We start from the raw sequence: 144,179 nt of genomic DNA, 5'->3' as shown, positions 1-144,179 counted from the left end.
GAGGCTTTTTTGTCCCATATAAAGGGTAGAATTAGGCCGTCGATCTTTTTGAAAAATGTATTGGGTAGAAATATTGGAAGGCACTGATAGAGGTATAAGAATTTAGGGAGAGTATTCATTTTAATAGAGTTAATTCTAGCAACTAAGGAGAGGTGTAGCAAAGACCACCGTTCCAAATCGTCCTTAGTACGGGTTAAGAGAGGAGCAAAGTTGGCTTGAAAAAAGGTTTTCAAACTTAATTGTGACATGTACCCCGAGATAAATAAAACTACTGTGAGCTATTTTAAATGGCAAGTTATGTAAAGGGGATTTTTTTGCAGCCATGTTAAGTGGCATCAATTCACTTTTACTGAGATTTAGTTTATACCCTGATAAGTGACCGAAGGATGCGAAAGTGGCAAGGGCAGCAGGGACAGAGACAGAAAGATTGGATGTGTATATTAATAAATCATCTGCATATAAAGACAGTTTGTGTTCGTGCCCGTATCTGACTATGCCTTTGATGAGGGGGTTGGAGCGAAGTGCTATTGCAAGTGGCTCTATGGCGAGGGCAAACAGTAAGGGACTTAAAGGGCAACCCTGACGTGTCGATCTTTGCAAAGGGAAGCGATCTGATTGAGTGTTATTAGTCCTGACAGAGGCTTGGGGGATGAGTACAGAAGTTTTATCCAGGTCATGAATTTGGAGCCAAAGCCAAATTTATTTAGAGTGTAAAAAGGTATTTCCATTCCACCCGATCAAACGCTTTCTCCGCGTCCAGGGATATAATGGCTTCAGAGGTATTGTCGACAGAAGGATTGTATATAATATTAAATAATCTTCGGAGATTGAAGAATGAGTGTCTATTTTTTATAAATCCTGTTTGATCCGGAGAGATAATTGATGGGAGGACTGTTTCTAGCCGCGTTGGCAGAATTTTGGCTAGAATTTTATAGTCCACATTTAGCAGGCTAATTGGACGGTATGATGCACAGTCAAGAGGGTCTTTGTTTTTTTTAAGAATAACACAAATGGTTGCTTGAGTGAGAGTATGTGGGAGAGCACCATTTACAAATGCATCATTGTACATTTCAATTAGAATAGGGGCTATTTTGGTGATAAACTTTATAAAAACTCTGTCGGGTAGCCATCAGGCCCTGGGCTTCTCCCAGATTGAAGGGATTTAACAGCGTTAGACAGTTCTTCAACAGTGATCGGCTGCTCTAATTTTTTTAACCAAATCCCGGCCGACCGAAGGCACAGATAGTGAGTGGAAGAAATTATCCAATTCCAGTGTATCCGCTTTACTTTCAGAGGTATATAGAGACTGGTAAAATCTCTTGAACTCCTCATTGATCCCCCCAGGATCTAATGATATCCCAGATGATGTACGAATTTTTGTAATCTGAGATGATGATGATTGTTGACGTAACTTGTGAGCTAATAATTTACTGGCTTTATCTCCTTGTTCATAGTAAGTGCTCCTAGACTTGACAAGCATTTCAGTAACCTGGTCTGTTAATAGTGTGTCAAATTCTGCTTGCAGAGTTAAACGTTCCTTATAAATATCCGGGGATGGTGAAACGGCATAAATGTCATCTAATTGGGCAATACAGCGTGTTAGCATAGATAACCTATTCCTTTTCAATTTGTTCTCATGTGCGGTGTAGGAGATAATTTCACCTCTGATATAAGCTTTCAAAGTTTCCCAGAGAGTAGACGCAGAGATGTTTGGGGTTCTATTTGTAATCATGAAAAAAGTCGATTTGACTCAAAACAAAATTGACAAAGTGTTCATTGCTGAGCAGTTGAGTTTTTAGTCGCCAAGGCGGTCGCTGATTGTCAACATTTTGAAAAGCTACTTCCATAGTAACAGGGGCGTGGTCAGATACAACAATTGGGTTATATGAACATGAAGTTATGGAGTGGAGGAGCCGGTCATCAACAAGGAAGTAGTCTATGCGCGTAAAAGTGTGGTGAACCGATGAGAAAAAAGAGTATGCTTTCCCAGCTGGATTAACCATTCTCCAAGGATCTGAGACTGCGAATTCAGACATAAAGGTTCGAACAACTCTAGCTGAGGTTGATAAGGTGGTAGGTTTAGTGGAGGATCGATCCAATTGTGGGTCTAACCAACAGTTAAAGTCACCTCCTAAAATCAACATATGGGTGGACATATCTGGGAGTGTAGAGAAAACCGATTTGAAAAAATCACCATTGTCCCAATTAGGAGCATAGATATTAACAAGAAGAACCTTTGTATTGAGCAGCCTACCACTGACAATTATATATCTACCATGGGGATCTGCGATCACCTTAGAACATGTAAAAGGTACCGATCTGTGAAGTAAAATAGCCACCCCTCTCGCCTTACTCTGAAATGAGGAATGGAACACCTGACCCACCCATCTGCACCTAAGACTTGAGTGTTGTGATACCTTCAGATGAGTTTCTTGGAGAAAGATGATGTGAGCTTTCAAATGATGAAGATGGTGTAGCACCTTACTACGTTTAACTGGGTTATTTATGCCCCTGCAGTTCCAAGTAAGAAAATTAAAGCCATTCCCTCCAGCAGTATGGGCTACACTAGGCTGAGTCATATCTTAAGAGAGAGAGAGATGTGTAAAGGACAAGGTACAATGTAAACTGAAGATCTTAGTTGAACCTAAAAGCGCAAATGTAAAAAACAAAGACAAACGAAGAGGCACAAAAACATATACAAACTATATACAAATAGAGAGTGAACAAACCCTTCCCTCACACCCGCCCTTGCCGAAGCATCTCCCCAAATGAGATGCAAGCAAAACCCTAAATACGAAGAAAGTTTAGAGCTAAGCATGATAACTCTTACTCTGTGCTACCTAAGATTAGTGACCATTTAACTAGAGTAAGCCAAACATGGATAGAATGGTCCCCAATAGAGTCTAAGGAAAACTATCCTCGATTAAGAGAGGTTTAACCTCGACGCAGATGGTAAATGATCAAACTGAAACAGCCATGCAGACCCCAGATATTGGCATTAGAGGCGGCAAACCTGGGCTGGAAATAAAGAGATAAAAAGAGAATGACATTCATATGTCGATGAACCCAGCAAAGATGGCTTCGTTAGTCACCCATTCGGCCTGCTAACTAGCCTGCTAGGAAGACCAGCTAGCCAACCATTTGTTACACACCATGTGGTACAACAGCCGCTTTCACGTTCTTGTTGATGAAATCTGCCGCTATAGCCGGGTCCTCGAATCTGTGCATGGAGCCGTCCGGTAAAGTCAGTCTCAAAACCGCAGGGTAGATGAGGCCGAACTTCACGCCCGGGCAGGCGTGTAGTTGGCGTTTCACAGCTCCAAAGCTAGCCCGCCTCTTAGCCACAGCTGTTGTGTAGTCCGCAAATATCGAGACTCTTTTACCCTTATGTAGAAGAGGGGATGCTTCTCCCGATCTTCTCAGTATGTCGTTGCGGACGTGAAAGAAATGCACCCTGATGACAAATGGTCGTGGGGGTTCTCCATCCCTGGGTCGGCTACGCAGAGTGCGGTGAGCCCGGTCTAGCAATGGCTTCTCCTCTAGCCCGAGCAGCTCCTGAAGTAGCTGGGCCATGTACTCCCGTGGGCCTTGGGCCCTCCACTCCCTCCGGTATTCCCAGTAGACGAATGTTGTTCCTCCGCATTCTACTTTCCATATCTTCGCATCTATTATCGAGGAATGCCACCCTAGTTGTCAATGAGCCGACGTTAGCCTCTAGCTCGCTAATGCGAGTGCTGTGGTCTGTAGCACCTCGCTCCAAATCCGATAAAGTCACCCCCATGTGCGTCGAGCTTATTCTGTATACTCTCGATAGATTTTTTAAGCTCGTCTTTGATCGTTGATATCTCTGACCTGAGATTGGTAGAGAGACAGTCAATTTTTCCGAAAATGTCGGCTTTGAGGGTGCCTATCACGGATTGCAGCATCTCCACAGTCAGTGTTTCCGTGGGGCCGGCATTGGCAGCGTTCGGTGGCGGGGGTGAGTCGGGAGAAGTTGCAGGATTGTTGCGGCCTGCTCTTGCAGACTCTGTTTTTGGTCGGGTTGATGTCATTACGAATTTAAATTTATTAAACTTGAACTGAGTTGTTTATGGGTCTCTTCAGACGCCTGGGCAAACAGAAATGTATGCAGTTTTGCAAAGTTAAATATATAAATTTGGTCACTAACCCAGGAGCGATAGGGAGACTCGTGCTACATCCTTGGCTTCCAACAGCGCCCATTTTATTACTAGTTCAACAAAATATATTTCTCTGAGCAATTGTATTAGTATAAAATAATATAATAATAAAAAAAGAATCCATTTAATATAGCTCAGTATGTTTATTATTTATTTTATACAATATTTTTTGCTAATCTTTATCAAGGGATCTAATAATTCCGGACCCCACTGTATATTTGATCCCAGAGGATAGATGTGGTCTTTTGTCTGGAACTCTGGGTGCAGTATGTATCAGAGCTGGGACTTAATCAAGGTGATCGCTGAGAAAAGGGACATCTGGAAGCATTCTGACAGGCAGGCTACCAGTGGGACAGAATGCATGGGGGAGCTGATTACTGAATCACTTCACTCAGGAACTGCATGGGGAGGAAGTTTTCCCAATCCTTTATGCAAGCACCACATGGTTCTGTTCTACACTCTTATAAAAAAGGGTTCCAAAAGGGTTCTTCAGCTGTCCCCATAGGATAACCATTTTTGGTTCAAGGTAGAACCTTTTTTGGTTCCAGGTAGATCCCTCTGTGGAAAGGTTTTTACATTGAACCCAAAAGGGTTCTCCACCTGGAACCAAAAAGGGTTCTTCAATGGGTTATCCTATGGGGACAGCTGAAGAACACTTTTGGAACCCTTTTTTATAGGTTCTAGATAGCAACTTATTAGCTAAGAGTTTATGGCAGAGAGAAGTTTATGATATTAGGAATAATGTATTTATTGTATCTAATGACAGTGGTGATAGTGTGTTAAGATCTACAGTATTTGTGAGAACTTGTGTTTTTATCTTCCTATGTGCACAGGACATTGGCCAGCTCCATCACATGGTGCATACATGGAGTGTTAAGGCACACTGCCACAACATGACAAGGTACAGTAGAAAGAGCAGAAATATATTCAGCAGACGATTTAACCATTTGTTTGTTCCATGTCCCCCCCACCCCCTCTCAAATAAAGTAAATCAAATCAATCAAACCAGAGACCTCCATGGACCATCCTACAGGGAGTTGACTGAGGGCAGATGAGATAAGCTCTCCTCAACCTACCCACCCACCCAGCCAGACACGCTCCAGCAGCCCTGCTCTTGTCTGTTGTTTTGACAGGAGAGACAGGGCTGCTATGACTCATTGTTGTCTGTTCAGGGTGACTACCCTGCAGTTTTTAAGTGCTCGCTTGGCTGGTTGATGGGTGGTTCAGCCCCTCTCTCTCCCTCTGTGCTTGGCCTAGCTGTTGTTCTGCCTACTACGTGCTTTTAGGAGATGTAAAATGGGTTACAAGCATTACTCACCCCCTCCATGGCCTCCTGCTGCCTGTCCTGCTCCACTACATGTCAGAGCTGGACCTGTGTAACAACATCAAACCATTACACCTTTCAAACCAATACGTTTTTCCGCCAATTTTAGCATCCTACCAACCTTTTGCTGACTTTTCTTTATATATGAAAGGTATTGCCGGCGACAAAGCCTCTACTTTTATTTCCACCAAACGACCTAGTCATGATTGCGCTAAAGTTCTGCCTACGGCTTAGTATGAAATGTAGCCGTAATGCTGATGTGGCATTGGCACACACTACACTCTTACACTGTTGATGGTTGCTAGGCAGCGTCCGTTACTATTATCCACCTGGCAGTTGTACATTTCTAAAGTCTATATGTAATTATAAAGCAGTAAATGACTGTTAATGCAAAGCTTTTAGGGTAATTACAATGCAATTACACAGGTATAACAGCATTTCTTTCAAAGAGTTGTGCCAATAAGTACACTCATGTGCTTTACATTGACATATTTACACAAGGAGGTTAGACTTCCCTTTTCAAGGAGTTATATAACAAAGTCCATTCTAGGTATTGTAACTTTGTATAATGAATCAAACGTCTACAAGCACTCATTCCCAATGGGAACTGCTAATGACACAGGGCCCCTCATTCCTCGTATGCACATTGCTGCTCTCTCTGGCTTCTCACATATTCAACACATCTGGAGAGCAGAGCGTTGCCAAGGCCAAACGGAATGAACAACAATTAGTCTGCTACGCATTGATGTCATTGTTTGAAGCCAGAGACAAAAAACAAAACCCCCTCAACCAAAAAAGTTAATAAATGACAAAAGAGAAAATAAAGCAGATTTAGGTCCATTTGCTATATTGATACAATAATTTATCACGTAGATAGGTGCTCAGGAATGTTTCCTTTTTTCAAGCAATTGTGTCGTGTCCAATGTTCTTACCCTCATTCTCTCGATAGCAAAGGGTTGACATTAATGATTCTGCAAATGTGCACTGTAGCCTCGTCCACAGACTGACAGGTCTGCACGGCAAAACATTCCCCCTTTGTACTGCCGCCCGCATGCAAGTATTCCCAGAGTGTCCCAAGGACTAAACCTGTGGCTATAAATGAGATTCCCAACAAATGCTTTACGATGTGTGATGCTTAGCGTTGGAGGACACTATTAATGGTCTAGCCCTCTTTTGCATCAGTAAACTGATTTAAGCCATAGCAGGTGCCCCAGAGCACAGAGAGCATAGCAGAGTCACTGCGCAAAGAGCGCTGCTGTCTCTGTCTGGGCTTTGTAGACAGGATATCCACAGATGTGGAGCCAGACCAGATGGCATGTACATCTGAGACAGAGCAGGCCGCGGAGACACTGGAGACAGAGGGATAAAGAGACACAGAGATGGACGAGGGGACAAGGAGACAGAGAGAGTAGTGGGGGAAAGAGAGGGCCAGAGCTCAGGCCCAGACACAGGCCCACATTAAAATATGTGAGCGGAGTGCGCCGAGTCGGCGGCCATGTGAGGGTGACATTTAACCAGCCCCCGACTCTCTCTCTCCCCATTGACTCACTCTGCATAGCCTACAACATGCCTGCAGGCTATTGGGGACAATGGCTTCCTTCTCCTTTAGCCGGCATCAAAAGAACAGATGAAAACAGCCACACGATCGAGGGGCCCTCAGAAGTATAAAACAAAAATGTAATATCTGAATGGTGTCCCTGTGGTGTGCTCCAGTCCTGGACCCTATTCTCTAGTCTATACAGTACAAGCTGGCCTTGTCTTACCCCGCCAAACAGGCCCCTAATCATTTCAGTGGCATAATTTGTCTACAGAGAAGGAAAGATATGAGAAAAATAACAAATTAATCAAATCAAAAATGCTTTTTTTCTTTGTACTGCGAGTGATGTCTTTTAGATCTGAACCAAGAACCCCTTGCAGTTGCACAACAATAGCACAAAGGGAATATCAGATGAAAGCATTAGCGATGTAAATAACTATTCTGCTGGTGAGAGAGAGAGAGAGAGAGAGAGAGAGAGAGAGAGAGAGAGAGAGAGAGAGAGAGAGAGAGAGAGAGAGAGAGAGAGAGAGAGAGAGAGAGAGAGAGAGAGAGAGAGAGAGAGAGAGAGAGAGAGAGAGAGAGAGAGAGAGAGAGAGAAGAGTGTCGCCCAATTAAAGGTCCAACGCAGCCTGTGAGAGACAGCCAGACAGAGCCCATTGCCAAAATATAATCATCAGGTGAGGGACAGACAGACAGCTCTAATTTGTCTGTAAGTAAATGGATATACTTGGCAGGACGGGATGGCAGGACAGGCACACACACGCACACAGACGTACGGACAGACAGACAGGCAGGCCAGGCCAGGCCAGGCAGGCAGACGGACAGTACATCCCAAATAAAACTGTATGACTCAGAGAGGAGAGGTGTACACAGCTGGCATTGGCAGATCTGAAGATGGTGATGACAAGGCCGACAGACACAGAGACAGAGAGCCCTGGGCTGGTCCGTGACTCTATGTGATGGGTAGGACGACTTGTGTCCCCTCTTATACTGTATTTACCTAAGCTCTGTAAGTCATTCTGGGTGACAGTGTAGGGCTAAATAAATATATAATATAAAGATGATACCATGAAGACATGAGACAGAGGGGCAGACAGCCAGGATGAGATAAAGATCTGGAGCTGAGAGGAAAGACGCCAGTGCTCTACATTCTGTTTGGGGTTTGGGGCACTCTTAATGTGACTTCCTATCTCGGTCTCCGCTTTAAACAGAGTTCTGTTAAACGGAAGATCCATTAAACATGGACTTTCAGTCCAATTTGTCTTCAAACGGGGGTAAAGGAGCTCATTATGTGGGCTCTGCTCTTCCTCGACTATTAGATTTGCTAAGAAAGAGAAGTTAGTAATGCCTGCTTATCTCACAACCTTATGAGCACAGGATTAAAAGATCAAAGACCGGACTTGGTTGAATTTTATAGAAAATGTAAGCCCTTTATAGACGCTCTTTAGACCAATGCCTTTTATCTACTTTCAATACTTGGATCAAAATAACCAAAAATTCATTTTAATTTCAATCGAATGTCCAATGTGAAATTTACGTCCACACCTCTCTCATATATCCAGAGCGAGGAGCGAGGCAAGGCAGCAAGTGGCTACTGATGTATTTCAAAGAAGGAACCTTAAAGACCTTCAAGTCAGTTCACTGTTGATTTCACACACTTCAAGACAATTTTGAGTAAACATAGAACATAGAAACATGAGTTTAAAAGGAAACTGGGTTGAAAGTGAAACCGAACCATGCTATGCCATGGTTGGACTAGTCACTTGCAGTAGGCTACCCAAATTGTGAGTTAATGAAAAGATCCAGTAAGCACCAATTACACACTTGAAGGGGGATTGATACAAACACAATGACTTTCAAAGTGCTGGGAGATGGGAACTTTTTGTTCTCAGGGGCTGCGGGCCACTCTAACGAAGATGGATGTGTGTTTCTGGCACTCACTTCACAGAGCAAATCCAGCTTTGCAGTCTGTCTGACGGCCTCATGCTCATTATTCCACCAGGGGAATATGCTCCAGCTCCACAACAACAAAAAGGGGACACTGACTTCTGTGGCAGACAGTGTGTCTCTGTCTCTCGCTGAGGCCAACTAGGGTTGACTACAGAGAGTTTTCAAACCAACTGCACTACAGTGTAGTCTGCCCCTCAGCCTCAAACTTAATTTACAGGAAGAAGACTGAGCTGGAACCGACGGCAAACAGCATTGCCATCTAAACAATGTGCTGCTACATCTTTGATGTGCTCATCTTTTAATCTGTTCCATCGGCCGCTTGCCAAGGCTTGAACATGCTCTGAAAATGGCCTGTTTGATGACTTCTGTAGAGCCTCGCTGGTGACATCAACAACCCCTCGTCCTTCAAAAGCCAGCAGCACATACACTGTAAGACACAGGGCCCAGTGAAATAAATAAGGCAACCCTGGGAGGTTGTTGGACCCTGGTCAATCCTAGGTTTATGTAACTAACTTTGAAAGTTAAAAGGATATCCTGCTTGTTAACACAACAGGCACTTCCTGCCATACTCGCAATAGCAGGCTTGAAAAGCTCCCTGAAGATGGCCAGTATTCGAGTAGGCAGGCTATTGAAATCAATGCCCAGAGGAGCTGTTCAGGGGGGTACAGGGGGCAGGAGAAGGAGATAAAACACAAAATAATGGGATGGGGTGAGGGCAGAGAGAGAGAGGGAGAGAAGCACGGCAGCAGTACACCTTGATCATATCAAAGCAGACATTATCCAATGTTATTCCAGATGCAGTAAAAAAAGATAAATCAATACCCAATTTATAGTAGCTCCTTTTCCATTAATCCTTTTCTCCTTCATGTGTGAGATAAGACTCATGTTTAGATCTGGCAGTGATCCTTAGACCAAAAAACCTTGTGAGATCGACAGATCTACTGATACAAGCTATGAATTCTGTGGGCTCCTGTTTTTTGGTGTTGAGGCCTGCTCTGTTTGTCTTGGTGTAAGTACTGAGTAGGTCTTGGTGTAAGTGAGTATTGGTGTGAGTGAGTTGGAGGAGCACAGAACAGAAGATAGTCAGGGCTGTGGATCATTACAGCTCGTTAGTGTCCCTGCTGCCTGACCAGAGGCCTGGCGTGGGGCCTCTGTTCTGCTCAGAGAACCTCTGCTGAGATGGAGGGAGTGCGGAGAGGAAGGATGAGGGGAGGGATGGGAGGATGACGGGGGAAGGGAAGGGTTCCACGCCACTTACAGCAGCAGCCCCAGAGACATATCCAACAGATCTGCAGCTCAGCTCTCATTTCATATGTGTCATCCCCACAGCCACTAGGCAGTTTAGCAGGGAAATGGCTGATCAAATATACATCTGTCTTCATGTCAGCACATACCAAGCTCTCCTCAAATCCAATGTGTGCATACGCCCGGAGGTTTTGAATGATCAATTCAATATTTTAAACGTCAGTTGGTGGTGATGGGCCGTTTGATGTGAGCTCTATAACGAGCTCTGTAGTTCACGCTGCCTGGTGGAGAGGGATTGTTTACTCTCAGAGAATGAAAACAGATTAAACTCGTCTGATGAGACGATTATGTTTGAAAAACTACCACAAAAGGACTTCAACTAAATGTGCCGTTCAGCAACTTCAGCGCACTACTTCAGCATTCCTACAGTACTTTTTTCCTCATACTATAAAGAATTTCCACTGGAATCAGAGAAAAAATATAACATGTCACATGCATGCACAGTTCATGCCTATCTACTGTTTGCATGGTCGTGTTCAAGAGATATGTTTGCCATCAGTTCAGAACCTTGCATGAGTTAACAACTTGCAAAACCTCCACAGGTAACTGCAGGTATTGTTAAACAGAGCAGATTATCTATAAATGCACATAGTTTATATCCTTTTGAACCATGTTCTTTCCTTCAATCTTAAACAATGTGCACTCTTCTGCCTCATGTTTTGGAGTCCTAAACCCTCATTGTTTAGGAGGGGGCAACATGGGGCAGAGTGACTCTAGCTAGCAGTGTCGTTTGCATGGTAGCGTGTGCACAGTGGGGCCAACTGATGGGATTAGCATGTGAGAGCCCCGTTCCCCCAAATGCACACATTCAACATGCAGCCCCCTGCCGCTATGCTGTCTTACACAGCATGACCCCTGACCTCTTGCAATTCAGCCCCTAAAACTGCCATTTTACACAGAGAGACGGTCGGTAGGGTGCACATCTATACCCCCCGTGCACCAGTGGAGGACCATCCTCCTCAGTGAATTTCATAAAAATGTAAATAGTGAAATAGTAAAAAAGTTATCATTTTTAGATAAAACTATACTAAATATATTCACGTCACCAAATAATTGATTAAAACACACTGTTTTGCAATGAAGGTCTACAGTAGCCTCAGCAGCACTCTGTAGGTTAGCACCATGGTGTAGCCGGAGGACAGCTAGCATCTGTCCTCCTCTGTGTACATTGACTTCAATACAAAACCTAGGAGGCTCTTGGTTCTCACCCCCTTCCAGAGACACACAGTAATTATGACAACTTCCGGAGGACGTCCTCCAACCTATCAGAGCTCTTGCAGCATGAACTGACATGTTGTCCACCCAATCAAAGGATCAGAGAAATAATCTAGTACTGAAAGGATAAGCTACAGCTAGCTAGCACTGCAGTGCATAAAATGTTGTGAGTAGTTGACTCAAAGAGAAAGACAACAGTTTAACAGTTTTGAACAAATTCATTTCTTCTAAAATTAAGGAGAAGCGAGAGTGAGAGAGAGAGAGAGAGAGAGAGAGAGAGAGAGAGAGACAGAGAGAGAGAGAGAGATATTTGGTTGTATTTGGATGTGTTGTGCACTGAAGTCCACAAGTGAAGGGAAAAGGTGAGAGGAGGAGAGCGCGTAGATACAGTAGTTGCGAGAAGGAATTATATATACAAGGTGCAAAGTGATCATGCTGTTTTTATATGGCTGCTATGAAAAGGAACTGTTCGTGTGTGATCAGGGGCATATTCATTCCGCCGATTCTGTTGAAAAACGTTTGTTAAACGGAAGCAAACAGAACGAAACGGGGAGAAACATACCTGAATTTGTCCAATAGAAGCTCTCATTTGTAACTGTTGGACTAATGATTACACCCTAGATGCAGGCAAGAGTGTGCAAGGCAGTATTGAATGTGTCAGTGTCTGTCACCTTGATTACTCAAAATTCTCTCGACCTATGCACCTACGTTGTAAACCTTAATTCATAGGCTAGGTCATCCAATATGCTTTAATAGAAATAAGGCCATGCTCATAAAATAAAAAAAACACAAACGGCAGCGACCGCCACTGCCGTGCACAGTTAGCTACCATGTGGGTGGCTGCAAAATGGAGGATGGGAGTAGAAAAAGAGAGGGCGATCAAAACAGAGTGCTGTATAAAATAAATGTGTATTTGTCACATATACAGTTTGCAGCAGTGAAATTCTTGTGTGCTAGCTCCCTCAACATTGCAGTACAATAATCAATATCGGTGGTGGCCCGCCCATTAGGGCATTAGGGGCGGCGCCCCACTTAGGGGCGGCGCCCCATTTACAAATAAAATATATAATATAATTAATGGATTATGTTTTAAATGCTCATAAAGGTGTGTTAAATGTCTACATTTTCCTGTTTCAAAAATATACTGTTCAAAACAAGCTGTTCAGTTATTTACTACTCTGCCCCTCAGTGACTGCCAGCAGCAGAAGCTCCACCTCCACGGGTGCATAGGCGTGCGAACATTGCTTGGATTGTTTTGCCAGCTATTTGTTTATCAGGTTCTACTGTCGCTAGATGACAGGGCGACATGTTGTGTGGACTAAAACAGCATAAAACCGGGTGTATCACAGAGCATGATCAAATGAATTAGCCAGTGTAGTGTATTAAAATTATGTCTTTGTTAAATGTTTTTCATGAAGAAATGGAAGGTTGATTGTTGCTATCAAGAGGGAAGGTTTTAGCGTGACGTCACATATGACAGACAGGAAGTGGGTTGTAAGATACGGGGATTGAACAGTAGAGGGAGCCATTCAACTCTTGGAAGGCTATATAAAGGGGGGAGCAACGACGGAGAGTTAGAATACAGCAAGATTTATTTGGGTCTGGTTCTCCGGACATTGTGTCTGTACTTACGCTGGAACCTCGTGGTTTGAATAAAGGCCTTTGAACACGAGACAGCCTAAGCAGACTCCTTGATTGACGGTAACACCTACGAATAACCTACACTACACCAGCTACAGTAAATTTGAGAAAGAGTGAGAAATTGTTTGGTCGATATTTTGTTAAAGTTATCTACCTTTGATAAGCAGCTAGCTACTCTAGCTATAGCTAGCTGGTAGCTTGCTAGATATTTATCTCCCATGCCAATTTCAAGTCTTTCAAGAATAATATCTGACTGACTCAGATATATAAAGTTATTTCAAAATGAAATGTTAACTGGCTAGCGCATCATGCTTTTTGACATTATGTTAGATACAGTTGAAGTCAGAAGTTTACATACACTTAGATTGGAGTCATTAAAACTCGTTTTTCAACCACTCCACAAATTTCTTGTTAACAAACTATAGTTTTGGCTATAGTCAAATAACAAACTATAGTCGGTTAGGATATCTACTTTGTGCATGACACAAGTAATTTTTCCAACAATTGTTTACAGACAGATTATTTCACTTATAATTCACTGTATCACAATTCCAGTGGGTCAGAAGTTTACACACACTAAATTGACTGTGCCTTTAAACAGCTTGGAAAATTCCAGAAAATGATGTCATGGCTTTAGAAGCTTCTGATATGCTAACTGACATCATTTGAGTCAATTGGAGGTGTACCTGTGGATGTATTTCAAGGCCTACCTTCAAACTCAGTGCCTCTTTGCTTGACATCATGGGAAAATCAAAAGAAATCAGCCAAGACCTCAGAAGAAAAATTGTAGACCTCCACAAGTCTGGTTCATCCTTGGGAGCAATTTCCAAACACCTGAAGGTACCACGTTCATCTGTACAAACAACAGTACGCAAGTATAAACACCATGGGACCACGCAGCCGTCATACCGCTCAGGAAGGAGATGTGTTCTGTCTCCTACAGATGAACGTACTTTGGTGCGAAAAGTGCAAATCAATCCCAGAACAACAGCAAAGGACCTTGTGAAGATGCTGGAGGAAACGGGTACAAAAGTATCTATATCCACAGTAAAACGAAGACCGTACTTTTTGGAGAAATGTCCTCTGGTCTGATTAAACAAATGTAGAACTGTTTGGCCATAATGACCATTGTTATGTTTGGAGGAAAAAGGGGGTTGCTTGCAAGCCAAAGAACACCATCCCAACCGTGAAGCACGGGGGTGGCAGCATCATGCTGTGGGGGTGCTTTGCTGCAGGAGGGACTGGTGCACTTCACAAAATAGATGGCATCATGAGGAAGGAAAATTATGTGGATATATTGAAGCAACATCTCAAGACATCAGTCAGGAAGTTAAAGCTTGGTCGCAAATGGGTCTTCCAAATGGACAATGACCCCAAGCATACTTCCAAAGTTGTGGCAAAATGGCTTAAGGGCAACAAAGTCAAGGTATTGGAGTGGCCATCACAAAGCCCTGACCTCAATCCCATAGAAAATTTGTGGGCAGAACTGAAAAAGTGTGTGCGAGCAAGGAGGCCTACAAACCTGACTCAGTTACACCAGCTCTGTCAGGAGGAATGTGCCAAAATTCACCCAACTTATTGTGGGAAGCTTGTGGAAGGCTACCCAAAACATTTGACCCAATTTAAACAATTTAAAGGCAATGCTACCAAATACTAATTAAGTGTATGTAAACTTCTGACCCACTGGGAATGTGATGAAATAAATAAAAGCTGAAATAAATCATTCTCTCTACTATTATTCTGACATTTCACATTCTTAAAATCAAGTGGTGATCCTAACTGACCTAAAACAGGGAATTTTTACTAGGATTAAATGTCAGGAATTGAGTTTAAATGTATTTGGCTAAGGTGTATGTAAACGTCCGACTTCAACTGTAGTTAGATCATGTGTTTTCACTTATTGCATCTGCATGCTTGTTGCGTTCTCCCTGGTACACTCATTCGTTCTTGATCTGTTCTGCTCATTCTAAATAGTATAATCTAATCTGTTCAAAATAGTGGCAGCATGTGCAGCAGTGGTCATTAGGTTTTTTACATGCAAAAGTGAAATAGGTGTATTTATGCTTTTGTTCAAATGCAGAGATCGTATAAATATATTCTCAAAGAAACATCCGGTAGTTCGAAAACTTGGCATTATATTTCATTAACTCCAACCACCTCGCGCCCTGGGTATTCAGCCAATCAGCGGCCGCCCCTGATCAATATCAATAATAAGGCAAAGCAAATAAAGTAAAAATAACACTAAAATAAACAAGACTGCAAAGTTGGCTCAAAACTAGCAACAGGGCGACCGTGTCTGTCAGTGCCATCTTGTCATCAATGTTTAGCAAAACGCTTTTAGGCCTACTGCACAATGCTATTTGGAGACTTCAAGGCCTAGGCCATTTTTAAAGAGGAATGTACCTTGCTGTGCATATAGAATTGGGGAAACAAAGACATAGTGTAAAAACATGATAGACCAGAGGCCTGGAGAACATCAGTCTATAGACAACCAGACAGATGTTTGTGCAACATTATAGACCCACAATCTGACAATCAAGCAATTAAATGACAGTTGAAAACAAGCTCATAAGCTTTCACTGTTGCAATCTCTCTCTAACCCCAAACCCACTCAACCCCCCTATTGTGAACCCCCTACTCCCCGTCATCCACCAACCCCCTTTTCCCTCTTTACACTGTGATGCAGCACACGTTGCCTAGCTCTCTCCCTCTTTCAGGAGGCTGGTGGAGAGGGCGTGGACCTCCGGAGCCCAGCATAGCGCTGCATCTCCCCCCGGCAGGCTCTCTGCCTCTCTGTGGGCCTCCCTGGGGCAGAGGGAAGATTAAAACAAACAGGAGTTTAATCAGTAGGGCCCCCGCTCTCTCCTCCACTCAGCCGCCAACAGAAGGAACCCCACTCCAGGAAGGCTGCCTCAAATCAAAGCTTCCTGCTCACCACTCGCTGCTTCGCCCGATCCATATCACAACAACAAAACCAGCAGAAACAATTATTTATTCCTTTTGATGTGGGTTTTTGAAGTTACCCCACCTCCCCTCTTCCCTACCCAGCCTGCTCCCCTCCTCCCTCTCTTTCCCCTCCTTCTCTCTGCTCTCTCTCTCTCCCATTTTTTAACTCCAAGGAAACAAGGTCACACAGAAAGCTTCTCAAGAGAAAGGAGGAGGCTTCTGCTTCTTTTTAAAGAGGAAGAAACTCAGGAATTATCATCCCCCCTCACATCTCTTCGTGGAAAGAGCAGCTTTCTTGTTCGCTCCAGTTCAATTAGAGGAAACATCTTTCTGTGCAATGCTCTTCCTTGTAATGGGGTATGAAGCAGGCTGATGGACTGCTTTATTCAGGCTGTCGTCTACACACATCCTGCAGAGAAAGAATAGAGACAGTCAGACAGATGCTGCTGGCGTGTGTGTGTTTTTGGGGAGAGGCTATGGGGGGTTGATATGCTTCAATGGGGGTGTAATTGTGTAAAAGTGTGCAGGAAAAGAGGGACCCAGTTATGGCTCAAAGCTTCAACCAAACCAAAAGTAGTGCCACCTGATAGTGATGACATTAATAAACAAATGAAAAGGAATTGCAAACAATTGACATAGTTGTTACATAGTATGACAAATAGTGATGGGGGAAAATGTGTATACAGTTACATATCGCAATATTATTTTTGGACGATATTGATATTTGACTCCAAGTAGATATACACTGAGTGTACAAAACATTAAGAACACCTTCCTAATATTGAGTTGCACCCGGGGCATGGACTCCACAAGGTGTCGAAAGCGTTCCACAGGGATCCTGGCCCATGTTGACTCCAGTTGTGTCAAGTTGGCTGGATGTCCTTTGGGTGGTGGACCATTCTTGATACACACGTGAAACTGTTGAGTGTGAAAAACCCAGCAGTGTTGCCGTTCTTGACACACCAGTGTGCCTGGCCTGGCACCTACTACCATACTCTGTTCAAAGGCACTTCAATATTTTGTCTTGCCCATTCACCCTCTGAATGGCACACATACACAATCCATGTCTCAATTATCTCAAGGCTTAAAAATTATTTTTTTACCTGTCTCCTCCCTTCATCTACTCTGAATGAAGTGGATTTAACAAGTGACATCAATAAGGGATCATAGCTTTCAACTGGATTCACCTGGTGAGTCTATGTCATAATGTTTTGTACAATCAGTGTATATGTTGTATGTATATATATATATACAGTACTAGTCAAAAGTTTGTACACACCTACTCATTCAAGGGTTTTTCTTTATTTTTATTATTTTCTACATTGTAGAATAATAGTGAAGACATCCAAACTATGAAATAACACATATAGAATCATGTAGTAACCAAAAAAGTGTTAAAAAATATGTTAGATTCTTCAAAGTAGCCACCCTTTGCCTTGATGACAGCTTTGCACACTCTTGGAATTCTCTTAACCAGCTTCACCTGGAATGCAGTCTTGAAGGAGTTTTCCAACAGTCTTGAAGGAGTTCCCACATATGCTGAGCACTTGTTGGCTGCTTTTCCTTCACTCTACGGTCCATCTCATCCCAAACCATCTCAGTTGGGTTGAGGTCGGGTGATTATGGAGGCCAGGTCATCTGATGCAGCACTCTATCACTCTCCTTCTTGGTCAAATAGCCCTTACACAGCCTGGAGGTGTGTTGGGTCATTGTCCTGTTGAAAAACAAATGATAGTCCCACTAAGCGCAAACCAGATGGGATGGCATATCGCTGCAGAATGCTGTGGTAGCCATGCTGGTTAAGTGTGCCTTGAATTCTAAATAAATCACAGACAGTGTCACCAGCAAAGCACTCCCACACCATCACACCTCCTCCTCCATGCTTCACGGTGGGAACCACACAGCGGTTGGAACCAAAAACCTCAAATTTGGACTCATCAGACCAAAGGACAGATTTCTAATGTCCATTGCTCGTGTTTCTTGGCCCAAGCAAGTCTTTTCTTCTTATTGGTGTCCTTTAGTAGTGGTTTCTTTGTAGAAATTCGACCATGAAGGCCTGATTCACGCAGTCTCTTCTGAACAGTTGATGTTGAGATGTGTCTGTTATTGAACTCTGTGAAGCATTTATTTGGGCTGCAATTTCTGAGGCTGGTAACTCTAATGACCTTATCCTCTGCAGCAGAGGTAACTATAGGTCTTCCATTCCTGTGGCTGTCACGCTCTGGCTCCGGGACTTTGTATGTTGAGCCAGGGTGTGTTCGTTTTGTTGTGTTTTGGTGTGTTGTCTTGGTTGTTCGTGTGACTCCCAATCAGTGGTAACGAGTGTCAGCTGTCGGCTCGTTATCTCTGATTGGGAGCCATATTTAAACTGTGTGTTTTCACCTTGGGGTTGTGGGTTTTTGTTCCGTGTTCAGTCTTTGTTACTGTGGACTTCACGAGTCGTCTTTTGTTTTGTATTTTGTGCTTTATCAATTAAAGTCATGTTCATTTCACACGCTGCGCCTTGGTCTACTCCTTCTCGTCAAGACGATCGTGACAGAAAAACCCACCAAAAAAGGACCAAGCAGCGTGTCCAGGAGCAAGGAGACTGGACATGGGAGGAAGCGCCGGGTAAGGAGATCGAGAGGCTGGCGATGGCCCAGGTGGGCAAATCGTGGTCCTGGGAGGACATGCTCGGGGGCAAGGGACCTTGGGGGAGGATCAAGGCCCTGGCGAGAGAGGAGCAACGGCGTCAGCAGGGCCATCGTCGGAGGGACGAGAGGCAACCCCAAAACGTTTTTTGGGGGGGGCACATGGCTTGGGCGGCTGGGCAGCAGGAGGCTGCCACAGGGAGACGTGGAGAGAAGGCTACCGGATTACGGGAGCCATTGGCGAGTAGAGGGAGGGAAGCAGTTGAGGCACGGCGTGAGAGACTGAGGTGTGTTACCAGTCCGGTCCGGCCCGTTCCTGATCCCCGGTTAAGGCCAGTGGTGTGTGTTCCCAGTACGGACCGGCCTGTTCCTACTCCACGCACCAAGCCCACGGTGTGCGTCGCCAGTCCAGCCCGGCCGGTTCCTGCTCCACGTACTAAGCCTACGGTGTACGTCGCCAGCCCAGCCCGGCCTGTTCCTGCTTCTCGCATCAAGCCTACGGTGTGCGTCGCCAGCCCAGCCCGGCCTGTTCCTGCTCCACGTACTAAGCCTACGGTGTACGTCGCCAGCCCAGCCCGGCCTGTTCCTGCTCTACGCATCAAGTCTACGGTGTGCGTCGACAGCCCTGCCCGGCCTGTTCCTGCTCTACGCACCAAGTCTACGGTGTGCGTCGACAGCCCTGCCCGGCCTGTTCCTGCTCTACGCATCAAGTCTACGGTGTGCGTCGACAGCCCTGCCCGGCCTGTTCCTGCTCTACGCACCAAGTCTACGGTGTGCGTCGACAGCCCTGCCCGGCCTGTTCCTGCTCTACGCATCAAGTCTACGGTGTGCGTCGACAGCCCTGCCCGGCCTGTTCCTGCTCTACGCACCAAGTCTACGGTGTGCGTCGACAGCCCTGCCCGGCCTGTTCCTGCTCTACGCATCAAGTCTACGGTGTGCGTCGACAGCCCTGCCCGGCCTGTTCCTGCTCTACGCACCAAGTCTACGGTGTGCGTCGACAGCCCTGCCCGGCCTGTTCCTGCTCTACGCATCAAGTCTACGGTGTGCGTCGACAGCCCTGCCCGGCCTGTTCCTGCTCTACGCACCAAGTCTACGGTGTGCGTCGACAGCCCTGCCCGGCCTGTTCCTGCTCTACGCATCAAGTCTACGGTGTGCGTCGACAGCCCCTGCCCGGCCTGTTCCTGCTCTATGCACCAAGTCTACGGTGTGCGTCGACAGCCCTGCCCGGCCTGTTCCTGCTCCTCGCACCAAACCTACGGTGCGCGTCGCCAGCCCGGTCCGGCCTGTTCCTGCCACCCGCACCAAGTCTACGGTGCGCGTCGCCAGCCCGACCCGGCCTGTTCCTGCCACTCGCACCAAGCCAAGGGTGCGAGTCGTCAGCCTGGTCCAGCCCGTTCCTGCTACTCGCACCAAGCCAGGGGTACGAGTCGTCGGCCTGGTCCAGCCCGTTCCTGCTACTCGCACCAAGCCAAGGGTGCGAGTCGTCAGCCTGGTTCAGCTCGTCCCTGCTACTCGCACCAAGCCAAGGGTGCGAGCCGTCAGCCTGATCCAGCCCATTCCTGCTACTCGCACCAAGCCAGGGATGCGAGTCGTCAGCCTGGTGAGGCCCGTTCCGGCTCCACGCATCAAGCCTAGGGTGCGTATCGTCAGCCAGGTCCGGTCCGTTTCTGCCTCACGCGCCAAGCCAGGGTGCGGCGTCGTCAGTCCAGATCCTACCAGCTGGGTCGGATCGGACCGGGGCGCTCACGGGGGATTGAGGAAGGGTGGTGGTCGAAGCCCGGAGCCGGAGCCGCCTCCGAGGAGCAACACCCACCCAGCCCTCCCCTGTTTGGGGTTTTGAGGCGCGGTCGCAGTCCGCGCCTTTAGGGGGGGGTACTGTCACGCTCTGGCTCCGGGACTTTGTATGTTGAGCCAGGGTGTGTTCGTTTTGTTGTGTTTTGGTGTGTTGTCTTGGTTGTTCGTGTGACTCCCAATCAGTGGTAACGAGTGTCAGCTGTCGGCTCGTTATCTCTGATTGGGAGCCATATTTAAACTGTGTGTTTTCACCTTGGGGTTGTGGGTTTTTGTTCCGTGTTCAGTCTTTGTTACTGTGGACTTCACGAGTCATCTTTTGTTTTGTATTTTGTGCTTTATCAATTAAAGTCATGTTCATTTCACACGCTGCGCCTTGGTCTACTCCTTCTCGTCAAGACGATCGTGACAGTGGCGGTCCTCATGAGAGCCAGTTTCATCATAGCGCTTGATGGTGAAGAAACTTTAAAAGTTCTTGAAATTTTCCGGATTGACTGACCTTCATGTCTTAAAGTAATGATGAACTGTCATTTCTCTTTTCTTATTTGAGCTGTTCTTGCCATAATATGGACTTGGTCTTTTACCAAATTGGGCTATCTTCTGTATACCATCCCTACCTTGTCACAACATAACTGATTGGCTCAAATTTTCTTTAAGAAGGAAAGAAAATCCACAAATGAACTTTTAAAAAGGTACACCTGTTAATTGAAATGCATTGCAGGTGACTACCTCATGAAGCTGGTTGAGAGAATGCCAAGAGTGTGCAAAACTGTCATCAAGGCAAAGGGTGGCTACACAAATATATTTGTATTTGTTTAACACTTTTTTGGTTACTACATGATTCCATGTGTTATTTCATAGTTTTGATGTCTTCACTATTATTCTACGATGTAGAAAATAGTACAAATAAAGAAAAACCCTTGAATGAGTAGGTGTGTCCAAACTTTTGACTAGTACTGTATATACACTATGTATACAAAAGTATGTGGACACCCCTTCAAATTAGTGGATTCGGCTATTTCAGCCACACCCGTTGCTGACAGGTGTATAAAATCGAACACACAGCCATGCAATCTCCATAGACAAACATTGGCAGTAAAAAGGCCTTACTGAAGAGCTCACTACTTTCAACGTGGCAGCATCGTATGATGCCACCTTTCCAACAAGTCAGTTTGTCAAATTTCTGCCCTGGTAAAGCTGCCCCGGTCAACTGAAAGTGATGTTATTGTGATGTGCAAACGTCTAGGAGCAACAACACCTCAGCTTAAAGTGGTAGGCCACACAAGCTCACAGAACGGGATCGCCGAGTACTGAAGTGCGTAATCTGTTATTTGTTGTCTGTCCTCAGTTGCAACACTCACTACCGAGTTCCAATCTGCCTCTGGAAGCAACGTCAGCAAAATAACTATTCGTCGGGAGCTTCATGAAATGGGTTTCCATGGCCGAGCAGCTGCACACAAGCCTAAGATCACCATGCGCAATGCCAAGCGTCGGCTGGAGTGGTGTAAAGCTTGCCGCCATTGGACTCTGGAGCAGTGGAAACGCATTCTCTGAGTGATGAATCACGCTTCACCATCTGGCAGTCCAACGGACAAATCTGGTTTTGGCGGATGCCAGGAGATTGCTACCTGCCCCAATGCATATTGCCAACTGTAAAGTTTGGTGGAGGAGGAATAATGGTCTGGGGCTGTTTTTCATGGTTCAGGCTCCTTAGTTCCAGTGAAGGGAAATCTTAACGCTACAGCATACAATGATATTCTGTGATGATGATTCGGTGATTCCAACTTTATGGCAACAGTTTGGGGAAGGTCCTTTCCTGTTTCAGCATGACAATGCCCCCGTGCACAAAGTGAGGTCCATACAGAAATGGTTTGTTGAGATCGGTGTGGAAGAATTGACTGGCCTGCACAGAGCCCTGACCTCAACCCCATCGAACACCTTTGGGATGAATTGGAACTCCGACTGCAAGCCAGGCCTAATCGCCCAACATCAGTGCCCGACCTCACTAATGCTCTTGTAGCTGAATGGAAGCAAGTCCCCGCAGCAATGTTCCAACATCTAGTGGAAAGCCTTCCCAGAAGAGTGGAGGCTGTTATAGAAGCAAAGGGGGGAACAACTCCATATTAATGCCCATGATTTTGGAATGAGCAGGTGTCCACATACTTTTGGTCATATAGTGTATATATGCTACTGTAGGTGGCGTTATCTAACGCTAGCCGGCTGTACCTCCGCCAAAACTCCGGTATTTGTCATCCTATAGCTTGTTCTCCATCTTCTTTGTAAATAGTGAGCCAACATGTTTTCAGCCCTTTTATTTCCCTGACTGATCAAAACTCGTTTTCTCATGCGCTCTCTTGTCTCTCTGAATCGCAGTATCAAATCGCAATACATATAGAATCATGAGAATCGCAATACATAGCGTATTGGCACCTAAGTATCGTGATAATATCGTGAGGTCCCTGGCAATTCCCAGCCCTAATGACAAATGTGCACAGAGAGAGTTTGTATACGTATTGGCTTCAACAATGGATCTGTCACCCTGGTGTAAAAGAAAACTGTTTTTCCAAGAGGATAAAAAGTTATTGGAATTGCCTTTGCCAAAGTCTTCCCAGTTGAGTATACCACAACATCTGCTAGAGGTATTAAACGGCTCTGCTGCCTCATCAAAAGGTTTAGCAGTGACCTCTTCAAAAAACAGATGGTAATCATGTTTTTATCATTTGCTGTAAGTTGTGATACACTAAATATAATTCTGATTTAGTTAGGCACTACACAATTCAAACCTTAATAACTGTTTGCCAAACTTATTTTTTCAGGTCAGATATTATTATGCCAGGAAGAAACATCATTCAATATTCTTACGTTTAGACTGATGTCCATATGGCACATATTTTCATGGTTGGGTGAATCTGTTTCACATTTACACCACTTTTAATGAGTTGAGAGATTGGATTCAAATAAATTCTGGTCTAAAACTGAGGGGAAACTGCCATGATCTGCACATTGACTGGCTCCATGTTGCAGAACTGTACATCTCTATATTGAAGGGGCAGCCATTCCTCAGAATGAATTCATAATTTTAGGTCCAATATGTAGTTTTTTGTCAAATGATTCATTTCAAGAGATTTGGGCAAAGACTTGCCCTATCTCAGGACACCAAAAACCAATCACTACATGTATCTGAACGTATGCTCCCCAGTGGCGCCCAGTTCAGGAGACTGCCCAGTACATGGAGTGATGACAGGCCCACTCTATCTTTGACAGGAACCGGGCCGGCTGTGGCCTGCTGGCCTCTCTCAAGTGAGTTCCCGGAGCATGTTCATGCGATACTACTGTCTGTCCAGTGCGCACTGAGTGCTAGTGCGCAGGCGTAGTAATTCCAGTAAGAAAGATTGTAGGAACCTCGAAACGCGTACGCGAACGTGAGTAGATTACATTGAAAACAACGATCGGCCATCTTGGACGCAGTCTCTAGTTCTTTTATACCCACGGTGAAAGTAAGGTGGGGGTACGCCGTACTGGTTAAACATGAGCCTATCACAATAATTAAAACAAAATGTAAAGAAAACTGTAGGCAATTAGACCCCTTTTCATCATTATTGCATGAAAAATGTGCAAATGGACTTGGAAAACTAGTGGTATAGCCTACGCTCCAAAATGCGATGTGGTTCTACGAGAACACTGAAATGTTGCCAAGGCAGAGATGAGTGGCCAAAGCGCTGACAGCAGTGGATGCATAAATTCTGGCCTAATGACAATCGCCAAATGTCATTACACTTTTTGGTGTTTTGTGTAACAGATGTCTCTTTCCACTGTTTGGAGGCTGGAAATATGTTGCGAGTGGATGAACGTGCCTGGGTAGCCTAGTAAAGGAGCCCTTAGAAGTGATTGTTTGACAATCAGATGAAAACATCATGACTGGTTGTGTTAATGCCACAATAAAATGTAATACATTTTAAAATTGAAATGACAAATTACGACTAGGCCCACAGAGATCATATTGAATTAATAGGGATTCTATACTGTATGTAATTCTATGATTAGGCCCATACAAAAATTGGTGCATGCGTGCACATATAGGAGCTCCCGTACTGCAAATAAATAAATAATACTTTCACCCCTGTTTACAGTTGAAGTCGGAAGTTTACATACACCTTAGCCAAATACATTTAAACTCAGTTTTTCACAATTCCTGACATTTAATCCTAGTAAAAATTCCCTTTCTTAGGTCAGTTAGGATCACCACTTGATTTTAAGAATGTGAAATGTCAGAATAATAGTAGAGAGAATGATTTATTTCAGCTTTTATATCTTTCATCACATTCCCAGTGGGTCAGAAGTTTACATACACTCAATTAGTATTTGGTAGCATTGCCTTTAAATTGTTTAACTTGGGTCAAACATTTTGGTTAGCCTTCCACAAGCTTCCCACAATAAGTTGGGTGAACTTTGGCCCATTCCTCATGACAGAGCTGGTGTAACTGAGTCAGGTTTGGAGGCCTCCTTGCTCGCACATGCTTTTTCAGTTCTGCCCAGGATTGAGGTCAGGGCTTTCTGATGGCCACTCCAATACCTTGACTTTGTTGTCCTTAAGCCATTTTGCCACAACTTTGGAAGTATGCTTGGGGTCATTGTCCATTTGGAAGACCCATTTTCGACCAAGCTTTAACTTCCTGACTGATGTATTGAGATATTGATTCAATATATCCACATAATTTTCCTTCCTCATGATGCCATCTATTTTGTGAAGTGTACCAATCCCTCCTGCAGCAAAGCACCCCCACAGCATAATGCTGCCACACCCCGTGCTTCACGGTTGGGATGGTGTTCTTCGGCTTGCAAGCAACCCCCTTTTTCCTCCAAACATTATGGTCATTATGGCCAAACAGTTCTATATTTGTTTCATCAGACCAGAGGACATTTCTCCAAAAAGTACGGTCTTCGTTTTACTGTGGATATAGATACTTTTGTACCCGTTTCCTCCAGCATCTTCACAAGGTCCTTTGCTGTTGTTCTGGGATTGATTTGCACTTTTCGCACCAAAGTACGTTCATCTCTAGGAGACAGAACGCGTCTCCTTCCTGAGCGGTATGATGGCTGCATGGTCCCATGGTGTTTATACTTGTGTACTATTGTTTGTACAGATGAACATGGTACCTTCAGGCGTTTGGAAATTGCTCCCAAGGATGAACCAGACTTTTGGAGGTCTACCATTTTTTTTTCTGAGGTCTTGGCTGATTTCTTTTGATTTTCCCATGATGTCAAGCAAAGAGGCACTGAGTTTGAAGGTAGGCCTTGAAATACATCCACAGGTACACCTCCAATTGACTCAAATGATGTCAATTAGCCTATCAGAAGCTTCTAAAGCCATGACATCATTTTCTGGAATTTTCCAAGCTGTTTAAAGGCACAGTCAACTTAGTGTATGTAAACTTCTGACCCACTGGAATTGTGATACAGTGAATTATAAGTGAAATAATCTGTCTGTAAACAATTGTTGGAAAAATTACTTGTGTCATGCACAAAGTAGATGTCGTAACCGACTTGCCAAAACTATAGTTTGTTAACAAGAAATGTGTGGAGTGGTTGAAAAACTAGTTTTAATGACTCCAACCTAAGTGTATGTAAACTTCTGACTTCAACTGGATATACCTCAATGCTATTAATACCCAACCGCCATAGTGAGGATAGAGACTCCTTGGGCACATTTACTGTGTTTGATTTAAACTAGTGGCTCTTTCTACATGCCTGCTCCAGCATTCCAAAGTGGATGTGAATCTGCGCCCATGTGACCTTTTTTTTCTTTTTACTGAATGGATGCTTGCTGGAGGGTAGGAAATTCATGAGTTAATATAAGGATACAGTGACTCGTAAAAAATGAATTGCATTGCCTAAGTACATTTCAATCTAATTTTTTACATTTGCAGCGATTCAATTTGCTGTAGTATTTGACTTGTCCGAATTATTCACACAGTAGGAGAAAGAAAACTTTTGACATGTTATAAAATATATTTTAAATATAGCATCAGTTTTATCACAACAGTGTAGTAACATGGAACCCACAAAACTGTAAACATGCTAACTGTAAAAACTATGCCATTTAAATCATGTTGTTGAAGAGTGATATTGAGCTTGTTAAGCATTTCATTTCTATTTTATAAGCCTTTTTAATTTGCCTTTCAGTCTGCCCATTTCAAATGGGTCTTTAATTAAACTCTAGCTAATTACATACCTCTTGAATGGCTCTTGAATCTTTAAAAGGAAAGTATGTAGGGAGGGCCTGGGCCTGGATGTGTTGTTGCTAAAAGTGAAACACCAGCTGACACCCAGACATTTTATTCTTTCTGCTTTCTTTACTCAGAGCCAGCTACTCCAAGTGTGCCTCCCAAATGGCACCATATTCCGGAAACACAGTGTACAAAACATTAAGAACATCTTCTTAAAATGAGTTGAAGTGGATTTAACAAGTGACATCAATATGGGATCATAGCTTTCACCTGGATTCACCTGGTCAGTCTGTCATAGAAAGAGCAGGTGTTCTTAATGTTTTGTACACTCATTGCATACAGTGCCTTCGGAAATAATTCAGACATTTTGTTACGTTACACCCTTATTCTAAAATTGATTAAATCTTTTTTAGAAATGTTTGCAAATGTATTATAAATAAAAAACAGAAGTACCTAATTTACATAAGTATTCAGACCCTTTGCTATGAAACTCGAAATTGAGCTCAGGTGCATCCTGTTTGCATTGATCATCCTTGAGATGTTTCTACAACTTGATTGGAGTCCACATGTGGTAAATTCAATTGATTGGACATGATTTGGAAAAGCACACACCTGTATATATAAGGTCCCACAGTTGACAGTGCATGTCAGAGCAAAAACCCAGACATGAGGTCGAAGGAATTGTCCGTAGAGCTCCGAGACAGGATTGTGTCGAGGCACAGATCTGGGGAAGGGTACCAAAACATGTCTGCAGCATTGAAGGTCCCCAAGAACACAGTGGCCTCCATCATTCTTAAATAGAAGAAGTTTGGAACCACCAAGACACTTCCTAGAGCTGACCGCCTGGCCAAACTGAGAAATCAGGGGGAGAAGGGCCTTGGTCAGGGAGGTGACCAAGAACCCGATGGTCACTCTGACAGAGCTCTAGAGTTCTTCTGTGGAGATGGGAGAAACTTCCAGAAGGACAATCATCTCTGCAGCACTTCACCAATCAGGCCTTTATGGTAGAGTGGCCAGACGGAAGCCACTCCTCAGTAAAAGGCACATGACAGCCCGCTTGGAGTTTGCCAAAAGGCACCTAAAGACTCTCAGACCATGAGATACAAGAGTCTCTGGTCTGATGAAACCATGATTGAACTCTTTGGCCTGAATGCCAAGCGTCACGTCTGGAGGAAACCTGGCACCATCCCTATGGTGAAGCATGGTGGTGGCAGCATCATGCTGTGGGGATGTTTTTCAGCGGCAGGGACTGGGAGACTAGTCAGGATCGAGGCAAAGATGAACAGAACAAAGTACAGAGAGATCCTTGATGAAAACCTGCTCCAGAGCGCTCAGGACCTCAGACTGGGGCAAAGGTTCACCTACCAACAGGACAACAACCCTAAGCACACAGCCAAGACAACGCAGGAGTGGCTTCGGGAAAAGTCTCTGAATGTCCTTGAGAGGCCCAGCCAGAGCCCGGACTTGAACCTGATCTAACATCTCTGGAGAGACCTGAAAATTAATTACTTTAAGACATGAAGGTCAGTCAATCCGGAAAATTTCAAGAACTTTGAAGGTTTCTTCAAGTGCAGTCGTAAAAACCATCAAGCGCTATGATGAAACTGGCTCTCATGAGGACCGCCACAGGAAAGGAAGACCCAGGGTTACCTCTGCTGCAGAGGATAAGTTCATTAGAGTTACCAGCCTCAGAAATTGCAGCCCAAATAAATGCTTCACAGAGTTCAAGTAACAGACACATTTCAACATCAACTGTTCAGAAGAGACTGCGTGAATCAGGACGTAATGGTCGAATTGCTGCAAATAAACCACTACTAAAGGACACCAATAAGAAGAAGAGACTTGCTTGGGCCAAGAAACACGAGCAATGGACATTAGATCGGTTGAAATCTGTCCTTTGGTCTGATGAGTCCCAATGTGAGATTTTTGGTTCCAACCGCCGTGTCTTTGTGAGACGCAGAGTAGGTGAACGGATGATATCTGCATGTGTGGTTCTCAACGTGAAGCATGGAGGAGGAGGTGTGATGGTGTGGGGGTGCTTTGCTGGTGACACTGTCGTTGAATTATTTAGAATTCAAGGCACACTTAACCAGCATGGCTACCACAGCATTCTGCATAGATACGCCATCCCATCTGGTTTGCGCTTAGTGGGACTATCATTAGTTTTTCAACAGCACAATGACCCAACACACCTATAGGCTGTGTAAGGGCTATTTGACCAAGAAGGAGAGTGATGGAGTGCATCTGATGACCTGGCCTCCACAATCACCCGACCTCAACCCAATTGAGATGGGTTGGGATGAGTTGGACCGCAGAGGGAAGGAAAAGCAGCCAACAAGTGCTGAGCATATGTGGGAACTCCTTAAAGACTGTTGGAAAGGCATTCCAGGTGAAGCTGGTTTAGAGAATGCCAGGAGTGTGTGAAGCTGTCATCAAGGCAAAGGTTGGCTACTTTGAAGAATCTCAAACATAAAATATATTTTGATTTGTTTAACACTATTTTGGTTACTACATGATTCCATATGTGTTATTTCATAGTTTTGAAAAACCATTGAATGAGTAGGTGTGTCCAAACTTTTGACTGGTACTGTATGTCATCATCTCACATCCAGCGTGAACTACATAAGAGGAATCGTCTCATCATAAGCACTTTGAAGAGATGTCCATGAGCAAAATGGAATCAGGTAAACACCTGGCTTTAAAGCAACCTTGCAGAACACATGAATATTCAAAAGAGGAAGTTCAAGAGGATAATGCAAGAATGATGTACTGTATGTGACTGATGTTAAACTGAGAATGTGAGAGGATGGATCCAGTGCTGCCAAGAGTAGTAATTCGCATCATGCAGGAAGCTGTACAGTATGAAGTACTGCTTAACTTTTGACACTCACTAGGCCAAATAGCCCCCAAAATCTTTTAAATAAATTGGGCTGCAAGGGTTTATGGTTTGGAACCAGTTCCATCTTCCATTATTCATCTTCAGCTGTTAAGATGCATTATACTGTAGGCCTATCTGCACTACTGCTCTAAATAAGTGTGGTTCTTAACCCCTGGAAGGATGGGGAATGAACGGAGAACCTAAGAAACCTGCACAGTCTAAGTTCTGAAAGCTGGAACCATTAAGAGTCTTGACAGGCTTGCACAGTCCAGTTGCTTGTCAAGGACAGTAGGGAAATCTGCACTGTAGGCTTCCCATAGGAGTGGAGAATAGCTGCCCAGACAAACGGTAGCTAAGCTAACAAGTCCCCAGGCTCTGGAGCAGAGTGGGGGGGCTGCAGACTATGACGGATCCATCCATGCGAATCTAGCCCCACTGAGCAGCTCCAGCTTCATACGATAGCTGCTACCCCCAGTCTGGAGCTGGTCTCCTGGGACAGAGCTGTCTACTACATCCCCCATCACACCACGTCAAGCATGTGGAACATTAGGGATCAAAAAGAGTTTCAGAGAGAAGTGGAGAGGATCCTTGTTCCTGTATAAATCAATGGGATATACAGTGTAGCTAGTCTCACACAAAGACTATTAGCCCCTATGAGTATCTATAGCAATGCCTATATGAATGCACCATCCATACAATTGTTATAATCATTCAATATTCTCCAAGGATTCCGTCCCATTCCAAATTAGGAGGAAGGTAGTCTTGCTTGTCAGACTCACGGCGCTCCACAGCAGCTGTGGGGAGAGACTAGGGGAAGATAAAGTAGGTCTACATTTGACATTGTTCCCTTATCAATCATAAAACCATCGTACAACTGGGGGGAAGGAAACCAAATTATACTATGCTACATCTTTGATATTGCTGGTATCATCAGGCATCAATGTGTCCCTGGAATAAGACATAAACCTGCAGTGAACTGGGAAGTCACTTTTAAAGTCAGATGTAATTAGTTCAAATGAAGTGAGGGATCCACACAGCAGTCAGCAGGTGGCATATGAATACAGCATGGAGGTGACAAAGACCTGAGTTCCTCTCTGATTAGTACTGTGGTTGACAGCAGGCATCAGCCCTGACTGGCACATCAAAAGAAACTGCAACACTTGTAAGTAACTTGTGGTATTCATCATGCTTCCTTCCACCACTGTGTTTACCCCATACCCCTACCTTACCTTTCACAGTGTGTCCATTTTTCGACTGAATCGAGTCACCCTTAACAGGGATGAAAGCTTTGGAGATAATTATTTGTCGGTCGGTGCGTTCATGTTTTTTTGGGGCGTATCACAAAAGAACTGACTTGACCAATTATCTGCAGATTCTTAAAAGAAAAGTGTAAAAGAAGAAGAAAGACTATCTTACCTCTCTACCTGATGTTCTTTTTGTGTGTGAGGCTTAGTTGGCGCTGGCTGCCTGCGCCTAGCGATCCCACCGATCCCTTTATCTGCCTTTCATTAGGGTCTCACTCTCCCTCTTAGCAGGGCGGGTGTCTGGGAGAGACAGTCACTTTCACCCAGCCTGTGATGTTCCTGCAGATTACAGAGGCGCTTTGAAGCCGCTGCACTCCTCGATGCCGGGGCCTCAGGCAGACCCATGCCATCTGCCAGATTGATGCTGAAGCAGCAGAATGGGCAGAGACGCCCTCTGTTGATCTAGGCCTCTTTTGTCTTTCATGTGTCACATTCGGATGTCGCACCAAAGTCACACCTATGCAATCTGAATCTGCAGCGGGGCCCGCCTGGCCGAGACACCAGCACACAAACACATATAGACCAGATGTACGGACGGGATGGGGAGTAATGGGCCTCTGTAATTACTCTTACCTGTGGGCATCTGTCTAGAAATGAGACAATTACTGCAGTCGTCCCCACTTGGTATTCTCCCTCTCTGCCAAGGCCTTGGAAATCACATTCATGTGGGCTATTTATTCCTTACCGGCAGACTGAATTTTACACCGTAAGACCATTAGAGGACAGCATGCAGGCTCATTTTCTACCAGTCCTGGTCAGTGCTGCAGAAAGATATAGATGTAAGTATAGCAGATGGAAAGTTGCTGCCCTGGGACAGTTCATGGTTCACTCTGATAGAATAGGCCTTACAGATTTTTGCCATCTTTGACAATTAGGGATGAGTCATTACCTCCTCTCATTATTGGGTGTCAAATTGGGAGTCACAACCTTTGGTTGGAATGTCAGGTTAACTCCCAAAGTTGGAAGTTCCTTCCCCATAAAATGTGGAATGTCAATGAGTGCACAGACAGTGTTACCCCCTCATACAGTACCAATCAGTGTGTCTGGATTGTAAACTCTTATTGTGTTTGCAGACTCAGAGACCATTTCCTAATGGCTGACTCGCAGTTTATATGAACTTTTCAAGCAGCTTAGGATCTGAAAGAGGACAGTCACCAGGCTTTGAACACTGGTCCCCTGTGTATTCTCCCCACCCCAGGACCACTGTCTTCAGAGGCTTATAGAGAAAAAAGGCCTAGAGCGACAGAAATCACTGGTTGCCCCCCTTTTTGCACGCATACACACACACCCTCCTTCTCTTTGTCATACACACACACACACACACACACACACAGATACACACGCAGACACTGTCAACCCCCAACAAGACTCCCCCGCAGTCACACATCAGAGTACTCTCCACTCACACAAAAAAATTACTTCCACATCCATTGAAATGGAGCTTTCAAAAACAGAATAATACATTATAGCACCTTAAAGCACAAGACTTTAAACTACAAAAACATTAAGTAATGCCCAATAAAATATACATTAGAGTAATTGGATCAGAGAAGACTGGGTCTGACGATGGGAAGCGGCAGATGCTAATGACAGCACATCAAATGACTTCATGCAGCACTTCTCTGCATTGATTCTCCTCTATCTGTAGCAGCACATGGTACCCTGGCTGTTGAAACTAGTTTTACATTAGTTTGAGCGAATAATCACGAAATCAATAAAGTACAGACTACAGTAGATTATGATTTCATCACCATAGTGATGTACAGTGCTCTGTTCCAAATTGGAACTTCCAACACAGAGCCAGGTCATCCAGCGACTCAAGACTGTATTAGAGATATTGGGACATCTGCCATGGTGAACATTAGGAGTAATACAGTCTTATAACAGTATAACAGAAAACCAAAGCTACACACAGGAACCGTGATGGGCCATAGATAGGAGGAGAGTTAAACGTCAATCTGTGAGTGAGAGAGTGAGAGAGTGAGTGAGTGAGTGAGTGAGTGAGTGAGTGAGTGAGTGAGTGAGTGAGTGAGTGAGTGAGTGAGTGAGTGAGTGAGTGAGTGAGTGAGTGAGTGAATGTGAGTGAGTGATGGAGTCTCAAAGGAGCCATCACAGTGACAGATTGGCAGCAGTCAGGAGAGACAGGCAGGAGAGACAGAATGATTGGCTTCGACTCTTTGATGTTTCTATCTCTTTTATCTGATGGCTGGTTATACATCTTCAAACCCTGTTCGTTGTTGACAGGCATGGTGACCCTAAACCATCATCTTTGTCACATCTGAATAGGATTCAGCTTGCTTTCCTTTGAGTTTAAAGAAGAAAACGTTAATCTGCTTAGCAGTGTTTACCTCTGTCAGGGAACAACTGATGGGCCATTCATTCTGTGTACACGACCAATAACATTTTCTTTGATTTGATTACATGCTTTCAGGTCATTTAGAAACAATTATTATGTGCTGGAGATCCTGGATGATAGTGCATTGCAAAAGCTTATAGAGAATAGCATAGAGGCAGTATGACAATTTTCTATGGACAATAGCATAAAACTGGGTTGTCCAAGGTCATAAAAAAAGCACTACTCTGTACAAAAATGTTACGACACGGTTCTGTGGTATTCTAAAACTGTAGAAACTGGATTGTTCCACTGGCTTAAATTTCAAATGATGATAGTATTTTGGCCCTACAGTGGCACATAAACACTGTGCATATCTCAAGTGCTGATGGGTTGGTCAAACCCAAACCATGTGCAAGACAGATAAACCGTTTCAAACCCTCCTTTGTGTGTCCCTGTTTGTGTTTTTGTTGTGAATGTATGGAGCAAAAATTCAAATTCCATACAGGCCACAGAGTGGGAAGCGGTTTCCCATGGTTCTGTTAGGATGCTGCATGCTTTCATGTGGAAAATAATCTCTGGGTCCCCTCAGCCCCTCTGTTGTGACAGGGGATAATGAATTTCACAACATCTGCCATTTGTTAGCCCTGTTCGGTGTAACCGATCTCCTTTTAATCCCGAGACGTCCATGGACTTCCAAAGCGTGTGCAGCTACAGATGAAATTAAACAGATGGATCCCATGGCCTCTCTGGGGCTGGGAGTAGGGGTACAGAGTACAGAGTACAGACAGGCAAGCAGGCAGCTGATGGGGCTGGGAATAAGGGCTGGGGCTGGGGAGTAGGGGCACAGGCTGGGACACACGCTATCCAGCTTTCTATTAAGTTACAGTACCTCCCTTCAAATGCCCTGAAATTACAGGACCTCGGTCATATGTTTATAGGTATTCAGTGTAGCGGTAGTGATTTTCAGCCATAATGTTAGCTTATTCAAGCTCTTGCCTCAAGAAAAGTGAAGATTTGACATGTCAGTTTTGAATGGTTTTGAGCCTTATCTCAGTTTCAAGGGACACAGAGTACTGGACAGTGATTCTCTCTCCCCAAGGCTTGTGAGGGATAGAGAGTGACAACACAGGCAGATAATAGTCGAGACTATTGATAAAGAAGCTGCGACACTGGATCCGATGCTCCTCATTTAGGCTTCTGTATCAGAACTCACCAGACAGTAACAGTATTAAGCCTGAGCTGAACCTGAGCTCTGAATGTGATGGGTTTTAAATCAACTGACATGATTTACCTCACTGCTTAAAACTGTTATCCTTAAGGGCAAAATAAAAATGGTATTTGCTTGCGTGGGCCAGACAGTGATAACACTAAGCTGTTTTGCTGTACAGATAGAATACAACAAGAATCCTCAATGATCAACTTTGAAATGTAAAAATGTGATCATGTCACATAAATGTAGTGGAGTTGATATCCAGATAAATTATAATTCATTGAGGATTGTTTTGCCTAGCCATAGATTAAAAATTATACATTCATCAGAGCCTCAGAATCACCTTTCCATCTGAAAGGAAGGTATGGCCGGAAAGGCCGATTCTGTCTCTTTTCGTTCCCAACGATTCTGATTATGAGCAACTGGATTCTCGGCCGCCATCCTCTGCCTCTTCATAAAACCTGGAATGTGCTTCAAAGAATGCACACTTTCTTCCCTCCATGAATAAAACATCTGTCATTCATAGGCCTGCAAAATATGTGCCGATTTAACAGAGCATAACAGCTCGGAAGGGGATAGAGGCAGAGCAGAAGCCTGTGCAGTGTCCTAATAATAAGCCATGTACAAGTGTTAGCTTGGGCTATCTCTCCCTTTGGACAGTTCACAGTTTGCTGGTCTTGGGCCCAGGCCAGGGCAAGTAAAACGCCTATTTGTGATCCATAATGACAATAGGAGTTATTATATGATAGAGAAAAAATGCAATGTTTCAAAGCAAGCTCACGTTAGAGTATTATTATCTATCTGTTGTAGAGTGTGGGCATCCACACAAAGACAGTCCAACAGAGGACTAAAGGCAGACTGGACTGGTGGAAATGTAAAGTAAACAATGTAGTGAATGGCCTGGGGGGGGCTGCCTCAGGGAAAGCTAAACATACAGTACAAATGTGTCCTGGATCAGTTGGCCTTTCATGCTGGTCAAAGTGAAAAGTCACAGAGGAGGGAAATGGAAAGTGGGACAGGCAACCGCCATGTGGAAGTTAGTGGGTCAAAGTTACTGTCTCTGGACCTAATTTATTTCTATACATTTACTCAGAGTAAATTGACTTATTCACTCCCTATCGTGTCTCCGAAGTGAGGGGGTGGAGGCCCCAAAAACAAAGAGGTGAGAAACAGTGGTCTAGCTGTCTATCCTAGTTGGCTCCAGAGAGGGCACGGAGGGGAAGCCTGTTACTCACACATCAGAGGCTACATTGACCCTCCGTTCCTCTGTGTTTGGGATCCCTCTCACACACAATGGCTCAGTTGTTTCGGCTCCGTCTGTTTTAACCAGTCTGCCTGACTGTTCGGGCCAGGGGCATCTGATAACCTTAGAGTGCTTCACCTTTCTAAAGCAAGTGTCCATTTATTATTATACAAAATGACTCAGTAGGAGGCTGAGATGACGTCATAGGACAATCACCTCATTATGGACTATAGGCCTACATTGCTTCTGAATCTGCTGTCCAGTTTAGAAGTTGAGGAAAACCTTGAGACCAATCCTGTGGTAATCACGCCCCCTACAGGTGACTAAAGTTGATACATTCTTATATCCTTTTGAAGGGACCATTTCTGACACAATAAAAAAGATATATAACTACAGTAAAAACATACAACATGGACACTGGACATGTTAGGTAGGTTTGGCTTGTCTACTAATAAACATTGAACATGGTTATAAAATAATGTGATTTTACCTCCAGCCGACATGCGGCGCTGCAGAAAACCAGCACTCCGCAATCGATTGCTATCCCTTCCAGGATAGAAAACAAAGAACAACCTGCCTGTTAGCTAGCGTAAAGATTCAAACCATATAAATAATGGGCAAGAAGCATAAAAAGCACAAGTCTGAAAAATATGAAGGTAAGACACATTTAAATAGACAATGCGCTGGTATTGGTTGAATTTCTTGGACCATTAAAATGCTCGCGCTTCATAGCGGTCTACGCGCGAGCTTTGGTCAGCCAGGCTAGCTAACGTTAGTTAGCGCATAATCACCCATTTGAATTCACTGCATGTTAGCTTAGCCATATGCTATGTACCGAGCTCATTAACGTTAGCTAATTGACAGATGTTAAAATATAGCTATCTAATTAGATTGCTGTCCGCTTTATCTTTTATCCTATATGCATTGAACCAAAGATTGAACTTTGAAATGGCTAGCTATCTACTCATTTACATATTTTAGCCAGGTAGCGAGGTAACGTTAACGTTAGCTAACTCGCCATGTTGGTGGTCTGTTGTTGTTTGCAACATAACTAGTTATTAAGTTAGCTAGCTAGTTGGCTACCTTACAGTTGAGCTAGCCGGCCAGCGAACTGTCAGCAGCAACTTGAGTTGGTTACATTCAAAAATTTGGGAATATACAGTCGTGGTCAAAAGTTTTGAGAATGACAAGTATTGGTCGTCACAAAGTTTGCTCCTTCAGTGTTTTTAGATATGTCAGGTGTTACTATGGTATACTGAAGTATAATTACAAGCATTCCATAAGTGTCAAAGGCTTTTATTGACAATTACATTAAGTTTATGCAAAGAGTCAATATTTGCAGTGTTGACCCTTCTTTTTCAAGACCACTGCAATCCGCCCTGGCTTGCTGTCAATTAACTTCTGGGCCACATCCTGACTGGTGACCGCTCATTCTTGCATAATCAATGCGTATAGTTTGTCAGAATTTGTGGGGTTTTGTTTGTCCACCTGCCTCTTGAGGATTGACCACAAGTTCTCAATTGGATTAAGGTCTGGGGAGTGTCCTGGCCATGGACCCAAAATGTCGATGTTTTGTTCCCCGAACCACTTAGTTATCACTTTTGCCTTATGGCAAGGTGCTCCATCATGCTGGAAAAGGCATTGTTCGTCACCAAACTGTTCTTGGATGGTTGGGAGAAGTTACTCTCGGTGGATGTGTTGGTACCATTCTTTATTCATGGCTGTGTTCTTAGGCAAAATTGTAAGTGAGCCCACTCCCTTGGCTGAGAAGCAACCCCACACATGAAAGGTCTCAGGATGCTTTACTGTTGGCATGACACAGGACTGATGGTAGCGCTCACCTTGTCTTCTCCGGACAAGCTTTTTTCCGGATGCCCCAAACAATCGGAAAGGGGATTCATCAGAGAAAATGACTTTACCCCAGTCCTCAGCAGTCCAATCCCTGTACCTTTTGCAGAATATCAGTCTGTCCCTGATGTTTTTCCTGGAGAGAAGTGGCTTCCTTGCTGCCCTTCTTGACACCAGGCCATCCTCCAAAAGTCTTCGCCTCCCTGTGCGTGCAGATGCACTCACACCTGCCTGCTGCCATTCCTGAGCAAGCTCTGCACTGGTGGTGCCCCGATCCCGCAGCTGAATCGACTTTAGGAGACGGTCCTGGCGCTTGCTGGACTTTCTTGGGCGCCCTGACACCTTCTTCACAACAATCTAACCTCTCGCCTTGAAGTTCTTGATGATCCGATAAATGGTTGATTTAGGTGCAATCTTATTAGCAGCAATATCCTTGCCTGTGAAGCCCTTTTTGTGCAAAGCAATGATGACGCCACGTGTTTCCTTGCAGGTAACCATGGTTAACAGAGGAAGAACAATGATTTCAAGCACCACCCTCGTTTTAAAGCTTCCAATCTGTTATTCTAACTCAATCAGCATGACAGAGTGATCTCCAGCCTTGTCCTCGTCAACACTCTCACCTGTGTTAACGAGAGAATCACTGACATGATGCTTGCAACGCCAGGGTTGTGGGTTCGTTTCCCACGGGGGGCCAATATGAAAATGTATGCACTCACTAACTGTAAGTCGCTCTGGATAACAGCGTCTGCTAAATGACAAATGTAATGTAAAACATTTTTCAATGATGTCAGCTGGTCCTTTTGTGGCAGGGCTGAAATGCAGTGGAAATGTTTTTGGTGGATTAAGTTCATTTTCATGGCAAAGTGGGACTTTGCAATTAATTGCAATTCATCTGATTACTCTTCATAACATTCTGGAGTATATGCAAATTGCCATCATAAAAACTGAGGCAGCAGACTTTGTGAAAATTAATATTTGTGTCATTCAACTTTTGACCACGACTGTACACTACCGTTCAAAAGTTTTTCCATGAAAACATACATGAAATGAGTTTGAATAGGAAATATAGCAAAATGCATAGGAAATGTAGTCATTGACAAGGTTAGAAATTATGATTTTTAATAGAAATAATAATTGTCCTTCAAACTTTGCTTTCGTCAAAGAATCCTCCATTTGCAGCAATTGCAGCCTTGCAGACCTTTGGCATTCTAGTTGTCAATTTGTTGAGGTAATCTGAAGAGATTTCACCCCATGCTTCCTGAAGCACCTCCCACAAATTGGATTGGCTTGATGGGCAATTCTTACGTACCATTCGGTCAAGCTGCTCCCACAACAGCTCAATAAGGTTGAGATCCGGTGACTGCTGGCCACTCCATTATAGACAGAATACCAGCTGACTGCTTCTTCCCTAAATAGTTATTGCATAGTTTGGAGCTTTGCTTTGGGTCATTGTCCTGTTGTAGGAGGAAATTGGCTCCAATCAAGCGCCGTCCACAGGGCATGGCTTTGCAAAATGGAGTGATAGCCTTCCTTCTTCAAGATCCCTTTTACCCTGTACAAATCTCCCACTTTACCACCACCAAAGCACCCCCAGACCATCACATTGCCTCCACCATGCTTGCCAGATGGCATCAAGCACTCCTCCAGCATCTTTTCATTTGGTCTGCGTCTCACAAATGTTCTTCTTTGTGAACCGAACACCTCAAACTTCGATTTGTCTGTCGATAACATTTTTTTCCAATCTTCCAGTGTCTGTGTTCTTTTGGCCAGTCTGAGATATGGCTTTTTCTTTGCAACTCTGCCTAGAAGGTCAGCATCCCATTTGCGGGTACTATTTGAAGCTGCCAGTTGAGGACCTGTGAGGCATCTGTTTCTCAAACTAGACACTAATGTATTTGTCCTCTTGCTCAGTTGTGTACCGGGGCCTCCCACTCCTCTTTCTATTCTGGTTAGAGCCAGTTTGTGCTGTTCTGTGAAGGGAGTAGTACACAGCGTTGTACGAGATCTTCAGTTTCTTGGCAATTTCTCGCATGGAATAGCCTTCATTTCTCAGAACAAGAATAGACTGATGAGTTTCAGAAGAAAGTTATTTGTTTCTGGCCATTTTGATCCTGTAATCGAACCCACAATTGCTGATACTCAACTAGTCTCAAGAAGGCCAGTTGTATTGCTTCTTTAATCAGCACAACAGTTTTCAGCTGTGCTAACATAATTGCAAAAGGGTTTTCTAATGATCAATTAGCCTTTTAAAATTATAAACTTGGATTAGCAAACACAACGTGCCATTGGAACACAGGACTGATGGTTGCTGATAATGGGCCTCTGTACGCCTATGTAGATATTCCATTACAAATCAGCCGTTTCCAGCTACAATAGCCATTTACAACATTAACAATGTCTACACTGTATTTCTGATCAATTTGATGTGATTTTAATGGACAAAAATATTGATTTTCTTTCGAAAACAAGGACATTTTCTAAATGACCCCAAACTTTTGAACGGTAGTGTACGTACAGCTAACCCAATGTGTCCCATCTACAGAGTACGGGGAGAGACCACTGAAATTGGTTCTGAAGGTTGCTGGAAATGAGGTGACGACTGGGAGCTCGAGCTTTGAAAACACTTATGACGAACATCCAGATGTAGAGAAACACAAGAAAAAGAAGAAGAAAAAGGATAAGGAAAGGAATGATACCATGTCACCAGTTGATGACAAGAAAAAGAAAAAGGTGAGTTTGGGAATCCATATTTTGATTACAGCCCCTGTTTACCTTTTGTACTGTTTTTGAGGGAAATCTCTAGGGGAGAGTAGCTACCATTTCATTCCATGGCATGGGTGGTGCTAGCTGACTAAACTCCACTCATGTGTAAGTGTCTGATGAACTCCACCAACTGAGTGGAGCAGATACCAGCCTTTGGGGAATTCAGCTCTGACTACATTGAATCGCCCAAGAGCAATACTTCAAAAACTTTGAGGTGTCTTTTGATTTTCGGAATTCAAAAAGGGGTTTATTTGGCCCATAGACTGTGATGGGTAGGTGATCTACTATCACAAATGAAAATTTAAGTGTCAACGAACATGTTTATATGGTGCATTTAGATGACAAAGAAGAAGAAGGGACAGGACGCTGATACAGACTGGGATGATAGGGAGGCGAGCAGGACCCCTGTCCGTTCAGATCTGGCATCCTCCTTGAATAAAGTGGAAGGTAAGTTACTTCCTCAGTTTCTACAATGGCTGCCACTTTTCCGTAATCCTTTCTTGGCCTTTAATTTCTATTAATATATGGAAACATTTTAACCATTATTTATCTGTTTTTCTTACTCGCCTTCTCTTTACCCACCTCTCTCTTGCGTGCTTTCTCACTCTCATTCTCAGAGAAAGAACTGACCCCACTGCAGGAAGCCTTGAGTCAGCTCATCAGACAGCTCCAAAGGTGAAGCTTGTTACTAAGAAATTGACATTTAATTGATTATCAGTCTGTTTCCTCTGGTCTAAAAAAAATATCCCAATGAAATATCCCAATGCCCCAGGGTAGTGGTTGGGGACATTGCCCTGTGTAGGGTGCCGTCTTTCGGATTGGATGTTAAACGGGTGTCCTGACTCTCTGTGGTCACTAAAGATCCCACGACACGTATCGTAAGAGTAGGGGTGTTAACCCCGGTGTCCTGGCTAAATTCCCAATCTGGCCCTCATACCATCATGGCCATCTAATCATCCCTAGCTTCCAATTGGCTCATTCATCCCCCTCCTCTCCCCTGTAACTATTCCCCAGGTCATTGCTGTAAATGAGAATGTGTTCAGTCAACTTATCTGGTAAAATAAAATTGCATTGAGGCCTAACAAAGCAACAACTGACTTTCTCTTGTAGGAAAGATCCAAGTGCGTTTTTCTCGTTCCCTGTGACTGACCTCATCGCTCCTGGCTACTCCACGATCATCAAGCGGCCCATGGACTTCGGCGCGATGAAGGAGAAAGTCAAGAATGAGTATTACCAGTCATTGGAGGAGCTCAAGGTACACCTGTCAACTGCACTACCTTCTTGCCGAATAACTCTTCCAGAATAGCTTTCTTTAGTCATCTGTCATTCTAAAGCAGTGGATTGATTGACAATCAAGCTTGAAGTGTTGATTTGAATAGAAAACCAATGTTTAACATATGCAGAGTCCAGTGACTGACTGCCATGTGTCTCCATTGATACAGGTGGACTTCAGGATCATGTGTGAGAATGCCATGATCTACAACAAGCCAGAGACCATTTACCACAAAGCTGCCAGGAAGCTGCTCCATTCTGGCATGAAGATCCTCCGCCCGGTAAGGAGAGTGCGTCTACAGAAGGAAATTTAACACATACATCTCACACATACATATGGGATCTTCCCTTGAATGCGTTTTGTCTAGGAAACCGGCACTAAACTTGTGCCTGGATGAAATAATCGCTTGTGGCCACATGAACAGCAGAGGGCGCCATACGACTTCTCATACCCCTGAATGTTTAGAAATGCATCTTCACCACAATGCTTTTATATTTGTTTAAATTATTGGGGCCCAAGAAGAGTCTGTAATAACAAGACCACTAGATTGGAATAACAAGGGATTGTGGCGTAAATTGTGTCAACTCTCTCTCTGTCCCACAGGAGAGGCTTGAGAGCCTAAGGCAGAGTATTGAGTTCATGGCTGACCTGGAGAACCCAGCCAACCAGTCAGGGAAGACGGGAGAGGTGGGCAACTCAAGCATGGACCAGTGTAAAGACGGCCCCAGCCCCATAGATCCTAGTGAGACCGCCCAGTCTGCACCAAACACTCCCAGGTACAGTGATAACTTTACCCTGCACATGAACAGACAATATGCTTTTAGTTATTAATTGCTTGGAGAGTCATCATATATGGATATCGATCTCAGACACAATTTACATAAACCATAAACTACAGTGCCTTGCAAAAGTATTCACCCCTCTTGGCGTTTTTCCTATTTTGTTGCATTACAACCTGTAATTTAAATGGATTTTTATTTGGATTTCATGTAATGGACATACACAAAATAGTCCAAATTGGTGAAGTGAAATGAAAAAAAATACTTGTTTCAAAAGATTATACAAAATGAATAACGGAAAAGTGGTGCGTGCATATGTATTCACCCCCTTTGCTATGAAGCCCCTACATAAGATCTGGTGCAATCAATTACCTTCAGAAGTCACATTTAGTTAGATTGCACACAGGTGGACTATATTTAAGTGTCACATGATCTCAGTATATATACACCTGTTCTGAAAGGCCCCAGAGTCTGCAACACCACTAAGCAAGGGGCACCACCAAGAAAGCGGCACCATGAAGACCAAGGAGCTCTCCAAACAGGTCAGGGACAAAGTGTTGGAGAAGTACAGATCAGGCTTGGGTTATTAAAAAAATATCAGAAACCTTGAACATCCCACGGAGCACCATTAAATCAAATATTTAAAAATTGAAAGAATATGGCACCACAACAAACCTGCCAAGAGGGGGCCGCCCACCAAAACTCACGGACCAGGCAAGGAGGGCATTTATCAGAGAGGCAACAAAGAGACCAAAGATAACCCTGAAGGAGCTGCAAAGCTCCACAGCGGAGATTGGATTATCTGTCCATAGGACCACTTTAAGCCGTACACACATTGAGCTTTTTGGCCATCAAGGAAAATGCTATGTCTGGCGCAAACCCAACACCTCTCATCACCCCGGGAATACCATCCCCACTGTGAAGCATGGTGGTGGCAGTATCATGCTGTGGGGATGTTTTTCATCGTCAGGGACTGGGAAACTGGTCAGCATTGAAGGAATGATGGATGGCGCTAAATACAGGGAAATTCTTGAGGGAAACCTGTTTCAGTCTTCCAGAGATTTTAGACTGGGACGGTGGTTCACCTTCCAGCAGGACAATGACCCTAAGCATACTGCTAAAGCAACACTCAAGTGGTTTAAGGGGAAACATTTAAATGTCTTGGAATGGCCTAGTCAAAGCCCAGACCTAAATCCAATTGAGAATCTGTGGTATGACTTAAAGATTGCGGAACCCATCCAACTTGAAGGAGCTGGAGCAGTTTTGCCTTGAAGAATGGGCAAAAATCCCAGTGGCTAGATGTGCCAAGCTTATAGAGACATACCCCAAGAGACTTTCAGCTGTAATTGCTGCAAAAGGTGGCTCTATCAAGTATTGACTTTGGGGGGGTGAATAGTTCAAGCTCAAGTTTTTTTCTTTTCTTTTTTCTTGTTTGTTTCATACCGAAAAATATTTTGCATCTTCAAAGTGGTAGGCATGTTGTGTAAATCAAATGATACAAACCACCAAAAAATCAATTTTAATTCCAGGTTGTAAGGCAACAAAATAGGAAAAATGCCAAGAGGGGTGAATACTTTCACAAGCCACTGTAATATATAGATTTCAGATAGGGGGTAAGGTGCTCGTTCCTAGATTAGACTGTGAGAAGCTGTTCTCGCCCATTTACCCAACACAGATCCCAACCAGGAAGCAGTATTGCCCACTAATGTTAATAAGCCTTGGGTAGTGTCCAAGTGCTGTGGGCTTGTTCTCCTCCCAAGTGTTTGGTGGATCAGTTCTTTCCACAGACTCTGGCTAGAGGCTGAGAGAGATTTAATGGAATGACTGAGCGTGTCAGGTCTTGTGTTCAGTCAGCACTATGCAGCACGTTTCACACCAATCAGTCTCTGAAACCTAGGAGTTGTTGTCCTAGTAAACCCCACTGAGGTGTAATGGGTAGAAAATGCTTTAGCAAATAACAGACTACAGCATGAGGACTTATAAGATTTGATGTGAAGTTTGTTTGAAAGTATATTGGCAGCATATTCATTGGGAACATGTAGCTATAGTATTAAATTGATTCTCTCTATTAGATTTAGATGTTATGATAGTGTTTCAAAACGTATTGTAATCACCAATGAATGCCAGCAAAATAAATTCCTATTTGCTGGTGATCCTTTTGGTATTGGAACAATGAAGCCCTATGAATCACTTTCCAAAGTCTCTTACTCGTCTATACTTTGTCTGTGTTCTCCAATACTTCCAGGAAAGACAATGATTCCAAAGACGAAGTGTCCAAGGTTGTCAGTCAGGCAGAGCAGGAGCTTGAAGAGATCCGCAAGCTCATCGAAGATTCAGGAGGCAAACTGTCCAACAGAGGGCTGGAGAGTGAGGTGAGAGAGCTACGGGCTATGGAATTGGCTTAATCAATCTGTTTAGGCCAACCAAGCTCTCTTAACCCATCTATAATATAGGAAATGTATTGTCTAATTTAGTGAACATATTCATTATGTCCACTAATGTAATAATATGACTATTGTTTTATTTCGTTATGTAGCTGGACTTTGAGAGGAGGAAGTCTGATGGCTCCACCACACTGGCAATCCTGAACCCAGTTGACCTTGTTGCTGGAGGTAGGTCCAGTCATAGTCACGGCCACAGTTAGCTAGTTGTGCTATATCCATTTCTATTTGTGCAACATGGGAAAACGGGAATCCATGATTGATTCCAACTATGTAATTAACTCTGTCCTTCTGATGAAGGCTGTTGGTGGCCAAAATGCCATGTTTTTAACCTAACAAGTATAATAAAATCATCAGCTTTTAATTGTAAATGAGCCTCTATTTCTCAATCAACTCTGTTATCTCTACAGATGTGGGCTACTGCCCTGTGAAGCTGGGCATGATGTCCAACCGGCTGCAGAGTGGCATCAACACCCTGCAGGGCTTCAAGGAGGACAAGAGGAACATGGTCACACCAGGTAAGCTGAAGGGGCCTTAGTGACAGAGTTTAATAATAAAAAAGCATTTCTCATATCGACTTCCATCGTCTCCCAAGAGTGGCTGAATATCCTCTTCTCACCTGAGGGACTGAACCCAGAGCTTGTATAGAAGCACATGTATAAATCAAATGTTAAACCAACATAAATACCAGTCTTAATCTATCCATTTATAAATCCAATCATGGGCAACATTGTTTTTCCCTAAGATTTGATAAGGCCATGTAGCCATGTCAGATTGTGATTCTATAAAAATCAGTTTTTCATAGTCATATAAATGTATCTCCATCTGTGTTTACGAGCTGTAATGTAACCCAATCTCCGCTCTCGCAGTATCGTACATGAATTACGGTCCGTACACCTCCTACGCACCCGCCTACGACTCGAGCTTCGCCAACATCGGGAAAGAGGACTCTGACCTGATCTACTCCTTCTATGGAGAGGAGGCCAGCCTCCAGGGATCTGAGAGGTATGCATGTGTGGCTCCTCATCCTCCCCCAACATTACGCTGTAATATTATGGGAGGACCTGACATTTACAATAACAAGGGCCTACTTTACTGTAAATTATTGCAAACAAAGCTTTGAGTATTCCAACATGCGCATAACAGTCCAGATGTCCCTGTATTTCATTGGGTTTGTATATTAGAGTAGGCGTTTTATGGTTCTGTTGGCGTGGATGAGATTCACTGTGGTGGAGGCTAAGAACACATGGTAAACCTGATACGACCCTACTGCTGCTTCTGAGAGGAGAGCAAATGTGACTAGGATACACAAACACACACTGATGTAATGTGTTTGTCATTGTGTCTGCAGCCTCTCGGAGTTCCTGTCCAAATCGGAGGAGCACATGTACAAACTGGCAGACAACCTCCTGGATGCGTTGACTAACGGGGAGCACTCCAAAACCCTGAGAGAGGTAGAACCACTATGCATTTATCTGTATGGGAATTATATGGCTACAGTTATTTTGGGGAAAAGATTGGACACTAACTTAATGTGTTCTTGCTCGTCAGACCCGTCCAGATGAGCAAGGGCCAACAGAAACCTCTGAGACTAGAGACCAGGACATGGAGGTAAGTCTCAGCTACACTAGGACACTAAACCTGGACAACCTCAGCAGATAAAGGAGAGACACCACACCCTAGGTCTCAACGACACCCACCTGAGGTGAACCCCAGCTAACCCCCACACCCCACCAAAAGTGTTGGATAATATTAACAGCTTCTGCACATGCCGTAGCTGTTGTGTTCCAGCTGTGTCAACAACATGGCAGGCTCGTTAGCTAGCTGCTAGATCCAACACATGGAAATAACATTTCCCCTTCAAAACACTGCCTCTCTCCACCAGCCCCTGAGATCAGGGCTGTTCACGCACTCTCTGTGTCAGGGATGTGGAAATGTCTGTGTTTTCTTTCTGCGCTCCCTTCATTGGGCGGCTGAATGGCTCCTCAGTCACAGCAGTGTAGAGGGAGGAAAGAAAAGCATCAGACCTGTTCAGCACACAGCAGCTCTCTGTACCCGGCTGTTTGCTGTGCTTGGCCAATGTCCAGTTTATCCCTGCTTGGGTGTTGCTGCTGCTCTTTGTTTCATTAGATTTTATTGGAAAGGGACTGGCAGAGGTATCGACTCGAGCTACTAGAAAATATCTGGCCTAGCTGCCGCCTCTCCTTTCAGGAATGCAATTTCAAAGATTCACTGACTGCAGCGCTGGGTGACTTGGAATCCAAACAAAAATGCTTTTACTAATCTAACTTTTCTTTAACCCTTCTGTTTTTCTCTCAGGTGGTTGAACCAGAGGCCAGCAAGCAGGCTGAAAGCAGGCTAGCCTCCCTGGGCTCTGTGATCGGCCTGGGCTTGGACCTCCAGACTCCACCGGACCTCCTCTCTGAGGGTATAGATCACCTCTAACTGACCAAAGGGCAAACCCCAACAGCATGCCAGTTCATTCTCTAAAGCTACTGAGAGCCAAAGAGTTACATTTTAAATCCCCTAGGCTTGAACCCTTCCTGAAGGTAATTGAGGTGTTTCTGACAGATCCAGTGGTTGGTTACTACTACAGCCTTGCAGGTAGCCTCCCTGGGCTGTTGTAGGCCATATGCAGCCCCAGTTGAATATAGTCTATGAAGATAAGAGGGAAAATGGAACCCATTGTAGATGACCCTGCACAGGTCAATGTAAGCTTCCTTAGGATATTTAAGTAATCAAGTGTGTATATGTCTTTATGTGCATCAGAGGCCCAAATCTTCCAGCAGAAGTTGGATGAGACTACAAAGCTCCTCCATGAGCTGCAGGAAGCGCAGAGGGAACGCCTGAGTGTCAAGCAGCCCCCCAACATCATCTGCCTGCTCGCCCCAACAACCAAGGAGCTGCAGCTGGGTAACACTTCCTTTTCTTTTTAAAGGAGAACGGAATTCCACTCTGTATTTTATTGGGGGGGGGGTTCTCTGATTGAGGGGTTGGGTTAAATGCAGAAGACACATTTTGGTTGAAGTCATTGTTGTGCAACTGACCAGATATGCTCTTTCCCCCACAGCAACAGTCTTTATTTGGATTCAAGCTTTGGTTTGAACTCTAAAAATAGTGCAACCAGAAACAGTTCTGACTAAACATGAATTTATTTTCAATTTTAATTCCAGTGGAAGAAATGCCTGGGCCCTCGATTTCTCAGCTACACTACTGCCAGTGATCTTTATTTGGACTCCACCTTTGGCTTGAAGTTGGGCTCTAATATCATTTCTCATTTGTCTCCCTGTAGCTGAGAAGGTGACTGGTAACCTAGCCCAACTGACCAGTCAGGTGGCTCCAGGAGATGTGAGCAGTGTGTATGGGATCAGGAGGGCCATGGGCATCGCTATACCCCTAGAGGCAGATGAACCACTCATAGACCTCACCACAGGTAGTCTTAAACCACCCAGAATATGTTTCCCTGGTTAACATTTAGTTTATGGGTAATAAACATTCTAACCATATACTGGTTTATTTTGTGAATGTGTTCAGTCAAGTGGTAGGCCTACTTGCAAAACTGACTTATCTTTTAATTGCCCCCTGAGGGGGTAAAGTTGTATTTAATTGTGTTAGAATGTAATTAACTTTTTTACATGTTGTGGAATGTCAAAGCTATTCCCTTATGTCTGTCATCTTGATTCCAGTGGCTGTTGAGCCTATGGATACCTTGCCTGAAGTTCAGCAGATTCCAGTCGTCGCAGTATAACAGAATTCACAGCAACCATCCTCCTAATAACATCCCATCTGTTGTAGTGTCCAAAAAGGTGCTTTTTGTTTGCATTTCATTTAATAAACCTTTTTTATATATACAAAAAAATCGATTTGTCATCTACCTTATCCAATCTGTTATTCCGTGTCTTCGTAAATCAAGTTGGGATTCAGCTTTTAAAACACTGACTTGCAAAACAATTTATTACATCGCAACTGTACAAAATGCAAACTCACACATTCCTCAGACAGCATAACATGAAAGCAACACGACAGACACATTCGTTTGGCAGTCAGACGTTGAGTAAGGCCACAGAACAAGTCAGTTTTGAGGCACAGAGAAGAATGTATCTTAAAAGGTCCAATGCTGACGTTATCAAATCATTTCTGGGTAACAAGTATGTTACTGTGATTGTTTTCAATTAAACAATGGTCAAACAAACAGCTAATTTGCTCTTTGCTAGGACTGTCAGTGGTGTGATTGGGGAGGGGAGAACTGAAAACAAGCTGTTATTGGCCGAGAGGATTGGAACTCTTTCTTATTGGTCTTAACTAATTTACTGCCAGGCCAAAACTCTATCCCACCAAACAGGCTGAGATTTCAGGTGGTCTTTTCAAAATGGCGCTTACACTAAAACGGCATTGTCATTTTCACATTATTATAACCTGTGTGTTCGTCTGATAATGTTAACTGCAACAATAAGCGACAGTTGATTGTTTGACAGCAGGTCAACAAAGGACACCAAGTAGAATGTCAGTTTGACAGGCGATTCCCAGAAAGCATGTGCAGACAGGCAGCATATAAGACACACTGCAGGTTCATGTTGGCCAGTCAATGCAATCTATACATTTAAAACTAATATGGCTGAATCTGGCTGAAGCACTGAGTTAGGCTCTCTAAAGATAACTTTTCATACATGACAAGTCACCAGAATGTTTAGTTTTACTCTTCAGAATTGATTATATTGTGCATATAACACTTAGTCGTCATCAGGCGTGTGTTCTAAGATAATTTGAAAGACAAAATCGGTAAACCGTACACCTCACACCATATAAAACTGTCCATTACACAGTAATAGAACAGACTGTCCATTACACAGTAATAGAACAGACTGTCCATCGGTCTCACAGCTGTTTCAGGAGGCAAGATATTTGGCTACAATATTTACATTTAGTCCCATGGTCATATGAGCCAAACTGAAAAATAAGAAATTATTAAAGGGTGACTGTTCAACGAACACAAACTGTGTTAAAGGTAGACTCAGCGATACGATGTAGATGCCCAAAGTAAACAGCATAGTGGGTCAATTTCCACAACAGAGCGTTGAAGCGCAAGGTTAAACTTCTCCGCTGTTTTGGTTCCGTGCAGATACTGTTTGACTGTGAGAGAGAACGTCTTGCATCTCACTCATCGCAATATCTGCGGTGCAGCTTGTGACAACGTTATTTCGCTTAGTCTACCTTTTAAGGTCTAGAAAACCATGACGGAGAGTATGTACACTTCTGTCACTCAACATGCAGCAGCACTCACTCCATTGTTTTTGTCACCATTTGCTTGATAAACAGCTCAGTTTTAAGAGCGGACTGAAGATGTTTTTTGTGCATCTCAATATTCCAGCAAGGTTCTACGAATATCAGGTGATAGAATCCAGTATGATGACGACCAGTGCTTTACGTAACCTCCATGTCAGTCCAATTGAATGCACACATTTGAACTGGATCTCCAAAAATCCCAAAGGGATTCCTGGAAACAAACAATCCTAAATATAACCTCTAGGACCACAAGGTCATGTTCTCATGTCTTGTTCTGGTCCGGTCAGGATCATCGCTGACTGAAGCACTGAGATGGATTATAGTTGTGTGCTCTGGTAGGTTTACTCTAAGAATGTTAACTTGTGTGCATTCGTTTAATTAGTCTGTGCTGAATGCTAGACTGTGTCCTGTGATGTCCTGCGACCGACCCAGCACACGTATGAGCCTCCAGGCCCAGAGTCCACACAGTAGTGTGCTCACCTTAGACCTCAGCTCAGGCCCATTCCCTGCTGCTTGCTCATGTCCGTGCACACAAAGAAAGTCGTCAGCTCGCCTTTTCCCTTGATGTTGATGAGGCCTCGGCACTCACAGGAGTAGCCCAGCTTCTGGAGCACGTCCGACGTCTCCTCTGTGACCTGGAGCAGAAACATCAGACACGAAGCAAGGGAAAAGAGAAACATAGACAAACATTACTATGCTGCAGCCATGGTTTTTGTGTGGTTATAGTTCATCTCTCCAGCCAGACTAGCTAGGACAATACTGGAGTATGGCTGACAAGACTAGGTTGTTGTACTGAACCTGAATCTTGGCAAGCTCTCCAGTGCTCTCCATCCTACTGGCCACGTTGACAGTGTTGCCCCAGATGTCATACTGAGGTTTTCTGGCTCCAATCACCCCAGCAATTACAGGCCCATGGTTAATGCCTGTGAAAAGCAGGCACACAGTGACACAGGGCACACATAACGAGATACCTGCTGGGGCTAAACCAGTCGCATACTGTAGAGTAGCCCACCAGTCTAACAAGCCACTAGAATGTGATGTCCAAGACAATGACTATCAGCTAGACTGACCGATTTATGCCTGAGGAGAGCATGACGACACACAGAAAACTGGAAAAATAATTGACATGCTCAATTCAGTGATATACAGTAACAGGGTCTAACAAGTACCATCAGCTTGTCTGACCGAGTCAACCACAGGGAGTCAAAGCTGTAAAATGGCTTTCCATTTTAGTCATTTAGCAGATGCTCTTATCCAGAGCAACTTACAGGTGCAATTAGTGTAGCTCAAGGGCACATCGACAAATGTATCACTTAGTCAACTCGGGGATTAGAACCAGCAACCTTTCGTTTACTGGCCCAACACTCTTAACCGCTAGGCTACCTGCCACCGCTGCCAGTTGTTCAGCCAGACCATCTGCCAGTTGTTCATGTTGGACTCTGCATTTTAACAAAAAAATTCTTCCAGGGAGAATTATGTGGACTTCATTTGTTATTTAGATATTTAGATTTTTGGGGGGGACACAGATCCTTTGATGCACCAGACCTTTCCCCCCCCAAAAAATCTGGTATTTCATGCCAGCTTTCTGTGTTTATGTAGTAAAACCGTAATGCGTGCTTTTATCTCTCGAGCATTATAAATGTTTTCCTAAAGCCTGGGGGATCTGCTCAGAATAAGCTGTCTGAGAACTATGTCACAACAGTACACAGGGAGACCAGCGGTATCATGGAGAGTCAATGTTAGCTATTGTGGACAGTTGGAAAGAATGTCCTCCTACGTGATTAGATAGATATGGTATCGTAGGGCCAGGAGTGTTTTCTTCTATAACTAGGGCTCCCAACAGGCGCAGCTGTTCAGGAAAAACTCTTAGCACTAGAATAACAACCAATGAAACCCTAATAAAGATGGATAGAACCGGATGCATTGCAGACGTAATGTGTAGTTAATGTATATGGTACTAGTTAATTAATATAGTTAATATATGCCCAGGCCAGTGCCCAAGCTTTACTCACCCACACGCAGCCTAAAACTGTTGAAGGAGTGTCTGTTGATGCCGTCCAGCTTGCCAATGAGGGCAATGGCAAACTCTACCATGTTCCCTATCTGTGCCTGCTGCCTATCTCGATCCTGAAACAACACAGGTTCATCATAAAGTCCACACACAGGATACTACTACTAGTTACATAATGACAGTTATTTCAAGTACTTTATCTATAGAAAATCAAAAGGTATGCACAGTTGCATGCTGTGTAACCCCTCCCCTTCCACATGACCTGGGTCAAATAGTTAGTAGCTACCTGGTTCTTTTCCTGTCCTGGGGTGCCACTCAGCCCTGCGGCCGCCATATAAGTGCTTCCGATGGTCTTGATCTTCTCAACTCCACTGAACTTGGGTTTGGACAGAAGCTGTGTGTGGGAAAACAAGTGGATGTGTGAGCCAGGGTTAGTTTTCTTATTTGTATGACTGGGACATGTAATTTTAGATTGTTGATGGCTGCCAGCGGTTCTCTGACCTCATCGAAGTCTGCTATGATCTCGTTGAGGAGCCTCAGACACTCCAGACCTTCCTTGTTGATGTCACACTCCGTGTAGAACTCTTTGAAGTCCGGTACCGAGGCGAACATCACGCACACACAGTCATATGACTTGTAGTACAGATCCTGAGGAAGGAGGGGTACAACTTAGAGGCAATGCCATGTAGTAACACTAAGCAGAAGAACATAGACATACACTTCACAACAGAGATAGAGGGAAGTTTCAGGTTCACACAACAAATATTAAAAAGACAGAGCACAGAGCCACATCTTTGAAAGAAAGCCAATTCAGAATTATGAGAGGGACAGACACCACAACAGCTCCTCAAGTGCCAGATGTTCCTAACTGTTTTCACTGTGTTTACGTCTGGCAAGGAAATGACCAGTGATTAGACTGTACAAGGGGAGCCAATGTTAAACAGGGCCTCTAAAACCCATTATCTGGGAGAGTGGGAGGCTGTCGAAGTCCCATCCTTCTGCTCCTAGATGTCAAATCTCTGAGGTAAACCTCAAAGCATATTTTTGTTGTGTTGTTTGATTTGACACTGTTGACACTGTGCCATCCATTGAGATTACCGTTCAGGTAGATGCAGTGTTCTAGCTAAGCTGATGAGCACTCATCTTTAACAACTGAAGTGGCTTCAGTACAGTACTTCTCAGGTTGTAACCTACATGTCAAACACTAATAGCTGTTCTGTTGTGTTGTGCTCCCAGAAAAACATGTCAAGAGTAAATAATTAAACCAGATTTATTAAAAGGCTGAATTATTTCCATGGTGATTTAGCGGTAACACTGGTCATAACCCTGTGACTGGGCTGTGGAGGGCCGGAGTGAGGGAGACATAGTGGAGGGGATGTCCATGGCCTTCAGCGGTAGAGGTAAAAGTAGGCCAAGCTCTGAATTTCTGTAAGTTTATCATATCTTATGAAGTAAGACAAGATGGACAATCCTCTGTAATATCTTTTTGTTTTGAATAAATATTGTGAATTTCTTTTAACTTTAATTACACCGTTTTGATTAAGTGACTCTGCTTATCAGTGGTTTGGCTAGTGTGTTTATGTCTGTATCATGTGGACTATTTGATAGTGGCTGAGAGTAGGGGCAGTAGGAGTTGAGGACGTTGATGTGGACTATTTGATAGTGGCTGAGAGTAGGAGTTGAGGACGTTGATGTGGACTATTTGATAGTGGCTGAGAGTAGGGGCAGTAGGAGTTGAGGACGTTGATGTGGACTATTTGATAGTGGCTGAGAGTAGGGGCAGTAGGAGTTGAGGACGTTGATGTGGACTATTTGATAGTGGCTGAGAGTAGGGGCAGTAGGAGTTGAGGACGTTGATGTGGACTATTTGATAGTGGCTGAGAGTAGGGGCAGTAGGAGTTGAGGACGTTGATGTGGACTATTTGATAGTGGCTGAGTAGGGGCAGTAGGAGTTGAGGACGTTGATGTGGACTATTTGATAGTGGCTGAGAGTAGGAGTTGAGGACGTTGATGTGGACTATTTGATAGTGGCTGAGAGTAGGGGAGTAGGAGTTGAGGACGTTGATGTGGACTATTTGATAGTGGCTGAGAGTAGCGCGGGGTAGGAGTTGAGGACGTTGATGTGGACTATTTGAGAGTGGCTGAGAGTAGGGGCAGTAGGAGTTGAGGACGTTGATGTGGACTATTTGATAGTGGCTGAGAGTAGAAGTTGAGGACGTTGATGTGGACTATTTGATAGTGGCTGAGAGTAGGGGAGTAGGAGTTGAGGACGTTGATGTGGACTATTTGATAGTGGCTGAGAGTAGGGGCAGTAGGAGTTGAGGACGTTGATGTGGACTATTTGATAGTGGCTGAGAGTAGGGGCAGTAGGAGTTGAGGACGTTGATGTGGACTATTTGATAGTGGCTGAGAGTAGGGGCAGTAGGAGTTGAGGACGTTGCTGTAAGAATGCAGTGGCTCTGTCTCTACCATGCTGCCAAAGACGACATCACAAATCACAATTCCTATGAAGGGGCTGATTCATGGAGCTGTGGGTTGGTAGGTGGGGTCAGGCAGGCACTGATATACTGTACAATGATCCATAGAAGTGGGACCGTCCTTACCCTGGGGGTTCCATCCCTTAACCACTAACCACATTCCTACTGGAAATCGTAACAAACCATTTACGGGTAAATCCAATCAATCAATTCCACTACTAAGTGTTTCCCATTAAGCTTTAGTGAGTGCAGGCCAGTGGAGATGGGACCCCAGTGCAGATAGGAGGAGGAGGAGGGGAGGATGAGTTGGGCTCAGTCCACTACCAGTCATCCATCCTGGACCCCTACCTTGTACTTCTCAGTAAGTAAAGTGTTTGTGAGGAATCCCACCTCGTTCTTTTTATTCTCCCCGACAAACAGTGCGGCCACATGGGCCGGCAGCACGTTCTCCAGGAGCAGGCGGTTCAGGTTCTCCCTGGTCTCGATCTCATCCTGCTCCGTACGGTTCTTGTTCTTCAGAAGGAAGTCCTGGCGGAAGCATGACTCATTCTACGGGACAGAAGTGATGTGGTCAATTAGTAGTAAAAAGAAAGGGGCAGGGGAAGAGAGGGGCGGGGGAAGAGAGGGGCGGGGGACGCAGAGGGGCGGGGGAAGAGAGGGGCGGGGGAAGAGAGGGGCGGGGGACGAGAGGGGCGGGGGACGAGAGGGGCGGGGGAAGAGAGGGGCGGGGGAAGATGGGCAGGGGAAGAGAGGAGAGCAGAACAAAGAAAAGGAGGGAACATGTCCTGACCTGTTGTGAGATGATGAGCATGGTGACCAGGAACAAGGTGATGTATATGCAGCTCATCACCTCGGGGTGTTTGACCAGCCCCAATGCCCTCAGAATGGTCCCAGAGTCCTCAGTGCTAGAACACAGAGCTCAGGGGTTAGAGGTCATCTAAAGTAAAGCTCAGTATAAACCAGGCAGGATATAGTACCAGGTATTTGATGCACAGTACAGAACAGGGTTGGGGTCAATTCAGTATTCAATTCAGGAAGTGGATTGAAATTCAATTATTGAATTGAAACAATCTTCATAGAAAACAAATGGGCAATTTTCAGAAATGACTTAATAATATATAAATGTTTAATTTCTTCCTGAATCACTTCCTGAATTGACTGAATCAACCCCTGCCCTGGTACACAAGACCTGCTATAGTACCTGTTTTTATTGAGTTGGTTGTAAAGCATGCGTTCATAGCAGCTGAAGAGATCAGCCTTGGAGCTGAGGATGATGATGTAGTAGGCTGTGGAGGCCAGGGTGAGGAAGACCACTTTGAGCTCAAAGCTCACCCTCAGGAACACTCCACAAGCTATGAGAGCCAGGATACAGCTGAACACAGAGTACTGAGAGATGGAGAGAGAGAGAGAGAATGAGTGAGGAGACGAGGAAAACCTTCATCAATGGAAAGTGCCAGTTCTTCATTTCATTGTTTATTATTTGTAATTTATATTTGCAAACAACAATAAAAACACTGAAATGGAAAGTATCATTTCATAACTGTTCTATTAATATGCCATTTAGCAGACGCTTTTATCCAAAGCGACTTACAGTAATGTGTGCATACATGTTTATGTATGGGTAGTCCCGGGAATCAAACCCACTATCCTGGCGTTGCAAGTGCGCCATGCTCTATTAACTGAGCTTCAGAAAACCTGTTAGTGAGGGATATTGTAGGCATCTCTCACCGGCAGGTAGAACAGGCTGTCTAGATGCTGCTCACTGGAGTTGTTCCACCGAATCAGATCAGGGTTACCATTGATATCACACGGTGACTTCGTCTGGATGAAGCACTAGAGGGAACAAGAAGATTTGATTGACAGTCAACCACTAAGTGGGTCTGACTCTGAGAACACAAAGGCTGTAAAGCATGTGTTATTGGCATGTCTGTTTATGACTTGATGTACTTGTTACAATAAGAAGCTAATGCTCTTGTTGCTATAAAAAGTTGATGTAATTGCATGTACACGTAATGGCATTATGTTCTGTTTAAATCAGTGAGCTGTGAGTTAGTGAGTCGCCGTACTAATTTACCAGGTTGAAGACTGCTAGGATGATGATGACCGCAGTGGTGATAGTGACCAGAGGGAGGCGCACACACGGCCTCCTGACCACCGCCTCGGACACAGCAGGCAGCCACTGGCAGGACGACAACTTCTCCGGAAACAACCGCTGAGGGGGACAAGAGGAAATTAAGCATGTGACATTGAAGTCATCCATGTTGAGACAATGTGTGACTGACTAAGACAGCAGCACTGACTGTGTACAAAACATTAGGAACACCTGCTCTTTCCATGAAATAGACTGACCAAGTGAATCTAGGTGAAAGCTCTGATCCCTTATTGATGTCACCTGTTAAATCCACTTCAGTCAGTGTAGATGAAGGGGAGGAGACCGGTTAAAGAAAGATTTTTAAGCCTTGAGACAATTGAGACATGGATTGTATATGTGTGTCATTCAGAGAGTGAATGGGAAAGACAAAATATTTAAGTGCCTTTGAATGGGGTATGGTAGCACCGGTTTGAGTGTGTCAAGAACTAACGTTGCTGGGTTTTTCACGCTCAACAGTTTCCCGTGTGTGTCAAGAATGGTCCACCACCCAAAGGACATCCAGCCAACTTGACAACTGTGGGAAGCATTGGAGTCAACATGGGCCAGCATCCCTGTGGAACGCTTTCAACACCTTGTAAAGTCCATGCCCCGACGAATTGAGGCTGTTCTGAGTGAAAAGGGGGGTGCAACTCAATATTAGGAAGGTGTTCCTAATGTTTTGTACACTGTGTATCTCTGACTAGTGAATGTAATAACTACACTGCCTGTGTCTGTCTACACCATGGCATTGAGATGGTAGGCACCAGGTGTCAATGGCCACATAACAGCAACGTACAGCTTCACAGGAAAAGACCCGGGGATAGATGGAATAGCTATGCAGAAAGCGTGTTTCCACTGTCACAGTAAGAAATACACACAGTACACACACTGCGTACCCCACCCCCCACTCTCACACACAGTAAAGTAAGCCTTGCCCTGTCTAGAAATAGGGCTTGTTGTGACCTAAGCCTAAAACTCCCACTGACCTGCAGGTGACCTGCGAAACAGATGCCCAGGGTCAACAGGAGGACACAGGCCAGCACTCCAAACCAAATGCCCAACATTTTGGAACTGAGGGACGAAGAAGGGAAAGATCCAACACTGAATCCAAAAAGTTCCAATATTGGTTGTCATGCCATTATCGTTGCCATGGTTTAAGAGGGACAACTTATTACTACTGTACCAGTCAATAGCGGTAAAGAAATGTGTTTCTTATAGCCACAAGGGTAAATCACTCACTCTTTTGTCACAAACATCTGAACCACAAAGATGCAGAAGAAGATGAAGGTGGCACAGCCGATGTAGTGCTTGAACATGGGCAGATCAATGGCTCGGTACTGGGGAGGAAAGAAGAAGGCATGTTTGAACCTCTCACAAATACTAAGAAAATCTGTTTTACATTATATAAGAACACGTGTGGTCTGTGTAGTCTAATCGGACATATCAAGAGATAGATTCTAATCTAACATTTAACATGTGAACATGTTGTCATGGTTAGGAACTCAAATGTCAAGTAGGAATGTTTTTCTTTATACTATATCTTAGATAAAGGTTGCCATTGTACAGATGTACCTACAGTTTATTAGGACAGTAAGGTTCCTTTCCACAGTGTATAGAGACCATAAATTGTCAAAGACTCCAGTCACCCAAGTCATAGACTGTTCTCTCTGCTACCACACGGCAAGCGGTACCGGAGCGCCAAGTCTAGGTCCAAAAGGCTTCTTAACAGCTTCTACCCCCAAGCCATAAGACCGCTGAACAATTAATAAAATGGCCACCCAGACTATTTGCATCGACACACCCCCCCTTTGTTTTTACACTGCTGCTACTCGCTGTTTATTATCTATGCATAGTTACTTTACCCCTACCTACATCTACAAATTACCTCCACTAACCTGTAACCCTGCACATTGACTCGGTACCGGTATCCCCTGTATATAGCCTCGTTATTGTTATTTTATTGTTATTATTTTTTTAATGATTTTTTCAAATGTATTTAGTAAATATTTTCTTAACTCTATTTTCTTAAAACTGCATTGTTGGTTAAGGGCTTGTAAGTAAGAATTTTACGGTAAGGTCTACACCTGTATTCGGCGCATGTGACAAATATTATTTTATTTGAGTGAGTCTGTAAATTGGTCTAGACTTGCTGATGTAGTCAGTCCAAAGACAAAATTATTTTCTTTATATTGTATCTATAAGGTTCTAGAGATTTTCATTGTGGAGATGTACCTACTACAGTACATACTAGGACAGCAATGCTCCTCTCAACAGTGTCTAGACAGCTCTGAGACAGACAGACAGACTCACCTGTTTCTCCAGCTCTTTCTTAGGGAACCACACAGCCAGACTGCTAATCTCCTCAGACTTCACCCACTGCCTGGAGGTCACACAGGGAGAGAGCGTGAGGAAGAGTGTGTGTGAGAGCGAGCTCTCTATTTCTACAACTCAATCTGTAAAATGAATTTTCAGATAGCTTTGACTTGTCTTTGTCAATATTATTCACAATTGGCCAAATAATACTTTTCTCAAGTGACATGTTGGTGGCTAGGAAGATTAGATAACATTAGACCCTTAATTCTGAGTTTAGGCTTAAGCTTGTGGTCCTACCTAGTGACTATGCTCAGAATGTATTTTGACTATTTAGTGACTATTGAGACTCACTTGCTGCTGAGCTCATCGATGGTGGTGGTCATCTCATTGTGCAGCTCCTCATCAAACTTGCTCTTCTGGGACTTGTTCCTGTAAAAGACTCAGACAATAAGGAAGAGGTAGACTAGCAGACACACAGACTGACAGACAGACACACAGACAGACCGACACGCAGACAGACAGACCGACAGACACGCAGACAGACCGGCAGACAGACCGGCAGACAGACAGACCAACTGACACGCAGACAGACCGACTGACACGCAGACAGACATACTGACACACAGACAGACATACTGACACACAGACAGACAGACAGACAGATGGATGGATGCTGGTAAACCAGCCAAGGTCATGCAGGTTATTCAGTCTCCGTGTGCTGTGCAGGGAGGCAACTGGTTTAGGCCATTCTCAGCATTAGTGGAAACAGAGAGAAGGGGTGTGTGTCTGTCATTCATTCTATAGTGTGTGTGTGTGTGTGCAGGATGTCGTGTGTTAGTTGAACTCTGGTGACTGAACAGGAGTCTCCCAGCAGTACCCTGCTCTGTGCCCCCTGCCCCACCAGGAAGGAAACACACACAGACAGAGACACACACAGTGTTTATAACAGCACATAACTCCAGTGGGAAAACAAAGACACACACTTTAAACACTTAGTAGGGAGTGGTTACTATGCCCTGCTTGCTTTGTAAAGGCTTGGGAATCCCTGTGATGCCCTGTTATACAGAAGAGGGAGGCAGCTCTAGGCAGGATGGTGGGTAGAGAGAAGTGTTAACCCAGAAAGAAGGGTTGGAGGTTAATGGTGCTGGTGAAACATCAAGATTCTCCTCCTCCACTCAGAAGAGAGAACTTGCGTTGTGAGCCAGGCTGGCTCCACTCACTTATAGGTGCTGAGCGGAGGGGCGGGCGAGGAGAAGGGCTCCTCTACAGACTCATCAAAGCTGTCAGGGACCAACAGTGAGAGATACACACACATTTAACATGGTGACATTGTTGTCGCTGTATGGGACTGTTGTGTGTTGTATGTGAGGATTCATTTGTGTCCTTGTGTTTTTGTATAGTACTGTGACTGCTAAAACAACAAATGTCTATTGTCTCTGTAGAATGGATCAAATATGAATGAAGCTTACATTGTACCTGAATAAAGAAACTATTTTGTTTTGATGAAACATGACATGAAGAGGTTCATGACCAAATGAAAGAACATAGGAAGGGCCACCGACCACATCAGAAGCAATACAGCCGGTTCCTGTTAAGTGTCCATTCACAGTATCGATGTCCACTAGAACCACAGCCGAGACAAAAAAGGTTTTACAGGGACATTTTCTTACTTCCCTGTCCTGTCTACTGCACTCACAAGTGATTCAGCTTTTGTCAGTAATGGGGAAAAAGAGACGACTTCCATGCCCTTTGCGACCAAACTTGATGACCTTATAAAAAGTAAATGCGTTTGTGCTTTTATATACAATATGTGTAACATTAAATGGACTTACAAATCGCTTAACATTTAATTAAGAGTCACTGATCTGTCGTTTGCATTTGGTAATTCAAAAAAATAACTGGCTTCCTGCATACACCTCCACAACCATAAACACCCACTGTATCAACAGACTGACGCATAGCATGAGTACCACTCCAGTAAGGGGAGTCTGACGTCACCACTCTGACATGATGCCAATTCAGGGCTCTTGTTAACATATAAACAATTTAACCCATCCTCTCTGTGTTCTCAGACTTGGCCTTCCTTACCTCTCAGTGATCTTCGTGCGCAGGGGGATGTCCTAAAAAATAATTTAAACTGTTAGACAAATCGTGCGTAAAACAACAAGAAGTAAAGCAGCATGTAAATATGCCATCAACAGTCTTCCACAGGAAATACTGATGCTTGTAGCAATACATTTCAACCTGTTATGCTTGATTTGATGAGGTGGACTATTTCTGTTAGAGGAAGTATGCCTGGTAATCTTTTCTTCAGTTATAATGCAGTGGCCCTCTACCCGTCACTCACCTTGCAGCGTGATTTTACATTGACCATGGGGTCTGTGGTGTACCCCTCTCTGCTCTGTAGGTGGGCGAAGGGTTTGACGGCGCCCCAGGACTCCAGGTAACGGGTCATTCTCACTGATGGCCGCATCTTCAGCCCGTCATTCACACGTGGCTTAAGCAAAATGCGGCTGTTCAGAGCCTGGTCCTTAGACTGATGACACACACAAGTTAATGAGGAGTACAGTCTCAGTCTCACATATACAGATAAGGCCCTTGTCAGGGATTCTGGAGGTAATACATTTAATGAGGTAGCTCACACGAGGATCGATGACAAGGTATGTCTGTATGTTGAGCTCCTTCAGGTAGGCATCTCTTAGCCCACCGTTCCCCTCCTCCACCTCATAGGCCTTGTTCAGGTGATTCAGGGTGGCCTCAGTGATGTGGACACGCCTGATCATGACAAAGACGGGGGGTTACTATTAGTAAAATGGACTTACTAGGACTAGGTTACTACTAGTAACTTAATAATAAATGCCACTATAAGGATTAAAGTTAGTGTAAATTAATGTTTATCATACATGGTTAACTCAACTACTAACATACCCAGGTAAGCCTCCAGACTCCATATAATTGGCCAGGGTGACGTCATGTGACCACACGTCAAACTGCCACTTGCGGAGGCCAATCACACCGCAGAGCACGTTGCCGGAGTGCACGCCCACTCTCATGTTAATGTCCACACCTGTGGCCTCGCGCACCAGTCTGAGGGGCGGGATGAGAACCTGTCAGCTGTGTGTGTGTGTGTGTGTGTGTTCATTGAGGTTTCACTGGGATTCCTTCTTATTGCTTTGACGTCAGAGCCAGCTGAACAAATCAACTATTTATTTGTTGTCATAACATGCTGCTGCTACTGTCTATTATCTATCCTGCTGCCTAGTCACTTTACCCCTCCCTATATGTACAGTACATAGCTACCTCAATTACCTCGTACCCCTGCACATCGCCTCGGTACTGGTACTTCCTGTATATAGCCATGTTATTTTTACTCGTTATTGTTACTGACTGTGTATTTATTCCTTGTGTCACTATTTCTATTTTTAAAAATTATCTTTAACTCTGCATTGTTGGAAAAGGACCCATAAGTAAGCATTTCACAGTTAGTCTACACCTGTTGTTTACGAAGCATGTGATAAATAGCATTTGATTTGATTTTCCAACATGGAGCTTTGAGATTTTGACCTCTATTTTGGCAGGGCAGAGAGGTGCCAAGATAAAGCCTTCCTTTGACAGACCCTCCAGTCCTCCACAACACCTGATTATAGACCAACACCTTCCCGAGAACTAACTCACTCCCATAACCACCATCGACCCAGACAACTCACATCAACACCTACTACTTAGGCCAGAAAGTCCCTATTGCATTATACAATAACACTACCCTCCCTACTATCCTTTAACACCTTTGATTTACAATATACGCTATTTATCTCACAATCTAATGAGAATATGTGTTGCTAAAGTCTTGGAACTAACCAAAAGGATCACACGTTTTAGTAATTGTTTTCCCCCCAGAAGGCCTTGGGGCTCCTCTGAACTCACTTGATGGCCTCACACATGTCCAGACCCATCTTCACACAGTTCTTGGCATGCATGGGCAGGGAGACAGGCAGGCCAGACACACAGTAGTAGCAGTCTCCCAAAATCTTGATTCTCATGCACTCGTTCTCCTGAAGAATAAAACAGAAAAATACCACATAGACCATGAAGACCATCCAAGAAGCAGACATGTCAACTGGATTTAGCATTAACACAAATTAGGTATCAGAAGTTCTCCTGAAGAACCAAACACACAAGACATCCATGCATGTCCAGCCCAAGAACTACATGTACTTGTTTTTTAAGTGTCTGAGATGATCTGTATATTGAAATAAAATCTATCTATATATACATAAAATAAATCTATTATGACACATAACAAGTGGATTATGCATTACCACACTGTCGTGTTATCATAATAAACATAAAAGTGTAGCTAAATATTTAATAAAGCTGAAAGGTCAGTGTTAATTTAACTAAAGGTGCAAATCTTACAAATTATTAACTCACCTTTGCAATCTGGTCAAATTTCCCAAACAGCTCGTTGAGCATGATGACCAGCTGCTTCGGAGAGCAGTCGCTGGCCAATCGGGTAAAGCCCACAATGTCAGCATACAGAATACTGCAAAAAGAGAAAAGCCAAGGGTGTGTTCATTAAGACACGCGTTTTGCAAAAGAAAACAAGAAGTTTAGATAGTCCCTCCCTGTTGCACATAGTTTCCGAGCATTTTCTTGCATTTCATGCTTACTGATCACGACCGGCTCAGGACATTTGGAGTCAAGACATCAGTGTCATAATGACGTGTAGAGAAATCTGTCGTCTGCATGGATACGACCAAGCTGGCACTACACTGATTAATCACTCTGATGTAAGTCGCTCTGGATAAGAGCGTCTGCTAAACGACAAAAAAATTAAATTAAAATAATGTTGTTGCATCACCAAACAAGGGTGTCATTGTCAGATAAAGGTTGACTCCTGGGGTGTTGAAATGGAGTGGGGCCAACTGATTACAGTTGGAGGTCCTATCCTGGGTGAGCAGTAATCCTATGGGGCTAGAAAGGAGAGGTGAAGACTGAGTAGAAGGGAGATTGTGATAAGGGGTTTGGCTCTAAGATTTAAACTACAGAAGTGTTTACCCTATATTCATTTAGCAGCGGCGGGCCACCGCTATTTTTTTTCCGGGATGGTGAAACGTTTTCAGTGTAAAAATGTTTTCTCCGCCCATGGCAAAATGTTTTGCATGAAATCAGCTTTAAAACATCAAATGAATTGTCTGCAGCCAAGAGGACGGCCTCTAAAATGTTTGCCATTGGCCACGTCCACTAACCCCCCCCACCCCCCCGCCCCGCTAACTTTGCCACAGCTGTTGAAAAAGATCCTAGGGGAAGCACTGTACAGTACACTGATTGGAAGTGCGATAAGCTTGCTGTGAGCCCTGTCCTCCACACAGAGCACCTGACCCGGGCCACCACACATCCAGCCGCCACTGCCTAATCACTGGCTCATTACCAGGGCTCAGAGGGCTAACTGTTGCCAAGGTCAGTGTCCCACTAACTGCTGCCAAGGTCAGTCCTCATTAAAATAGCTAACGTTAGCCTGTTGCTCGGCAGACCAGACCAGACCAGAGAACCATGGCCGCCCAGTAACTCTGACTGACAACGACCAGGTGTTTCCTCTGAAAGAACATGTCTAATGACAAGCATGTCTCGTGTCATTACAAGGATCAAATGGGGAGGTGCTTGGGCTATAATTCACAGTAACACACCAAAGGTGTGTAATATATTATTATTATTTATTATTATTATAAAGGGCTTAAATGAGGATTCACGCACTAGCTGAGCCACAGCAGCACATGATACGGTCTTTGATTTTCACAAGGCCTTCTCAGATCAGACAGTTTAAATGTCCCTCCTTTTCTATGAAATCATATTAATTACGGGCCTAAACTTATTACTTTTTTTCACCTTTATTTAACCAGGTAAGACAGTTGAGAACAAGTTCTCATTTACAACTGCGACCTGGCCAAGATAAAGCAAAGCAGTGCGATATCAACAAATCAACCAGGTAGTTACAAATGTCAGTTTGTCAGGCTACTGAGAAGATCGACGAGTGTTGATGTGTTGACCTTCATTTGGGCAACAAATGGGCTCCCTCTCTCTCCAGGAAGGTAGAAGGTACAGTCCAGTCTGTAACAATTACAGAGTCTAAAACTTAGGGAATCTATTGAGCTATCTACTAAGGTTCACTGGATAGGCTACAAAGCCAATGTCTGTCAGCACTTTCTAAATGAATGCCCATAAAACAAAAGGCCTTATCTGGGTCAATGCTCAGCTAACACTGTCCTGCTAAATTCCATGAGAACTGACTGGGCATTGTGAGTGTAAATAGACCTCACAGAGCAGGGATGGGCAACTCCAGTCCTCGGGGCCGGAGTGGTGTCACTTTTTCTCCATCCATAGCAAACACAGCTGATTAAACGAATTGCATTCTAAACTGAAGATCATGATTAGTTGATTATTGGAGTCAGGTGTGTTATCTGGGGCAAAAGTGTGACACCAATCACACCCCTGAGGACTGGAGTCGACCATCCCTGTCCCAGAGGAATCAGGGGAAAATCATGAAATTAGAGAACACAAACTATACTAACTATTCAAAGCACACATGCAACATATGAAGCAGAATAATTTAGGATTTAACCCAGTGTTTTACCCAAGGCTCAGACCTTTCTGTTTCCATATATGCGGGCCGGCACCCAGGTCTCACTGAGCCATGGCTCCGGTGGACCTGCTCTCACTTGGGGCCAAAGCCAGGCCACTGGTACCTTTCAGCTTGCATTTACATAACAATGGCTAACTGTGAACTTTAACACCTTCTCACAAAGCAACTGATTCTGCTATTCTCAAGTACTCACTGTCAGCCCTAGCTATGGAAACACCATTTCCCTAGTATAACATAAGGGTATATACACTGGTGTAACACTAGTGTTACAGTCGAAAAGCAGCAAAAGAGAAGTGAAGCCAAAATGTAAAGGCAGGGAATGAGAAAATCAAAGGCTAAAGCCACAAGCGGGGTTTCGTTCAAGAGAACATTTGGGTTGGGGAAATATTTCCCCATGTGTGCCGTTTGGTAGACTGAAAACCATGCTTAGTTTGACAGGCAATGATTGACAGCAAAGGATTGGATTCTACTGTATGTTTCTTAGTAATATTCTTAGAACATAACAGGTTATTTGAACATGCTGTATGTTTCTCAGTGATATTCTTAGTACATGACAGGCTATTGTTGTACTGTACCTGACGTTCTCGTGTCTCTTGACGTAGAGACTGTGGAAGTTGTTGTCTTTGACGAGTCGTTGCTGCTCTTCTTTGTCCTTGCAGTCTTGCAGACGCTCCATGATGGCCAGCTTCATCTTCATGGAGATGTAGACCGGCAGCACAGACTGCAGCAGGTTTTCCTACACACACACACACACACACACGTTAGCATCAACACACCACACCCACCCAACCACACACACTGTCCGATAGACAAAAGGTCATGAACCCATCCAATCAGGGAGAAACCCAGTCTGAGTATCAACCAGCTGTCAGAGTGTCTTGCTGATCTGGTAACTGCACTAACAAGGTCCCCATTCACTCAGATTACTGTTAAAAGCTTTATAATCATTGTGCTGCCAGTCTGGTTGTACAGCCAGTCAACAGACAGAGAGAACATCACATTGAGAGCCTCTGGGATGGAATAGAGTCAGGTGAGATGAGAATCTAAGAAGTTCATAAGGAGATGTCTCAGGAAATCATTATTCTTCAATCCCTATTGACCCCATAATTCCTGTTCACCCTTATGATGTGATACTGAGGCACCTGACTCCTCTCCTTTCTCTCTCCACTGGTTTGGCTGCATCCATGGGGGGGATTTGCCCCTAGGTACAGATCTAGGATGAAATCCTAACCTTAACCATTAGTGGGAGAAATGTTAAACTGACCCAAGACTAGTGTCACGGGGCAACTGGCTAGGCCTACATGCTCTCACAGATAGATTACCACCTCCTGGTTCAAATGACTGGAGCAGGTTTTCCAGTAAACCGTAAAGCATGGAAAGTCATTCTGCACAAAGTGGCCTTGATTTGGTACAGTCAGCTCAGCTCTGTGCTGTAATTGATCTGGCAGATTCTATCTGACTGGGCCTAGAGAACAATGGCAGAGTGCTCTGTGTATGCGGGGGGAGTTACTGTTCACCTCAGCGTTGGGACCCATTTCAAACCCTCCCTTCCCTCTTCTCTTTATGGGGCCTGTTCTCTTTGGCTAACCCCTGTGGCACTGCTCCTTTTTTCGGGCTCAATACAACAGAGTAGAACAGAGGCAGCTCAAATGTTAACGATTATATCATTCCATTCTGTCCTGCTAGGCAACAGAGCAGCCAGCAGCCTCCTCTCTCTCACAGAGTGTGGTGTCACTTCCTAAGTAACTATCATTACAAATGAAAAAAAATTATGGTTAAAAAGCCATTTGAAACAGACACCCGTTTTTACTAACGGAGCACACACAGACATCTACTTAAAAGATCATTACAATAACATTTAATTTGAGGGGGATTTGATCATCGTAATGAAAAATACAAGCTAGAAAACAACAAGGCTGATGGTCTTAAATTAAGTAAACAATTAACCAGTGCTATTATGACAAAAAAATTAGCCTAACACAATTTATTAACTTTCATTAGTCTTTCATACTTCCTGTCTTTCAGTCAGGTCAGCCTCTGTTCAGAAAGAGACACCAAAAGCATGTTATTCAACCAGAACAGGATTTCTAATACACTGGGAGGTCGCCCTCGCCAAAGAGGTTCCTAATCTCAAGGGTCCTTCCTTAAATAAAAGTTAAAGAACTAAATCAAAAAGATAGCTGAGTGTCTGATAAGGAGATGTTGTCACCTGCTGTCTCTTTTCTATCTCCAGCTTCATGCGGATGCCCAGACATCGGAGTGTATCCTGGAAGGTCTGTCTTAGTGTTCTCTCCATCAGGACCTTATGGAAGGCCCCCACCACACTGCCACACAGAAACACCACCGCATTGGACAGCAGCTGGGGACAGAGGGACAGACATTAAAATCTAGCTGCACAGCGTAAGCATTTTATTGTCCGTTTTCAGAGAAATGTGCCTTACGCCTTAGAAACTCCTTACAGGACATCAACAACAACACTATAGCACACAATCTCGCTGAAACATACATGACACATGAGTCATTAACACACACACATATGCTGTGATACTTCCTGTTTATAGAAAACTATCTAAAGCACAACATCGTGAACATACATAACGTCATGCATCACCAGGAGATCATGGAACACATGTATAAGTGTTACTAACAGCATAACTAATAACACACCTGATTGGCCAGAAAGGGGCTGGGGTCTTGCATGTTGAAGACAGTGAGGCGTAGAGTGAGGACCATGATGTGAGAGAGTGAGGAGATCACACTGAGCACCACAGCATAGCACATCTGGAAAGGCAGCATGGTGTACACTGTGAAGATGATGAACAAGAAGAAGGGAACCTACAGGAGAAAATGAGATCGAGAGATAGGTCAGACTGATATGACATGAAATACTGTGGGGAAAGAGTCTCGGATTGGCAGCACTACCCAAAGAACAAGTGGCTTTACTGGACAACTGTCACCTCAGTGTCCTGGCAAGAGATGCTATAACTAGACAAACATAACTTTTTGATGCTTCTGTTCATGTGTGTATATAATGAGTACACACATGAACTCAGTGGCCAGTTTATTAGGTAGGCCACCCCGTTTCGTGAAAATGGTTCGCTCCTACAGACAGCGAGTCACGTAGCTGTGGCTTGCTATATAAAGCAGGCAGACAGGCATCAAGGCATTCAGTTACTGTTCGATTGAACGTTAGAATGGGCATAAATAAGTGACCTAAGCGACATTGAGCGTGGTATGATCGTCGGTGCCCCTTTGCCTGAATTTGTCGGGGCATGGATTCTACAAGGTCTGGCGTTCAAAAGTTGCTCAATTGGTATCAAGGGATCTAATGTGTGCCAGAATTGAAATTCACATCAGGTTTTGTTTGTTATCACATGGAGAAGATTGTGTGCTCTGTGATGTAGATCTTAAATCAGATAACTTCTTTAGGGAAGGCAACAGAAACTGTGTGAAACGTAATTCTGCAATAATGAAGTAAGGATTTCGCGTAAGCAGCATGAGTCAATGGCCCCATCCTGCCTGGTGTCAACGGTACAGGCTGGTGGAGGTGGTGTAATGTTGTTTTCCTGGCACACGTTAGGTCCCTCGATAGCAATTGTGCAACGTTTGAACGCTACACCTTGTAGAATCCATGCCCGAAGAATTCAGGCTGTTCTGGAGGCAAAGAGGGGTCCAACCCGGTACTAGATGGGTGTACCTAATAAACTGGCTGGTATGAAGATGGAGGAGAGTAAGAGGACAAAGGAAGTGGGCTTTTATTTTTATTATTAAAGCCAACAGGCTTTGTCGTGTAACCTTTCTTTAGGGTTAGAGAAGAGAGTGTGCGTGTGCGTGTGTGTGAGTGCGTATACCTGGTCCCAGGGCAGGATGAGGGGTCCGCTGAAGATGAAGGTGAATCCCATGGTGAGGTGAGTGGCCCAGACCACCAGGCCCAGCAGTCTCCTCCAGCGCTGGGTCAGGGTCTCTGTACACACCAGCACAAACACAGCCAGGAACACGCACAAGCTGCAGCTCACCACGCTCACAAATGCACAGTGCTCCTCCGCACTCTGAAACAGGGAGGGAGAACATAACGCACACTGAATCACAATCATGGAATTTACATTATACTCTACATTGAGATATACACACAGTCATAGGCACTGATGCCATATCCATCTACACACAGCCCTACACAGACACACAATGCTATACTCATCTAATGAAAAGACTATGATAAAAAAACAGGCTATAATATATGTTCCGTCTGAGGGCAGGTTTTGAAGTGTTATATAGTCAGGTACAATGATATGCCTAAACAACATTCCCTCAACATCATTCCAGTCCCTTTATTATGCCTATGTACTGTCTACACATGAGAGCGGCCACTATCTAATTCAGCATCGTGGTTTATCCAGGCTTATTGCACATCTGTCTCTGCGTCATGTCCTGTTGCTAGAGGCCACAGCATCTTCCTGATTTAATTACACAGAGGAGGCTCAGATATAGATTTCTGGTGTGTGTGTATACACTTGCGTGCATGCCAGTTAGCGAGAAAGCAAGGGAGCGAGAGAAAGAGAGAATGGGAAAGAGTTCAATGCCAAGGAGAGCAGGAATGACTGTGTAAAGGTCCCTGAGCAGAAGGCCATCCCGGCATTGTCTATTGAGTATGCTGGTTTCCATGGTAGCAGAAGTGAAGGCCTTTACTAGCACATTTAACTACGGCCACACCCACTAAATCGACCTATAGCAGACTTGTTCATGTCCTTTTCTCATTTATTTTCAGATGGAAGGAAGTACTGAAACTAGTCTATACAATTAGAGAACAGATTGGTTCTGATCCTCTCCTCTCGAAATCTCATCTGAAAAGCAATGACCCAGGTGGGATCTGCTCAGTCTCAGCCTGCCATGAGTGAATGTTTTCGTCTGTTGGGCATTGAAATTTACGTCAGGTTTTGTTTGTTATCATGTGGAGAAGATTGCGTGCTCTGTGGTGTAGAGCTTAAAATCAGATCACTTCTTTAGGGTAGGAAACAAACTGTGCAAAACGTAATTCTGCAATAATGACCAAAGTAAACCCACAAGAACATACACTCTCTCTAGTGTCCGTTGGTGGGTTAAGTTAACGGTTATGTAAAATGAGGACCACTAAAAGCATCCTCTCCGTGCTCTCTGACTCTCTTACTCTCTTTGTACTCTGTTAGAATCTAAATGACTTCATCCACCTAAAAACAACAGGGCTCTCAATAGGCTCTTTGTTCAATCTGAGGCCAACTATCCTGTTTAAGTACCACTTAGAAATATATGTTGGCATGCCCTCCTCTCGCTCACTGGTGGGCTCATGGTCTCTAACAGGTAGTCCATCCATCCACAGTGGAGAGGGAAGTTGTACAAGTTGAACACAGTGACTTTATTACACTCTTATCCTCACCGGCCTGTGCACTTAACAATAGGCATTAGCCTACACATGCTAACTAACCTGCCACAAAAACATTAGTGGTGGGTTCTACGCCATCAAAAGGAACATAACATTCGACATCCCAATTAGGATCTGGCTAAAAATACTTGAATCAGTTATAGAACCCATTGCCCTCTATGGCTGTGAGGTACGCTCACAAACCAATAATTCACAAAATGGGAAACACCAAATTGAGACTCTGCATGCAGAATTCTGCAAAATCATCCTCTGTGTACAACGTAAAACACCAAATAATGCATGCAGAGCAGAATTCGGACGATACCCGCTAATGATCAAAATCCAGAAAATAAACGTTAAATTCAACAACCACCTAAAAGGAAGCGATTCCCAAACCTTCCATAACAAAGCCATCACCTACAGAGAAATTAACCTAGAGAAGAGTCCCCTCAGCAAGCTGGTCCTGGCGCTCTGTTCACAAACACAAACAGACCCCACAGAGCCCCAGGACAGCAACCAAATCATGACAAAACAAAAATATAATTACTTGACACATTGGAAAGAACTAACCAAAAAACTAAGCATTCTGGAATGTTATTTGGCCCTAAACTGAGAGTACACAGTGGCAGATTACCTGACCACTGTGACTGACCCAAAAGGTAAGGAAAGCTTTGACTATGTACAGAGTCAGTGAGCATAGCCTTGCTATTGAGAGAGGCCGCTGTAGGCAGACCTGGCTCTCAAGAAAAGACAGGCTATGTGCCCACAAAATGAGGTGCAAACTGAGCTGCACTTCCTTACCTCCTGCCAAATGTATGACCATATTAGAGACACATACAGTGGGGAGAACAAGTATATGATACACTGCCGATTTTGCAGGTTTTCCTACTTAAAAAGCATGTAGAGGTCTGTAATTTTTATCATAGGTACAATTCAACTGTGAGAGACGGAATCTAAAGTCTGATCCAGAAAATCACATTGTATGATTTTTAAGTAATTAATTTGCATTTTATTGCATGACATAAGTATTTGATACATCAGAAAAGCAGAACTTAATATTTGGTACAGAAACCTTTGTTTGCAATTACAGAGATCATACGTTTCCTGTAGGTCTTGACCAGGTTTGCACACACTGCAGCAGGGATTTTGGCCCACTCCTCCATACAGACCTTCTCCAGATCCTTCAGGTTTCGGGGCTGTCGCTGGGCAATACGGACTTTCAGCTCCCTCCAAAGATGTTCTATTGGGTTCAGGTCTGGAGACTGGCTAGGCCACTCCAGGACCTTGAGATGCTTCTTACGGAGCCACTCCTTAGTTGCCCTGGCTGTGTGTTTCGGTCGTTGTCATGCTGGAAGACCCAGCCACGACCCATCTTCAATGCTCTTACTGAGGGAAGGAGGTTGTTGGCCAAGATCTCGCGATACATGTCCCCATCCATCCTCCCCTCAATACGGTGCAGTCGTCCTGTCCCCTTTGCAGAAAAGCATCCCCAAAGAATGATGTTTCCACCTCCATGCTTCACGGTTGGGATGGTGATCTTGGGGTTGTACTCATCCTTCTTCTTCCTCCAAACACGGCGAGTGGAGTTTAGACCAAAAAGCTCTATTTCTGTCTCATCAGACCACATGACCTTCTCCCATTCATCCTCTGGATCACCCAGATGGTCATTGGCAAACTTCAGACGGGCCTGGACATGCGCTGGCTTGAGCAGGGGGACCTTGCGTGCGCTGCAGGATTTTAATCCATGACGGCGTAGCGTGTTACTAATGGTTTTCTTTGAGACTGTGGTCCCAGCTCTCTTCAGGTCATTGACCAGGTCCTGCCGTGTAGTTCTGGGCTGATCCCTCACCTTCCTCATGATCATTGATGCCCCACGAGGTGAGATCTTGCATGGAGCCCCAGACCGAGGGCGATTGACCGTCATCTTAAACTTCTTCCATTTTATAATAATTGCGCCAACAGTAGTTGCCTTCTCACCAAGCTGCTTGCCTATTGTCCTGTAGCCCATCCCAGCCTTGTGCAGGTCTACAATTTTATCCCTGTTCTTACACAGCTCTCTGGTCTTGGCCATTGTGGAGAGGTCGGAGTCTGTTTGATTGAGTGTGTGGACAGGTGTCTTTTATACAGGTAACGAGTTCAAACAGGTGCAGTTAATACAGGTAATGAGTGGAGAACAGGAGGGCTTCTTAAAGAAAAACTAACAGGTCTGTGAGAGCCGGAATTCTTACTGGTTGGTAGGTGATCAAATACTTATGTCATGCAATAAAATGCAAATGAATTACTTAAAAATCATACAATGTGATTTTCTGGATTTTTGTTTTAGATTCCGTCTCTCACAGTTGAAGTGTACCTATGATAAAACATTACAGACCTCTACATGCTTTGTAAGTAGGAAAACCTGCAAAATTGGCAGTGTAACAAATACTTGTTCTCCCCACTGTATATATATATATATTTTTTATGTACTTCCCCCACAGCTCAGACCTGCAATAACACTCTCAAAACTATTACAGACTACAAAGGGAAGCACAGCCGCGAGCTGCCCAGTGACACAAGCCTACCAGACGAGCTAAACCACTTCTATGCTCGCTTCGAGGCAAGCAACACTGAAGCATGCATGAGAGCACCAGCTGTTCCGGATGACTATGTGATCACGCTCTCCGTAGCCGATGTGAGTAAGACTTTTAAGCAGGTCAACATTCACAAGGCCGCAGGGCCAGACGGATTACCAGGACGTGTACTCCGAGCATGTGCTGACCAACTGGCAAGTGTCTTCACTGACATTTTCAACATGTCCCTGACTGAGTCTGTAATACCAACATGTTTCAAGCAGACCACCATAGTCCCCGTGCCCAAGGACTCTAAGATAACCTGCCTAAATGACTACCGACCCGTAGCACTGACGTCTGTAGCCATGAAGTGTTTTGAAAGGCTGGTTCATGGCTCACATCAACAGCATTATTCCAGAAACCCTAGACCCACTCCAATTTGCATACCGCCCCAAAAGATCCACAGATGATGCAATCTCTATTGCACTCCACACTGCCCTTTCCCACCTGGACAAGAGGAACACCTACGTGAGAATGCTATTCATTGACTACAGCTCAGCATTCAACACCATAGTGCCCTCTAAGCTCATCACTAAGCTAAGGATCCTGGGACTAAACACCTCCCTCTGCAACTGGATCCTGGACTTCCTGACGGGCCGCCCCCAGGTGGTAAGGGTAGGTAACAACACATCTGCCACACTGATCCACAACACGGGGGCCCCTCAGGGTGCGTGCTCAGTCCCCTCCTGTACTCTCTGTTCACCCATGACTGCATGGCCAGGCACGACTCCAACACCATCATTAAGTTTGCCGACGACACAACAGTGGTAGGCCTGATCACCGACAACGATGAGACAGCCTATAGGGAGGAGGTCAGAGATCTGGCCGTGTGGTGCCAGGACAACAACCTCTCCCTCAACGTGACCAAGACAAAGGAGATGATTGTGGACTACAGGAAAAAAAAAGAGGACTGAGCACGCCCCCATTCTCATCGACGGGGCTGTAGTGGAACAGGTTGAGAGCTTCAAGTTCCTTGGTGTCCACATCACCAACGAACTATCATGGTCCAAACACACCAAGACAGTCGTGAAGAGGGCACGACAAAGCCTATTCCCCCTCAGGAGACTGAAAAGATTTGGCATGGGTCCTCAGATCCTCAAAAAAATTCTACAGCTGCACCATCGAGAGCATCCTGACTGGTTGCATCACCGCCTGGTATGGCAACTGCTTGGCCTCCGACCGCAAGGCACTACAGAGGGTAGTGCGTACGGCCCAGTACATCACTGGGGCAAAGCTTCCCTGCCATCCAGGACCTCTATACCTGGCGGTGTCAGAGGAAGGCCCTCATAATTGTCAAAGACTCCAGCCACCCCTAGTCATAGACTGTTCTCTCTGCTACCGCCACGGCAAGCGGTACCGGAGTGCCAAGTCTAGGTCCAAAAGACTTCTCAACAGCTTCTACCCCCAAGCCATAAGACTCCTGAACAGCTAATCATGGCTACCCGGACTATTTGCACTGCAAACTATTTGCACCCATCCTTTTTTACGCTGCTGCTACTCTGTTAATTATTTATGCATAGTCACTTTAACTCTACCCACATGTACATATTACCTCAACTACCTCAACTAGCTCGGTGCCCCCGCACATTGACTCTGCAACGGTACCCCCTGTATATATAGCCTCCTACTGTCACTTTATTTTACTTCTGCTCTTTTTTTTCTCAAGACTTTTTTTGTTGTTGTTTAATTTTTACTTTTTTTTTTACTTTTTTTGTTTAAAATAAATGCACTGTTGGTTAAGGGCTGTAAGTAAGCATTTCACTGTAATGTCTGCACCTGTTGTATTCGGCGCATGTGACCAATAACATTTGATTTGATTTGATTTGATTACACTCTTTTATTACACTGAGGGAACCTAAGTGCTGCTTTACGTTTTATGTTTCAGAGTGATTACCTACTGCTCTACACAGACGTGTACATGTAACCTAAAATGTCTACTAAAACTCTAGACTAGTGACATATTTACCTGCTACACTAATACAGTGATTACCTGCTTCTTAAACTCTGAAGTCTACACCAATAACATAATCTCTAGTATATTGCTACGCCTTGCCACAGACTGTCGTGTCGAGGAGAAAAAAAACAAAGAACTGTCATCTAATTCAGTATGTCTATGCACAATTGTTCAATGTACTACAGAAAGAGAACATACTACAATAGTGTCTTTAATGTGCTAATCTCCGTATCTCCGTCCATTAGCTGTCAACTCATCCAGTGAGGACATCACGCCCCCTCAGCGGATATTACTCAGTCATTCAAAAAAGCTGTAATTAGCTGGTCTCTGATGTGTAACATACTGTCACGTCATACATGGCCATGACGGTCTCAACAACCATCTGGGTAGGTGCACACACACTTCTAGGTCTCGGTAGGCGACGTCACTTACACGATGGCCGCTAGCTAGCGATTCCACATCAGCTAAACACACACACACACACACACACACACAGGGACTCACCAGCTGCAGGGCGAAGAAGAGGATGATGAGGACTCCGCAGGACAGCATGGAGAGGCCCAGTAGCAGCACCAGAGGCTGGTACTGGCTGATACAGGAGAACTTCCTGTACAGGGCCTCATGTTTCAGCTCCTGTTCATTCAACAGGTATTTCCTTTTAGCCGGCATGGTGGTGGTGTCCTGTTCACTACTAAAACCCTGATAAAGGTTATGGGCCGAAACACGCTGTTTTTAACAAAGAAGCATTTTTATCAACTTCCACTGTCCTCTAAGAGTTGCTGAATTTCCTCTCCACTTTTGTCCACTCCTCCTCACACAGGTATGTTACGGCAGGGAATAACGCTGAAAACACCCCAAAGTGTAGGGCAGGGTAGGAGCCTTCTTCTGCTGCAACTGTAAGACAGACGTGTGTGTGTGTGTGTTTACAGATCCACAGATCCAGGTGGGCAGGTTTGCGCAGGTCTTCTAGCTCATACTGCTCAAGTGCAGTTGTCGATCTTCTCCCTTAAGGGCATTTTTAATATGTTGCTCTCTTCTTTTGCTCACAGGTTTTGCTCTAGCTCGCTTTTCTTTCACTCTCTCTTTCTCCCTTTCTGCTTTGGCAGGCAGACCCAGTTTATCCATGCCAGCTACTGTGTTCCATTCTTCAGAAGGGTTGAGTAATGATCCCAGCGCTGAGAGAAGAGACCGGGGGAGGAGGAGAGTCTAATGAAAGAGGAGGAGGAGGAGAAAGAGGGAGGGCGGAGGAAGACAGAGGGGTCGTCAAGGATTCCTCCAGGATGTCTGTCCCATCAGTGCTGAGCGGGCAGAGAGAGGGGCCCAATGTAGCGCCACCCACTGGAGCTGGCACAGTCAGAGGCCTGGGGAGGAGACAGACTGGGTGAGTTTGCTGGAACCACTGATAAAGACAGGAGTGAAATAGCAATCCACAACACTTGAGAGGGTCATGGCTACTCAAAGCACTTTCTCTTGTTGACACGTCAGAAAATGTTGATGCACTCACTAAGCTTATGTTTTAATAAACAGATTACATTATCTGGCATTGAGAAGAAATTTTTTATTTTAAAAAATAACAGTTTAGCGATGTGATTTGAAACTACATTACTGTCTGCCAAACTGTACACAGTGAGAGTACAGTAGAGTGAGTCCCTTCATATGACAAAGTTAGACTGTGTTGTTTTAGCCAAGGGTGTAAATATTTATACACAAGTGAGTGAATCTTCAATCCTCATTCAACCCAAGCCCTGCAGTTGTTCCCACGATTAAGAAAGCCTGGTTTGTCTGTATTCAGTCCCAGTCCCAGTCCTCAGTCTCTGTTCCGGTTTGGCCACAGCTCCATGGAGAACTGCCATGATGACGCCTAGCCCTTCTAATGAATAAACTCTCCATGGAGCGCTTTACTCAAGAATACGCCATCGAGGGATGAACTCTTGCATCATTAAACACCACACTGGTCTCTACTTCATTTACTTCTATCTACTTCACTTTACTCTGACAAAACACATTCAGTATTGTGGAGTTTAAAACGCTAGCCAAGAGTCTCAGTCTATGTCTGCCAAGGATTTTACCATAGCAACCCATTATTCACAAGAGTTTAAGGAGATTGTCATTCATCACTTTAATACGTAACACATTTAAAAGATGGACAGAAATAACTGGTCCATTCTGAAAGAAGCATTATTTAAATCTCCGGCATTTGCCACACTGGGATACGGCCAAACCGTTCTTCTTTACGTGAAACTGCAGTATCGCTAATGATTAAGGACATCAATGCAGCCCCTTAGGAGTTACATTAAAAATCAATAAATCAAGATATATTAACCTGTAGGAAAATAAACCAGGTCTATGTTTTGTTAGGATCCACTGGCTGGGCAGTGTGTGTACCTTGCTCCTGTCTTAATAAGCACAGAGCAGAGGCCACTAAAGCCAGTCAGTATATGAGGAGTTGGATTCCCCTTAGTCTTCCTGCCCTCACTGGCTGGCTCCCTGGCACACAGGAAGTTTGCTCAGTGAATCAGAGGCTACGCTGTATTTACAAATCTAAGGCTGAATGGAAAATAAATTCAGGAGGCTCTCGTCTCAAGCATGCAGTAGGAAGTACTATGCATCCTTATCTGGTTGGTTTAAAGAGGGGCCAGCGACTGGTCTTTGTCTCACCTGATAATAAGACCACACAACACAACAGCACAGCTACAGTACGGGCGTGACCGTAAACCATTGGGCTCAGAGACTGATTATGATATCACCTCTCATTGTCATTTCAGAGAAGGGATTACATTCTGGCCTTCATAAACAGGCTGGTGTGTTTGGGAGAGGCTAGATGTTTCTAGGTTGAAACGATATGAAATGAACCTCACATATAGTTAGTTAATATAAACCTAATCTCAGCAGTTGCTAATAGTCCTGACTCCTGGACCTGTACTAACAGCATAAAGCATTGTTGCCTGTTTGTCTTTTCGCATGGCAACTGCAACAGTTGCTATGTGCCATAAAATAACATAGGGGCTGATGAGGTTATGTACCTAAAGGCCAGAGAGGGAGGGACACCTGTTGGGCTGTGTGAATAGGAGAATGGGGTCCCAGCCAGTCAACCAGTCAGGATGCTCCAGTCATAATGACAACCTGCTCTGTCACAGCAGGCCGTGTGTTGATGGAGGCCCAGTCAGCGATTTACAGCCTGGCTGTTTAACTGTTCCTTTTATTACTACAAGACTATTACAGCCAAGCAACCAACAACCCTTTACCCAGCCCCCATCCTGTACGACCCAGGCTATCCTGCAGAGTCTGACTAACAGACAGAGTTGGGAGGTAGTTAAACAGAGGACGAGGTAAGGCACATACTGGTAGGGGATCCGTCTTCTCTATTAGAAAACAGCTGGGGCCCTGAAGAGGTCAGGGCCTCTCAGATCTATGATATACACACGGTTCAGATGAAGGAAATTACTCCTTCAAAAAGAACACTCACACAAAACACTACATGCCTTACATTAGACATGTTGCGAAATATGAGATAATTTCTCTGATTTAGCTCCTTCAGACCAATCAACCCATAGACTAGATGACTGCTCATGCATGCGACCAGAGTAAACAGTAGGGAGGAGGATGAATGAATGTGAGGATGACCAGACACCAATGGCAGACAGTAAAGGACCAAAGGTCCCATTTTGTCATGGCTACTCATCTCCTGGATAATGCAGCACGGTAGGTCAGTGTTATCACCCTTAAACAGGGAGACTTAGAGAGTAAGTTATGAGTCCGCAGTGAGATATACAGAGGCAGAGATAGACAGATGGAGATAGACAATGAGCCACAACTGTGAGGGAAGTCCAAATAGACCATTAAGAGTGGTACTGTTAGAGAATGGTTCTGGGACAAAGGGACGGTGAAACGGCACTGAGACAGTATCTATCTCTGAGAGAGCAGTGAGGGGAGACTTATTATCTAGAAGGCTCCAGGGAACTTCTGCTTATCAATGGAACACAGGACGATGGTTCTCCTTTCAATTGCCGCATCTTCCTATTCACTTAAGCCAGGAAACTCACAACAAGGGGGTGGTGATAAAACAGTTTCTATGCTCTTTCGCGATCGCTTTTTCTTGCTTTTCAGTGGCTTTGTAGCCTACTTTGTCTTACTCGGTCTGTTAGTTAAACCTGGATCACTTTCATTGTCTGACATACTGTATGTGTGCATTCCAATGTTAGGAGGACAGTGAGGAAGTAATGAAGACATCTTGAGAGCAGCCTCATACTAGGGCAGATGGCTCAGTTCCCCTCGATGTTAACGATCAGTGAATAGGTCTGTCTCAGTCGGACAGTAGGATACTAGTACTGAGCATTCCAGGATGTTTTGTCCCGAGGCAGCCATTTGACACCGCCATAGAGCGCTTGTTTGTGAGACAACGGCTTGATATTACAGCTCCTAGCCCGACAACCGCTTTATGTTCCAATTCTAAAGTTGCCATGGCAAAGGACCGAGCCAGCGGATCTCTGTCTGTCTCCGCCGCTGAGTGGAGTCATGTGGAGCAGTGCTGGAATAACAGCCTGGCTTGAATAGGCTGGAGTCTCTCAAGAACAGGATGAATAGCAGTAACTGCACTGCATTGTCTGCGAGGCCTTTCTCTCTGAAAGAGCTGAGGCAAATCGAGGCATTCTCACAACGGCCTCGCAAACTGGCGTCATGTGACTCCTGGAGCAGCCGCAACACAAAACTACTGACGCCACTGAGATCAGGAACGCACATGGCTGCTGTCACAAACTGGCAACGTGCATTAATGCAAGATAATAGAGGACGTGAAGTTCAAGGGACTGGATGTGGTCTTCTCTTTGGCCTCTCGACATGGTGAGGGTTAGGAAATGAAAAAGTTGCCACTACAATTGAGGAGGAGCAAACTATATTTGACCTGGTGGGATTGTAGTGAAGAAGACTACCATCCGTACTACATTTTTATGAGGCCGAGTAAGCCACAGCTGGGCAATTCCATAGTAAGGGAATTACACAAAGACTATGATTTTTCACGTTTAAATATATGCCAAACAAAAACCATTGATTTCAAAAGTTTAACAAACCATACAACTCTATGCACAATAACTACTTTGAACAATTTACACAGTTAAAAAATACAATTAAACATTTACTGGGAAAATTGTGCAGATGCAAAGTTTGGTAACAGAATTAAAGTAAAATCTCCCTCAGTTGTATTCTGTGTTTTTGTAATATTTTCAATGGAAATTGTTAAAAGTTGTCCTTGTGCATAGAGTTCTATGGTGTGTTCAATTTTTTTGTAATCAATGTTTTTTGTTTGGTATACATTTTAAAATGTGAGTCTCAGCATAATTCTGTTACCATGGAACTGCCCAGCTGTACATGGTGGATGCTACTTTCCACACCTGAGTGACAGAGAGAATAAGGAGAGTCCTTATGAGTCAGGTGTGATTCATCCTGCAAACATTCAACTGTTGAACAATATGTTGGAAGGAACCATCAAGGTTTATAATGCAGTCACATCCCTGTGGTGTAATAGTGACATAATAATGAACCATTGTTTGTGAATATCTACAGTAAATACACAATGTCCACCATCAGGCCTTAAACAAACCAACATGGTATTTTAGGCTTTCATGGAGAGTAAATAGGCAGGTCTTTACCTTTAGGCTGTCATTCTATGGTTTTTGTGTTGTTATTCATATGGTTGGACAATGGGACTGGTAAAGAACAAAGAAAGCAGATAACTGCTATTCACAGGTCAGACTAAGCCCATATTAGGCTTAATGGTTACGAGTTGAAAGGTCAGCTGAACTGTCCAACCCACAGGCTTTCTAGATTATTCCATACACGAGCTAGGTAGGCTAGGAGCTGAATAATCCTCTCATGATGTCCTTAATTAGGTATTCAAGTCAACACCTCACTCAATGATATGCTCTTATTTTCTTGATATTACATTGTTGATGCTCATGAGGGCTGACCTTTTACACCGAGCAAATCATATGAATGTTGTTTTTTGAAAATTAGACAAAACCATTTACCAGTGTGTTACGAGTTGACAACAGTTGTCATGAGTTCACAAACAAGAACTTCCATAATGTCTGTTTCATCATAACCTAAAAACCCAAACTGATAACGGAGCTGGAACCTTATTATATAGAAACCTCACACTACACAGCAAAGCCTCATCCATCTGTTGAGGATGATGGTGCTATAAATGCCCCTTATACAGTACCAGTCAAAAGTTTGGACACACCTACTCATTCAAGGGTTTTTCTTTATTTTTACTATTTTCTAGATTGTAGAATAATAGTGAAGACATCAAAACTATGAAATAACAGTTATGGAATCATGTAGAAACCAAAAAAGTGTTAAATCAGAATATATTTTATATTTGAGATTCTTCAAATAGCAACCCTTTGCCTTGATGACAGCTTTGCACACTCTTGGCATTCTCTCAACCAGCTTCACCTGGAATGCTTTTCCAACAGTCTTGAAGGAGTTCCCACATATGCTGAGCACTTGTTGGCTCCTTTTCCTTCACTCTGCCGTCTGACTCATCCCAAACCATCTCAAATTGGGTTGAGGTCTGGTGATTGTTGAGGCCAGGTCAGCTGATGCAGCACTCCATCACTCTCCTTCTTGGTCAAATAGCCCTTACACAGCCTAGAGGTGTGTTGGGTCATTGTCCTGTTGAAAAACAAATGATAGTCCCACTAAGTCCAAACCAGATGGGATGGCGTATCGCTGCAGAATGCTGTGGTAGCCATGCTGGTTAAGTGTGCCTCGAATTCTAAATAAATCACAGACAGTGTCACCAGCAAAGCACCCCCACACCATAACACCTCCTCCTACATGCTTTACGGTGGGAACTACATGCGGAGATCATCCATTCACCCACACAGCGTCTCACAAAGACACGGTGGTTGGAACCAAAAATCTCCAATTTGGACTCCAGACCAAAGGACACATTTCCACCGGTCTAATGTCCATTGCTCGTGTTTCTTGGCCCAAGCAGGTCTCTTCTTCTTATTGGTGTCCTTTAGTAGTGGTTTCTTTGCAGCAATTCGACCATGAAGGCCTGATTCACACAGTCCGCTCTGAACAGTTGATGTTGAGATGTGTCTGTTATTGAACTCTGTGAAGCATTTATTTGGGCTGCAATTTCTGAGGCTGGTAACTCTAATGAACTTATCCTCTGCAGCAGAGGTAACTCTGGGTCTTCCCAGAACTGTGGCGGTCCTCATGAGAGCCAGTTTCATCATAGCACTTCATGGTTTTTGCGACTGCACTTGAAACTGCACTTGAAACTTTCAAAGGTCTTGAAATGTTCCGTATTGACTGACCTTCATGTCTTAAAGTAATGATGGACTGTCGTTTCTCTTTGCTAATTTGAGCTGTTCTTGCCATAATATGGACTTGGTCTTTTACCAAATAGGGCTATCTTCTGTATACCCCCTACCTTGTCACAACACAACTGATTAAGAAGGAAAGAAATACCACAAATTAACTTTTATGAAGGCTCACCTGTTAATTGAAATGCATTCCATGTGACCACCTCATGAAGCTGGTTGAGAGAATGCCAAGAGTGTGCAAAGCTGTCATCAAGGCAAAGGGTGGCTATTGTCACGATCGTCAGGAACAGATGAGGACCAAGGCGCAGCGTTGCAGGCAAACATACTCTTTATTTAGCGTCAAATGACCAAAACAACAAAACGATATCGTGACAGTTCACGGTCTAACACACACAGACAGAAATCCCACAAACACGAATGAAAAACAGACTGTTTAAATATGGCTCCCAATCAGAGACAACCAGCAACACCTGACACTCGTTGCCTCTGATTGGGAGCCACTCTGGCCAACATAGAAATAGCACCCATAGAAACAAAACACATTGATCTACACACCCTGGCTCAACATAACAGTGTCCCCAGAGCCAGGGCGTGACAGTACCCCCCTAAAGGCGCCGGACTCCGACCGCGTCAACCAATACCACAGGGAGGGACCGGGTGGGCACTCCGCCTAGGCGGTGGATCCGGCTCCGGGCCTGATCCCCGCTCCCTCTCCAACCCCCCAAAGTACCCCTGGTCCGGTCTGGCCCCGCTGGCCGGAGCTGGACTGCACACTGGTGGAGCGGATTGCTCTAGCTCCGGCGTGAAGCAGCTGACCCGTGCTGAACCAGGCACCAGTGGAACAGGCACGGTCTGTGCCGGACTGACGACGCACACCACTGGCTTGGTGTGGGGAGCAGGAACGGCCCGAGCCGGGCTGACGAAACGCACCCCTGACTTGGTGCGGGGAGCAGGAGCTGGCCGAACCGGGCTGACGAAACGCACCACTGACTTGGTGCGGGGAGCAGGAGCGGGCCGAACCGGGCTGACGAAGCGCACCACTGACTTGGTGCGGGGAGCAGGAACGGGCCGAGCCGGGCTGACGAAGCGCACCACTGACTTGGTGCGGGGAGCAGGAACAGGCCGGACCGTACTGGCGACGCACACCACTGGCTTGGTGTGGGGAGCAGGAGCGGGCCGGACCGGGCTGTGCGACGCACACCACTGGCTTGGTGTGGGGAACAGGAAGCGGGCCGAAGCCGGGCTGGCGACGGCGCACCACTGGCTTGGTGTGGGGAACAGGCACGGGCCGTGCCGGACTGGCGACGCACACCACTGGCTTGCGTGGGAACGGGCACGGGCCGTGCCGGACTGGCGACGCACACCACTGGCTTGGTGTGGGGAGCAGGAGTGGGCCGGACCGGGCTGGCGACGCTCACCATAGGCTCGGTGCGGGAGCAGGAACAGGCCGGACCGGGCTGGCGACGCGCACCACAGGCTCGATGCGAGGAACAGGAACAGGCCGGACCGTACTGGGGACACACATCACTGGCCCTATGCAGGGATCAGGAACGGGCCGGACCGGACTGGTAACACACACCAGTACCTCTCGCCGTGCCTCCACACTTTCCCTCTCCTCTGTGACCAGTGGCCCCCTTAACCTGGCGGCCTCCCTTGCACACCCGCTGGACCGCCTCCATCGCGGCCTCCTGCTGCCCCGTCGTCCCCGGCGTGAGCCCCCCAAAAAAAATTCTGGGGGTCTCTCCCTCCCCCGTGGGCCAGGCCTCTATAGTTCTCGCCCAACTCTCGCTCTTCTGCCTCCAACTCCAGCCATTCTGCTCTTCATTAGGCTTGACCCAGTCGAGACTCTTCCTCCACTGTTCCCAAGTCCACCCTCTCTGCTCTTCACTCGGCTTGACCCAGTCGAGGCTGCCACGGAGATCTGCTAGGGGATTTCCTGGCGATGGCTCCTCGACTCGCTGCTTGGTCCAGTTCTGGTGGGATTTTCTGTCACGATCGTCAGGAACAGATGAGGACCAAGGCGCAGCGTTGCAGGCAAACATACTCTTTATTTAGCGTCAAATGACCAAAACAACAAAACAATATCGTGACAGTTCACGGTCTAACACACACCGACTGGAAACAAAATCCCACAAACACGAATGAAAAACAGACTGTTTAAATATGGCTCCCAATCAGAGACAACCAGCAACACCTGACACTCGTTGCCTCTGATTGGGAGCCACTCTGGCCAACATAGAAATAGCACCCATAGAAACAAAACACATTGATCTACACACCCTGGCTCAACATAACAGTGTCCCCAGAGCCAGGGCGTGACAGCTATTTGAAGAATCTCAAATATAAAATATATTTTGATTTACTACATCATTCCACATGTGTTTTTCATAGTTTTGATGTCTTCACTATTATTCTACAATGTAAAAAATAGTAAAAATAAAGAAAAACCCTTGAATGAGTAGGTGTGTCTAAACGTTTGACTGGTAGTGTATATGTGAAATCTGCAGTAGAGTTACCTTTCTCTGTAGGACAAAAGTGAAAAGGGCACAGGAAACAAGGGATGTATGTTTCCCTGAAAACAACTGAATCTATAGACCCGCTTATTACACACATACCAGATGGTCTGTTGGGAGATAAGAGACTTTTGTGCGTGTATCTTCTGTGTGACCAGGTGTGTATCAGTGAATAGGCTACCTGTTTATAGACAGTAGACTGACGCAGAGTTCATAACGTGACTGTTGGATTTAGTTTGTGCTTCTGTAACAGACTACTAACTAAAACGTGCTATACAAAAACCCCATCTGTTGCTTCCCAGAACCAAATTAGGGTTTGTGGTCGACTATGTCACTTCACCCAAGCAAATTCTGCTACATCAGTGGTCCCCAACCTTTTCTGAGCCGAGATCACTTTCTGAGTCTAAATGAAGACCGAGATCTACCGCTAATTTTTTTACATGACTTACAAGACGTAAGCCTATGCAAAATTAACCTATTAAAAAGTTCTGTAGCAATGAGGTTTGTAGTAGGCTATATGCCCAATACATTACCACAGCATATTGGCTGTTTGAATTGCCCTGCCAATGTTGTTCTTCTCAGACCATTAAAAAAGTATATTTCAAAACTTGAGGTATACAGTGCCTTCAGAGATTATTCAGACCCCTTGACTTTTTCCACATTGTTACGTTACAGCCTTTTTCTAAAATGGATTAAATGAATACAAATCCTCAGAAATCTACACACAATACACCCTAAAGATTAATGACTAAACTTAAACATTGTTAAAAAGAAATTTGCCTGTCAAAATGCGAAACTTCCTGCAGCTACCCTGCGTACCCTAGTCTCGCCACAGAAATGTTTCACACACCAAACGAAAATGCTTGGGGATGCAGCAGTGGACTGTTTCCCAGTGCCTCGACCAGCACCTACCTCTCCCACTGGAAGCGGGACCCATGTTTAATACCTCCAGCGGCACCTCATCACCACTGCCTATTTAGGGTGAATCAATTTTGTGAGTCGCTCTGTTTATTCTGCTCTAATAGACGTACCCCATTGTTTGAGCAAGCACTTGACCCTGTTAATTCCTCCCTGTCGTCCTGCTCTGGTCTAGACGTCTGCCCTCAGTACCAGAATCACACACCAAACGAAAATGTATGGCGTCCCCCAGTGACCCACCGCTTCCCAGTTGAAGTCGCCAACATACTCCAAACTCTGCCCAGCGCTCTGGTTCTACCTCAGGGAGCGGCGAGTGCCTCCAATCCACCTGTCCCCGGGCTATCACCCATTTCTGCGGGAACCCTCGCCCTACCGGAGCGCATTGACGGTAAAACTACTAAATGTAGAGGCTTCCTGCTACAAGTGTCACTTTATCTGGCGCGTCAGCCTGGGGCATATCCATCTGACCAAGCCAGGATAGCGCTGGTGATTTCGCTTCTTAAGGGGAAGGCGCTGGATTGGGCCACGGCAGTCTGGGAAGGAGAGGAGGCAGTGGCACAACCCTACCCCACCTTCCTCGCTCGGTTCAGGGCGGTGTTTGATCATCCCACGGAGGGAAAGGATGGGGGTGAGCGTCTCCTCCATCTACAACAGGGAGAGGGGCCCGCGTCCGAGTATGCTCTGAGCTTTCGCACGGTGGCAGCGTCTTCCGGCTGGAATGAGCGTGCTCTGCGCACGGCCTTCAGGAGAGGCTTACGGGAGGACATCAAGACAGAACTCGCATGTCGGGACGATGAGATGGACCTTGATACCCTTATCACCACATCCATCCGTCTTGACGACATGTTGCGAGAGAGACGGCGTTCCCAACACCTCCCGGAGCTTCGACGCTCACCCCATCTAAGCTATGGAAGCCGCCCTGATTCCGAGTCCTCACCCATGGAGGTGGGCAGCACCACCGCGGCACACAGATCTCCTGGCGGCTCCCTATGTAGGGGGTATGACTCCCGTCGCCACTCCGTGAGTGTGACGTCATCTATCACAAAACCATTGTTTTTAGTTCCCATAACGGTTACTGGTTATTCCTCATCTTCCATTTCTACTGCAATGATAGATTCCGGATCAGCGGGGAACCTTATAGATAGGGAGCTGGTTTCTGAATGGGGTTGCCCACCGTGCCACTGCCATCTTCGCTACATGTCACCTCATTGGACAATCAACCCCTTGGGTCAGGCACCATTACGCACGTCACCATTCCCACACTACCGGAGCACCACGAGGAGCTGTCATTCCACATCGTCACGTCACCCCTTCACCGGATCGTCTTGGGATTGCCCTGGCTCAGACTACACAGCCCCACCATCAATTGGATCACCAAGAGGATCACAGCCTGGACTACCTCATGTCAGAAGACCTGCCTGCCGGTGGTTTGTTGTTCCTTGTCAGTGGAGAGTCCGGAGTCCGCCCTCCAGCCCAACATTCCATGTGAGTACGCAGATCTTTCCGATGTCTTCTCTTCATCTAAGGCTACGTGTCTCCCTCCTCACAGGCCCTGGGACTGCGCCATTGACCTGCTGGAGGGACAACACCCCCCTAAGAGTCGCATTTACCCCCTTTCCATGGCGGAGGCCATGGAGAAGTATGTGGCGGAGACCCTGACACAGGGGTTCATCAGACGCTCTACCTCTCCTGCCTCCACCAGCTTCTTCTTCATGGCCAAAAAAGACGGAGGACTGAGACCATGCATTGACTACAGGGGGCTGAACACATTCACCACCAAGTACCGGTACCCCCTCCCTCTGGTTCCGTCGGCCGTCGAGCAGCTATGAGGGGCCCGGTACTTTACCAAGTTGGACCTGAGGAGTGCCTACAACCTGATCCGAATCCGGGAAGGAGACGAGTGGAAGACGCCATTCAGCACTACCTCAGGCCACTATGAATACTGCGTCATGCCCTACGGCCTCGCCAACGCACCATCTGTGTTCCAGTCCTTCGTCAATGACGTGTTCCGGGACATGCTGTGTAGACAGGTGGTGGTGTACATCGACGATATCCTGATCTACTCGGCTACGTTCGAGGAGCACGTCAGGGACGTCCGAACTGTCCTACTCCGCCTCCGGGAACACAGCCTGTTGGTGAAAGGGGAGAAATGCGAATTCTACCAACAGGCCATCTCCTTCCTAGGATACAGGATCAGTCCTCAGGGGGTGTTCATGGAAGGCGTGAAGACGGACGCCGTCAGGTCATGGCCAGTTCCCACCACCATCAAGGGCCTACAGAACTTCCTGGGCTTCGCCAATTTCTACCGGCATTTCATCAGGTCCTTCAGCTCCATAGCCGCCCCGCTCACCTCTCTCCTTAAGGGTGGGCCTCAGAAGCTGACCTGGAACCCTGAGGCTGACGATGCCTTCAAGAGGATGAAGGAGAGGTTCACCACAGCGCCCATCCTAAAACATCCAGATCCCTCTCGTCCTTTCATCCTGGAGGTGGACGCATCGGAGGGCATGGGTGCGGTCCTCTCCCAGCGGCACAGTAAGCCAGAGAAAAATGTATCCCTGTGCCTTTTTCTCTAAAAAGCTTACCCCCGCAGAGAGGAACTATGGAGTTGGAGACCGGGAGCTGTTGGCGGTGGTCCTCGCTCTGGAGGAATGGAGACACTGGCTGGAGTGCGCAGTCCATCCATTCCGGATTCTTACTGACCACAGGAATTTGGAGCACATACGGGCAGCGAAACAGATGAACTCTCGTCAAGCCAGGTGGGCCCAATTCCTTACTCGATTTCAATTCATTCTGTCCTAACGCCCAGGATCCCAGAATGTGAAAGCTGACACACGCTCCAGGATGCACCATACCGGAGAAAGGAAGGATCTGGGAGGCCCTATCCTGCCCTCGTCTCTCATCGTTGCCCCTGTCGTTTGGGATGTGGACGAAGACATCCGCCTGGCGGCTCAGGAGTACCCGGCGCCTGCCAACGCTCTCCGGGGCGCGTGTGTACCCACCAGTGTCCGGGACACTTGCTGATCTGGGCGGGGACCACCCTTACGGCAGGGCACTCCGGTATTACGCACACCCTGCATTCTCTAGCACAAAAGTACTGGTGGCTTCTGATGTGTCCCGCTATGTCAACTCCTGTTCCGTATGTGCCCAAACGAAGACACCTTGGAACGCCCCAGCAGGCAAACTAGTTCCTCTCCCAGTGCCTCCGCGACCTTGGTCACACCTGTCCATTGACTTTGTCACCGACCTTCCACGTTCTGATGGATTCACCACAGTCATGGTGGTCGTAGATCGGTTCTCCAAATCATGCCATTTTTTGCCATTAACTGGTCTTCCTTCTGCTCTCCAGGTCGCTGAGGTCCTGTTCCAACAGGTCTTCCGGCATTATGGACTTACGGAGGACATCGTCTCGGACCGTGGCCCCCAATTCACCTCCCGAGTGTGGAAGGCTTTCCTGGAGAAGATCGGCGCCACGGCCAGCCTCACTTCCGGGTATAGGCCTCAGTCGAATGGGCAGGTGGAGCGCATGAACCAGGAGCTGGGGAGGTTTCTTGGTTGCCACTGTCAGGACCGGCAGGGTGAGTGGGCGAGGTTTCTTCCCAGGGCAGAATATGCGCAGAACTCCCTCGTTCACTCCTCCACAGGGCTCACTCCCTTCCTGTGTGTCCTGGGGGTACCAGCCAGCCCTGGCCCCTTGGACACCCAGCCAGACCGATGCGCCCGCTGTCGACGAGTGGTTCCACAGGGCAGGACAGGTCTGGGACGCCGCCCATGTCCATCTCCAGAGAGCTATTAGTCGGCAGAAGGACCAAGCCGACCGCCACCGCAGTGAGGCCCCTGTATTCCAGCCTGGGGATCGTGTCTGGCTGTCCACAAAGAACCTCCCTCTCCGCCTGCCCTGATTCACCGGTCTACTGAGCCACCGGTCTGAGTGCACCACCTCGGCAACACTGGAATGGAAACCATCATCTCATCACCACCCCTATTTAGCCCTGGACTCTTCTGTAATATGTTGTGTGTGATTGTTTTTGCTTCATGTCATGTACTCTCTCTTTGTTTATTCTCTTTGAAGAATCTTGAAAATGAAATACAGAAATCTATCTCAATACATGTTAGAATCATATTTGGCAGTGATTACAGCTGTGTCTTTCGGGGTAAGTCTCTAAGAGCTTTCCACACCTGGATGGTACAATATTTATAAAATTCTCTAAACTCTGTCAAGTTCGTTGTTGATCATTGCTAGACAGCCATTTTCAAGTCTTGCCATAGATTTTAAAGCCGATTTAAGTCAAAACTAAATATGCCACTCAGGAACATTCAATGTCGTCTTGGTTTGCAACTCCAGTGTATATTTGGCATTGTGTTTTAGGTTATTGTCCTGCTGAAAGGTGAATTAATCTCCCAGTATCTGTTGGAAAGCAGACTGAATCAGGTTTTCTAGGATTTTGCCTGTGCTTAGCTCCATTCCGTTTCTTTTTTACCTGAAAAAAATCCCCAGTCCTTAACGATTACAAGCATACCCATAACATGATGCAGCCACCACTATGCTTGAAAATATGGAGAGTGGTACTCAGTAATGTGTTCTATTGGATTTGCCCCAAACGTAACACTTTGTATTCAGGACAAAAAGTGAATTGCTTTGCCAATTTATTTTTGCAGTATTACTTTAGCGCCTTGTTGCAAACAGGATGCACGTTTTGGAAAATTGTATTCTGTACAGGCTTCCTTCTTTTCACTCTGTCAATTAGGTGTAAGGAGGAGGAGTGGAGGAGTAACTACAATGTTGTTGATCCATCCACACTTTCCTCCTATCACAGCCATTAAACTCTGTAACTGTATTCAAGTCATCATTGGCCTCATGGTGAAATCCCTGAGTGGTTTCCTTCCTCTCCTGCAACTGAGTTAGGAAGGACGCCTGTATCTTTGTAGCGACTGGGTGTATTGATACACCATCCAAAGTGTAATTAATAACTTCACCATGCTCAAAGTGATATTCAACGTCTGCTTTTTTTTACCCATCTACCAATAGGTGCCCTTCTTTGTGAGGCATTGGAAAACCTCCCTGGTCTTTGTAATTGAATCTGTTTTGAGGGACCTTACATGTAATTGTATGTGTGGGGTAGAGATGAGGTAGTCATTACAAAATCATGTTAAACACTATTATTACTAGTGAGTCCATGCAACTTATGCAAATTGTTAAGCAAATATTTACTCCTCAATGTATTTAGGCTTTCCATAACAAAAGTGTTGAATACTTATTGACTCAAGACATTTCAGCTTTACATATTTTATTAAATTGTACAAATTTCTAAAAAGATAATTCCACTTTAACATTATGGGGTATTGTGTGTAGGCCAATGACACAAAATCTCAATTTAATCCATTTTAAATTCAGGCTGTAACACAACAAAATGTGGAATAAGTCAAGGGGTGTGAATATTTTCTGAAGGCACTGTATATCAAGCAAATAAGTGCATTTCACTCAGGGCACTGTGTTCAGTCTCGTTTAACCAGACTACCAGAGTCAACCAACTCACCACCCAACAGGACCCTGTCTGCACTGTCTCACAGCTGACTGAAATATGTACAGTAATGCACTGTTGTCAAATTAGATCAGGCTCCCCATCTCCCCTCTCTCCCCCCCTCCTCTCTCCGCCCTCACCCCCAGTAGCATCATCCAGTGGTATTGAATTAACTTGGTGCAGCAGGGAGAGCTGCTGAAAGATAATGACATTAACAGGATGTTATCTCAGGCTGTTTTCAGCTCTTTACTTTATCATAGCTTGTTTATGATAAACACAGGAAGTGCAGGCGAGATCGAAAGCGTGGGTCGGAAGCTGGGCCCTTGTCACACACAAGTGTTTCACATTCACTTCCACAAACGCTGTGTCACATTGGCACAAGTGGAGCCATCCATTTTGTTACATGACACAAACACAATGAATGGTCCTGGACAGTGATATTAATAGAACATAAATAATTTAAAAAACAGACACAGAAAAGCCAATATCTAGATTCAATCAATCAGACTGGGTCATTTCCTGTTCTCTCAAGAAGTAGCTGGTTATGGTCATGATGAGAACCACTGCCTGCACATACAACATCATAACAGTGTGCCTCCTTCCCATACTGAATAATCTATAGCTCACTGTGCATGCGAGTAAAGCATTTTTCTAAAATGGAGACAAAAAGAAAAACACTGGAGGAGGAAAGAATATGAAAAGGAAAGAAGAGAGCATTGTTTCCAGTCAGTGCAGCCAACCACATCCCTATTTCTGGTTTCATAACCCCTCTGTTAGCCGAGCCAGGCCAGGCCGTGGCGAGCTGGCAAAGTGCCCCAGCCCAGGACCTCCCAACCCAGGCCCTCCCATCACAGCAGCCTTCTAGGGTCTGGCTCTGGGCCTCTCTCATGGCCCTCCCTGGCCCTGCCTCCACCACCACGGCACAGATCATGGAGCCATAATGATCACTCAGTACGCAAGCCAATGAACTACTGACACCGCCTCAGAGAAATCTCAGTGAGTACATCATAGAAATATAAATATTGTTATGAACTACACACTCAAAACCCTTAAATAATCCCAACTGAGTAGAGCAGAGTGCATTGCAGTACAATACCGTAGATTATACAACGGGTGGGTCTAATTCTGGATGCTGATTGGTTAAAACCGCATTTCAGCCGGTGTCTATTCCACAAGATACCACTGGCTAAATCTATGATGTTGAAACGCCTATTTACTCTGTTCCATCTGACTGTGCAATCCACTGTCTCATCAGCGCAGCCATGCAATTTATATTCTAGATATACATTGTAAAAAAGCATCAAGACATTATCTCCCATTTCTTTTAGACTAGCATTTGAGTTTCAACAGCGGAGATTTGTAATAACCTTGCGGTCTGTCTCTCCGACATTTGCAACATTGAATTTCAATATCGAAACAATCTCCAGCTGTCCTATGGTAATGAACGTGTCAGGAGTCGGGACGAGACAGACAGGCAGCTTTTCTCAGCCAGTCGAAATCATGAATCAGCATAGTTTTTATGGATATATACAAAGAAACGTCAATAGAAAAACACGAAATGCAGCTAGTTTGGTGTCATTCCAGCTTCAGTTTGAAGTGATTGTGTTAGCTGTGTTGTTGGCTATCTCTTCTGAACAGTGGCCTGGCAACAGAGCAAAAGTTCTATGCCAGGCGAAATCGCACATCATTAGCTCATTGTTATGGATGTACCCCCCCCAAAAAAATCACTAGAAAACAACTTAAACAAACGCAAATGCAGCTACTTTATTCTGGCTGCACTGTTTGACGTGACTGTGTTAGCCAAAGTTGACTAGCTAGCAAGCGACAAGAACGTTGCCAGCCATCATGGCAACGGAACATTTAGAACAAAAAGACTTAACGACTGGCTTGCGTCTCTGGCAACTGAACCGACAAACATTGTATGAATAAATAAATAGTATTAATAAATTCATCAAAATAACGTTAATGAAAATAAGTCAATCATTATTTGATTATGTTGGTAACCCTTGTATAAAAGTGATAATGGCCTCGAAGCCGGTTTTTAGAGGATATATTGGCACGGTTTGCAACAACACCGGCTTCTCTGGCATTATCACTTAAGTAGATTTGACATCTAGACAGTGTTGACCTCTGCTACTGAGGTATTGTAGGGAGGGAGGGAGACACCAGCTTCAGCACCAGCTAGGCTTAATGAGGGTCATTTTCCATAGTGCCATACAGTTAAGGGAGTTGACATAGCCATCTGGTCCATGTTTTGAACACTGATCAGTCATAACCTGGTTGTTGTAAATGTTCCAATGACTCATATGAGTCAGTCAGTTAGTGAACCAGTCACAACTTCCCGAGCTTTTTTTCTAGGTATAAAATAATAATATAAGAGTACTACTTCCCTCACCAAAAATCATTTTATTATACGTTTCTTTTTTCACACATACACTTCAGTATGCCAGTGACCCAGACACAACTGAACTAAGAGTACATGAACGAATATACCTGACATCAATATTATGCATACAGTATGTGCTTTCTACTGTATAGACTATTTTTACACAGCTGCAAACTGGGCAAGCGGGACTTTCCATAAGCATATAGGAGTCCACTGCATACTATAGCAGCAGCACTTTGATTGTGTGGGTAACGTCTAGGCCTATATCTGCTCTCTCCTGAACATGAAGCCAGGCTCATAATATATGACTATACTCCGGTCCTAGAATACTGGAATGTTTTTTGTGTTTATGACCAACTATGATGTTTAGTGTTGCATTGAACAAAAATGCTCTTCTGGGACCATTAAACATAACCTACTGTGCATGGAAACTGAAACCATACTAACACTAAGTTTAGGCTGACCTAAAACCTAGAGCTGGTACAATAAACCGAACATTATCGATACCGACCACTTATCGTGGGCATTTGGCTGATTTTGTTGATTATGATAAATAACATATAGGGCCCTTCTAGAGAAACAATTAGGTTTTAAATGAAATAAGTTTCCTAATATGGGTGATTGTTAATGGGACAATTGATAGATACATTAAAAGTAGTAGTAGTTTCAATAACTACTCATATAAAAAAGTAATATAAAAAACTAACTGTGGTGCACATTAATATAAACGTATCGTTTAATTTACCGTTATCGTGATAATTCAGTAAATGTATCGGGATATGGATTTTTGTCCATATTGCCCAGCTCTACTAAAACCCACAGCTGGAAATAAAAATGCCATAGCCGCAGGAAGTAGGGGTGCTGAGGCAGCACCCAGATTAACCAGGATTAAATAAAAAATGTATTGAAAAAATAAATAATCTCAAAGTATTTATTACTCCTGTATGAGTGAACCAAAATAGCCGTCAGCAGCGCGGGGAGAAAAATGCACATCTTTCCGCGGCCATTTATATTTCTTTAAATAACCTCTCTCCTAGATATAGTGTTTGTAGAACAGGGTGGTGAGATCGTTTGTAATCAATATCAAATTAAGGCCAGCCAGTCTTTCACAGATGTGATTTCTTTATCACATTAACAAAGGGTTTGTTACGCAATAATTGAAGAGCCCTTGATTACTATTGCAACACTTGGTAACACACCCACAAACCGTTACCACAAAGCATCCATTGAGCCTCACAAATATCAAATCAGTAAAGACTGACCAATCTAATGTTCAGATGCAGCAGTTCATTACTGTAACAATAGACTAAAGCTTTTAGATCAGAGGATAAAAATTCCCCCTGTGAGTCCGTGCACAGACTGACTTCATCCATCCCACCATACTATTTAATTCCAGGTACTAGTGCACAAGGCCCATCATTTGAAAAGGTTCCACACACACAGCTCATATTCTCATTGCCCCGCCACCCCACAGCCTCTCCATAGACGGTCCTGAGGTTTAGTCTCTAATAGAGACGGCATGTGGATTAGACCTACTAGCCTGGTTAAAACAGACAGAACGCCGCTCATTGAGATCCTATTAAATTACTATAGTATTCCAATTCCTAAGTCTATGACGCCACTACACTCAGCCGCTGTAGTTTTTAGTCTGGTTTAGCCAGGCTAGTGGATTACAGCTTCACCACAAATCAAAAAATTTAATCCTCCAGTAATTCCTCTAGCGCAGCAGCAGCTGAGGGTCTTTGGGCTCTGGGTCAGGCAGACGCTGCCTGTGGGTGGGTCTGGTGGCCACATCTGTCCTCGTTCTGGGGCTTTACATATACAGACAGTTCACATCAGTTAAATGGTGCCTTGTCGTGAGAAGAGGTGGGCTTATCGTACAAACGTCTTTCGGTGCTTGAAAAGCGCTAGGAAAAAAAAACATTTTATCACCAGGCAGACCTGGGTTCAAATAAATGTGCATTTGAAATATTTATTTTCTGTGTATTTGAGTATTTTTGAGCGATTCAAACACTTCTGTTTGAAGTAGGCCTATAAATAGCCTACTATTTGAAACTATTTTCAAATACTCCAAATACATTATTTCATATTACCCTAGGACCAAACAGTCCAGGGTTTAAAGCTACAATATGTAACTTTTTGGGCGACCCGGCCAAATTCCCATAGGAATGAGAGTTACAGATCTTTCATTCTCATTGAAAGTAAGTCTAAGAAGCGGTAGATCTGTTCTATGTGCGCTATTTCTATACTCCCCGTTCTTAAGTTTAGTTTTTGCGTCTTTTACTTTCGGTTTTGAACAACAGCTTCAAACAGCTGAAAATACAATATTTTTGGTTATGGAAAATATATTTCACAGCGGATTAGATGGTACAATGATACACTACACAATGACTGCTTGTTTTGTCTCAAACTGAAATTAGGCTATTAGAATTTTAGCAACCAGGAAATGGCGGAGCAATTTCTGCATAGTGCATTTAAATATTTGTATTTGAAAATACACTTGTCTGTGTATTTTAGTATTTTCAAATACATGCCAATATTCAACTACTTATATTTTCAAAGGAAAAAACATATTCCAATACTTACTTTGAAATGTATTTGAAAGTAATTGAAATACCCTAAATAGTATTTGAACCAATGATGTATAGAAATCCTGGACTGTGGATGCTACGTAAATGGCCAATGAGAGACTTTGAGGCCTCCGGCCACCACATTGGCACTCCCCAGAAGGAGTAGTCCTCCATAGGAATTAATGGAATTCTACAGTAATTCTCAAGGCCAACATTACATTTTTAAGCATTTCTTTGTTGTAGTGGGGTCAATAATATTGGTACCCCTAAAAATATATATTTTAAAGAATATGTTTTTATCTTTATTTCAGTGCTTAGAATAGTTACTTCCAGTTGATGCCAAACATGTCAGTGCATTGATTTGTGTGTGTATATGCGTGTGTTTGAAAGGAGTGTGTAAATGGCAGCTTATGTGTGTATGCAGCATGGGAGTCTTTAAAAACTATGTGACGTGGGTGTGTCGTGTGTGGAGGGGATTTGACAGCAGGGTGTGATCGTCGGTCACCATGTCTGCCAGAGAGCCAGAACACTCAAAGCTAGCAGCAGCTGTTTGGCCCAACTCCAGTTCTCTAGTCTCAGCCATTGAGGACCAGACCAGAGAGTCTATTCCAACACACACCCTCCAGACAGGGCCAGAGGGCTGGGCTAGAGAGCAGGGCTAAGGGAGCAGGGGTGGACAGATGACAGCGCCCAAAGAGGATCCATGTCAACACTCAAGGGCTCCCAGTCTCCCAGTCTCACCCCGATGAGGCTTTAGCCTAGGCTCTCATAGCTACTGTGGGGATGAGTGGATTACATAGAGAAATTGTGAAATGGTGGACCAGAATCAGCCTACTGTAATTGTGATCTCCTGCTGATGACAATAGCTCCAAAAGACGACGTTGGAGAGGGCAACTTTGTATGTGCCTTAAGTGTAGCAGAGAGCGCACACTGTTAAGCTCTCAATTACAGCTGTGCTGTGGAGAACAACCAACCAGACAGCAGGAGTGACGCAGGAGCAGCTCAGTGACCACAGGGACCACAGGGAGCTCTCATTACCCTGAATGCCTCCTCTGAGGACCACTGGAGTGGATGTGGATGGAGCCGGGAGAAGACTAATGCCTAATGCATCCCCCTTTCCTCCCCATCCCCAATGTGCACGAGTCCTGTCATCATTGTTGATTAGGGCACAGCCTCTTTTGTCTGCATCTGTGTCCTTCGTTGTGCCTGCCAGTGAATTATCACTGAACATCCGGATGCTAGGATGGAGTTTCGTATCTACACAAATATATCCAGATTTCCTCGCAGGTCTTGAGCCTTACACTACTTTATGTCTCCTGTCGCCACGGAGTCTCGCACAGATCTCAATGCACCCCTTGTCTGGGCCAGCGGGCAGCCCATATGTGCAGAGCTAGGGTTACAGTTTTTTTTATTTAAAAGCTCCTCCTGTATTCACTACCATGTACCAAGGAATGTGACCGAAAAGGACTCAGTCTAGAAACCACACAGTCAGGAATGTCTGAAGCGACCAGCACCCTTCCTGGTGGAGAGTTTCCTAATGCGGTAGAGAGTTGAGCTAAAGGAGAGGCTACTCCCTATAGCTGGGTGTGTCTGGTGTACTGAGGACCGTGGTGGGGCTGGAGAATGGAGGTGGCACCAGCCTACTCCTCCGCCTCAACACCAGTCATTGCCAGATGTCCTTCCTCAGTGTTTCTCAGCCAAAATCATACAAGTGTGAAGTGTACACTCCAAGTGTTACTTCTAGTAGTATCCCATATCAACACGGTAATGACTAATTTCAGTGGTATGACCTTGACTGGGTGCTGTTAAATCACTAGAGCAGGACTGCCCATCCCTGTTCCTGGAGAGCTACCCTCCTGTAGGTTTTTGCTCCAACCCCAGGTGTTACTAACCTGATTCATCTTATTAACCTGCTAATTATTAGAATCAGGTGTGCTAGATTAGGGTTGGAGCAAAAACCTACAGGACGGTAGCTCTCCAGGAACAGGGTTGGGCAGTCCTGCACTAGAGGATAAGATACATTTACATCATTTAGCAGACGCTCTTATCCAGAGCGACTTACAAATTGGTGCATTCAACTTATGATTTATTTTTATGGGGGGTGGGGGAAGAAGGATTATGGACTTTATACTATTCCAGGTATTCCTTAAAGAGGTAGGGTTTCAAGTGTCTCCGGAAGGTGGTCAGTGACTCCGCTGTCCTGGCGTCGTGGGGGAACTTGTTCCACCATTGGGGTGCCAGAGCAGCGAATAGTTTTGACTGGGCTGAGCGGGAACTGTGCTTCCATAGAGGTAGGGGAGCTAGCAGGCCAGAGGTGGATGAACGTAGTGCCCTCGTTTGGGTGTAGGGTCTGATCAGAGCCTGAAGGTAAGGAGGTGCCGTTCCCCTCACAGCTCCGTAGGCAAGCACCATGGTCTTGTAGTAGATGCGAGCCTCAACTGGAAGCCAGTGGAGTGTGCGGAGGAGCAGGGTGACATGAGAGAACTTGGGAAGGTTGAACACCAGACGGGCTGCAGCGTTCTGGATAAGTTGAAGGGGTTTAATGGCACAGGCAGGGAGCCCAGCCAACAGCGAGTTGCAGTAATCCAGACGGGAGATGACAAGTGCCTGGATTAGGACCTGTGCTGCTTTCTGTGTAAGGTAGGGTCGTACTATGCTAATGTTATAGAGCATGAACCTGCAGGATCAGGTCACCACTTTGATGTAAGCGGAGAACGACAGGGTATTGTCCAGGGTCACGCCAAGGTTCTTTGCACTCTGGGAGGAGGACACAATGGAGTGTCCCAATGAAACATATTTCCAGGAAATAGGCAATAGTATATCAATGAGCAACCGAGCTCACTTTAAAAGCAGCTAAGTCTCAGAGGATGGAGGTTTGGTCAGCCTGAACGCCACAGGAATTTCCTCCTTTCACAGGATTCCACAGCTCCATTGTCCAGAACCTTCACTGGTTCACTTACCGGCTGGTGTTAGATAACTACGAAAACACACACATGCTCACTTACTCTTTCGCTTCACAGATCTGTCTAATTAAAAACAGGATGCTGACTTGAAAATGGCACACAAAAAGCCATTATTCTATGCCTGGAGTATTCAAATCTTACCCTACGAGGTACGGAGCCTGCTGGTTCTCTCTTCTACTTGATAATTAATTGCACCCACCTGGTGTCCCGGTGCCTGATTAGAGGGGAAGAATGAAAAAAGCAGTGGAACTGGCTTCAAAATTCAGATTTTAATTTGGAGGGTTCTGTGCCATTTAGCAGTTTCTCCTTTTTAGAAACGGGTGTTATCCTTCTCATGGCATTCATTTACACACCAGAGCAGTAGCATACATTACCCTCAATACAGTTGTTATAGTCCTCTTCCTAATTGTATCACCTCTCATAAGTAGGGCTTGTTTGGAATGAAAACCATGCCTACAGTAGTAGTGATGTCATGGAAAGATTGAGGTATGTACATACTGTATGAGTTGTAATAACATAAATCTCTCCCCCTCGCTCTCTCCCTTTCTCAACCACCTGTGGATTACCTGGCAGTGGTTCTGACAGCATTTAAATGCCTCTAATATAAAAACATAGAAACCCAGACAACAGCATCAAGGCAACCAAGGTTGAGCAAACTTAATTTGCAACAAAGCCTCTCTTTTTCCCCCCTTTCTCTGTCTCTCATTCGCTCTCTCTTTTTCTCACAGTCACACACAAAGCACATTTAGGGAACTGATTAACCCCACTTATTCTTGCATTCAGAAGCAAAAAAACAACAGAGAGATGGTTAATTGTATTACAGAGTGGAAATGTCAAAAGCCACTAATTCACATGCATAATCAGATAACAATGGGAAAAATGGATCTCCAAATGAATTCTGATGGCTTTTGCACACTGCATCCAAGCATGTGGGTCTACTTTTGCATCAAAATAAAGTCTTGCCAAGGCGAACTTTACACCGTAGTCAACCACACACAGTCTCATTTCCTTGACAACCGTGTTTCATTTCCCTGACAACAGGGCAAGGACATCTTCATAAAGGGAAGCTTCAACAGTCAGTCAGCCTCAGTCTTTGACAAATTATGTCAGTGAAAGCAATGATTGATGTCATTACCAGAGCAACAAGGACCATGTCATTTTCAGTTCAGCCCACCAAGGTTAACTATGTTACACTAGGCTTAGAACACCAGAAGGTTACAATACGCTTGGGACTCCAAAAGGTCAAAGAACCTTACATTGTTCTCATACATTGAGAAAAATATCAAGGCCATTTTTATTGCTCATCCTTTTTACTCGGTTGGTCTCTAACTTCAGTTTAAAGGTTGTACTTTGTCAGCTAGACTAGAGGACAGAACATGGGTCTAGCTTAAGTAAGTTACAATAAGCTTGGGACTCCAGAAGGTCAAGGAACCTACAGCACTCATACATTGAAAAGGGGATCGACCATAGGCCAGGAGATTCTTTCATCAAAATAGCAAGGCCATTTCTATAGCTAATCATTGTTGCTATGAAAGTTCATAACATCAGTTTAAAGGTTGTGCTTTGTCAGCTGTAACAGGGTTTCCCTAACTCTGTCCTGGGGCCCACCCTGGGTGCACGTTTTGGATTTTGCCCTAGCACTACACAGCTGATTCAAATAACCAACTCATCATCAGGCTTTGATTATTTGAGTCAGCTGTGTAGTGCTAGGGAAAAAAACAAAACGTGCACCCAGGGTGGGCCCCAGGACAGAGTTTGGGAAACCCTGAGCTGGAAGACTGAACATACATTACTCATCAAGCCAACTAGGTATTTCATGTAGACGTTCCAATCCACCTCCGACCTCACCTGAAACCAAGACTCTTCTAGTCTCTCCACTGTCAGGTAGAGGCCAGTGCATCACATACAATTGATGACAGCCCTGGTCCTTGTGTGACTGACAGCATGACAAAAGGATGGTATGTGGCCGCTGCCCCACACCTAGAAGATCCAGTTGCTCGCAAGGCAAAACACAAAAGCATCCATTCGCTCACTGTGGTGTGGTCTTCTCAAATCAATAGACCAGCCAAAGTCCATCCGATCCCTGCATCCCTTCCTGCCTCCTCCAGCTTAGGGTCAGTGTGTTCCTCACTATTCAGCCAGACAGGTCCTCAACAACCTCTCTTCAAACAGAGACCCAATCATGAAAAATCAGTCATTAACTAACCGAGCACAATGAGGGTCTGTTGAACACATTTCCAGTCTGCAACCGTCCCTCCAGCTACTGCAAACCTCGCTGTGGCACACAAGCAACACACATTCGAGAGAGAGCATACAGTACATCCGTACAATAACAACAATAATACATTACAGTCCAGGTCCACTACACAACCTGTAAGACATAATATTGCATCGTTAGACTCACTTCGTAACAATGAGAGCTTGCATCTTTTACATTAGCAACGCATTGCACTTCCATATTAGCAAAGTATTCAGATAAACACTCACCAAACCAAGGACCGCACCCTCTAACCCTCTGTTCCAATTGGACAGTAATGGCGATGAAGTCACCCCACTTATTCGTACTTATTTGTTAGAACTCAAAATACCGCCTCTGACTAGTCCCCAAATGGCATTGTCTTTGATAAAAAGGACACCCTGCTTTCAGCTAAAATATTGTAGCTAGGTGAGCTGTGAAAGGCTAGGCATCATCAATGGCACTTATCCAGTTGGGGCGCTGTCACAGGCATAACACAACGTCCTTGAGCCACAAGCATAAAGGCGGCAAAAAAATAAAAAGATTGAAAAAGAGAATAACACCCACACACAGAGACACACACCCACCCACACGCACAATCACACGCTAGGCAGAAACACGCATACAGTGTATACACACACATTGACTCAGACAACTTGTACACACATGCATAGAGTTGTCATCTCTAGAGCATATCTAGAAGTATTTGTAGCTAATTGCAAACAAGCACACTGTGGACTTTTATCCATCCCACCATTTAGGGAGTGGGTGAGTGTGTGTGTGTGTGTGTGTGTGTGTGTGTTCGTGTTGGAATGTTTTAATCGCCCAGCTGCATTATGGTGGATTCTGATGAGTGGTTTCACAAGGGCTTCCAGTGGTTTCCTGGAAATGGAACAATTAACTGGACAATAATGAGAAGAGCTCTTTCTCCACTGATGGGATGGAGAACTCTAAGCACCATCTCACGATAACACCCATCCACTTCAAAACGGGAGAAACAAATGAACCCTTGCAACGAAGAACCACAACAATTATGATATGGTCAAATATGTATCTTTTTTGGAATGTGTATACCACATCAAGAGTCTCATTATTGAAAGATTGTGTAGTCACACTTCTATCAATTATGCTTGCAAGTTTTTGATTTCATACTTCCTTGCCATACTTTTTATAATGATTAATCATGTCTATCATTATTTTTTTCAAAACGCACTTGGACTCCCGAGTGGTCTAAGGCACTGCGTCGCAGTGCTAGCTGTGCCACTAGAGATCCTGGTTCGAATCCAGGCTCTGTCGTAGCCGGCCGCGACCGGGAGACCCATGGGGCGGCCCACAATTGGCCCAGCGTCATCCAGGGTAGGGGAGGGAATGGCCGGCAGGGATGTAGCTCAGTTGGTAGAGCATGGCGTTTGCAACGCCAGGGTTGTGGGTTCGATTCCCACGGGGGGCCAGTATGAAAAATAAAAAAATAAAAAGATAATGTAAGTCGCTCTGGATAAGAGCGTCTGCTAAATGACTAAAAATGTAAAAATATATGGTTCTTAGTCTATAGGATTCAAATAGGCCTATACGCCCCCAAGACAGTCTCACTGAGTGGGAGTCTCCTCAGCTCTTCAAAAGAGACTGCCGGTGCTCACAGAGGCTCAGGGTAATACTAGCTGGATGAAATCTGTAACAGCTGCTATTCTGCATATTGCAATGCTACACACTTTGACATCCAAACATCTTGGAGCTAAAAACAAGCATTTTGCTGCACGTGCGATAGCATCGGCAAATTTGTGTACGTGACAAATAAACTTTGATTTAATCTTTTTGGTAAAACATTTATCTGAATTTGAATCTAAAGCCTATTGGAAAAGAAAACCTGCCACATGCAAACTAATCTTTTGTTTGAAAGCATTGAAAAGAAAGCACATCCTCAGACTATGGGTCTGCTTCGGGGGAATTTTAACTCTTTTATCTATACTGAACTATAAAACGCAACAATTTCAGAGATTTTGCTGAGTTACAGTTCATTTAAGGAAATCAGTCAATTGAAATAAATTCATTAGGCCCTAATCTATGGATTCCGCATAGGCCCACCCACTTGGGAGCCAGGCCCACTCACTAGGGAGCCAGGCCCAGCAAATCAGAATGAGTTGTTCCGCACAAAAGGGCTTTATTACAGACAAAATACCCCCCGACGATCCTGCAGGTGAAGAAGCCGAATGTGGAGGTCCTCCTGGGCTGGCGTGGTTACACGTGGTCTGCGGTTGTGAGGCCGGTTGGACGTACTGCCAAATTCTCTAAAACTATGTTGGAGGCAGCTTATGGTAGAGAAATGAACATTCAATTCTCTGGAAACATCTCTGGTGGACATTCCTGCAGTCAGCATGCCTATTGCATGCTCCCTCAAAACTTGACACATCTGTGGCATTGTGTTGCAAAACTGCACATTTTAGAGTGGCCTTTTATTGTCCCTAGCCAAGGTGCACCTGTGAAATGATCATGCTGTTTAATCAGCTTCTTGATATGCCACACCTGTCAGGTGGATGGATTATCTAAACAAAGCATAAAATACTCACTAACAAGGATGTAAACAAATTTGTGCACAACATTTGAGAGAAATACGCTTTTTGTGCACATGGAAAATGTATTTTATTTCAGCTCATGAAACATGGGACCAGCACTTTACATGCGTTTATATTTTTGTTCAGTGTACTGCCAACGGCCTTTTGAGAAAATCTAACTCAATATTATTGACAGACTCAGAAGTTGAACCATTTCTGACAGTTAAAAAGACCACATGACAAGTCTGTCATGAGGTAAACTAATGAGTCACAGCTCCCTCAGATAGACTTGTCCATCAGCATGTGATGACATTGAGTGTGAGAGAACAGAGATGACATTCAGGGAAATCCAGAGAGTCAGAGATATTACGGCCAGTGCCTGGCATTCCTTCATTACATCTAGTATGATCAGGATCATAACACTCAGCAACTCCTTATATACAGACTTCTCGGATGGATCCAGGCAATTAGCCAGGCCATCTGGTTAGAGGTTAGTCCTAAGGTCTGTACTAAGGTCTCTTTTGTTCACATCTCAAGAGATTGACGAGGGGGAAATTAGCCTGTCACAGCCAAAAATCATGTGACAACCAAATTTAGCTACCTTAACCTCTGTACTGTACAACCAAAGCATGTGCTGGGAATAGTGGAAGAAGGTCAAACCTTCCATCTAGTTTCCCTCCTATGTTGCAACAATCACATCCAGTAATTCTCTAATCTGCTAACAGTGGTCTGGTAATCATCATGTAAATGAGGTGTAAAGACTGCCTGCCTGCCTGCCAGCCTGGCTACTAAGGCACATGCTGGGTAGGTAGTGGCACACCTCACAAAAGGCAGCACACAACACGCATAGTCTGAACCAAACTCTGCTGACTGCAGGTGTTCTGGGCCGTAATAAGAGTGTCAGACTGTAGAGTAGCTGACTGAGGAATAGAGGTAGTAAGACTTGAATCATTATAGAGTAGCAGACTAGAGGCTCAGTCTGCAACAACAGCTGTGATAATGGCAGGCTGAGTCAGACAGACGGCCCACTATCTGTTGTGTCCTGGCTAAGCAATGAGCTGTATTCTAGTCAGTGTGCCAGCTCACAGTATGCCAGTAATGATACAATTATTAAATAAATGTTTGCAATGGGTCCCATGTGGCTCAGTTGGTAGAGCATGGCGCTTGCAAAGCCAGGGTTGTGGGTTTGATTCCCACGGGGGACCAGTACAAACAAATGTACGCACTAACTACTTACTGTAAGTCGTTCTGGATAAGAGCATCTGCTAGAATGTTTACATAATATACAGTATTATTGTTGGTTGGACTCATTTGCATATATTTGAATATAATGAGAATACGTTTATATCTAAATAAAACAAATAACACTTCCTGTACATAATAGAACTTCAACATGTCAACAGTGACGTGTTGTGACCTACAGGTAATGTGATTGTTTCCATTAAATCAAAGTCAACCCTCCCACAGCATACATTACATTAGTGCATGTCTGTGACAAAGGTTGATTGTCAAGTTGGGCGTTTTATAACAGAGGAGTTAAGAACAGCCTACGGTTAGTATGTAGATGATCATATCCAATGGTCTCTTATCCTTTAGCTGCTTCGGAGGAACCTTGCTCCCAATAATGCCGTCCTCATGCCCTGCTTTTTTAGGGGGTAAACTTCCTACGCTTACAGGACACAATAGAGACGGATATCCTGGGAGTGACAACAGGGGGACTTCACCCATAAGGTCATATCCACCCAACGCTCCTTTGACCTCACAGGTATGTTGCAGCTAACAGGTATGAAGAACAGGACTTGCCAAGTGGCACACTGTAAATAGATCAAACATGTTCTGTGTTAGAGCATTCAACAGCAATGGAATGCTAAATGCACAAGTTATAGCCTACATCCAACCCCCTCCTAAATAATTTCTTACCACCAGACATAACATTGAGGAATAAATCCTCTACCAAAACAACGTCTGCTACATACATGTCATTACTCAACTAGAAACTTTGTTTTGAACGAATAAACCCATTGTTTTTAGTCCATTTTCATATCTCACTGAGAGTGCATAACATTCTGTCAGTCTGTGTTGCATGTGTACAGTATGATCATGATGGGTGGGTGGTTGTGGTGCAGCAGGATTAGTAGAGGGCCTTGGCTGGAGGCCCTGCAGTCAGAGTTAATGAGTCAGATTAGTCCTCATTGTGTGTTCCCAGGGATTAGCACACTGTCCACACTGAAGCATCCTCATGTCAACCAAGAGAGGGGGAGGAGGGGATGGGGGGAGAGAGAGAGTGAGGCCGAGGGGATGGGGGGAGAGAGGCCGAGGGGATGGGGGGAGAGAGAGAGAGAGAGAGAGAGAGAGGCCGAGGGGATGGGGGAGAGAGAGAGAGAGAGAGAGAGAGAGAGAGAGAGAGAGAGAGAGTGAGGCCGAGAGAGAGAGAGAGAGAGGCCGAGGGGATGGGGGGAAAGAGAGAGAGAGAGAGAGAGAGAGAGAGAGAGAGGCCGAGGGGAGAGAGAGAGAGGCCGATCGAAGGAGATGGGCATAGTGAGACAGAGGACAAGGTGTGGAAAAAGAGATATCACAATCAATTGTGTGTGTGTGTCGGTCTGAGTCTGACTGTCTGCTTCAGCAGTGCTCCAGCTAGGGGGAGTTGGCAGGGGGGCACAAATTCTTCCCCAGGAGAAAGAGGAAGGAAGTCTTTAGCACTAGGGAGAGGTAGGTCTGTCAGGGCCCCTCCCAACACACAGCGATAAGAGAGCGGATCAGGTCGGGGCCGGCCAAATCATCATCATGCCAGTATCTGCTCTGAGGCTGAAGTTTCATTATTTTATCAATTGGAACACAAAGTAAATTCCTTAATACTCTGTGAAACACTAATCTACGTAAGCAGAGGGAGCACTGGAGCAAATAGAGCATTTGAAACTCTCAGGGGTTCCAGGAGGTGGAGGAGTGGCACCAGTCTTCCACACAGGAGAGCTAGTAGGGGAGAGTGTGTGAGTGTGTTTCACTACACAGGGGGTGGCTCTGACAGATTGTGGCGACCCCCGTTCTCAAGAGACCTGCAAACAGACACTTTTACTTCCTGTTGTAGCTGCCTGTATATCTTCACTGTCTGTACTGTCTTTACCACCAATTGGAAACATGTTGAATTCAACATGGCGCTGCATACAGCATGTCCCTTATCGTGTCTTCTTCTCCCATACTGTAGGTTCCATGAACCAATTGAATATAATTCTTCCTCCGATCCAGTGGAATCAACAGCTACAAACTCTTCAATATATTTCTTCCCCTTTAATCAGGCCCCTAAAAGTTAGCGATTTTAGGGAAGTTAATAATTGCTGACAAATCAGAATATTTGCCTGCAATATAGTCTGACACGCAAACAAACAGGGTCAGACAGACAGCCATACAGGACAAACACCCCATGATGTAGGAAAAACAACTCAGGCAAAACAATGATTAGAGATTCAACACAAAACGTTCAATGAGGCTGGAGAACCTGGCATCATCCAGCCAGTGTAGACTTGTTCCTCAGTGAATGTAGGGAGGCCTGCTATGCTCTGCTCCCTCCCAACTCATCAAACTGAAATCTATCAAAGTACCCGCTTTTCCATAACTACCGCAGCGCAGTAGACATCACATTACGGAGAGAACACGATAGATAATTACAATATCAATGGGAAATGTTAAAACACCTCTCAATGTTTAGACCGATCTAACTGTTCTCTACTACGAGGACACTAAACACTGACATAACAGTGACTCACTAACCATGAGCAGCAAGCCCCTGCCTCAATGTGAGTCAAACTGACAATGGATTAGTGATGTAATCAGCCAAATGATACACATAGCATATACAAAGCCCAATGTATGCACTGGTGACATCTATATGCAGATGGCTCTTCTTTGCTAGCGCAGAGTGAGCTGTCTGACATAAGAGACACTGAAATGGCATCAATACCTTGGGCTTACTAGGCTACAAGCAGTTATATATTATATGCAATTCACCACACGAGGGAAATTATCTGGATTAAGGATGGTTCTGTTGGGATTGTGCCAATGACCCCATTCTGACCCAAATTGAAGGCAATACAGTCTGCAGTGGCCAGCTGTTACACACAGCTGTGCAGCAAAGGATGAGACAAGATATTGCCGTCTTATTTGTCACATTCACTGTAACTTGCATAAGCCTGTTTAAATCCACCTTCATGCATAGCCATGATTGTTTTTTCCAAATGAATTACATGGAAAAAAAGATAACATGTCAGCGCTACTTATTGTTTACCAAATCAGGTTTGCATTTATTTCATGATGATAGCAGCATCCATGTTGTCCATACCTGTACAGTATATTGTTCTTTAAGATTTTATATAACAGGTAAACACCCATTTTGCTCTTTACCTGTGAAAGCACCACTCTGAAGGTCAAGCCATTATCCATTCCTCACAAATCGAAAGCTCTTGTAGACCAGACTATTTGATCTGCTCTGGGTTCATTCCTGGTCTGTCTGCTACAATGACAGTTCATCAGAGCTCAAACTGGAGCACAAACAAAGAGATGCCTAGCCCAGTTTCTAGACCGAACATGGTACCCATATTGCAAGGCTGATTAGCTAGGACAAACAAGTGTGAAACACAGACTGAACGTGCAAAGCAAGAACAACATGGAATCCATATTTGGTTTTGCTTTGGAGGATGGGATGGTAGCATCTAACAATTGGATTTAATTATTTCCTGGGCACTGTTCGCAGAATCAGAACTATCCACCGACCACGGATATACCCACAGACGTGGGAAAAGCGTTGCCAAACAGGCACAGGTCGGTAAACGCGTCACACGGTGGGATAGTGTTGTACCGCTAGACTGAGATACAAACTCGGTCTAGAAACTTGGGTTAGGAAATGCCCCACTTATACCCCCAGTAAATTGTATTTTTTAAGCTAGGCTCTTTTCCAGAAAAATAAACACCGTTCAATCTCTTGATTACACTTCTTGGTAGCCTACTAAGAGGGAGAACCTCAGATGTTCTTTTTCATTCTTCCAACAATTTAAACATTTTATGAGTCAAATACAGTAAAACTCTCAGATTTTGGGACCATATATGGGCAAATCAATGCACACCACTCACTGTATTTCTAAGTGTAACATAATATTGTATTATGATGTGACGAAATACACTGGAGGCTTTCAGGTTTCCTGTTTTTGTAGGGAATAAGGGGAAGATTCACCCTGCTTATCTCCCACGGGCAGGCCACTGAGAAACAAAGGAAACCTGATGAGCTGAAAGGCTAAGGGTAAATATCAAGGGATAAACCCTTCAAATCATATTCTTAAAAGAGATACTGCTGCACATTTGTAAAAACATAGCCTTTATAATTTACTAATCAATGGGACCGTTTTTAGATGGACACATAGTCACAGACACTACAGATCTGGTCCTCTATATTTTGATAAATATGCCTATCATTATTATTATTATTATTTTATTATTATTATTATTATTATTATTATATATAGGCTACAATTGTGCAAATCCAAAACTGATTTTAGGTTGAATAGATTATTAGGTGTACTTAAACAAATATTTATTATAATGCGCTATAATACAAAAGGTAGGTCCCCACTTAAAAAGTGGACAAGGTAAAGTTGATTCTACTGTCTTCAAAAGGGATGCGCTTTTCTACTAGTCTCTGCTCTCTAGACCAGGTCTACCCAATTCAGGGCCTAAACACTTCTGGTTTTTGTTTCTACCTGGTAGTTAATTGCCCTCACCTGGTGTCCCAGTTCTGAATGAGTCCCTGGTTAGGAGGATGAAAACCTGAAGTGTTTCGGTCCCCCAGGCCCGGAATTGGGCAGTCCTGCGCAAGACAGACTGGTTGCCTCCCACAATGTACTACCTCTCTACTAAGTACTAACGTAAAGCCAAGGTGAGCCTCCGGGTTTTGTTCAGAAAAAAATATGTGGTGGGATTTGTAGGCTACATTAAAACCCAACATTGTAACACGGATAGACAACATCCAAAAGAATAGACTTCGAAATGCGCAACCTAAATTTATGCTCAGTAAATTATGTGACAACTTTTTACACTGGGGTAGCCTACCACAAAGGGAAAATTCCTCTCAGTAGTTTACATCATATAAACACTTGCGCAAACCCAAATTAAAAGAATGAGTCTTACCTGTTTTTTTTTATGCAAACGTATACCAGTAGTCTCTAAAAGTAGAATGAACGTATTATAGAGACGACTTCGTGGTGGACGAATTCTTCTCTTCTCCACTCTGAAAGGCAAGGCAAGCTTAGTTGTAATTTCACCGCGAGCGAAATGATCTCGGAGTCCTGGTGCGCATTCTGCGCGCGCTCTTGAGGGCTTGCTTTTGAATGCGGAAAATATGTAGCGTACGGTGGCCTCACACCCACATGAAGAGTGAACAGAAGATAGTTATAGCGGTTTTGGTGTTGCTTGCATGATTGTCTTTACATCTATTGGTTTAACTCATCTGCCTGCGGCTATGGAACCCTGACCTGTTCACCAGACGTGCTACCTTCTCCCAGACCTGCTGTTTTCGACTCTCTCGCTCTCTCTCACCTGCTATTTCAACCTCTAAATGCCCGACTATGAAAAGCCAAGTGACATTTACTCTTGATGTACTGACCTGTTGCAACCTCTACAACCACTGTGATTATTATTTGACCCTGCTGGTCATCTATGAACGTTTGAACATCTTGGAGAAAAATCTGCCTTTAATGGCCATGTACTGTTATAATCTCCACCCCGCACAGCCAGAAGGGGACTGGCCACCCCTCAGAGCCTGGTTCCTCTCTAGGTTTCTTCCTAGGTTTCCGGTGCTTCTACATCTGCATTGCTTGCTGTTTGGGGTTTTAGGCTGGGTTTCTGTATAGCACTTTGTGACATCTGCTGATGTAAAAAGGGCTTTTTAAATACATTTGATTGATATTGGTTTAAGTCAACAACAAAAAATGGTCTGTTCCCCCAGTGGTTTTGCAAACTTGCCTACTAATGGAGGTGTTACTTACATTCTGTTACTGCTTTCTTCCTGTTAGGGGTGCAGGAATATACCTTAAAGGATATTCACCAGGAGTTTTAATTATTGTACTGTGGATTTTATTTCATGGATTTGAATAGCTGTAGAAACTACAATTTGGATGAGTCAATAAAGTTTTGTTGAAATACTTGCAGTGAGAAGATATGATTACAGATTGTGATGGCACAGATGACTCATTCAGTGTTTCCTGACATTCAGTGTTCCCTCAGTGTCAAATCAAATACACAGACTAGCACATATATACTGTATTTAGGTCGAAACTGTACTTTGAGGACAATATTTTTTAACCAGCATTCTAAAACGTCCAAATATGTAGTCTAACATATTTGCTAAAATAATAATTGTAACTAAAATTAGACTTTCCTATGTGTATAAATGAAATTACAGTCAGTGGATCATCGATCTCAGTGTTTCCCAACTCCAGTCCTCCAGTACCCCCAACAGTACACATTTTTATTGTAACCCTGGACAAGCACACCTGATTCAACTTGTCAACTAATCATCAAGCCCTCAATGAGTTGAATGAGGTGCGTTTGTCCAGGGCTACAACAACAATGTGTACTGTTGGGGGTACTGGAGGACCAGGGTTGGGAAACACTGCTCTATCTAGTGCACATACAGTACAAGTATTCAGACCCCTAGACCTTTTCCACATTTTGTTACGTTACAGCCTTATTCTAAAATTGATTCAATTAAATTTTCCCTCATCAATCTACACACAATACCCCATAATGACAAAGCAAAAACTGGTTTAGACATTTTTGCAAATCTATTAAAAATAAAATACAGAAATACCTTATTTACATAAGTATTCAGACCCTTTGCTATGAGACTCGAAATTGAGCTCAGGTGCATCCTGTTTCCATTGATCATCCTTGAGCTGTTTCTACAACTTGATTGGAGTCCACCTGTGGTAAATTCAATTGATTGGACATGATTTGGAAAGGCACACACCTGTCTATATAAAAGGTCCCACAGTTGACAGTGCATGTCAGAGCAAAAACCAAGCCATGAGGTCAAAGGAATTGTCCAAGGCACAGATCTGGGGAAGGGTTCCAAAAAATGTCTGCAGCATTGAAGGTACCCAAGAAGACAGTGGCCTCCATCATTCTTAAATGGAAGAAGTTTGGAACCACCAAGACACTTCCTCGAGCTGGCCGCCTGGCCAAACTGAGCAATCGGGGGAGAAGTGCCTTGGTCAGGGAGGTGACCAAGAACCCGATGGTCACTCTGACAGAGCTCTAGAGTTCCTCTGTGGAGATAAGAGAACCTTCCAGAAGGACAACCATCTCTGCAGCACTCCCTTAATCAGGCCTTTATGGTAACGTGCCTAGACGGAAGCCACTCCTCAATAAAAGGCACACGACAGCCCGCGTGGGAGTTTGCCAAAAGGCACCTAAAGTACTCTGAGCATGAGAAACAAGATCTGGTTTGATGAAACCAAGAGTCAACTCTTTGGCCTGAATGCCAAGCGTCAAGTCTGGAGGAAACCTGGCACCCTTCGTATGGTGAAGCGTGGTGGTGGCAGCATCATGCTGTGGGGATGTTTTTCAGCGGCAGGGACTGGGAGACTAGTCAGGATCGAGGGAAAGAGGAACAGAGCAAAGAACAGAGATCCTTGATGAAAACCTGCTCCAGAGCGCTCAGGACCTCAGACTGGGGCAAAGGTTCACCTTCCAACAGGACAACGACCTTAAGCACACAGCCAAGACAACGCAGGAGTGGCTTCGGGACAAGTCTCAGAATGTCCTTGTGTGGCCCAGCCAGAGCCCGGACTTGAACCCGATCTAATATCTCTGGAGAGACCTGAAAATAGCTGTGCAGCGACACTCCCCGTCCAACATGACAGAGCTTGAGAGCCTCTACAGAGAAGAATGGGAGACACTCCCCAAATACAGGTGTGCTAAGCTTGTAGTCAACAAAGTACTGAGTAAAGGGTCTGAATACTTATGGAAATGTGATGTCAGTTTTATATATATTTTTTAATTTGCAAAGATTTGTAAACCTGTTTTTGCTTTGTCATGATGGGGTATTGTGTGTAGATTGAAGGGGGAAAAAACTTAATCCATTTTAGAATAAGGCTGTAACATAACATGGAAAAAGTAAAGGTGTCTGAATACTTTACGAATGCACTGATTGCAACGCCAGGGTTGTGGGTTCGATTCCTGCGGGGGGCCAGTATGAAAAATGTATGCACTCACTAACTGTAAGTCGCTCTGGATAAGAGCGTCTACTAAATGACTAAAATGTATGACGCTGAAGAAAAGGTCCAAATGCAGTATGCTGGTACCAGTTCTGTGAAAAAGGAGTCGAGTAATGCCACCATCTACAGGTTAGTTGTGGAACTGCAATCAGTGGTTGACATACCAGACACTGCAGCAAGGGGTTGTTGACACATTACCAGAAAAACATAAAACCAACCAAAAACTCAGTTCCCTTTTAAAGTAGTCCAGCCACATATTAAAACAAAATGTCACTTATGACTCAAAATGGTTTCCGAAGTAACTTGGTCACTCATCACTGAAAGAAAAAAGGGAAGTGAACAGCAACATTGGTTCTGTACCCGACCAATATACTTCCCCAATATCCCCACTTGTCCCATCCAAATAGAGGATACAAAAATATGGGCTCTAGTGTTAATACATATAACGTGTATAGTACTATATAATTCATATAATTAATAGACATAAATACATGAACAAATACAAATTATTTCGTAATGGGTAAATTACAAAAAGATTACCTCCCACACCTATGGATCTTTGACATATTTCATGTGTAGAATTTTGCTGAAATCATTATGTCCTCTGACTTTGTTTCCATGAGTCTGAGTGAGCATCTAAACTGTTGCTGTTGTGGTATAGAGCTGTGTGTATGAATGAGTGATTTGTCCCCAGCCAACCAGTAATCTATAGGGCTGTGTGTGCGCGTTACCTGACTAAGGCCAACTGCTAACACTGTTAGTGCATCCCAAATGGCACCCTATTCAGTGAAAGTAGTGCACTATATAGGGAATGGGGTACAATTAGGAAAGAAGCCTGTCAAACATAAAGAGCAGCCAAGTAGAAATAGAATGCTGATGATTTATGTTGGCAATGGAACCCAAACCTGCCACTACTCGGCTTAGCAGCCAAATGTGCACATCTACATTTGTCTTGAATCAGTTTTATCCTGTAAAAAGTCATAAGAAACCATTTATTTATGTGATACATTTTTTCCCACAAAGGTTTTTCACGTCTTTTTTTGTACAAAATCTTTGTATAATCTGCTTACACAACCAAAAAATAAACGCCCATCAACAAAAACATGGTATTATCGTCTCCACTTACAGATTGCATTTTTGGGTTTAGTCTTTAAAAATCTGTGTACACGTTTTTTTTCTTTCTTCAATATAACATTTTGTAAATTTTTGTAATTTGTGTCTTTTATTCTTTTTTTAAAAACTTTTCTTGCTGAAGTTTCCTCGCCAGCCAAGTTCCAGGTATGCTCGTCAAAATCCACATTACTTTCCAGACACTTATTCCTCCAAAACACCAGGTGGCGCTATGGTAAAAGGCAAGATTTGTAGGTACTGGATGTGGTGTGTAGCGCCACTGTAGAACATGTTTATGTCAAGGAAGAAAATGAGCATATCTTTCATGATTTTCAGTTCAAGTCCAAGAACTAAGCACCGGCATTTCCTATTTCTTTTTTTGGGTTCTTTTTCAGCTATAAAAAGATGCGTGTTGCTCGAGAGAAGACAGATCCTTAATCCTACTCCTCAGTCAGTGTGGGGTCTGGCAGCAGAAGTGGGACAGTCAGGCTGTCAGTCTGTTGCTGAGCAGACCAAGACGGCCCTATCTGCAGAGGTCCTGGGCCTCTGAGTGCTGCTGAGGTTTCCTCTTCTTGCCGTTGCCCTGGTAGTGTGGCTTGCTGCTCGGGTGGCTCTGGCTGATGGATGAGGACGAGTTCTGCTGGCCGTGGTGGGTGTTTTTACTGGACGAGCGGAACAACCTGGCCTGGGAAACAAGACAGACACACCCAGATCAGTAAACAGATCACTGGTAGGCCTTATTTGTGCCATTGAAATTTAAAATCTAAAAAGGTTAATCTAAAAAGCTATCTATGTACCGACAGAGTATTGTAACGCTCAGGTCATAAAATGTAATGGCATTTGTAGATACAGTAACAGAGTTTTTCAGGTGGTAGACTTCGGCTTCGTCAAGCAGCCCTACCTTGCCCCCCTTGTTGCCAGTAGGAGTGCTGGTGGTGTGGCTCTGTGTTCTGTGATTGGTCATGCCACCTGAGGATTCTCTGTGGGCGCTGGAACCCCGCCCAGGCAGCTGCTTCACTGTCTTACAGGGTGTCCCATCAGAATCCTGAGGACAACCAATCACAACTCAGTAAATCAGGTCAGCAACCAGTGGGTGCATTGCATTAAAGTTAGTCATTCACATACGCAAATAAATGTAGTGTTAAGAGTTGATTTCCTCAGGAATTGTGGTTTTAGTGTGTGTGCGCACATGTGGGTTTGAGTGTAACAGAACTCACAACGTCGCTGGAACTGGATACCGTGGAGGATGAGGATGATGCTAATGAGGAGGGCGAGGAGGAGTTGGAGGTCTTGCTGCGAGATGCAGGTGCAGTCACCTCCGTCAGGTTGTTGTTGCACTCGTCCAGCTGCTGAGGCTTCACCAACAGTTTGACATCATTTCCTACAGCAACAGCACATGGACAAACAGTGGTAAGACAAAGTGTGTGTTTTAGATCGACTAAATAGCAGTCAGACTTCACTGATCTACAAATCACCTTGGATCCCAAACTACCTATAACGTAATTAAGACATTTTGCACCTTGCTTTACTGACACTGATCCCCTCAAACACACTGACTATCCAACTCTTTAGATCTGAGACCATGTCAAGATGCACAGTAGGACTGTGAAAACATACCATTGAGGGCATGTTCATTCTGAGACTGTGGTCCCCAGAGCTTGGTGATCCAGTCCCTGTATTCAGCCACTTCCTGGGTCACCCGTATTATTCTGCCGAGTATACTGGAGGTAAGAAAATAGGATATATTAGATTAGAATAACTTGTTTGCAGTGGTTCAAATATCAATAGAGTATTTAGTAAATAACTGAAGATTTTTTAAGATAGCGGCCAAAGGATCTGTGAGCTCTCGTTGGTTCAAGCGAGCCCTAGCTCACCATCTCCTCACCTCTCAGACTCGTTGTTGGGGTAGCACTTGGCGATGGGCGATACGGCATGGTTGAGCACCGCATAGGCATAGTCAAAGGCCTGCTTCACCTGCAACACACCGTACGAGCTGCGGCCAACGTCATTATCTGCAGGAGGCAAGAGGCATGCTTAGATCATCTCTATTTGGGAAGAGAGACAGATTTCAGACATTGTTTGATATTGATCTGATATTTCAGCCTTTGCTATTGGCACCTGGGACCTCTAGCTGTCTTATTCATGACCGTTAAGTGTGTGATAGATTCTTAGGTTCAGTGTTATCAGTATTTGACTGATGTTACGGATCTTGAGTGTCACAGTGCTAAAATGAAGTATCAGATGTGCAAGTGCACCCATGCTGAATGGAAGGCCTTATTACCTGGCGCTAGGGGGTCCTCAATGAAGAGCATGGAGGGCCTGTAGAGGTCAGTGCTCTTCTGAACCTCGTCTTTGGCCACGTAGCTGCCGCCATCTTTGATCCGGATGCCCGTCTTCAGGTAGTTGAAGTGGCGTCCATAGAGCTCAAAGAACTCTATAAGGAGAACGCCTACGTTGGCATTGGGGCTGCAGGCATCTTCTCTGTAGTGAAGCTGAAATACAAGGGAAGAGGATAAGATGTCAATTGCATAGAGGAACAATCCAAATCATCTTAGTTTACTGAATGAGAAAGATTTAAATGTGTCAAAAGTCTGTTATAGACAGTAAATTAGTCCAATGTTAGATGCGATCTATCTTGCACTGTGTGGGCTACTTGAAAGATGAGCAGAGCAGAAGTCTCTCACCTGCAGGAAGCTGACAGCCATAAGGAAGAGGCTGTAGGAGCCGATCCCTCCAGTGAACACCTCATTCAGATCCCTCTGGAGCAGGAACTGCTTCAGCACCAGAACCAGCTTTGGAAGCACTGGGTATTTCTTATGGATGAAAGAAACAGGTGGTTATGGTGAAACACATGGTTATGGTTATAGTGCCCTCTAGAGGGGAATGTCTCAAAGACTAGGACATTGGGTATGGCTGGATTGAGGAGATGAATTAGCTACCACCACCTCCATCAGAACCCAAAGAACCTGACATAAATATACAACAATCTATGCGCGCTAACTGTCAAGCCTGTTTCATGGGCTAGCTCTTTTACTGGACTGCATTAAGTAACAGCAATGTACCCTGAATAAGAGATGCCTGCTTCACTCACCTTTTTGTAGTCTTTGATGAGAAGGGCAGCTTTGACTCCATTCTTCACATTGAAGCTGATGTCCACCTTTACCTCTGTGCGGAAGTCTGTCAGCTTGATGATGGGTACCTGGAACATAGTGGTGATGAGGATGGATTTATACAGACACACTGTCACTCCAGGCAATGACAAACTGCACACAGTTAGTATGCATGCGCAACATGCGGATACACGTCAGCTACCACAGCGACTGAAATGACTGCAACACTTAAAAAAGAGCTGCAGTTAGTTTCAGAATGGGTGGCAAGGAATAAGTTAGTCCTAAATATTTCAAAAACTAAAAGCATTGTATTTGGGACAAATCATTCACTAAACCCTAAACTAAAACGTGTAATGAATAATGTGGTAATTCAGCAAGTTGAGGAAACTAAACTGCTTGGCGTAACCCAGGATTGTAAACTGTCATGGTCAAAACATATTGATACAACAGTAGCTAGGATGGGGAGAAGTCTGTCCGTAATAAAGCGCTGCTCTGCATTCTTAACAGCACTATCAACAAGGCAGGTACTACAGGCCCTAGATTTGTCTACCTGGACTACTGCTCAGCCGTGTGGTCAGGTGCCACAAAGAGGGACTTAGGAAAATTGCAGTTGGCTCAGAACAGGGCAGCACTGCTGGCCCTTTGATGTACACAGAGAGCTAACATGTCAATCTCTCCTGGCTCAAAGTGAAGGAGAGATCGACTTCATCACTACTTGTATTTGTGAGAAGTATTGACATGTTGAATGCCTGTCTATTTGAACTACTGGCACACAGCTCGGTCACCCATGCATACCCCACAAGACATGCCACCAGAGGTGCCTTCACAGTCCCCAAGTCCAGAACAGACTATGGGAGGCGCACAGTACTACATAGAGGCATGACTACATGGAACTCTATTCCACATCAAGTAACTAATGCAAGCAGTAAAATTAGATTTAAAAAACAGATTAAAAAAATACACCTTATGGAACAGTGGGGACTGTGAAGCAACACAAACACAGACACACGCATACAAACACACGATAACATGCGCACTATACACACGCATACACATGGATATTGTGTTGTAGATATTTGGTAGTAGAGTAGGGGCCTGAGTGCACACACTTAATATGTTGTGAAATATGTTGTAAATGTATTGTAATGTTTTTAAAAATGTATAACTGCGTTAACTTTGCTGGACCCAATGGGGATCCATAATAAATACAAACATACCGTGGCCTTGTCCAGCACTTTGATGGAGTTCTCGTCAGTCACGTTTTTCTTCCGCAGGGCCTCTTCCAGGGTCCAAAGGGGCAGGTTTTCCCAGTTCCCAAATACCACCAGATCGATGTCACTAGGAAGTGGAGTAAGTAGTTGAGGTCAGAGCAACATCACAATCGGATCTGAAAAGAGGCCTCTCCAGTTCACTTTCACACACAGCTTATTGTCACTAATCCAGAGTCCCCAGTTACAGTGTTGTGTGTGTGACGTCGGAGCGGAGAGCAGTCTGGCTCGTCAAGAAACAAGGTTAAAAAAGGCTTTGGATCAGCAGTGCTAAAAATGACCATAGCCTTAATCCCAAAAAACAAAGGCAAAATAATTACACAATGGCAAGCCATATCACTCTCTCTCTCTCCATATAACCACTCCCAAAGGGGAGGATTCTGAACCCAGTTAAAAGCGGGTAAATGGAGCGGAATTCCCTTTTTTGCACTTTTCTCTCTATGCGTATGTATTATGACCTTGAACTTAAAGGAAAACTACACCCAAAAACTCTTGGTATTTGTTTCATTAGTCCATTGTTGATATAGTCCCAAAATGTTTTGCATGTAAACAATCAAGTTTTCAAGATATACAGTACCAGTCAAAAGTTTGGACACACCTACACATTCCAGGGTTTTTCTTTATTTTTACTATTTTCTAAATTGTAGAATAATAGTGAAGACATCAGAACTATGAAATAACACATATGGAATCATGTAGTAACCAAAAAAGTGTTAAACAAATAAAAACATTTTATATTTGAGATTCTTCAAAGGTAGCCACCCTTTGCCTTGACAACTTTGCACACTCTTGGCATTCTCTCAACCAGCTTCATGAGGTAGTCACCTGGAATGCATTTCAATTAACAGGTGTGCCTTGTTAAATTTGTGGAATTTCTATCCTTCTTAATGCGTTTGAGCCAATCAGTTGTGTTGTGACAAGGTAGGGGGGTATACAGAAGATAGCCATATTTGGTAAAAGACCAAGTCCATATTATGGTAAGAACAGCTCAAGTAAGCAAAGAGAAACGACAGTCCATCATTACTTTAAGACATGTTTAAGAAAATGTTCTTCAAGTGCAGTCGCAAAAACCATCAAGCGCTATGATGAAACTTGCTCTCATGAGGACCGCCACAGGAAAGGAAAACCCAGAGTTACCTCTGCTGCAGAGGATAAGTTCTTTAGAGTTACCAGCCTCAGAAATTGCAGCCCAAATAAATGCTTCACAGAGTTCAAGTAACAGACACATCTCAACATCAATTTTTCAGAAGAGACTGCGTGAATCAGGCCTTCATGGTCGAATTGCTACAAAGAAACCACTAATAAGAGACTTGCTTGGGCCAAGAAACACAAGTAATGGACATTAGACCGGTGGAAATCTGTCCTTTCGTCTGATGAGTCCAAATTTGAGATTTTTGGTTCCAACCGCTGTGTCTTTGTGAGATGCAGAATAGGTGAACAGATTATCTCCACATGTGTGGTTCCCACCGTGAATGCATGGAGGTGGTGGTGTGATGGTGCTTTGCTGGTGACACTGTCTGTGATTTAATTAGAATTCAAGGCACACTTAACCAGCATGGCTACCACAGCATTCTGCAGCGATACGCCATCCCATCTGGATTGGGCTTAGTGGGACTATCATTTGTTTTTCAACAAGTCAATGACCCAACACACCTTCAGGCTGTGTAAGGGCTATTTGACCAAGAAGGAGCGTGATGGAGTGCTGCATCAGATGACCTGGCCTCCACAATTACCCAACCTCAACCCAATTCAGATGGTTTGGGTTGAGTTGGTCCGCAGAGTGAAGGAAAAGCAGCCATCAAGTGCTCAGCATGTGGGAACTCCTTCAAGACTGTTGGAAAAGCATTCCAGGTGAAGCTGGTTGAGAGAATGCCAAGAGTGTGCAAAGCTGTCATCAAGGCAAAGGGTGGCTATTTGAAGAATCTCAAATATATTTAGATTTGTTTAACACTTTTTTGCTTACTACACGATTCCATATATGTTATTTCATTTTTTTAATGTCTTCACTATTATTCTACAATGTAGTAAATAGTCAAAATAAAAGAAAAACCCTTGAATGAGTAGGTGTGTCCAAACTTTTGACTGGTACTGTATAACTTTAAAATACAAAAATACAGCCGGTATGATGCAACTGAGTAATGCAAGTTTAAATACCAAATACTGAGAAGTGCGTAGGAAAGACGTGCGTAGAAAAGGCCTAAGAGCTTACCCACTTGGCACAGACGTCAGTTAAACATCTAGTTTTGATTTACATGTGGTTGAGTTGTCAACTAACATAAATTAAACGGGAAATCAACAAAAATATTCAACATGTCATTGGATTTAGGTTAAAATTTGGGTGGGAAAAAAAAGAACATTCCCTTACGTTGATTACTTTTTTCAAATCAAATCAGTTTTCCATGTTGATTCAAAGTAATCACATTTATTAATTTTTTGAAATTACGTGGAAACAACGTTGATTAAACCCGTTTTTGCCCAGTGGGTAGTTTGTTGTTTAACCCAATTAGTCCCGAGACCCCAGCAAAAATCTGCTTTCATTTATCTGCATGTCCATCGCTTATATTTAGCCTCACAATAAAGTGTTTTACCATTTTATTTTCAGGACAAGTAGAACACAAATCAATGACATAAACAGATGCATCCATGAGTTTATTTGACAAATGTAAAACAAATAATGTCTGCCAAAGCAAAAACCTATTAAATTAATTCATATGAATGCAGTAAGTACAGAAATGGTTTGCTCACTGGGAAATGAATATCTAACTAGTCAGTGACAACTGTGTGGAGTTTGTGACAGCAACTGTGAGCTTATTACAGTATTATAGAAACGATGTCCTGGGATTTCATATGATCTTCTATGCAGAAGAACCCCTTACCTTCTAACGACTCGTGGCTTGTGAGCGCCATAGAGCAAAACATAGAACAGCTTTTCATAAATGGCTTTTAATAGTTTGTAGCGCAAACCATTCGGACTCTAGACGTTTTTGCAGAATAGACCAAATCAATGGTACAACCCAGAAGTCTGTAGCTCAAACACACTATGTTTAATAGGGGTTAGAAGTCCAAAACACACCAGCGATAAGGTGGGACTCATTGGGTTAAGGGTCAGTTTACACTCACTAGTGGTGCGCGGTCAGCTGTTTGTTCACTCACCCGCAATTGCTAATAACCCATCGACAACCGCCCAACTACATGTGATAAAGTGAACATCTGAGGCCCGCGCCAGATCCTAACCCGCTAATATAGAAAATACGCTGTAGGCTACAGTCAGAGATGGCAGAACCATTTTTTAACAGGGGTTACAGGATTTTTTTGTTGTTGCTTGATTTAGATGTTTCTGCTTATAATTTCCGACATTTTGGTAGGCTATTTGTTAGTTAATTTGTCTATAATTAGATACATGCAGCTTCTCTCCTGTCATTATATGTTGCCCTAGAAGACTTAATAACCACCAGAATAATGTAATACATCGATAGAATGAATGCTTCAATCTAGTTGACATCTGTAAAGTTCTCTGTCATCGCTGCTTCTTTCGCGGAGCAAAGACATTTAGGGACTGGGATGCAAGAACAAAAAAAAAAGGAAAAACTTTCTGTACAACATTTCCAAAGGGAAATCGAAAGCTGTGAAAACGACCCATCATGTTTCTGATAAGATTTCAGTTCGGCTTGGATGCATATTTTATGTGGTTGAAATACTATCAGCTTTTATGATGCTGATAAAGACAGCACTCTTGACAGACGGTATCGAACTGAGCATTAACATTCTCTCAAGATGGTGAAATAAAGAAATCATATTTCTCCAGTCCTGTTCCAGAGTCAAAATTTTGCCCACATTTGGTGTATAATTTTAATGCAAGAAATCCTTAATTCTGCAGGAGTTAATATTAAGGCTATGTGAGAGTTATAGACCTACAGGTTATAGACCTACAGTCAGTGTCCAGATTTCCATTTCCATTCAACCCATCTGAACAGTAGGCTACAGTTCCCTTAACGTGCCATAGGCCCATTTGAAGTCCCATCTTGTGATTGTTGAATTTGTATAACGCCTCACAATCATCATACATAATATATCCTGCACCACTATCATCCTCTCTCCAAAACATGACTTTTCTGGCCTCCCTTCTCTTTATTTTCAACTCTCCATTTAGCAGCTTTTCTCTTATTCAATGAAACTCCCACATTGTCCTTTTTGCCTAAGTGGATCAACATTAACTTTTTCTACCCGTTCCCAAAAGCATTTGGCAAGTACGCTATTTGGCACGTGTACAGTTAGGCCCTAAAGCTTAGGCTTACGCACTAATGTCAAATAGCCTAAATTAATGAATGAATCAACTCAATGTAGCCTATAGATATAAATTGCACAAGAATCATACATTTATGGATTTTTTAAGGTATTGTTTTCCCTTTATTCAACCCACCCAGTTATATCCGCGGGGACTGCAGGTTATATCCACAGGGGCTGCTCAAACACACTATGTTTAAAAGGGGCCAGCGATACGGCGGGACTCATTGGGTTAGGGGTCATTTTACGCTCACTAGTGGTGCGCGAGTCAGCTGTTTGTTCACCCGCCCGCAATTGCTATTAACCCATCCACAATCACCTAACTATATGTGATAAAGTGAAAATCTGAGGCAACCGACCCTAACTCAGATTTTTAAAGTTATTGTTTTCTCTTTATTCAACCCGCCACCCACCCACACACCTGCCCTTCATCCACACAATATTTTGTGACCCTAAACCCGCCCGCCCCACGGTTATATCAGCAGGGTCTGCGGGTGATGAGTCAACCCGCGCAACACTAACACTCACATACTATAAGAGAGATTACGATAGGAAGTGTTACGGATACAGGTATCCTGTGTGTGTTTTTGTGTTTTTCCTCTCCTTCTGCCCTAATCACAGGTGTCTTTTGTGTTCCTGATTGGTGGTCGCTGGGGTGTCCCACCTGTCCGACATCCGTTTGTCTGCTGATTGCTGAGGTGGACCAATCAGTGGACATTCCTCTGCATTGCACCACCTGTTTCTGGTTTTTCAATCACACGTCCTATTGTTTTAAAAGCCAGTCAGTTGTGTTTGCTGATAGAGAGAGACTATTTTCGTATGTGAGTATGGATACTGTGGTGTCCTGTTTTTTGTGTACTCATTCATTTGCTGGTTACTCTGTTTGGTAACTATGTTGTGTGTTTCTGGGAAAGGGGGGATTTAGCAAGTTGCCCGTGGGCATACATTACCCGTAGGAAGAACATTGTCTAAAAACACTAGTTAGACCTGAGCGGACCACCCACTGTAATTTTTGTATGGTTAGCAGTAGCTTAGCGGTTCTTGAGGCAGGCAAGATCAGTTTAGTATTTTTTTACATTATTGTTTCATTTCTTGGGTCCTGCTCAGCCCTTTTTCCCAAACCTTTACTGTGTGTTCAAAATAAACATTTTATGTTTGACGGTAGCTTATGGTTGTCTGTGTATTTTTTGTTCTCACTGTTTCCATGTCACGATTCTAATTTGCATGAATTATATTACGGGTCTCTTGTCCATCCACCCTAGACTTTTAAAGCCACGGGGTTCGTAACATAACGTGGGGGCTCGTCCGGGATCTCGCTCATTGATACCCATGCTACTCATGCAAATTGGTTTAGTGTCTGGTTCAGTGTTGAGCTTGGCAGCAGTGACTAACTGGTTTTGTGTTCAGTATTCGTCGGCTCGTGTTGCTAGCTTAAGATGGCTACTTTTGAGTTGGATGCCTTTTTGGAAAATCCTACGTGGGAGGTTTTTGATAATTGCCGTAGAGTGGATCTACAGGCTTTGGCTGACCACTTTTCTGTACCAATACCAAGGGTTTTAGTGAAAGCAGAAGTTAGGAAAGCAGTGTTAGAGATATTATTGAACGAGCGAGTGCTTGAGTTACCGCCGCCTGAGCCTGCTGCTCCTGTAGGGGATGTGGCTGCTGCTCCTGTAAGCCCGTCCGTGTCTGAGGACGAGGCTAAGGCTCCAGCCACATTGCCCCGTTTTGACCCACTCTCCCCACTGTCTGACAGTGATGCCAGGATGGATGTCCGCTCGACACGGCTCCAAATGGAGGCGGAAGAGAGGGCACAAATCAGGCAAGAAAAGCTGGAGACGCGTAAGCTAGAGGCAGAACAGGAGACACGTAAGATGGAACTGGAGACGCGTAGGCTTGATCAAGAACTGGAGACGCGTAGACTTGATCAGGAACTGGAGACGCGTAAGATGGAACTGGAGATGCGTAAAATGGAACTGGAGGCAGAAACAGCGAGGTTAGTCTCTGCTCATACTATGCCTGCTAGTGAGCCGTCCTCACCAGCTGTGTCGTCTGCTACTTTTGATATTAGTAGACAGATCACCTTGGTACCTGTGTTTAGGGAGTCAGAGGTTGATTCCTATTTCAGTGTTTTTGAGCGTATAGCAGTAGCATTGAAATGGCCCGAAGAGGTATGGTGCCTATTACTTCAGTGTAAATTAACAGGTAAAGCCCAAGAGGTTCTGTCAGCACTACCTCTTGAATACAGCTTGAATTATGACGTGGTTAAAGCTACTGTTCTTCGTGCCTATGAGCTGGTTCCTGAGGCATATCGACAGAGATTTAGGTCTCATAAAAAGTATTCTACTCAGACCTATGTGGAGTTTGCTAGAGACAAAGGAAATCTGTTTGACAAATGGCACACTGCTAGTAAGGTAACTGATTTTAACTCTCTATGGGAGTTAATCTTGTTAGAAGAGTTTAAAAATGGTTTACCCGAACGCATTGTAGTTTATCTGAACGAACAGAAAGTATCCTCACTGTCGGAAGCGTCTGTATTGGCAGACGAGTTTGTGTTGACACATATTAGCGTGTTTTCGGCTCATACGGAGAGCAGGGCCGCCGAGTTGCTAACTTTTAGTCCTAGTGACCAGCAGTACATCCAGCACGCCCAAAAGATGTGCGTCACTGTTTCTATTGTCATAAGGTGGGACATATGGTTAATGATTGCTTTCTGCTAAAACGCAAACAGTGGATGCCTCAGCACGCCAGGCCGCCAACGGGTGTTGGGCTGATTCGTACGGTTGTAAGGCCGGAATCAAAACAGATGCCTCATAGTGAATGTGGTTTGAAAGTCCCAGATCACAGTTATGAACCGTTCATTTTTTAGGGGTTTGTTTCCATATCAGATGACGAAGCGTCTCAGCGTCCGGTTAGAATCCTCAGCGATACTGGTGCGGCGCAGTCGTTCATACTATCTGATGTGTTGCCCTTCTCTGATAATACATATTGTGGTTCCAGTGTGTTAGTACAAGGAATTGAAATGGGATTCGTCCCAGTGCCATGGCACTTTGTGAACGTACACTCTGAGTTAGTCAGTGGATTGTTCCGAGTTGGGGTATCGTCCTATGTTGCCAGTAAAAGGTGTGACATTTACAATGGGCAACGATATTGCCAGTGGAAAGGTGATACCCGTATTGGAGGTATTGGATAAAAGTGACCAGTCTCTCTCCGAAGAGCTTTCCAGATGTGTTCCCGCTTGTGCTGTCACACGTGCTCAAGCACGACAAGTGGGTGACTCTGTTTGGTAACTATGTTGTGTGTTTCTGGGAAAAGGGGGATTTAGCAAGTTGCCCGTGGGCATACATTACCCGTAGGAAGAACATTGTCTAAAAACACTAGTTAGACCTGAGCGGACCACCCACTGTAATTTTTGTATGGTTAGCAGTAGCTTAGCGGTTCTTGAGGCAGGCAAGATCAGTTTAGTTTTTTTTTTTTACATTGTTTCATTCCTTGGGTCCTGCTCAGCCCTTTTTCCCAAACCTTTACCGTGTGTTCAAAATAAACATTTTATGTTTGACAGTAGCTTATGGTTGTCTGTGTATTTTTTGTTCTCACTGTTTCCATGTCACGATTCTAATTTGCATGAATTATGTTACGGGTCTCTAGTCCATCCACCCTAGACTTTTAAAGCCACGGGGTTCGTAACAGGAAGGAAGGCCATTAAGTACTCTGTTATCTGAATGGAACAGCTTACCTGGTTGGCAGATAGAGGCCTGTGCTGAAGCTCCCAAACACTTGAACCTGTAACACAACGTCAAACATGTTATTCATTGATTTCACTTATCAATCAAATAAGCCGAGCTATGCATTAGCTTTGAACTGATACAACGGAAGGTATTTTGTTAGAAAATAAAGACAACAAATAATTTGATTTGACTTCTGTCATGTCACGTGATATGCTGCTTTCCTGTGACAACAGTCTGATAACTTGGAGACAGGTGTCAACTAAAGCAATAAAAATATGATATTTATGCTAAGTGGGGAGGGAGTCTAACGTGCATTAACTTATTTCAACTTTTATGCGAGTCGGTGCACAGTCATTATCTGACAACCATACACTGTTCTTGGGGGCAAAAATGGGAACAGAACGAACCATTACTACTGTAGTTATGAGAACAAGGACAAAATTATGCTTTAAACCCCAACGGTTTGGACAAAAAATAAATGAAATATGCTGTTTATTTAATGCGTCCAGATTACAGCCAAATATCCCGCTTTATCTGAGCTTTGTGGGAATTAACCAATGTCACGTCACATAACAGTATTTCACATTGTTTCTGAGGACTCAAAAATAGCCTTTGCTAAGCCTTAAACCTGCCGTTATTCCCTTAAACCTCCTGCCTGAACCGACCAAGGGGGTTAAAGCCTGGGCTCCAATCTGCTTACTAGAGGTGCATTAGCCATGGCATGTGATTGTGATGTGGATGGAAATGAGAGGGGTGATGGTGATGGATTGCCACTGTGTGGACGAGTTCCAATTCCAGTGAGGGGGAACACACAGACACAGGTCCCCAAGGTGAACTTAACTCATGGCTTGGCTCGGCTCTCTACTGTAAAAAGAGCTAGCGGTCGTCACTTACATTATCGAGAGACGGCGTGAAGTTACAGAGGGAGAGAAAGACATGGTGAACTCCTTCTAGACTGACTTAGACAGATTATTCAGCTATCTGGTGAGTTCACAGTTGTTCAGTTCACCCATTCACAGACAGGTCTCGTACTGAGTGTGTGTAAGAGGGCAGGTGATTGCTGGGAGTCTAGGCTTAGTCCTGTTCTGGTTGTGGACAGGATATGAAGCTATCAGTGTGCTGCCTGAAGCTCTCTACTCTCCTGCCTCAGTGGGTAGAGTAAGAGGTAGGAGCAGTGCCAGGGACAGCTGTGGGCTTTTCTGTCTAGCTCAGGGATGGGCAACTGTTTTACATTGTTTTTAGTTCATTTCCTGCGATACTACACATTTTGCCATGGGGCATAGAGAATTTTGCAGTTTTAAAGCAAGTTTGCTATAATTCTACACATTCTGCCATGGGCGGAGAGAAAAATTAGCAGTTTTACAGCTAATTTCCTGCAATTCTACATATTTTGCCATAGGGTGGAGACTATTTTTAAAAAATATATATATATGATATCTGAGTGAGAGTGACTAACAAAATCCATGGGGGCCCCCCAGTCAGTAATTAGACCATAATTACTACAAGTTAAGATAGCTGGCCACTAGACATTTTAGCTGACATGGTCTAATTGAGTTACTGTCAGTGACTGACATGGTCTAATTGAGTTACTGTCAGTGACTGACATGGTCTAATTGAGTGACTGTCAGTGACTGACATGGTCTAATTGAGTGACTGTCAGTGACTGACATGGTCTAATTGAGTGACTGTCAGTGACTGACATGGTCTAATTGAGTGACTGTCAGTGACTGACATGGTCTAATTGAGTGACTGTCAGTGACTGACATGGTCTAATTGAGTTACTGTCAGTGACTGACATGGTCTAATTGAGTTACTGTCAGTGACTGACATGGTCTAATTGAGTGACTGTCAGTGACTGACATGGTCTAATTGAGTTTCTGTCAGTGACTGACATGGTCTAATTGAGTTACTGTCAGTGACTGACATGGTCTAATTGAGTTACTGTCTGTGACTGACATGGTCTAATTGAGTTACTGCCAGTGACTGACATAAGAGGAAAACTGCTGATGCACAACCACATTTCGAAATTGCACCTTGTGTATTCTACTAATCCAACTCAACAGTAAATTGAGACCCAGACTGAGTTCCTAAAAAAAAGTGATCTGCGGGGCTACAAAACGGGGGGCCACGGGCCACCAGTTGGCCATCCCTGGTATAGCTTGTTAAGCTGAGAGCAGACACACACAAACACAGCTCTATCAGCAGACTCAAAGTCAGCAGGAATAAGGACACCTGGAGCACTGTAGATTACAGGCCCAAATATAACACAGCAGGAAGATAACAGTGGACCGACCAGGCGCTTTCACAAATGACACACACCCCATCATCTTTGGCCAGTGGAGTAAAGTACTTAAGTAAAAATACTTTAAATACTACTTAAGTAGTTTTTTGGGGTATCTGTACTTTACTATTTATATTTGACAACTTTTACTTCATTACATTCCTAAAGAAAATATTGTACTTTTTACTCCATACATTTTCCCTGACAACCAAAAGTACTCGTTACAGTTTGAATGCTTAGCAGGACAGGAAAATAGTCAAATTCACGCACTTATCAAGAGAACACGTGGTCAGCCCTACTGCCTCTGGTCTGGCGGACTCACTAAGCACAAATGCATCTTTTGTAAATAATGTCTGAGTTGGAGTGTGCAACTGGCAATCCATAAAATTCGAAAACAAGAAAATGGTGCCATCTGCTTTGCTTATTTATAACTTTTACTTTTGATACTTAAGTATATTTTAGCAAATACATTTACTTTTGATATTTAAGTATATTTAACACCAAATACTTTTAGACTTTTACTCAAGTAGTATTTTACTGGCTGACTTTCACTTTTACTTGAGTAACTTTCTATTAAGGTATCTATACTTTTACTCAAGTATGACAATTGGGTACTTTTCCCACCACTGTATATGGCCTGTCTTTCATCTTCATTACAGCTCAGCCTAGAAGGAGAGAAAAATCACTCTCTCCTTTTAGACAGCTATAGAGACAGCCAGAGAAAGACTAGAAAGTTGTAAAGACAGCATTTCTACATAGAGCAGCAAGTTCAAGCTCTCTGGTAATGAGGGAATTTGTCAAATGAGGGAATGTGAGAATCTCAAGCAGCTTGCTGTGTGGGTGAGGCCTGTCTGTGTAGCTAGAATCCACTTCCATTCCAAACCTTTGCTCTGCCTGTCACTTCTAGTAGTTGGTGTTGGCTTTTATGAAAGCATGAACTCTGCATGGTTGCAATATTTATTTGAACGATGACCCATATTAGCCTGGGCCCAGATCTTTATAACTATGTTTAAGTTTCAACAACCAGAGGAGTTTGCTGTACACCAATAATGGTCAAATCAATCTGGGACCTGGCTAGACCTGAATGGGCTTAGGACTGGGACTGTAGCGATGTGAGTGATCTCTTACGTCAGCAGTGGGCCACAGGTCTTTGATGACCCTCTCGATCCTGTCCACCACCTCCATCCTCATCCTCTCCTCCTCCGCCCGAGGAGACATGTACTTGTAGAAGTCATTGATCTCCTCATGGAGCCTGCAGAACAGTGAGAAAACAGCATGATCAGGGTTTGGGTGGGAGACAAAGAGAAAGAACAAAAGGAGAAAGTAGCATGGTCACATGGATAGTAGGAGAGTCTGAAATAGATCAAAACACTGACAAAGACTGAAGGCAGAATATATTGTAAGAAAGAGAAATCTAAATAACAGGTCTACAATACAATTGATGGAGTCTACAATAAATATTTCATTATGCCAGTCACTGCAATTTGTAAACAACTTTCACCGGTAGCTCACTGAACAGCCACCAGAGACAATTACCCGGCCCTACCATTAATGGAAATTGTGAAAACAGAAACGACACTTCCTCAAACACGCTAGGCATTTGTGATGAGTTAATTGCAAAGCATCATTATTACATAACTGGCTTCTTTACTGGAGGTGTGTTATGTTAAAGGTAAACTGCCAACAAACTGTAATCAAATAGCATCTGCTGAAGACTGGCATAAATGTAATGTCCCTTGCCTGAGGTCAAATTAAATAGTTTGGGAGGAAAATGCTAATAAGTACATGTGTTGCTGTCCTTGAGATAAAAATGGGTGCTGAATCAACAAATCAACTTTACTAAATGATCAACAGGGCTGTTTCCCCTTCACCTTGGCCCTGATAGTCAGTCAGCCAAACTTGGTCCTTGGCTGGGTGGCACATCTGGGTGGGAATGAATGCCAGGGCTGGGTTTGGGGAGACCAGGGACTGTGCCCACTCTCAGATCCATTACACAATGGCACAGACACAAGACAGTGACTGGGCCAGTGATTGACTGACTGGGGTTATTTCTGCCTGCAATTCACCCTGCTGTCAATTATTAAAGCTGCAGAGTTACCTGGACAACATACACACCCACACGGCCTAGACCAGAGGCTATATCAATAACGCTAAAAGATTTAACTGGATCACACAAACATTCACACGTGGTACTGACTGCCTCCCACACACACACACGGTGCGGCCTAAGCCAGCTGCCACCTCGACCTTTGACCCGACCAACACACGTCCTTGTTGTTCCAAACTCTATTGGTTAGCTCTTGTATGTTCTGGCCAGTGCTTAGTGTTGGGACAGGAAGCGAAGCGGGAACAGAATGGAGAGGAATCAAGCCAGTCAAAGGGGATCGGAGCAGACATGTGGAAACACGAGATCTAACACTCAGTGACCAACCAACGCATACACAGTAAGGAGGATAAAATACTTATTCTCTTTCCTAATCTTTCAAAGGCAACTCGACTAGTTTGAGTTGAATAGCAAGCTGCACATACAGCATTATGATTCTGAGTAGAGCAGAGGCAGCAGTCCTGTTGTGTGAGCAGCTGTAATGTGAGTGAACACCACATACTGGAGGGGGTGTACGAGAGGCCAGGACACCAGAGGGCTGAGCTGTCGTGGGCTGGCAGTGTAGCAGGTCACTCCGCCCTGCCCTGGCTGCCTCTTTACTGGGTCTGTTCGCACACACACAATCCCAATCACCCACAGGGCCATGTAAACACAACACATCACCCAGCCAATGACAGGCCTGCAGCACAGCTTCCTTTGGCAGGAAAATCAAAGAGAAAGAGAGTGGGAAAGAAATGGTAGCTACTTCTGCCATTAAACACAAAGCAGAGCTTGTGTAGCCAAGCTTGTGTACCTGAGAGGGCTCAGCTGTGAGAAACACTAGTAGCTACTGTAGAGGACTCAGCCTGCCTGTCATTTTGGTAGCGCACTGCAGAGCACTGCGTTTCAGGGTAAGAGAAGTCTTCCATGGCGCTTGCAGTTGTCTGTGTTTCACCTAATCCTCATCAACACCCAGACAGACATTCCTGGTGTAGCAGCCAGGAGTCCTACTGAAGGGCCCTGACCCGGTTAGACCCGTCGACAGCCGCCCCAATCACCAGCCTGTCGGCCCAATCTACACAGCAGTCCAGCCAGACAGCCAGACAGTCATGCCAGTTCAATGCCATCAGTCCCTGGGTAGGAGTACTCCTCCCTGATGTGATGATACCAGGCCTTTTCATGCTGCATCACTGCAGTGCAGGTGTTCATCCTCAAACAATGACCCCTTTATATTCACACACAGGAGTGTATCACACAGCTTGTAATGTAAAAAATCGGCTGCTAAACTAATCTAACTTCTACACCTTTCCTCACCCAAGCATCTCCCATTTTAAGTAGGCCAAGCTAACTCCTCAGGGCAGGCCCGCTAATGGTGTGTGAAGACACCCACCATGAGGTTCCGTGTCCTGAGGTACCATGAGCTGTTTTTCTGGATGGACCAGGGCCTCACATTACACAGTGCATTCTGAGCTGACTGAAGCTACCAGAGGGCGCATTACTGAGCACTATGCAGGGGATTCCTTCTTTCTATCTCTCCCTCGTGCTCTCTTCCTCTCTGGTGTTCGTCAAACTGACATGGGAACATGAAGTACCTTCATCAACATGTGACACACGCACAGGCAGCAACAGGCCCACAGATACACTGTACGCTCTGCAGAGGCAACCTGGCTGACAGCATTTATCACGCCCAGCCAGTCACCGCATCAAAGACTGCCCTGTGAACACACCCAGAGGCAACATAGCAAGGTATGACTACAGTGGGCACTAGTGATGGGGGGAAAAATCTATACAGCTACATATCGGAATATTATCTTTGACGATATAGCGTATATATTATTTGTTGCGCTAGTTGGCTGTACCTGCACCAAAACTCCAGTATTTTTCCTTCATAGCTTGTTCTCCATCTTTTTAAATAGGGAGCCAATTTGTTTTCAGAACTTTTATTGCCATGACTGATCAAAACTAGTTCTCATGGCTCTGTCGTCCGTCTGCAGCAGACATACGGGGCGCAATATGTCTGGAACATCGATTCACAATAAAATCACAGTGTTAAATAGCAATACATATAGAATCGTGAGAATCACAATACATATCGTAACGGCACCTAAGTATCTTTATGCACACGCATAAAGGCGTCCACGTGCTTCCCAGCCGAAACAGTTCGGAAGAGTTTGAAATATTTGTTTGTTTTGGACTTCAGTATGGGTTTACGCCCTTTCGCAAGTGATTGGACAACTGTAGGGATTCTTCAATAAAGTCTTTGTTGACATTCAACGAGAGACGACTCGTTTTCATGCACATTTCTATATGTAAAATTGCGCGACTACGATCTCCTAGGAAAAACGTCTGACTATTTTGAGGAAGTGTATACTGGCTACAGCGTCTCAACATTACTATTGCTGTTTTTTCTCATTTTTCAAGCGAAGGTCTTTTAAGGGAGTATGTGAGCACACTCGTTCAGTTCGCCTAGTCGACTTTGGCTCGCCGTCAGCCGAACTGAAGCATACTGACGCCTTAAATCACTCCAGACGACAGGGGAGGGGAGGGTGCCATCCTCGGACATACACCACCGTTCAAAAGTTTGGGGTCACTTAGAAATGTCCTTGTTTTCGAAAGCAATTTTTTTGTCCATTAAAATAACATCAAATTGATCAGAAATACAGTGTAGACATTGTTAATGTTGCAAATGGCTATTGCAGCTGGAAACGGCTGATTCTTTATGGAATATCTACATAGGCGTACAGAGGCCCATTATCAGCAACCATCAGTCCTGTGTTCCAATGGCACGTTGTGTTTGCTAATCCAAGTTTTTCATTTAAAAAGGCTAATTGATCATTAGAAAACCCTTTTGCGATTATGTTAGCACAGCTGGAAACTGTTGTGCTGATTAAAGAAGCAATAAAACTGGCCTTCTTGAGACTAGTTGAGTATCTGGAGCATCAGCAATTGTGGGTTCGATTACAGGCTCAAAATGGCCAGAAACAAATAACTTTCTTCTGAAACTCGTCAGTCTATTCTTGTTCTGAGAAATGAAGGCTATTCCATGCGAGAAATTGCCAAGAAACTAAAGATCTCGTACAACGCTGTGTACTACTCCCTTCACAGAACAGCGCAAACTGGCTCTAACCAGAATAGAAAGAGGAGTGAGAGGCCCCGGTGCACAACTGAGCAAGAGGACAAATACATTAGAGTGTCTAGTTTGAGAAACAGACGCCTCACAGGTCCTCAACTGGCAGCTTCATTAAATAGTACCCGCAAAAAAACAGTTTCAACGTCAACAGTGAAGAGGCGACTCTGGGATGCTGACCTTCTAGGCAGAGTTGCAAAGAAAAAGCCATATCTCAGACTGGCCAAAAAAAATTTAAGATGGGCAAAATAACACAGACACTGGACAGAGGAAGATTGGAAAAAGTGTTATGGACAGACAAATCGAAGTTTGAGGTGTTCGGATCACAAAGAAGAACATTTGTGAGACGCAGACCAAATGAAAAGATGCTGGAGGAGTGCTTGATGCCATCTGTCAAGCATGGGGGAGGCAATGTGATGGTCTGGGGTTGCTTTGGTAAAGTGGGAGATTTGTACAGGGTAAAAGGGATCTTGAAGAAGGAAGGCTATCACTCCATTTTGCAACACCATTCCATACCCTGTGTACGGCACTTGATTGGAGCCAATTTCCTCCTACAACAGGACAATGACCCAAAGCACAGCTCCAAACTATGCAAGAACTATTTAGGGAAGAAGCAGTCAGCTGGTATTCTGTCTATAATGGAGTGGCCAGCACAGTCCCCGGATCTCAACCCTATTGAGCTGTTGTGGCAGCAGCTTGACCGTATGGTACGTAAGAAGTGCCCATTAAGCCAATCCAACTTATGGGAGGTGCTTCAGGAAGCATGGGGTGAAATCTCTTCAGATTACCTCAACAAATTGACAACTAGAATGCCAAAGATCTGCAAGGCTGTAATTGCTGCAAATTGAGGATTATTTGACGAAAGCAAAGTTTGAAGGACAATATTATTATTTATATTAAAAATCATTATTTCTAACCTTGTCAATGACTACATTTCCTATGCATTTTGCTATATTTCCTATTCAAACGCATTTTATTGCATGACATAAGTATTTGATCACCTACCAACCAGTAAGAATTCCGGCTCTCATTCCCTGTATTAACTGCACCTGTTTGAACTCGTTACCTGTATAAAAGACACCTGTCCACACATTCAATCAAACAGACTCCAACCTCTCCACAATGGCCAAGACCAGAGAGCTGTGTAAGGACATCAGGTAAAATTGTAGACCTGCACAAGGCTGGGATGGGCTACAGGACAATAGGCAAGCAGCTTGGTGAGAAGGCAACAACTGTTGGCGCAATATTTAGAAAATGGAAGAAGTTCAAGATGACGGTCAATCACCCTCGGTCTGGGGCTCCATGCAAGATCTCACCTCGTGGGGCATCAATGATCATGAGGAAGGTGAGGGATCAGCCCAGAACTACACGGCAGGACCTGGTCAATGACCTGAAGAGAGCTGGGACCACAGTCTCAAAGAAAACCATTAGTAACACACTACGCCGTCATGGATTAAAATCCTGCAGAGCACGCAAGGTCCCCCTGCTCAAGCCAGCGCATGTCCAGGCCCGTCTGAAGTTTACCAATGACCATCTGGATGATCCAGAGGAGGAATGGGAGAAGGTCATGTGGTCTGATGAGACAAAAATATAGCTTTTGGTCTAAACTCCACTCGCCGTGTTTGGAGGAAGAAGAAGGATGAGTACAACCCCAAGAACACCATCCCAACCATTAAGCATGGAGGTGGAAACATCATTCTTTGGGGATGCTTTTCTGCAAAGGGGACAGGACGACTGCACCGTATTGAGGGGAGGATGGATGGGGCCATGTATCGCGAGATCATGGCCAACAACCTCCTTCCCTCAGTAAGAGCATTGAAGATGGGTCGTGGCTGGGTCTTCCAGCATGACAACGACCCGAAACACACAGCCAGGGCAACTAAGGAGTGGCTCCGTAAGAAGCATCTCAAGGTCCTGGAGTGGCCTAGCCAGTCTCCAGACCTTAACCCAATAGAAAATCTTTGGAGGGAGCTGAAAGTCCGTATTGCCCAGCGACAGCCCCGAAACCTGAAGGATCTGGAGAAGGTCTGTATGGAAGAGTGGGCCAAAATCCCTGCTGCAGTGTGTGCAAACCTGGTCAAGACCTACAGGAAACGTATGATCTCTGTAATTGCAAACAAAGGTTTCTGTACCAAATATTAAGTTCTGCTTTTCTGATGTATCAAATACTTATGTCATGCAATAAAATGCAAATTAATTACTTAAAAATCATACAATGTGATTTTCTGGATTTTTGTTTTAGATTCCGTCTCTCACATTTGAAGTGTACCTATGATTTGAAAAGGCGTATGTCTGCCAGTCTCCAACTGTGTGACTAGAAATGGAGTTGTATCTCACATTGCCAGCCTCCTACACTGTGCTTTTAACAAAATAAAAACAGTGCAAGAGTCAGTTTCATTTCAGAGAGTCAGCCTAAGCATAGGTTCTCTATTCCAGCTCAGACCAGTGGTGCTGCTAAGTTTCATTTGCCTGGCTGTCTGTGTGAGAGAGGAGCATGGGTTTCGTTTCAGGGTTAAGCCACATCTCCTCGTCACCCAGGGAACCGGCTTAGACCAGGGGGAGCGGCCCAGCGCCACTGGAGCATGTGACAAACAAATGGCTCCTTCCTGAAACCTTCTGGATCACATTACAGATAGCACAGCCTCAGCCAAAGGAACAGAACACAGACCCTTGGCACTTGGGGTATAACTTCAGGGTCTCCTCTGCGAGGTTACTGTTGCTGTGGCAGACTAGTGCTGCTTATTGACCAGCTGCTCAGACGGACCGACAGTATAAAGGTGTGTGAGAGCCAGAGGGCAGTGCACATGTCTCAGTTCAGACAAAGGCAGTAAAAGACAGAGGAGAGAAAAATCATAACTGGCTGCCAAAGCTCCTTTGAGAAAGGAGAGGGTTCGCTTGCAGATGGCTTTTCGGATGTGCCAGGCCAGCCTCCTGGTTTAGAATGGCCTCCACCGAACAGCATTACAGCAACCAGCTATAAATACTGCAGAAAGACCAGGGACAGAAATAACAGGGTACTGTACCAGGCCCATGTTTCATAGCGTTGCCAGAAACAGTGAGACACACGTCATCCAGCAGGCATTCTCTTCACGTGAACCTGCACAAACTCCTCACTCACTGCTTATTAGGCAGTCCCTCAGTTGGCAGTGCTACGTCTGTAAATATGCCACACTCACACAAAAACATGAGTAGGCTAGCCTATGAGTGACAGGGCCAGCGATATGCATAGTGTCACACACAGAGGAAAGGATGTCAACCCGAACCACACACACACTGAACATGAGGTGGCCAATTCATTAAGCTTTCATCAATCCCCGACTTATCCTCCAGCAGCACTACGTTGGCTCAGACTGGCTACCATAACCAGAGGATTTGGGTTAAAGACAAGTGAGGGCCACGAGGATCCCAGTTGTCCCTGATCGGTAGTGACCTGCTTGACCTCAGTGGAGTTATCTGGCACGCACTAGCTGCGGTTGAAACCATGTGTTTAGTGCTGCAAAAAAAGCTCCTGGCATTCCACAGGCTCCAAAACATCTGGCGTGCTGCAAGTCCAGCCATAAACACTAGACTACACTTACATTACGCCCTCCTCTTCAATTAAAGCCCTAAGGACCGATCCACCATAACAACATATAGGCCTATATTCAGCAGTACAGAGAGAGAGACCCATGGATGGACCCAGACATCAAAAGAACAATGTGATCTTTATTAATTGGGCTGCTAAATCTTGGCCTACCCAAAGTACAATCTGCAGACACACTGCTAACAGATTTGAGCCATCAGCACTAGGCTAAACATTAGCAACAATAGTCTAGTCTACTCAAATTTGTGTGTTTGGTCTAAACGTACTGTATGTCATGTCCTCTGATCTCTGTGACAATTTCCACTCCATCTCTGAGCTCACTTGCTAGACTCCAATCACTGCATGAGCCTAGTCTGCCTGTCAACTAAGTAATCATGGCTCCTCCCACTGTGTGAGGCCTTTTAGAAAAGAGCCAGGATGCAACATGTGAGTGGCAGCCTATCAGACAGCCATAGAGATCTGTGGTACACAGGTTGCACATTGAGTTAATCAAGACTGGAGGAGAGAATAGAGCACACGGTGTGGTTCTCATCATTAGTCTCATGGCATGAACTGATGCCTGTACCTCGGTAGGTTTCTCTTCATCGGTCTGGCTGAAAGGCATTTATACAGGCTTATGAAAATGCAATTGCCAGAAATGTTGAAATGCTGACCGTCAAAAGAGATGGACATGTCTTTTTTCGTGAACATTTTCTAAATTTTGAACATCCAATACTTTTACAACAATGATTACCATAACTTGTACAACTGAAACGACCACCAAAAAAACACAGCGGTCTCCAATAATCTAAACGTATTGTTAAACAGTACGACATTCACAAAATAAATATGATTGTCTTTCAGTATTGATTTTGTCTGGGCTGGCAATATTCTGACAAGTTGGCAATATTCTGACAAGTTGAGAGGCCTGTGCTGCTGGTAGATGTCCCAAACCTAGAAACAAGCTACCTAACAATTAGCTGTGGGACTTGGATCATACATCTCAGAGATGGTTCTAAAAACAATAATGTACCTGTACTAATAGTCACAGAGTGATTAGCAGCACATTTTGATTGCCAATGGGGTCAACATTGTACAAAACTGATCTGGCACGGTGTGACTGCTGATCTTCACACACAGGACCATGGACAGGGTTGTGTTCAATAGGGCACAAGTAGGGAACACTGTAGCAAAAGGTTTCAAAAGGTAATTAAACAAACATTTCTTATTGGACAAGTTCACTCCATTTCGGGAAGTTTTCTTCTGTTTTGTGGCTAGTGAACACAACACAGGTCTTTCCACAGCTAGTTGTATGTGACAGCACAGTGCAGCCATTCAAACACTATTTTAGGCAGTCCACTCCACTCATACACCAAGAAAAGTAATGGGTCTTTCAACAACAGCTTTTGTTTCAGTGAATCAGAGGTGGCAGAACTCCATTGCTGCTCCAGAGCTCATTGGATGGAGGGCTCTTTGACATCAGAGAAAGAGCTCAGGTTTCTCTCCTGGAGGGGCGGGTTTGTTTTGGGAGAGCAAAGCCAGGACATGCTCAGCGTGTGCTGCATGTAAACACAGCACCCCTTATACAGGGAGGCTGGACCTTCTGGGCTCAACCATGCAGTCCAACAACTCTGCATGCATTCACACACCTCCGCCCCTATCCGCCCTATCCCCACCCCCGCAACCAAGAACAGTGCCTTACTCGTCCAAGGAAAATCCTTCATCTTCTCCCACCCTCTTTCCTTTCCCCTCCTCATCAAATTGTGTATGCCACGGTGATCGCAGTCACACTAATGTAAAATCAACCTCTTGACTAATGCGAGCCTGAATAGGCGATCCCCCAGGTATCACAAGCAAAGGAAAATGCATCTGGATGTGAATCACTTTCCAATTTTCCGCTTCCCAGTCAGGGACTTGGGGAAGAAAGCTAATGAAATGTTTCCACAACCAGAGATTACAAGCCTGAAAAACACTTTCTGAAAGCGACACTATCAGTTGGCAGATGTCTAGGCTTTACATTTATATATTGTGAAATATCTGTTCATAATGAAGCTCAGTAACTAAACATTGTGAGCAGAATAAGAACCAGGAGTGTGAGAGACAGAGCCTGGTTGTGACTGTGATCCAGGCTGTATAGTAAAGGTTGGGGTATTAGAGTAATCACTAAGGAATGTCTTTATGCAAACAGTGTGCTTCATATTACTATAAATGAGGATCAGCCTAGCTAAAACGTTGCTCTGGGCTCTTGCATGTTGCTAGCCTACGCTTGTCAGACACAGAGAAGAGAAAGAACACGCCTCTACACCTCAGCCTTTAAACCAACACCCCACCCACCTCAGGACTTTTCTCTAGTTTAAACTAGTAAGAACTGCATTACTAAAAGAGCTCTATATCACACTAAGATTATATAAACTAATTGGTAAATATGTTTTCAAGACAAATCCGGTCCTTCATATCTGGAACAATAAACAGAGCGGACTCAGGCAAAACAACGGTGATAAGATAAGGAAGGCACCTGGATGGTTGTACAGCAGCACATTTCATTTCAGCATCACGTGTCTGTGGAAACACCCTCTGTCATAATAGAGAAAATGGTTACAGTAACCTAACCTCTATATCTGCTTTGTACCAACCTGACATATTGATCATAATCAGTAAGCTAGTATAGCCAACCTATATGAAAGAGAGTGTACTAGAGTTCAGACTCTACTAAGAGGTCTGGACCTTGATGGCATACTTGCCCTGTAGCTACAGTCACAAGCCCCACTGACTGTTCGTCCCTGATTGCTACATTTCTGTCAGAAGTTGTACAATCTCTGTCAACTCTCTGGCCTTTATGTACGAACACTTCGAGAGAAGGGGAATAGTTCAGCCTCTCTATACATGTTGTGTACTATGGCTTCTGGCCAAGAGGTCTGAACCTTGAAGATACATGTTTTGCATTTGCATCTGCCCAGCTGCTCCCCTTGAAATGGGGGGCAGAACTCACTGATTTCACCTCACTTTCCATGTCCTCATTAAGAAATAGATACAATTTCTGAATTGCGACTTGATGTGGGTCTGTTATGTTTGCTATATGTACTCTGACAGTTATCATTGTTTGTTCCTATTCACTCACCGTAGTTGAGATATCCACAAATAGCCACCATACTATTTACATTTTACATTTTAGTCATTTAGCAGACGCTCTTATCCAGAGCGACTTACAGTTAGGGAGTGCATACATTTTCATACTGGCCCCCGTGGGAAACGAACCCACAACCCTGGTGTTGCTAGCGCCATGCTCTACCAACTGAGCTACAGGGGACATACTATGACTTTGGCTAAAGGAATAAATTGTGCTTGTGATGCCAGTTAGCTCACAAATGTAAGGATGTGTGAGTTGGAGAAAAAAACTAGCTGTTTTGGACACAAATAGTTGATTTGTTTCTAATATTGAGCATTGACCTAACAAAAACAAACATTTCAATTTTTCTTGCCAACCCATTGTGTTCTTCTATCATGTTGCCTAGGTAAAAATATCTGTAATACATCTGTTGCTATGTCAGTATTACTGATCCACCTTATAAAACTTGAAACAGACAAGAAATACCAGCATTAGTTAGGCAGGCTTAGCCTGACAGTCTACATGTCAACTATCAAAAAAAAGAGTACTGCAATGACTTGACTATGCTTCCTGCTCGGGACTCGTGCTTTTAGCTAAATGTCAGCCAGATACTTAGATTTTTTTGCTTAGGTCGTCAGCGTGGTGTCCCCTGTAGCTCCATTGGTAGAGCATGGCGCTTGCAACGCCAGGGTTGTGGGTTCGTTTCCCATGGGGGGCCAGTATGAAAATGTATGCACTCACTAACTGTAAGTCGCTCTGGATAAGAGCGTCTACTAAATGACTTAAATGTAGTGAACACATGCATATGTTGGCAACCACGAGGTAGCTAGCTATCAAGGTCATAAAACAAACTACTGGAGCTAAATATCCCATTGCTTTCGACTGACCTTAGCTGGCTAGGAACGTCACCCAAAATGACCGATTATGACGCTTGACGGTGAAATCGGCACGCCTAAATATGGCTATGATTTCTAACCATAAGAATATGTGCGCTCACTTCACCAGCCAAGTTAGCTGGCTGGCTAGTTGTCTAACCAACTAGTGTGGTATAGATAGTTAGCTAACGCGTGATTTATTATTAGCTAACTACTTGTAGCTAGTTTTGATGTGTGTCATTTCGTTACTTACCCTAGGATTCCTTCAGAGTAGTTCTTGACTTTCCATGGTGTTCCCATGTAACCACAGCCTCCGGTCTCGAGGCTACTGTTGAATCCATAAGTGCTAGCCTTGTTGTCTCTTTTCCTTTTGTTGGGGTGTCCTGCGACCACAGAGACCCGAGTACCCACTTGCCCCCCTCCGCTGCCCCTCCCCAACGATGAACGGTTGTTGTGGTTGTTATTAGCTTCCAACGGAATAAAGTCTCGTTGTTCGATTACATCTCTGTCTTTCGTTGAGTTGGACATTCCCTGGTTCCTGGGTTCGCTGTTAGTGACAGCTCCGTTCTTGCTCGAGATCACGTTACCCAATGTCCCGTTGATGTTCGATTTCGGACTGAGGCTTGAAGTGCTAGACAAACTACCCGTGTTACAGTTGTTATTGAAGTACAGATTCCCCAGTCCTTGTGTCGTTTCCCAAATCTGCATCCACAGGCTGTTGGCTGGTCCACGTTGTTCTGGCTGAAACCAAGCGATTCTTGGATCCATCAAACGACACTGCCCCAGAGCAAGGCTCAGTTCGTGTAGCTAAAGCTAGCCAGGTAGTTAGCTAGCTAACCTCACTCGTAAGCTTTACAGCGGACTAAAGTCAGCTAGGTAGGTTACTTCAAATTGCTATAAAATATCTGAATCTTACTGCCATCCATTAATTAAAACGAAGATCAGAAAATATTATTATTAGACGGTAGGCGACGTGTTCAATGAAATGATGTTGGCAAAGTTTGGATTCAAGAATGAAGGGAACGTGCGGCCGTTGCCTATCGAAGCGATTATTCTGACCCTTCTGATTGTGGGTCCTCAATGGCGGACACTGCGCAGCCGCGGACACTGCGCAGCCGCAGATTCGCACAGAGTGAAATGGGGATTCGGAAAGGGCGGAGAAAGTGTAGTTCTTACGCAAGAGCAGAACATGTTTCTTATTGCGTAACAATGGGCGATTGATGAATTATTTTCAGACGAGAACATGAGTTACACACACTGAAATAAATTTGTGGGAGGTTTGTAATAATAGAAAAAGCAAAACTAGACCAAACTAACATGGTTACTTCATGTCATGACAGGATATTCTATCCATCAGGCTGATAAATTACGTTTCCATTATTTCAAAGAATGAAAGCAGCATATCAAAGTGGAGGCTATCTACCAATAGCGGTGCCTTCTCCCTTGTCAATGAAACCACAATTTCTGAACTATTTTCTAAATCCAAAACCACATCCTGCTATCTTGACCCCATGACGACTGCCTTAGTTAAGGCATGCCTCCCTATTCTCCGCCTCCTGGTGGTCAACATTGTAAATGCATCTCTCACATCTGGCATTGTTCCTACTCCTTTGAAAACAGCGGCTATAACTCCCATACTGAAGAAACAGGGCCCGGACCCTGAGATCCTCACCAACTACTGGCCCCGTGTAGCTCAGTTGGTAGAACATGGCGCTTGCAACGCTATGGTTGTGGGTTCGTTTCCCACGGGGGGCCAGTATGAAAAA

General features: G+C 44.4%; 3 protein-coding genes across 5 annotated transcripts; 1 reads left to right on the top strand and 2 right to left on the bottom strand.

Moving 5' to 3' along the window:
• The first annotated feature begins 36,245 nt into the window (after positions 1-36,245).
• On the top strand, positions 36,246-48,669 carry LOC123485153 (bromodomain-containing protein 7-like). Its single transcript, XM_045216049.1, has 17 exons — positions 36,246-36,370; positions 40,105-40,292; positions 40,664-40,772; positions 40,943-41,000; positions 41,436-41,580; positions 41,768-41,878; positions 42,202-42,374; positions 44,623-44,749; positions 44,914-44,989; positions 45,229-45,336; positions 45,688-45,823; positions 46,170-46,272; positions 46,370-46,429; positions 47,138-47,246; positions 47,588-47,731; positions 48,111-48,251; positions 48,505-48,669. Exons 1-17 carry the CDS (start codon positions 36,328-36,330, stop codon positions 48,564-48,566), a joined length of 1,893 nt encoding a protein of 630 aa, XP_045071984.1. The 5' UTR covers positions 36,246-36,327; the 3' UTR covers positions 48,567-48,669.
• An 85-nt stretch (positions 48,670-48,754) lies between these two features.
• On the bottom strand, positions 48,755-111,175 carry LOC121562328 (adenylate cyclase type 2-like). Of its 3 annotated transcripts, none has more exons than XM_045216046.1 (27): positions 110,794-111,175; positions 76,136-76,992; positions 69,525-69,722; positions 68,341-68,508; positions 67,883-68,032; positions 66,249-66,409; positions 63,465-63,576; positions 62,958-63,085; positions 61,962-62,120; positions 61,676-61,808; positions 61,381-61,569; positions 61,122-61,153; positions 60,254-60,313; positions 59,385-59,462; positions 59,031-59,100; positions 57,960-58,057; positions 57,707-57,791; positions 56,664-56,801; positions 56,318-56,422; positions 55,791-55,975; positions 55,380-55,494; positions 54,938-55,138; positions 52,614-52,760; positions 52,399-52,506; positions 52,114-52,228; positions 50,900-51,024; positions 48,755-50,736 (listed from the first exon to the last, which is right to left on the bottom strand). In XM_045216046.1, exons 2-27 carry the CDS (start codon positions 76,298-76,300, stop codon positions 50,590-50,592), a joined length of 3,372 nt encoding a protein of 1,123 aa, XP_045071981.1. In that variant the 5' UTR covers positions 76,301-76,992; positions 110,794-111,175; the 3' UTR covers positions 48,755-50,589. The 3 variants fall into 3 exon arrangements, with proteins under 3 accessions (XP_045071981.1, XP_045071982.1, XP_045071983.1); XM_045216047.1 differs by having other exon boundaries at positions 54,980-55,138; XM_045216048.1 differs by lacking the exon at positions 60,254-60,313.
• A 3,593-nt stretch (positions 111,176-114,768) lies between these two features.
• On the bottom strand, positions 114,769-143,509 carry LOC121562327 (terminal nucleotidyltransferase 4B-like). The gene is made up of 12 exons (XM_041874624.2): positions 142,667-143,509; positions 130,789-130,912; positions 127,388-127,434; positions 119,320-119,440; positions 118,084-118,191; positions 117,677-117,805; positions 117,274-117,484; positions 116,878-117,004; positions 116,610-116,713; positions 116,210-116,373; positions 115,894-116,037; positions 114,769-115,677 (listed from the first exon to the last, which is right to left on the bottom strand). The coding sequence occupies exons 1-12, from the start codon at positions 143,179-143,181 to the stop codon at positions 115,516-115,518; spliced, it is 1,956 nt and encodes a 651-aa protein (XP_041730558.1). The 5' UTR covers positions 143,182-143,509; the 3' UTR covers positions 114,769-115,515.
• Between the last annotated feature and the right edge of the window lie 670 nt (positions 143,510-144,179).

The sequence above is a fragment of the Coregonus clupeaformis genome, unplaced genomic scaffold (genome assembly GCF_020615455.1).
Source record: "Coregonus clupeaformis isolate EN_2021a unplaced genomic scaffold, ASM2061545v1 scaf0587, whole genome shotgun sequence".
NCBI lineage: Eukaryota > Metazoa > Chordata > Actinopteri > Salmoniformes > Salmonidae > Coregonus > Coregonus clupeaformis.
This window is presented reverse-complemented; position numbering and strand designations above follow the sequence as displayed.

Excerpts from the sequence above, each read along its gene's own strand:
- LOC123485153 (XM_045216049.1), top strand. The coding sequence starts at position 36,328 with ATGGGCAAGAAGCATAAAAAGCACAAGTCTGAAAAATATGAAG. Across the intron at positions 42,375-44,622 it reads TCTGCACCAAACACTCCCAG|GAAAGACAATGATTCCAAAG; the intron begins GTACAGTGATAA and ends CAATACTTCCAG. Across the intron at positions 45,337-45,687 it reads GAGGAACATGGTCACACCAG|TATCGTACATGAATTACGGT; the intron begins GTAAGCTGAAGG and ends CCGCTCTCGCAG.
- LOC121562328 (XM_045216046.1), bottom strand. The coding sequence starts at position 76,300 with ATGCCGGCTAAAAGGAAATACCTGTTGAATGAACAGGAGCTGAAACAT. Across the intron at positions 57,792-57,959 it reads CAGATGTTTGTGACAAAAGA|TTCCAAAATGTTGGGCATTT; the intron begins GTGAGTGATTTA and ends TTCGTCCCTCAG. Across the intron at positions 50,737-50,899 it reads GAGAGCTTGCCAAGATTCAG|GTCACAGAGGAGACGTCGGA; the intron begins GTTCAGTACAAC and ends TTTCTGCTCCAG.
- LOC121562327 (XM_041874624.2), bottom strand. The coding sequence starts at position 143,181 with ATGGATCCAAGAATCGCTTGGTTTCAGCCAGAACAACGTGGACCAGCC. Across the intron at positions 119,441-127,387 it reads GGCCTCTATCTGCCAACCAG|TGACATCGATCTGGTGGTAT; the intron begins GTAAGCTGTTCC and ends TCCACTTCCTAG. Across the intron at positions 116,714-116,877 it reads CCCAACAACGAGTCTGAGAG|TATACTCGGCAGAATAATAC; the intron begins GTGAGGAGATGG and ends TCTTACCTCCAG.